The sequence below is a fragment of the Tiliqua scincoides genome, chromosome 4 (assembly GCF_035046505.1).
Source record: "Tiliqua scincoides isolate rTilSci1 chromosome 4, rTilSci1.hap2, whole genome shotgun sequence".
In the NCBI taxonomy this organism is placed as follows: Eukaryota; Metazoa; Chordata; class Lepidosauria; order Squamata; family Scincidae; genus Tiliqua; species Tiliqua scincoides.
In genome coordinates this window covers 130,872,586-131,003,404 of record NC_089824.1, presented here as the reverse complement: position 1 = coordinate 131,003,404, position 130,819 = coordinate 130,872,586, and the positions used below count along the sequence as shown (strand labels likewise).

Genomic DNA, 130,819 nt, shown 5'->3' with positions numbered 1-130,819 from the left:
TTGTAACTTTACTCAGCCAGTAGCTGCCCAGAGAAGGCTCAAGTGTATTGTGTGATTATATGGGGATCTGCGAACAAGACCGCATAGAGAGAAGTGAAATAAGGACATCAGTTAAGCTGCTACTCTTCCATCTTCCTCCTTGGAACTCACTGTGAGAGCTGTTGGTGGACAGACAGACCCACAATTGGGTGAAATTCTTGCTTTGTGACCTTGACTCACAGAGCTGGCAACAGTGAAAAGAGGACTAAATATATCATATTTAGGACAGAGCATCATATCGTTGTATATCACTAAACATTATCAAATGTCAGGTTGTATATTGAGAACTAGGATGACACAGTGGTTTGGTGTTGAACCTGGAAGATCCAGGTTCAAATCCCTGCTCAGCTATGAAGCTTCCTGAATGACCTTGGGCCAGTCACCAGCTCTCAGCCTAACCTATCTCACAGGATGGTTGTGAAAACAAAAGGAGGGAAGGAACCATGTACGCTGCTCTGAATTCCTTGGATAAAAGGTGGTACAAAAATGTGAAAAAGTACATTGATGCTGACATGATGTAATGGGAGGGGAGAAGTGCAGATTCATGGAGGTGAGTGTGGTTCTGTTTAGTACTGCCCTCTGATCGCTACAGGGCTGTAGCTTCCAATCCATCTCCTCTACCACTCTGGGAGAAATCAGAAGGTGGAAAGCAGGCTGCAATCCATGCCTGTCAGGACCCAAGGAACAGAAAATCAGCTCTGCTTGCCCTCAGGCCCCTCAGAAGAGGACTGGGCTCCACATTTTAAGAAAAGCAGTAAGCTATGTAGCTAGGGTTTCAAGGAAGACAGGCAGCACAATAGTTGGACATCTTTGCCTGCCATTGCCTGTTGCACAAATACTCTGGACTGTCTTCCATGGTGTTCCATAAAAACTGTTCTTACTCATAAACAGCTGAATTTGCAATTAATGGCCAGCAAAGCTCCAACAAATGATAAAAACTTTGTGGGCAGCTCACCAGTGTCCCAGCAGTAAGTTGTTATAAGTAAGTTGATCAGGTCAAGAACCTGATCAGATTTGCCTATTTTTTTTAATTTGGGAATGCTAACGACGCAACTCTAGAGCAGTGCAGTGCCATGAAAGAACGGCTGGTGGGCCTACATGAGAGTCCTATGAGCTCTAAGGTCTCAGCTATGGAGGATGCTGTTCCTGAGGGGAGAGAGCCAAGTACTTTTGTAGTCCCCTTTTCTATGTACTGGCAAGTGCTTCTCTGAATAGCCACATGGTGTCGCCATATAGGTGGGCATGCCGTATTTGGCAGTACTGCTTTCAGATGAACAGCAAGACAGGAACAATTATAATGTCATGTATAGTTTCAGTTTTGTTTATTTGCTTATAAAGAGTGGTCATCACAAAATAAAAGGAAAAAAATATTATAAACCATGTAGCTACCGGTAACAAGGTAGACCATGGCTGCGATACAAGGACATCTGCAAGAGGGATCTGAATGCCTTAGAAGTGTGACCTCAACAGGTGGGAAACCCTGGCCTCTGAGCGGCCCGCTTGGAGGCAGGCTGTGCAGCATGGCCTTTCCCAGTTTGAAGAGACACTTTGCCAACAGTCTGAGGCAAAGAAGGAAGGCCCATAGCCAGGGAGACAGACCAGGGACAGACTGCACTTGCTCCCGGTGTGGAAGGGATTGTCACTCCCGAATCGGCCTTTTCAGCCACACTAGACGCTGTTCCAGAACCAAGATTCAGAGCGCGATACCATAGTCTTTCGAGACTGAAGGTTGCCAACACACCACTGGTAACAAGGGAAAGAAATCAGCTTGTTAACTAATAAAACGTCAAATAACTTTCCACTGATAACTGAGAGTAAGCCCTATTGAACATGGTGGTACTTGCTGCCAAGTAAATAGGTATAGGATTGTGCTATTAGGCATTATGTACTTGAGACTTATAAGAATGACGTCTAGCCACAATTTTTTCACAGAGACAGGAGGAGAACAAGAATGCTGGATTAAGGTTTAAGATGCAGTTCATGGGCATTGTTACTGGCAGTGCTATCTAAAACACAAGTCACATGTGCACATGCAAAAAATTATGTGCAAGGACCCTGTGTAATGGCCAATGGCACAACTACTTAATTTGGAGGTGAAAGGAAAATGGAGACAACAGTACACAAATTTACCACACCAATCAAAACAAATTAAAAGGGGGTTCAACTGGTTCTAACTCAGTGTTTCTCAATCAGTGGTACTTGTACCACTGCTGGTACTTGAGGGGTGTCTGGTGGTACTTGTTGGACCCCCTGGTGCACCCCACCTGGCAGTGAGACCAGCAGCACAATGGGACAAACAGCAGTAAGAGGCTAAGCTTGCTGGGCAGAGTTTCAGCGTGCACTTTTTGCATGCTCGAAAAAGCCCTCCCATCCGCCCAGAGCTTCTTACCGGTGTTTGTCATGTTGCGTCTGGCTTCCCAATCTGGAAGGAACCGGTGATGACATCATCATCAGTTACTACCAGTGGTACTTCCAATAGGTGAACTATGTGAAACAGTATGGCAGGGGACAAATGCTGAGAAACTCTGGTCTAATCGAGGGTCCAATCCAACTTTCTAGCACCAGTGCAGCCACAATGCAGCCCTGAGGTAAGGGAAGAAATCTTCCCATACCTTGAGGAGGTATCTGTGACTGCCTCCTCACCACAGGATGCAGCGCACACCGCATTGGCACAGTTGCACCAGTACTAGAAAATTGGATAGGATTTGGCCCTGAATTAGTTCCCTCACACTTAAATCAGACAGGGAAATTTTACATCAAACTTTCACATTCTGTTGGCATCCTTCAGTCTCGGAAGACTATGGTATTGCGCTCTGAATAGTGGTTCTGGAACAGAGTGTCCGCTCCAGTGCGTGAAGCCTGGGTAAAGTAGATATGGAGGACAGACTGTTTCCCATGCAGCAAATCCCCCCTCTCCACGCCGCCGAAATGGTCCAATGGAAAGGTAGAGGCCAATACGGTTGGTTCCAGCGGCGTTGCAGGAGTTGCCAGAGCGTGACTGTGTTCAGCCATGAACTGCCTCAGGGACTCCGGCTCCGGATTTTGCCTCGAGGTTGACTCCTGAAGCCTTTTCCATAACTGGATGTAGCCACAAGGCAGTGGAGGTTTGGGATCAGAGTTTTCCTTCTCTCAGATGAGCTGCCTTCCCAGGCTGACGAGTCCCATCTACCCGGTGGCTGTTTAGTCGCCTCTTAGGACAAGTACAGCCAAACTGAGGGCCTATTCTTATCCCCAGCCCCCAGGGCATTTCACATAATGCCACCCTAAAGAAAGCAATTAGAACATGGTGGTCCAACTTTTGGCAGTGGGAGGGGGGATTGCATGACTCTTGGATGACCCCTGGCTCTGCCAACTTGGAAGTAACTGGCAGTGACACGATTACGTCACTGCCAGTTATTTCTGCATTCTGAGCCTGCTGAAGTCATTCAAAAAGTGAACTCAAAATGTGAGGAGGGAAGGTGGAGGTGAGTCTGGTGGGGCTTTTTGATTTCCCTGCTGCACCGTTCTGGCTTTTCCTTCTCCAAAGGAGAAGCTGGAACAGCGTAGCAGAGAGACTGAAAATCTTTTGAAGTTAGGGAGGATGCAACATAGGGGGCTGTGGTCATTTTCAGGGGCCTCCAAAAAGGGCTTCATGTTGGATCACCATGAGTTAGAAGGAGGCGAGAAGAACTTCTTAGGAGGAGAAGGGGCAGAGTGAAGAGGAGAAAAACAAGATGTAAGGAGATTGGTTGAACTTCCCAGAGGAACCTGGGGGAAGAAAGGAAGGTTTGGGGTTCAAGAAAGGGGAAAGGATGAGGGGGAAATTAGTGGGGAGGAAGAGTGAAGGGTTTAGGGTGATTCAGGCCTTGGCAAAAGGCTGTGCCTCGGAGTGGCTCTATGTAACTTGAATGAAGAGCTACTGGAGTTAAGGTTAGAAGACAGGGAGTTAGAAAGACAAAGAGTTAGAAAGAGTACACTTACCCTCTCGTCGTCTTCCTCCTCTCCTTCTCCAAAACTCAGAGGTCTACTTGCCTTCTCCTCGCCCAGATGCTAAACTCTCAGTTTACCTGACACTTGGGGTCCCAGAGGCACTTAGGGTTCCCAGAGGCCACACGCGTCTGGAGAGCCCCATTAGGCGCGTCTAGAAAGCAATAAATAATTAAACAAACTAAAAAAAAAACTAGCTTGAGGTTACAAAACAGTCCAGCCTAAGAGAACAGAACTAGGAGGGAAAGAACCTAGTAAGGGCCAATTTCCAACCACCCAGGCATAGTCCATTTTTAGAATTTCAGCATCACCACCTTAGGAGGTGATAAGAGCCCCATTAGGCTAATCCAAGCACTCCATTCAGGAGCCTGCAGAGTAGGTTATGCCCATCAGCAGCCTTTTGTCTTCCTGAGCTTTTGTAAACTCACCTGGGAAGACCAGCCCCCCTTTCAATCAGGAAGGAAGGAGGGAGGAGGAGCCAGCCAGGAGTATAAAGCTAGGCCTGCCATCGCGTGAGGCTCTCGCCAGAAGCGTGTGGCCTCTGGGAACCCTAAGTGCCTCTGGGACCCCAAGTGTCAGGTAAACTGAGAGTTTAACATCTGGGCGAGTTCAGCAGCAGGGCGAGGAGGCCAGGGCCCCATACACTGCCCTTCCTCTTCCCTTGAGAAGAGGGCTGCTAACCAGTGTAGGGTTTATAAAAGTACCCCTAAATAAAACAACAACAAAAAAGCTATGCAGTCAGACAGCCAGCAGCAGGGAGGGGGCTATCCAGTGTTCTGCATTGAGTGCCACATGCATGATTATATGCCTCTGGGGCATAAGTCATGGGTGTGTCCTCAGTGCAAGGAGCTCCAGGGTCTCAGGGAACGCGTCCACTCCCTTGAAGCCTTGGTGGCCGACCTGGAGAAGCGCAGGCAGGCAGAGGAGGACCGTGGGGAGACTTCCGGGGACGATCAGGCTTCGTCCCAGCCTCAGGCGTGCAGCTCCTCAGCTGCCCGGGTGGGAAGTCTCAGGACTGGAGGACGTCATCCTGGAGAGGAGGGAAACAATCCCCTAGGGGGGACCCCTTCTCCAGGGGATGGGCCCGTATCCGAACGCACTCAGGATACTCCTCGGCAGGAGGGGGCTCGGGGGCTTCTTGTAGTGGGGGATTCGATTATTAGAAACATAGAGAGGGGGGCTTGCGACAGATGTGAGGACCACATGGTGACTTGCCTGCCTGCTGCAAAGGTTGCGGACATCACTTCTCGTCTAGACAGGCTAGTAGACAGTGCTGGGGGAGAGGTAGCGGCTGTGGTGCATGTCGGCACCAACGACGTGGGCAAGTGTTGCTGGGAGGTCCTGGAGGCCAAATTTAGGCTTTTAGGCAGGAAGCTGAAAGCCAGGACCTCAAAGGTTCTCTGAAGTGCTACCTGTTCCACGCGCAGGGCCAGCTAGGCAGGCAGAGATCAGGGGTCTCAATGCGTGGATGAGACGGTGGTGTAGGGAGGAGGGGTTTAGATTCGTTAGGCACTGGGGAACTTTTTGGGACAAGCGGGGCCTGTACAAGAGGGACGGGCTCCACTTGAACCAGAATGGAACCAGACTGCTGGCGCATAACATTAAAAAGGTGGCAGAGCAGCTTTTAAACTGATCCCTGGGGGAAGGCTGACAGCAGCCGAGGGGCATCCGGTTTGGGACTCCTCATCCCTATGGGCCTATGGGATGAGGATGGGGAAGTTAGAGAACAACAAGACAAAGGCAGAGTAGGAGAAGAAATTGGGAAAGGTAGCGTGATGGGATGTGATAGACGGTTTGGCACAATGAGAGGATGTGGGGACAAAGGAGCGAATAAGCAGCCCATCCTAGGGCATTCCATGTACAAATGCTTTTATGCGAATGCCCGAAGTCTACGAGCAAAGGTGGGAGAACTGGAATGTCTGGTGACAAGGGAAAACATTGACATAGTGGGCATAACGGAAACCTGGTGGAATGCGGAGAATCAGTGGGATACCGCAATCCCGGGCTATAAACTCTACAGGAGGGACAGGCAGGGGCGTGTTGGAGGTGGGGTGGCCCTTTATGTTAAGGAAGGGATAGAATCCAGCAAAGTAGAGATTGAAGGTGGGTCCGACTCCACCGTAGAATCTCTGTGGGTTAAATTACCAGACTTGTGCAGCGATGTAATACTGGGGGCGTGCTATCGTTCTCCAGACCAGAAATCGGATAGGGACCTTGAAATGAGGAAACAGATCAGGGAGGTGACAAGGAGGGACAGGGTTGTAATCATGGGGGACTTCAATTATCCTCATATTGACTGGGTCAATTTGTGTTCTGGTCACGATAAGGAAACCGGATTTCTTGACGTGCTAAATGACTGTGGCTTAGGGCAGCTAGTCACGGAGCCCACCAGAGGACAGGTGACTCTGGATTTAATATTGTGCGGTATGCAGGACCTGGTTAGAGATGTAAACGTTACTGAGCCATTGGGGAACAGTGATCATGCTGCAATCCGTTTTGACATGCACGTTGGGGGAAGAATACCAGGCAAATCTCTAACAAAAACCCTTGACTTCCGACGGGCAGACTTCCCCCAAATGAGGAGGCTGGTTAGAAGGAGGTTGAAAGGGAGGGTAAAAAGAGTCCAATCTCTCCAGAGTGCATGGAGGCTGCTTAAAACAACAGTAATAGAGGCCCAGCAGAGGTGTATACAGCAAAGAAAGAAGGGTTCCACTAAATCTAGGAGGGTGCCCGCAGGGCTAACGAGCCAAGTTAGAGAGGCTGTGAAGGGCAAGGAAGCTTCCTTCCATAAATGGAAGTCTTGCCCTAATGAGGAGAATAAAAAGGAACATAAACTGTGGCAAAAGAAATGTAAGAAGGTGATATGGGAGGCCAAGCGAGACTATGAGGAACGCATGGCCAGCAACATTAAGGGGAATAATAAAAGCTTCTTCAAATATGTTAGAAGCAGGAAACCCGCCAGAGAAGCGGTTGGCCCTCTGGATGGTGAGGGAGGGAAAGGGGAGATAAAAGGAGACTTAGAGATGGCAGAGAAATTGAATGAGTTCTTTGCATCTGTCTTCACGGCAGAAGACTTCGGGCAGATACCGCTGCCTGAACGGCCCCTCCTGACCGAGGAGTTAAGTCAGATAGAGGTTAAAAGAGAAGATGTTTCAGACCTCATTGATAAATTAAAGATCAATAAGTCACCGGGCCCTGATGGCATCCACCCAAGAGTTATTAAGGAATTGAAGAATGAAGTTGCAGATCTCTTGACTAAGGTATGCAACTTGTCCCTCAAAACGGCCACGGTGCCAGAAGATTGGAGGATAGCAAATGTCACGCCTATTTTTAAAAAGGGAAAGAGGGGGGACCTGGGAAACTATAGGCCGGTCAGCCTAACATCCATACCGGTTAAGAGGGTGGAATGCCTCATCAAAGATAGGATCTCAAAACATGTAGACGAACAGGCCTTGCTGAGGGAGAGTCAGCATGGCTTCTGTAAGGGTAAGTCTTGCCTCACAAACCTTATAGAATTCTTTGAAAAGGTCAACAGGCATGTGGATGTGGGAGAACCTGTGGACATTATATATCTGGAATTTCAGAAGGCGTTTGACACGGTCCCTCACCAAAGGCTACTGAAAAAACTACACAGTCAGGGAATTAGAGGACAGGTCCTCTCATGGATTGAGAACTGGTTGGAGGCCAGGAAGCAGAGAGTGGGTGTCAATGGGCAATTTTCACAGTGGAGAGAGGTGAAAAGCGGTGTGCCCCAAGGATCTGTCCTGGGACCGGTGCTTTTCAACCTCTTCATAAATGACCTGGAGACAGGGTTGAGCAGTGAAGTGGCTAAGTTTGCAGACGACACCAAACTTTTCCGAGTGGTAAAGACCAGAAGTGATTGTGAGGAGCTCCAGAAGGATCTCTCCAGACTGGCAGAATGGGCAGCAAAATGGCAGATGCGCTTCAATGTCAGTAAGTGTAAACTCATGCACATTGGGGCAAAAAATCAAAACTTCGCATATAGGCTGATGGGTTCTGAGCTGTCTGTGACAGATCAGGAGAGAGATCTTGGGGTGGTGGTGGACAGGTCGATGAAAGTATCGACCCAATGTGCGGCAGCAGTGAAGAAGGCCAATTCTATGCTTGGGATTATTAGGAAGGGTATTGAGAACAAAACGGTTAGTATTATAATGCCGTTGTACAAATCTATGGTAAGGCCACACCTGGAGTATTGTGTCCAGTTCTGGTCGCCGCATCTCAAAAAAGACATAGTGGAAATGGAAAAGGTGCAAAAGAGAGCGACTAAGATGATTACGGGGCTGGGGCACCTTCCTTATGAGGAAAGGCTATGGCGTTTGGGCCTCTTCAGCCTAGAAAAGAGACGCCTAAGGGGGGACATGATTGAGACATACAAAATTATCCAGGGGATGGACAGAGTGGATAGGGAGATGCTCTTTACACTCTCACATAATACCAGAACCAGGGGACATCTACTAAAATTGAGTGTTGGGCGGGTTAGGACAGACAAAAGAAAATATTGCTTTACTCAGCGTGTGGTCGGTCTGTGGAACTCCTTGCCACAGGATGTGGTGCTGGCGTCTAGCCTAGATGCCTTTAAAAAGGGATTGGACAAGTTTCTGGAGGAAAAATCCATTATGGGGTACAAGCCATGATGTGTATGCGCAACCTCCTGATTTTAGAAATGGGTTATGTCAGAATGCCAGATGCAAGGGAGGGCACCAGTATGAGGTCTCTTGTTATCTGGTGTGCTCCCTGGGGCATTTGGTGGGCCGCTGTGAGATACAGGAAGCTGGACTAGATGGGCCTATGGCCTGATCCAGTGGGGCTGTTCTTATGTTCTTATGTTCTTAAGGGGTGAGCCTAGAAACAAGTCATGAGTACGCTTTACCCACTTGAAGAGGGAGAGCTAGTCCCTCCACCCAAACAAGCACTCTTGACCAATAACCCAAACCTCCGAAAGAGATTGCAATAGAATCTTTGAAAATCTCTATTTTGGAAGACTTTAGAGATTGGTCCAGGAAAGAAAGGAAAAGGAGGCTGCTCTCAGGTCTCCAACGAAAAGGTACAAAAGCAGAAAAAGTTTTCATGCATACACACCACACAGCATCCACAGAAAGGAAAGACAATCATTAAGCATGCAGTCAATTTGACTTCACATGAGACAAAGATGAGTTAGTGGGTCTTTAATGAGACTGCGCATGGACCAAGTTTACCATTCCTATTTCTGCAAGACCTGAGAGTGTTGCATTGCAGGGTTTGCAGCAAAAGGCTGATCCCTGGACAATGAGGAGCCTCAAAGATGGAAAGAGGGCAATGAAGCAAACCCTTAACATGCAAGGAGGCAGTAGCCCGAAAGGGAGGAGAGCAAGGGAGCAGAGCTGCCTTTCCACCTAGAGAGAGAGGAGAGGTCACAGAAGTCACTTGGAATGACAGAAGAGGTCCCAAAAGGTTGGCTGACCAGCCTGCACTGGCTTTATTAGTCTCAGTAGGACTCATGTAGAGAGAAGGCTCGAAAGGAAAGGGGATTGTGAACAGTGTTTCCTCTAAAATTTGGCACCAGTGTGTAGAGCCCTCCCATGGCTGGTGGTGGGTGCCTTCCTGGCATTGGGCAATCACATCACGATGTCATCACCAACTTCCTGTTCAGCTGAGCTCTGAGCTGTCTGAGCTTAATTGAAAGCTGCACAGTCATGCAGCTTAGGGGGAACACTGGTTGTGGGCTGTTATAATCTTGGGTGTTGGCTACCATGGCAGTTTTCAGATGGAGGCTGGAATGGAAATTACTTTAATGCAGCACCGGCAAGATATTGCTCCATAGACAGCAAGGCAGCATAGTGGGTCAAGAGTAAGTGGAGAACAATGAATATGAGGCTGTAAAGCCAAAAGTTGTTACAAGATTTTGTCCCATAGAATCCAATTGTATTCTTTGGTGGACTGACTCAATCAGAACGTTCTCTACTGCTAGGCAAGGGCCCCTGCTAGATTCTGTCTTCCCATCCAGTTGAGGGTGCAGTAGCTAGTTTGGATGGTTGTTGTATTGCTGTTAGATTGAACTTAATCATGGGGTTAGTGGGGACCACTGGAGATGTGAAACATTTCTGTGGTTTTACAAAAGTTGCATTTCCCAAAGCAGAAGTCCAGGGAGATGGCTATGATCACAAGACATCAAATATGTTGTTCTAGCTGGATTTGGAGCTGAGAGTCTTCATCTGCATTTTGGAGACATGAAAACTCCGTTTACACCTAAAACTCCATTTATTCCATTTACACAGGGAGTAAACAGGTCTCCACACAAATCTGGAGCATTGGGATTCATGGATCAATTAAGGGTGGGAGTGTGATCATGTTCTCTGAAATCTTTACAGTGACTGCAAGCGGTAACAGAGCTATGCAGGGTCAATGCCAGAGCTCTTACAAATATCATCATAATCACCTAGCTCTGGAGGACCATGTTGGATGCTGCACAGGCTCTGATTTAAGCTGCACACCTGCACAGCTTAGAGAGAATGCTGGGTGTGATTACATGGCTAAATTAAAATTGTGGCCTCTTCTATCAGTCCTTTTAACAGTCACATTACTGGTCTGACCTTTTGCTTTCCATACAGGCACCCATATTGTACTCATGTTTGGATATGTGTCCCCTACAGGTTTTGAATTAATGGAAATCTACAGAAGGACAATACTGACCATGTAACAGCACTGAGGTATACTGTAATTAACTAATGTTGTGGTCGGCATGTAAAAATCATGAGGCTTTGTTCTTTGGTTCTAGGTTTTAAGCTGTGGATTCAAGATACTGTACTTACAATACAATCCATGTGCACTAGAATTCCACTATACAGTTTTGGACATCTGCCTATAAAAACCAAAATGATACATGAGGATTTATGCCTCAGGCCTACATTTTGATACCATGGTGCTCTTGCAAAACACTGCATTTCATGCTGCAATCTGTGGGCATCGCTGTGAGCTATAATTAGATAGTAGGGCTTTGTGGTCTGTCTGAAAAAATTATGATGATTCATGGGGGACCATGTGTCAGCTCAAGTTTTTCGCACCACGGTGGCATCAAGAGGTGGTGGATCAATTCTTTTTGCAATGCAGTTCATGATCACAAATGTGAAGTGGCATTGGTCCATGGATTTTTGTGCTTTCTCCCTATAAAGGTTATAAGGACCATGGGGCTTCATGAGCAATGCTGATGTCAAGTTGCTGCACGCTCTGGACAAAGGCAAGGTTTTGCACTAGGCCCCTGACAGTGCTTATCGTCTGTCTGTCACTCCCCACTTTGGGCAGCACTTAATGCCACTGAGACTGAGGGTTCAGGGGTCAGTAAAGCCAGATGGCCTCTCTGTCAGTGTCTGACCAGGCCAAATCCTGACACTAACCCGTCCAAGAGGATTGGTGCCCACATCTAGGTTGCCATTAACAGCTGAATCTGTGATAATTATGGTTCAGCCCAGGGGAAGGATGTGGGCTGTGATTAGAAGGTAGGCTTTTGAAGTCTTCCTGTACAAATCATGAGAATCTTTGCCTTGGACTTCCACTTCTTGTTTTATTGTTTGAATGTAGCATTGATTACATGATGGATTTTTTGTAGTCTGTGTAAAAAGCATGTGAAGATCCACGTCTTAGAGATATGTTTTTGGGACAGCTACACAACAAGGAACTGGGCTTGATTTTCATGGAATAGTTTGGACAGATGTGATTAGGTCAGGGGTGTCAAACAAAAGGCCCACAGGCCAGATAAGGTCTGCAGAAGTTCTTAATAATAATTGAACTCTCCCAGTGCTGCCCTTTCAGCAGCGCTGCTTTGCTAAGGCATTACTTCACAGACTACCTCTTTGCTGCTGAGCTACGAAGTGATGTCTCTGCAGAAGTGCTGCTGCCACGTGATAATTTGGCTCTCCTATAGCTTGAAAATATGATCAAAATTTGCATATTTTCTCTTCTGTCATTAGCAGCTAACGAGTTCCTAGGTAAGAATGAAGTGCTTTTTTCTGGCTATCATCTGCTTAACAACATCACTTCCTCCTTAACGATACCACTTTCAGTCCTCAGCAAGTACATGAATGGCTAAATGTATGAAACAAGTTTGACACCCCTGGATTAAATGGTGGATTTTGTTTGGGCTGCCTTTAGTAATTATGAAGATCCACACCCTGGAGCTAGGGTTTTGTGCCACAGCAGTGCCACAGTGATAGTTCTGTGTTTTCTATAGTGCAGACTGTATGAATGGGTGTGACCTGTGACGTGATGGGATGCCACCATGTAAAAACCATGACATTCCATTACTTTTTTTTGTCTCGGCGCCATGGCTATGCCATGAAGCAGCATATCAGCAATTTTCATCTGGCAGCCCACAGACAAGAATGTGACCTGTGGTATATTTGGATTAAATGTGACATTTTGAGTTTCTCAGTGTATATCTTTGAGCGTCTATGAGGCCGGAACCTCAGATCTACGCTTTTGATTCGCAGGCACCACAAAGGGGTGAACATTGTTATTGTGGGGCCACCCAAAGCCAAGGACGTGAGCTGTGATCTGAGAGCAGATGTCACCATGCAGAACAAGGATTTGCACCAATCCTACTCTTACTGTCCACTCCACTCTGGGGCCCAAGCAGAAGTTAAAAGTACTGTATGTGGAGAATCGATCCCATTAAGAGATACTGAGGGGCTCCATTAAGAGCCAGTCCTAAGCGTGGCTCAGGGCTCCGGACCCATCACTTTCCCATTGTTCTCGGCTGTACCACTTCACATGGTCCAGCTATTCAAAGTACCACCGGCAGTGACTGGCGATGACATCATTGCCAGTTACTTCTGGGTTGGGAGGCTGTTGTGACTCAACCAACACCAGTAAGAGGCTCACGGTGGAAAGGAGGGCTTTTTGAGCATGGAAAAGCATGCTTGGCGCCTCCTGCTGCTGTTCCTGGTTCCGTGTTCCTGGTTTCACTGCTGGGCAGCAAGGGGCTGGGGTCCTGCAAGTACCACCAGATACCCCCTCAAGTATCACTGGTGGTACCTGTACCACTGGTCGAGAAATGCCGCCACAGAGCAGTGGTGTTCAACCAGTGTGCTGTAGCACATTGGTGTGCTGTGAATGGTCCACAGGTGTGCCGTGAGAGTTGGGGGGAGGGTCGTTTATTATTGGGGCCACTGGGGGATGTGAGAGCCCAAGCCTGTGTGCCTCCTCAGAAGTAAGCCTCATTAGAGTCAGTGGGGTTTACTCCCAGGTAAGTATTGACAGGGTTGCAGCCTCACAGCCCAATCCTCTGCATGTCTACTCAGAAGTAAGTCCCGTTAGTGTCAGTGGAGCTTACCCCCAGGAAAGCGTGGCTAGGATTGGGCTGTGAGCCCCCTACTGGGAGCACAGTGTGCCTTGGCACCTCTAGAGCCTAGTCAGAGGGAGGTTGGAAATGGCCGCCATAGAGCTAGGAAAGGGAAGAGTGGCACACGCGTGTCACTCCCTTCCTAAGCCACTGGCCACAACGTGCGCCAGCTCCAACGTCCATCCACGGGGGGGGGGAGAAAGGGATTCGGCGACGCTGATTGGCTGCCTCTGGATTCTGTGCAGGGGCGGGGCCTCTAGGCTCACGTGCAGGCCGCCAAACCAATCAGGTGATCGCGTGATGCGAGCCTCCCTCTGGAGCGCGCGGCGCCGTTGCGGCGCGGTTGTTGTTCTCCCCCCGCCCTCTTCCAAAATGGCGGCGCCGGCGGGTGCCTGAAGGAGGCTGTTGCTACGGGAGGGTCCGCCGAGTCCTGGCCGTCGCCGGCAGACGGAAGGAAGGCGCTCCCGCCCCGCGGCCAGGCCAGGCCCCGCCCCCTCTTGCCGGCCCCAGCCCCGCCCCGCACGGCCCTCCAGGAGGATGGTAAAATGACCCAGGCCGGGAAGAAGAAGAAGAGGGCCGCCAACCGCAGCATCCTGCTGGCCAAGAAGATCATCATCAAGGACGGCGGCACGGTGAGCGGGAGGGAGAGGGGCCTTTGTGGCGCGGCAGGCCGTCAGCGCGGCGGGCGCCCCCGCACTCCGCAGCCCGCCCAGCGCCCAGGCTGTCAGCCCGGTCTGGGCAGGTGTGCTCGGTGTGTCCCTGCCTGCCCTGCCCTGCCCTGCCGTTCCCCCGAAAGCAGGACGGGAGCAGGCTTCCGGAAGCGCCTGAAGAAACTTTGGGGCTTTCACACGTGCTCCTCTGAGAACAGAACAGCCAGCTGGGTCAGGCCGAGGGAGCGCCCCGTCCAGCCTCCTGCAGCTCCCGGGGGCCCAGCAGGCGCCACGGGGGCACACAGGACCTCCAGAGACCTGCGCCTGCTGCCCCCTGCGCCTGGCACTCTGAGGAAGCCCCCTCTAAAGCCAGGAGGTGGCACAGCCTGTCACTGCTCCAGAAATCTGTCCAGTTCCCTCCCAAAGGCATCCAGGCCAGGCGCCAGCACCACATCCTGTGGCAGGGAGTTCCAAGACTGATTACTAGAGACCTGCATCCTGGTGCCTTGCATCACTGGCATCTAGCATTCTGACGTAACCTTCCTCTAAAATCAGGAGGTTGCATATACTCATTACGGCTTAGAACCTGTGATGGGCTTTTTCTCCAGGAATTTGTCCAATCCCATTTGAAATTTAGTGAAACACACACTAAAATTGAGTGTTGGGAGAGTTAGTACAGACAAAAGAAAATATTTCTTTACTCTGCATGTGGTCGGACTGTGGAACTCCTTGCCGCAGGATGTGGTGACGGCATCTGGCCTGGATGCCTTTAAAAGGGGTTTGGACAAGTTTCTGGAGGAAACATCCATTAAGGGTTACAAGCCATGATGTGTATGTGCAACCTCCTGATTTTAGAAATGGGCTATGTCAGAATGCCAGGTGCAAGGGAGGGCACCTGGATGCAGGTCTCTTGTTATCTGGTGTGCTCCCTAGGGCATTTGGTGGGCCACTGTGAGATACAGGAAGCTGGACTAGATGGGCCTATGGCCTGATCCAGTGGGGCTGCTCTTATGTTTTTATGAAAGGCATCCAGGCCAGATGCCAGCCCCACATCCTGTGGCAAGGAGGTCTGCAGACTAATTAACACGCTGGGTTTACATGCTTTTGTTCCCATCAGCCGTTACTGTTGAAATAGCATTTTTTAATTTTTAATTGACCTTCTAATTTGGGAGCAGTAAAATCAGGTTCTCTGAAAGACTTAAACATTTCGCTCACATGTGTAACTCAGTTTTGTGAAAGGAAACACTTGTGACCAATTTCACTAACACAGTGATTCCCAGTTTTTTTCCACTTGGCAGCCAATTTTGATAAACTGTACCCCTCATATTAGCAAAATTTTGCAATTAATATATTTGCTGTTATTTCAGATTTGTATGTTTTTTGAGTACTGTTCAATATCTGATAATACAATTTAATGACTGAAAACTAGCAGTTGTGAGGCTTTCGCAGCCAACAGTCTGCCTTCCTTTCTGCTTTGCCAGCCCTGCAAGGCATTCTACTATAGATCTGCCTTTTCCTGCCATTATTCAATTGTATTTCAAGTACTTCTAAAAGTCCTGGCAAGTACCTCTGGGGGTACATACACCCCAGGTTGAGAACCACTGCACTAACACATTGCTTCTGAAACCAACCTAGGGCAAATGATTATTGTCATAAATCTAGCATACAGGAGGTAGAAAAGAACCTTCAGCAATGTGGGATCTTTGCAAGGGACAGGTGGTGCTTTGGGATTGGCCTTTGTTTTGAAAATAGGAATGTGACAACAGTCGTGTTCCTCCTTTTGTCTGTGAAGCAATGGGAAGCAGACATGCACAATCAGTGTGTGTATCTCCACATAGGTTGTAACAGAGGTTCCAAACACAGCTGTAACCTTGTGAGGTTGCTGAGATTTCTTTTGTGCAGATCCCTTTGTGGGCACCTAGTTTCCTTGGAGGGCTGCTTCAGGAGAGGTTGGAGGAAGATCATTCCAGCCTGCTAGACTCTTAAATGGTCTACCAATGCACACCCTGCTGCACTGCTCCACACACCTCTTTTGCCTCTAGATCAGAGGTCTCCAAACTTTTTGGCCAGAGGAAATATCTGGTGCAGTGCTGAGGTCCGGAAAAAATTTAAAGATAAAATTTAAATAAATAAATTAGAGATGGAACTTGGATGGATGAATAAATGAATGAGTGGGCTCATTCGCTTAGCCTCTCCGGCCCTCAGAACACCCTCCAGATGCAATCGGAGCACAGCTCTGGTCATGTTCAGTCGAGTGGGCCAGAAGCTTTCAGGGGACAAGAGGCTGGCCGTGGGCCGGATAGAGGCTCACTGTGGGCCGCATCTGGCCCCTGGGCCGGGGTTTGGAGACCCTTGCTCTAGATTGACAGCTGAAGGCCTAATTTGGCTTGGGCATCTGTTACTAAACTCCACTGCAGTTCATTTATAAACCTGCTTCTGTAAGGATGCAGTAACAAGAACTTGCTTGAAAATTATTATTACTAGGCACATTAGACAAAAATGTAATTTTGGTTTTTGGGTTACACTTACTTCTGACATCAGATTCTTGGAACTAACAGGATTTCAACATTAATCATTGCCTTCTCCTTGTGAAACTATCTGAGGAAGCCATCTAACCACTGTTGGGGAACTGTTTTGTTGTTTAAAATAAAATTTTGTGTTAAGAATGCAAGTGCATGATAACAATTAGTGTGTGAGCCCACTTCAAAAATTCTGTATGCAAACCAACAGGTAGCTGATGTGAAGAACTAACTTTGTGTACTGTTGGTCTTCCTTGCCATTACAATCCTTTTGTTATTAATAGTACTATTTTGAATCCAGCTCTTTATCTGTTTGTTAGGTATTGAATGGCTTGAACAAAGTTGATATCCATGATTGAGAGCCAGCATGGTCAACTGATGTATGATTTGGAGTTTAGGCTCATTTTTTTGCTAACTCAGAGCTACTTTACACAACGCTGCAAATGTGTTTGCCAGACACCAGCATTTTGCATAGCAAATATGTGGTGTAAACAGCAAGTAAATATTTCTAAACACATAGTTGATGTGCATTGGAAAATTGCCTCTGATCACTATAAAACCTTAGGAACTTCAACTGTTCTGAGTTTAGCATGGCACATGGCAATATCAGTAGAACTCTGACAAATGTGATTGTCACATAAGTATGAAGCAACCCTCATTGTGAGAGTTGACCTCAAAGCTGACTCTGCTGTCTTTCACATGTGTTTTTTTCTTTTTGCAAATATAGTACTTATACTTGTATCTTCATATACATGAGAATGTTTTGTTATCAAGGGGATGATGTGTAGTTTTGACTGGTTGTCATAAATGTGCTTAATAGTAAAATCAGTTTAACAGTCTACACTTCGTTCTGCCTTTTCAGACATATGAATGATCCTGTACTCTTTGAAGGGAAAAGTTAAATAATATCTGAATGAGCCATGCCTTTCCCTGTCTGTAAAAGGGTAATAATGGTGACCAGTCATACAGGATTGTTGAGAAGAGAAAAATAGTAAAACGTTTGCACATTTAAAAAATTGCTGTGAATGATTAACATGATTGACCTGTAATTACTGCTATTCATTACCATAGTAGTATTCATTTTGTTGAACACTATTTGCAAAATTATGTTCATAACACTAACAGTACTTACTATTAAATAGACCACCTATTACAATCCAATTGGGATTATTATGTACTGTCTTTCTTTATGCCCTTCACATGATTTCTTTTAATCTCCTCCTGCCCTGGGGCCCCAAGATATTTTTTTTCCCACTGGGATGAGTTGCTGGTAGATATTAGAAGCAGATGTTTGGTTAGGGACAACTGTGTGGTGGCATCTTAGGCTGTATATGCGCAATCATTTCAGTTTGTTTCGTCATGTCTTCATCCACTGGGGGCGGACCCTTATGTTGAGCTTTTAAGCTGCTAATTTTCAATCCAGCTGCTGTTGTGTGGTACTCCAGAATCACATGTTTTCAGATTTGTGGCTGTGTTTTCTAAGCCAAGAAAACATCTGTTTGATTCCTTAAGAACAATTAATTCGAAGTTGTCCTGTTGTGAGTTAGTTTTTTCCTAGTTTGTGATTGATTATATCAGTAGAGAAGGGGAAGGGACATGTAGACTCATGATAGTATTTAAGGTTCTGATAAAGAGATCCCAACATCTTCTTCTTTCACTATTTAGCACCAGTTAACAGTGCAATCCTAACTGCATGTTAGGCTGGAGCAAGCTGCGCCAGCGCACAAAGGCAAAATCCAACCTCCATGGTGGCTTGTGGGACGAGCCTATGTTAGCCTAGCTGGACCGACACTAGGCTCTGGGGTGGGCGGGGAGGAGGCAGGAGGAAGATGTTCTGGGGGGGTGGGCGATGGGCAGCCCTGGGGGCAGATAGGTGGGGAGTGGGAGGAGGGGCTGGGACTCGGCAGCTATGCCAGATCCCAATCCCCGTTCCTAGGAAGCTCAGAGTGGCTTCAAGTCGCTCCACTCTCCTCAGACTTGTGCTGCCTCAGGAGGTGGCGCAACTCGAAGGAGACCCATAGGGGCCAGGATGGCTTACCCACCTATCCTGCGCTGGATACAGTGCAAGCCTCCTGGCTTACCTGTTCCAGCTCAAGATAGGATTGCGCCCTTAATGTGTTAAGTAGTCAGCACAAGTTGGTGCAACAGTCACCTTGATTGCAGTGAATAGAGTGATTTAAATAGAATTTTCACTTAAAGGCCAACAAAGATATGCACCCTGTTGGACAGAATACAGTACTTGCATTGCCTCTGGATCTCCTGCTTTCAAAAGCAGAGTGTTTCATGCTTTGAAGCTGGTTTTCGTACAAGTAAATGATGAAAGGATGTGGTTAACTTATGAATTGGCCTTGAGTTCTTCTTTTCTATTTCCCCATTTCACTTTAACTGACTTCAATTCTGGGGATGTAACCTTGTAGCTTTTTTACTGCTCAGTTTCTTTCCTTCTTGAAAATAGTATCTAATGGCTGTTGAAGCTGCTAGGGCTAGAAAAACAGACTGTAAAACACTAGTTTAACACTCTGGGAGCCAGCTCACGTTTCTTGGAGCCAACCCAACAAACTTTTATATAATTTCAAAATTCCTTGATGTTGTATCAATTCTTTCAGAGAGTGGGCAATTAAGTACCTTCCTCTTTGCGTGTGTGTGCTTCGCACACTTTTGTTTTTGGCTGTTGCTCATTCTGATCTTTTATTGCTAGGTGGTGGCAACTGCAACCTGATGTGTTTTTCCATCTGGGGAATACAGTACACTCAGTACAATGGTGCTGACAAAGCAACCTCACCCATCCTTAAAAGGAAGGCCAAGAAGACAGTACTATATTTTGCACTTCTTATGTGTAAGGCACTGGAATAGGCAGTCAAATCTGCTCTAGTCAGTGGTAGACATTGTCTAAAGCACTGGGCCAAGTGTATGACAACTACCTGTAGTATATGCCATAACTTGGTAGACCACATTTTTTGCATGTCTTTTACACATCCAGTTGAAGGGATCTTGGTGGGGACTTGTAAATCATCAGTGTAAAACACTGGAGAGTCATTGCCGTTTGTAGGTACAGTGGTGCCTCGCATAACGAAATTAATCCGTTCCGCGAGTCCTTTCGTTATGCGAATTTTTCGTTTTGCGAATCGCGTTTTCCCATAGGAATGCATTGAAATTTAATTAATGCGTTCCTATGGGCAAGAAAAGTCAGAACAAAGTCAGATTTGGTTTACAAAGTGTTTATTAAGTGCTCTTTAAAGGCATACATACTGTACAGAGGATTTCAAAAACGGGGGGATGCTGAGTGGGGAGCTTGAAGGCTGTAATCCTGTGCACACTTTGCTGGGAGTAAGCACAATGGGACTTACTTCTTAGGAGACATGCACAGGATTGTGCTCTAAGCTGGGGAGGACAGAGCAGCTGCACTCAATTGCTTGCTTTTGCCGTGATCATGGGGGGGAAATGGGGCAGTGAGAGGGTGAATGAGCGATGGGGGGATGCTGAGTGGGGAGTTTGAAGGCTGTAATCCTGTGCACACTTTCCTGGGAGCAAGCACAATGGGACTTACTTACATAAACTGACATGAAGATCCTCCCCTTACTAGGGTGGATGGGATCATAAAGTGACATGAAGATCCACCCCTTACTAGGGTGGACGGGATCATAAAGTGACATGAAGATCCGCCCCTTACTAGGGTGGATGGGATCATAAAGTGACATGAAGATCCGCCCCTTACTAGGGTGGACGGGATCATAAAGTGACATGAACATCCCCCCCTTAAGACAAACCAAAACAAAACAAAATTCGTTATGCGAAGCATAAGTCATAAAAATTCATTATGTGAGTTACCAAACTTTGCGAACCACTTTCGTTATGCGAGTTTTTTTGCTGTGCGGGGCATTCGTTATGTGAGGTACCACTGTAGTTCATGGTTTGGCCTTGCACCTGATTTGACATTATGTTGGATGAGCCTTGCTATATCTTCAGGCTTGTGCACCCCCTCCTTCCTGTGCACACAGTGATTCCTTCCATCCTTTGAAACAAACCACGAATAAACCATGGCTTCCAGTCTTGACTTGTATAGTAACTGCAGCTTTCATCAAACCAAGGAAAGAAGAAATTGCTGTGTGTAAGCCAGAAACTCATGTACAGGTCCAACCTACTTATACACGGATTTTTTATACACAGATTTGACTCAACACAAACGACCCCTGCAAATGAGAAAGAATATGCTGATCCCTGGAGAAGGGGAAAAATGCATCCCTTTAAAATCAGTTTTAAAAACTGAACAGTTCTTTAACAACAGCCTCCTGAATGAGAGAGAGAGGGCAGCTGGCTGACAATCCATCAGTCCTTCTCTCTCCTGCAGATGCCTCCCTTTCCCCAGCATGTTAAAGAAAGGTGATCATTTTGCATTGGTGAAGGGAGGGGCTGAGTGAAGTGCTGATGGATTGTCTTCTTAATGACTCTTGTAGTCAAAAAGTCAGCAAGGCTGTTTTTCAATCACTGGAGCAAAGAAACTTTTTTTAAAATTGATTTGCTATAGTGCGTTTTTTTTTATCCACTGTGAGTGCTTGGAATGGAACCCACTATATAATAATTAGTCTCAACCTGTGTATTGCTGAGCAGTAGTTTGGCATCACATCAAGTGTTGACAGCGCTGGGTTAGATGGACAAATGATCTGACTTGGTATAAGGCAACTTCATAGGTTCATTTAAAGGCAGTGCTGTGTAACCACATTACTGTATTTCTGGATTTTTAGTCCAGAACAAGTTTGTTGTGGTAGCTGGGAAAAGGTGCTGCTACTCGATACACTCTAATTGCCATTGAGTGTATAGTATATTAGTTTGTTTTTGGGAGCATTGTTTGTTTGTTTTTGGGAGCATTTTGATCTCTCACTGCAGTCTAATGCCCAACTGGCTCCACAAATGGTTGTACCAATCCTTATAAACACGTGTGATGCTTGTGTTAATACAGTATATAAACATCCTGCTTGATGCTGTAAATAAAAAATAAGTTCTGACTAACCTTACTGTTGGATTGTATGAATTAACCCTACCCAGGAAAATGCAAATAAACATTGTTAAGGTACCCCACCACAGAAAGGAGGGAACATTAATGCAGCTTCTCTGTAACCTTTGCAATACTGTGTATTCAGATTTTATGTACTTATAGTTATGTTCAGACCACTGCTTTAAGGAACCATTTTTATGGTTCTAAGTTTGTAGGTCTTGGCTGTGATAGAGTGCAGTTAAGCTTTAGATTATTTTAGCAAGAGTTCTGCGAGTTGTTTAGGATAATATCAATGCATGTATGTGAAACTGCTGTATTTTTAGAGTTCTGCAAGTTTTCACAGTTGTTGCCTTAGGGCCCAGTCCTATCCAGCTTTCCATCACCAATGCAGTCATGCCAACAGGGCATGCACTGCATCCTGTTGTGGGGTGGCAGTCAAGGAGGCTTCCTCAGGGGAACATTTGTTTCCTTACCTTGGGCTGCATTGCAGCTGCATTGGTGCTGGAAAGTTGGATAGGTTTGGGCCCCAAATCCCATCTTTTAGAATCAAGTTGATTTATAGCTGCCTTGAAAGTATTTTGAGTACATACTTCCTGCCTGAGCTGCCTTTCTCCCATTCCCCTCCGCCTGCCACTCCAGTAGCATCTGAGAGTTTAAGAGGAAGAAAACACTGAGGGTGGGAGTAACCAAAGTACAGGTGGGCACTGCTTAACAACTTTTCGCTTAATGATGGGCTGTGCAGATGGGCTGCACATTTATTGTGGTGGTCAGAGCACAATAAATATGCTCTTAATGAGGCAATTGCATCTCCCATAGTCTGCCGCAGAGTGTCTGTTTACACAACAGCAGGCTCTTAATGCAAAGAGGCAATCTATCTCCAGTAGCCTGCGCAGCCAGCTAGTGTTTAGCAGGGAGTGTCTGTTTACACATCAGAGGCAATAGATTGGACTGCATGTTCACTTAATGACCTAATCACATAACAGTGGGGATTGGATCCCCGTTCTTAAGTGACACATACCTATATTCTGCTTGTGTTCCTGGACAAGCATAGTAGCACACTGAGTAGCACTCAGTCTGAGTGCACCCTGTGTGTCATTGGCAGGAAGAAGTTGGAATACAGATTCAGGTCAGAGCACACTTAGGAAAGCTGAAATACTGTGGTTGCTGTCATTGTCAGCGCACATGTATATTTTCTTTCTCTCTCATGCCATAGTGATTTAAAGCACAAGTTTAAACATGGATGCAGAAGTGCCAGTGGAGAAATAGATGAGTGCACTGTTGTTGCATCTTTGCAAAGACGTCTTACCAGGACAAAAGAGTTCATAGAGAGCAGTGATGTGATGGACCGGTGCCTGTTTGACTAGAAGCAGTTGTTATTTGTGTGTATGCAGATGTGGTACAGAACTGTATTCACTGTCAGGCAATAGAATTAAAATTGTGTAGTTCTAGTTTTTCATATTGTAAAGGACAAGAACTTCTGTTCCGGAATAAAAGCTCTCTCTCCCTTTTTTTTTGTTTACTACAAAATGTCTATGTAATTTTTGGTTATTTGTTCTTATTCTTAGATTAATGAGGGGTAATTGGAATTCTGTATCAATTAAGATTTTCTGCATCTTAACTTTCTTTTTCTGTAATACGTTTTACCCTTGTGATTGCAATTAAAATGTGGCCTCATACAGAGTTCTTGAAGAAATGCATTAAATGGGAGACTGTACCATGAACCTACCCCAGATTCAGTAACTAGCAAGCAACAGCTGGCACCTATAGTACATTCCTAAACTTCCTTCCTGACCTGAAAGCCACTTTACCTTAACATCCATTTTAGCAAATGTCTGTCTTCCAGTGCGTGCATGTATTAACCACAGAGGAAAATGTCCAAGAAATATAATATTGCATGCAGTTCTGTTGTTCATAATTTTGACATGGGTTGTGATTGGTGGGTTTTACGTTGGCTGTGTATATGCAGCCCTGTAGACAAAACTCTTTTTAAAGTTTTCTACCTTGGTCAGCAAAAAAACAAACACCCATTTTGTTTGGATGTGCTGATTGGAACATGCACCATCATCGTGGCTATAACTTGAAATTGTTTTGAAAGAATAGATTTAAATCCTCCTGGGGAGCCCAATCATATAAGCATTGATACAGTTTTTTTGTAATGTAAATGGAAACTAATGTTCATTCTGTTCCCCTAACATCTGATTTCATTTCTTATTGCTAGCAGTAAGACCTTTATTTGCAAATAACATTTTGGGGCACTCTAGTAACAATTGCATCTCTTATTTTCAGCCTCAAGGAATAGGCTCACCTAGTGTCTACCATGCTGTGATAGTTATATTTTTGGAATTTTTTGCTTGGGGACTCCTGACAGCACCAACCTTAATGGTAAGTGACACGTTTCTCTTCTGAATGTGATAGTGGGAGATTGCTGGAGGGGATTGGACATACTACATTTGTGAACTTCAGTTACAGTTGCGGATACACAGTCATTGTTCCCAGGGGATCAGTGGAGTTAGGGGGAAAATTAGATTGACGTGAATACCTTTAGAATGGCTGCAGTTAGCTTCAGAACAACCACAGATGCTGTGGATAGCTTCAAAATGGGTGCAGGTAAGTGAGAACGGACCACAAATGGCATGAGGTAAGCTGCACTCTTTCTTTGCATGGAAAAGCGAAACAGTACTTGTAGAATCTATGCACTTGTTTTCAAATGTTCCACTGTGGTTTGTTGCTTTGGCAAAACTTTACTATTGATAACATAATGCAGTGGTTCCCAAACTTTTTCAACTGGCAGTTTCCTTGACCTACTGGGCAATAGCGTCTCCCCATTAGGGCTACAATCCTATACATTGTATAGGGCAGCATGTCTTTCCTCAAAGATTCCATGGTTCCCCAGGCAGGTTTCTGCGATTCCCCAGGGAGCAAAGGTTCATAGTTTGGGAACCACTGATAATGCATAACATAGTCTGAAAAGAGGTAGAATATGTGTGCAAGGAGTATATTGTTATAAGGAAATGGTTCTCAAGTAAGCATTCTGTGCTCAATAAAATACTCAGGTAATATTCCTGGTAAACTGGTTTGTCTTGTATTTGATGAAAGGTAAAAACGTGTTCCAGTCTTTGAAGATAATAGTACTTAGTCTTTGTAAAGCATTTTTTGAGTGTGTAAATCATGTATTATCTTGATGTAATTCTTACACAGCCCTGTTAAATATTATTTCCATGTTGTACCTGAAGAACTGAGGTTCAGAGTGGAGTGGCTTAAATAAGTCTGACAAAGTACTGAACCAGGCAGAGCCAAGATTTATTCTGGGGGAAGGCCAGATTTGCACCTGGGTCTCTTGGCCAAAACACCAGCTCTCCGTATTAGATTTCATCTTGTTAATCAGCTAAAACTGTAATTGTACTATTCTTTGCTGTCTTTCTAGAGTGGGAAGCATAAAATCCATTCAAGGCCATTTTTATATATTGTACAAGTACTGTTGCATCTAACCAATTAAAAAATATCCAGTGGCTACTCTGCTCTGGATTTATTTTCCCTTGCTTTACCCTTTTTCTGACAAATCTTGTCTTGGTCAATTGAATTATTTTGTGCCCTTTAGTTTAGAAATGTTCACGATCACCTTACAGAGTGCAATATCAAATACTTAGAAACTTGCAGTACATTTTGGGTGAAAACCATAAAACTTGCTGACAGTTTCTGTTTAGTGGTTTTGGATCTTCTACATATTAAACAAAGGTCTGCTTATGGACTCCAGTGCAACTTCTAACCCCTCATTGCACCCATCAGCCATACTGTCTATCTAAGACAGTGGTTCCCAACCTTTAGGATCCCACAGACCACTGAGACAAACATTGGAATTGTCGTGGACCACATGCAACCCCCTCCATCCCCACTACACAAACTACAATTTGGTAGCCGATTGGGGGGGGTGCTTGGTGAGACCCTGGAAATGCCAGCTGTGGGGGGTCCATTCTCCACCCTCTCTCATGGTCCATGAGAGCACCAAGATACAGGACTTCTGTTGTCTTGTGTGTCCCTTTTGTCCCCGAGGCATCTGATGGGCCACTGTGAGATCCAGGAGGCTGGACTCGGTGGCCTGATTTTGGCCTGATCCAACCAGGCTTTTCTTATGTTCTTATATTCTTTTGCCAAGTGAGCACTCCTCCACAGACTACCAGAAAGGATGGAGAATGGACCATCTCGTAGCTGGCACTTCAGCAAGTGCTGGACCACCGGAGAGGGCAGAGAAGGGACTACCTGTAGCCACAGCCTGCACTTCAGTGGTCCCGTGGGGGAGCGCTCACTTGGCGAGACACTGGAAGTGATCAAAGGTGATCATCTTTTTGTCTTGACATCTCGCAGACCACTTCTTAAGGTCTCACGGACCACCTGTGGTCCCCAGACCACAGGTTGGGAACAGGAGAACAGACCTCCTGATTCATAAAGCTTAATCCTTCATTCCCATGAAAAAATAAACATCTAATCCCAAATTCTGTATGCAGAGAGAGCCCACTTCAAACAACTGTAAATAAGGTTAATGTATCGTTTGCAAACTAGCTTCTCATTATTTAATGCTGTTCATGAATTTGCATAACAATGGATGATTTTTGTGTCTTGTTATGCAATGATAAAGAACTGTCTTGGAATCACAATTTATTATAGCAGGCCTGAAAACTTTGCCTATGCCCTAGGCTTATATTCAAACCTTGCACAAGTGTAAGGAACTCCACGCCAACTTCCCAAAGCACCCCCTCCCCGCATCTGAAAAAAATCTCTAGGAGTGGATGGGGCAGTGCATAGGCACTTCCGGGGGATGGGAGAATTGCTTAAAAATTGAGCAGAAGAACCTTTTGTGAACTGAGCTCTAATGCCTCTGCCCAATTTTAAAACAGTTCTCCCCTCTCCCGTTCCCCCTTTCCATTTGTTTAGGAGCTTTCCAGGGGCTGCTGTGAGAAGACCAGTGTGGAAAAGTAACATTGCATAAGCTTCCTTTGTAGCGCAAGGTTTGGATACAATCCAGAATCTGCTTGTGTATGTAAAAAGTTGGGACTTTCTGCCTAAAGTAGTTGGGGATACCTTAGAAGTTACATTGTTGTTCGTAGTAGAACATTTAGCTGTAGTGTTTGCTACATTTCGCCTCTCAACCCATCTCTTATTTTTAACAGTACATTGTACTTCACAAGTAGTAATACTTTCTCCAATATTGTATGTATTTAGTAATAACTAGTATTCTTGGCTGTGAAGACAAATTAATCAGTTCTACTTATATAGACTGTTGAGTGTGAAAGTTGTTTGTGAGATCTATTTAAAGTCTTTTTCTTGTATCTTCTGTCCATGTCCTTCAGTGGGTAATATGTCATTTGCATAATTTTGCAGGTTTTGCACCAAACCTTCCCAAAGCATACATTTTTAATGAATGGCCTAATTCAAGGAGTAAAGGTAAGATAAAGCTAAACTTAAAGCTTTTCTATTGAAGAGCATGCACTTCATTCATACCCGGAATGTCTGTGGTTTAGATCCAAATGAGTTTGAGGCATAATTAGCTTTGGTAGAACTTGTTGGCATCCTTCAGTCTCGGAAGACTATGGTATTGCGCTCTGAATAGTGTTCTGGAACAGAGTGTCCTCTCCAGTGCGCGAAGCCTGGGTAAAGTAGATATGGAGGATAGACTGTTACCCATGCAGCAAATCCCCTCTCTCCACGTCGCTGAAATGGTCCAATGGAAAGGCAGAAGCCCATACGGTTGGTTCCAGCGACGTCGCAGGAGTTGCCAGAACGTGACTGTGTTCAGCCATAAACTGCCTCAGGGACTCCGGCTCCAGATTTTGCCTCGAGGTTGACTCCTGAAGCCTTTTCCATAACTGGATGTAGCCACAAGGCAGTGGAGGTTTGGGATCAGAGTTTTCCTTCTCTCAGATGAGCTGCCTTCCAAGTCCCATCTACCCGGTGGCTGTTTAGTCGCCTCTTACGACAAGTACAGCCAAACTGAGGGCCTGTTCTTATCCCCAGCCCTCAGGGGAAGGTAGAACTTAAAGTTGTGAATAATGGTGGAAACCATGCCCATGTCCTTTTTCCCTGTGTGGGTGATTTGGTTTTGTGCATGTGCTTGTGTGCATTCAAATACATGAGCAAATAGAAGTGTGATGTGACCAGACACAGATTTATCATTTCAGGGAACTAGACCTGAGTCTAAATTGGAATTTCATAGAGATCTGTTTCTTCATCTGTTTCTTCATAGAACTTTATCTTGCTTGTTATTGTCCAAGAGGGAACAAAAGTTAATGTGTATTGCTGAAGACTAGGCTGTCGAATGGACTGGGACTTCTCTGCTTTCTAGAGTGGGTGGAAACAACTACAATAGCACCGTAGTATTCTTTCCAGCTGTCTAGCCGATACACTTACTAGCCCAACTGCCCACATATCTGTGTCTGTTCAATTGTAATATACTGAGAGTCAAAAATAATTGTTGCCTCCAGTGTACAAAAATGTTCCTGCCTGATTGCTTAGCATGCCTTTTACTCACAATGGATAACCTGTAGCAAATGGACAAAAGTGAAGTAACTGTTAAAAGCTTGCTTTACCATATAGAAAGTTGCTGTGACACTGTCCTTGCAAGTTGGAAAGAGCTCCCTGATACTCTTGGCTGTAATGGCCAAATTCCATGTAATGGCCAGATTTCCATGACTGCCCAGTGGTATACTTTTGTTTGTAGAAGGGGGAGCCAGTGTACGGTTGTTGCCACCCATTTGCTTGGTTGGGGGGAAATTGCTCACTATTGCAAGGAAGTGGCAAATTTTCTTCTGTTTAAAAGTAAGTCTTTTAAACCAGTAAGTACACTGGCTTCCCCAGTTATGGATGGCTACACCTGCACTTTCACACAGACATGGTACATCCTTTGGTAGTGTTTTCACACAGGTGTTATAGTGCTGGGCTGGTAAGAACTGGGTATTTTAACTTGTGTACAGACCCCTGGAGCCTGCATTTGTACGTAGGCCATAACGAATTTGTTGCAAAGTACCTGTACCAGGATATTCTTCTTCTTAGCAATCTGTTTTGCCTTCAGTGAATTCTTTTATTTATAAAACATTTGTATTTGATTTGCAGGGCTTGTTATCTTTCCTGAGTGCTCCTCTCATTGGTGCTCTGTCTGATGTTTGGGGCCGAAAATCCTTCCTATTGTTAACAGTATTTTTTACTTGTGCGCCAATTCCACTAATGAAGATCAGCCCATGGTTAGTGGCCTTTTCAATATTTATCTTGTATGTTAGTCATGTAAATCCATTGCAGTTGTGTATAGCCACAAGTCTAGTTTTAAATGCCAAACTCCTCTTCAGTCTATTTCAGTCATTTTTGCATGAGCCTTAATTGGGTCTCTTGGCAGAGTGCCAGGCCACCTACCAGTGCTCTGTATGTGGCATAGAAAGCCATGAGTTCTTTGCTGAAGTACAGAGGCAGTTCATGGGACTTTGCTGCCTCCCTTCTCCTGGGTTGGTTAACATGATTAGGCTCTTTGCCATTGAGCTTCTTCAGGGAAGGAGTAGGCATGTCTTCAGTGGTTCATTTTAATAGCTGGTTTTATTTCATGTGTGTGTGTTTTTTTCCATCTGAAGCATTATTTTTTCTTGATTGAAGGAGGCTCTTGACAAAGTTTGCAAACCCTTATTGGAGAATTGCAAGCAGTTGAAAGCAGTAGTAGAATAAATTATGAAATTTATTTCATAATAAATTTCTGCAACTTAAAATTTCTGATTCTGAGGCTGCAGAGATTTTTCTGGTCAGCCAGACCACAGAAGATTGATTACCTTTAGTGTTGTGTTACTGAACTTGTATCTTAAAGTAGTATTGGTGCCATGTATCACAGTAGCATTAAAAAGACTGTGACCAGAATCCAAAAAACTACTTCAGGTACTCAAAACGTTTCTGGATGCCCAGTGAGGGTTTTTTTTTTTGGGGGGGGGGGGGGGGTCCTTGTTTCATTGTAGGCCCTTATGCCATCTTATAAAGTGTTTTGAAAATGGCTTTTCTTTTTGAAAGTGTCTTGACATATCGTAGAGGGGTCTGCTGGCCAAGAAACGCAAATCCAATTCCTCTTTGGAATGTGAAACTAGTGATGTGCTTCTCTAGATCCAGACTGGTGTTTCTGAAGTTGCCTTGCTTTGTACTAAAACCAGTACTACTAGTAGTGGTGATTCTTAATACTGTTATTGCTGTGTCTGTCACATTTTGTATCCTGCCCACCCTCTACAGAAATCAGGATGATACATCTGCAGTTATCCCAATTTAAGGATATCATATCAGTAGTTGATAGGTTGGAGAGAGAATGTCTTGCTCAGGGCCTGTGCCTTCATGGCTGAATAGGAACTGGATTTAGTGGAAATTGGGTTGGGAAGAGGCGCTTTGCAGATAAGGTGAAACACTTGCAGTGCTTGGATCAGATGTTCAGATCAGGAAAGGCTTTGCCAAAGCTATCCATCTTAAGGATGGAGTCGAGGAAGAGAAGTGCATTGACAAATGTTAAATAAGAGCCAGTCATAGGAAGTAGCTTGTGGAAAGCCTGTTAAAAAGGAATAAGTGACTCTAATGAAGTCACTTGTCCCTTGGAAATGGGACATAGACATACTGGGTATCATTTGTTGAGCTTTCCTAGGATATGTGTCTGTTCTAAATAGCGTCCACTGCAAAGCGGACACTTCCTGGGTGATAGAGGAGAGAAATAGGGCCAGTGGTGGGAAAGTGAGAATTGTGGAAGAGGATTATTGAATGGAGTATTAGGAAATCTCATTATAGGTGATATAATGGTCAACATATGAATGCTGTGGTAAGGACCAATGATTTGTTCAGAAACGAACCAATGACTTTACTAAGGATTTTTGGAAACACTATTTTTTTCAGTTGCGCCTACGAGAATGGGATGACATTGTAAAGTGCTAATAAAGACCTATTTAAGACTTAAACTGATTTGGCTAGACAGAGTTAAGGCTGGATGAATGTTTGAACTGCTTACAAGTCAACTGTTTAATAAGTGTATACTAATTGTATAAACTTTCCCATTAGTAACTCTGATCTTATGGTGTCTCTTGTTCCTAGGTGGTACTTTGCTGTTATCTCCGTCTCTGGAGTTTTTGCAGTGACTTTCTCAGTGGTGTTTGCCTATGTAGCAGATATTACCCAGGAACATGAACGAAGCATGGCCTATGGCTTGGTATGTATGTAGTTCTTTGTTTTAAACACAATAACGCCTAAAGGAATTTGCACATCATTTTCTTACCTTTGTATAGGATGCATACCATATTTGTGCTCTTCTGTTTACATTTTAATGTATAGCAACATTTAAAAAAAAACAACCTTAAAGAATGTTCTGTATCTGTTCATATCTTGTCATAGAACTCTCTCTTGTTAGGCTGATTGGTAACCTTATATTGTTCTTCAGTGGCCTAAAATCAGCAGTTACTATGGGAGAAATTATCCATTTTATTAAATATTCAGATTTCCTAATACAGGTGTGCATCACTGATATGTTCTCCTATCCCCGTTGTTATATGATTATGTTGTTAAGCAAACATTCAACCAATCTAGTGCCTTTGTTGTGTAAACAGACATTCCCTGCCAGACATTTGTTGTCTGTACAGGCTACTGGAGACAGATTGCCTCTTCTTTGCATTAAGAGCCTCTTTATTCTATAAACAGATGCTCTGCTGCAGGCTATGGGATACCTGATTGCCTCATTAAGAGCTTGTTTGTTGTGCTTTGACCACCATCTTATATGTGGTCTGTATATGCGATCCATATAGACGGAAGGTTGTTAAGTGACACATGCCTATATTGTTGTGTACAGGCATAACCTAATTACCCATGGATTTTTCACCTGCAGTTTTATCTCAGGGCAATAAGAAAGGCCCTTTCAGCTAAAGGAAAAAAGTCATTTAACAATAGCCTTATTAATGTGGGAGAGGGCAGCCGGCAGACAATCGATCAATCATTCTCCAGGTGCTTAGAACAGATTCACTCCCAGGCAAGTGACCCCCTCCCTTCCCCCAGAGCATGTGAAAGAATGCTGCTAAGTAGAAGTGCTTATCACCTCCTCCATTATCTCCCTGCAATGGCTCCTGGTGAAGGGAGGGATCACTGCCTAGGAGTAAAGCCTTTCTGAGCGCCTGGAGAGAGACTGATTGTCTGCCTGATGCATTACAAGGGTCAGCAAGGCTGTTTTTAAATTGCTGAGCAAAAGGACATTGTTCTTTAAATGGATTTGCTTTAACATGATTTTTGCCATCCACATGAACTCTGGGAATGGGAACCTCTCGAATACCGAGACTCAATGTGTATTCGCTTTATGTGATCTTGATTGTTTTCTCAGCTGCCTGTTGCTCTGTGGCAAACAGATGGTATAAAAATATTTTAATAGCACTGAGTCCTTCTGATCGAAGAGCTTATCTTCAAGACTGTAAAGTACTTTGGATTATTGATAAGACATGATTTGTTGCTGAAAGTTTTGTCTGTGTATGTTGTAGGTTTCAGCAACTTTTGCCGGAAGTTTAGTTACCAGCCCTGCCATTGGTGCCTATCTTGGTCGAACGTATGGAGACAGCCTGGTGGTGGTCCTAGCTACAGCAATTGCATTGTTGGATATATGTTTTATCCTTGTTGCTGTACCGGAATCATTGCCAGAAAAGATGAGGCCTGCATCATGGGGAGCACCCATTTCTTGGGAGCAAGCAGACCCCTTTGCGGTAATGTATTTAAATGTTTGCTATAGAGAAAGGGAGAGTTCAGTACATTCTCCCTCTTCCCCCTCCCCAACATTCTACCACTAATCTGAAGCTAGATCAACAACTTCCTTCTCACCTAGCCCTAGACCCAGTAGATAGAGTAACACTGCCAAGGTTCAGGACTTGGTGAGCAAGAACCAAAATCATTTAACTCTGGAGTGAGGCAGTCTCATGTTAGTCTATGTAAGTTGTCTCACCCTGGACAGTAACTACTCCTCTTCTCCTTTAATAGTGAACTCATAGAGAAGAAATAAAGTCAAAGCGCAGAAAAAGTTATAACTACATAAAACATATTGTGAAATTTTCTGAATGTAATCTCAAAGTACTACCCTTTCTATGCTGCAAGGGACTGTTTTGGTGCATGAGAATTAGAATTAGAGGATGTGCTTTGCAACAGACATCCAACCCTGCCATTTCTGGATACTTTAAGCTATTTGGGATACTGCCAAAGATGTGATTAAGAACAAAGGAAGTATGTTTTCATCTCATCCTAGTAAATACACCTTTCTGGACTTTTTGAAAGCTTCAGGGAAATCATAGTCCTTAAAACCTTATCCTGCATATTTGGGAATGAAAAAGAGATAAGATGTGAGCCTTTATGGCATGCATCTTCATGCCTTAAACTCTAGTCCACCATTTCTCAACGTTTGTCCCTTGCTGTATCACTTCACATGGTCCACCTGTTGGAACTATCACTAGAAGTAACTGAGGATGGTCACTGCCAGTTACTTCCCGTTTGGGAGGCCAGATGTGATGCATCAAACACCAATAAGAGGCTCAGGATGGACAGGAGGACTTTTTTGAGTGTACAAAAAGGCACATGCTGGAGTTCTGCCTGCTGAGTTGAGCCTCCTACTGCTGCTTTTCATGTTAGATCGCTGGTCTTGCTGCCAGGTGGTCGGGGTCTGGCGGTCCGCTGGTAGTAGAGTACCACTGGTTGAGACACACTGCCCTAGTCCAGTGTACTATAAAATGTTAGTGGCTCAAGCAGGTTATCTCTTTGATAGGACAGTGAAATTGCTTAGCAGTCTTTAGTCAGTTTGGGGTTTTGCCTGTTCTTTTCAAACATTTGCAAGCTAATATGCAGGAAAGAGTCTGGGGAGTCTGGCCTAAGTATGCAGAAACTTCTGATATGACCCCGTGTTGCTGTCTGAAGCCATGTGTTGAAGCTATAAGCCCTCTCTGTTTGCAATTGGTACTTAAGATGAGGATTGACAACTTCTCTTTGTTCTTACCATAGTCCTTGAAGAAAGTGGGTCAGGATTCCATAGTGCTGCTAATTTGCATAACAGTCTTCCTCTCCTACCTCCCTGAGGCAGGCCAGTATTCCAGCTTCTTCTTGTACCTCAGACAAGTAAGTGATTGCCTAATTGTTTTGCTGGTGGAAGTTTAATTTATGGAAGCATGGATCAGATATTAGAATGCTTTAATTTTTTATTGATAGGATTCAGTTGCTTTTGGTCTGTGTATGTTAATTTTCTGTTAGTGTTAATCTTTTTTTCTAACACACAATATCAAGTTGTTCCTTGATTTTTAATTTCACTACCTATTGTGCTTGAGGGATACGTTACCTAGTGTATATGCTGTGCTGTATGGAATGATTTCCACTCCTTAATAGCAGACTCGTTAGAGAAGTGACTGATCAGCACATTTTGTCCTGAATATCTAAATGGAAATAATTCATCTTTTTGATGTAGATAATGGGATTTTCATCAGAAAGTGTTGCGGCATTTATAGCAGTCCTTGGGATTCTCTCCATTGTTGCACAGGTAACTATGACCGGTAATCATTCACTTACTATAGAGTTTCTGTCAGTAGAGTCTATTCTAGATGAGAGTTACTTGGCTACTATGAATGATGAACAAAATTATTAAAACATTTCACAACTGAATTTTTCATACTTGTGTTAGGACAGCAGATGTTTATAAATAATGGCTTGTGAAATAGATGAGAAAAATGAAGAATTTTCTAGAGGAAAATAGTAAATGCCAAATTGAGACTCAACTTCTTATCACTCTACAGCATATGTAGAGTGAAAGGAAGCAGAAACTTGCTATGTAAACCAGTAGCTGTTACGTTGCTCAGATTGTGCCTGCTCTGGTTGTGATCCTGTACCAGGATCCTACGATTCAGGGCTAGGTCTTGCCTTTGTTCCTTTTTGTTGGATATCAGTGTACTGAAGGCATTGAACTTCAGATCAAAAACACCTCAAGCATGCCCTTAACTCATTTTCACCCAGCCCACAGATGTACACATTTGGTCCCTGTTGCATATATGCAATGTTGGGCAGAAATGTCTTAAGTAGCAGCTGTAATAAAAATTCAGTGGTCCCAGCAGCAGACCATGGTCTCCAATATTATTAAGATGTATTTACTATTCAGATGTATTTCTGATCATATATGTTTTTCATTTTTTGATTAGCTGATCATAAATGGCCATCTTGTTTGGCCCCCCCTTCATGTTCAGAGTCCCGTCTCCTGCCCAGTACTGCTTACCAATCAGATTTGTGTCTCACTAAGAATTAGCTGTACGTTAATGCCATTATCAAATTTTTGGGTTAACCTGGATCCTGATTAGTTACAATAGCCAACCAGTGTGTTATTGTCAGCTATAATATTTGCTTTTTCCTCCCTCAGACAGTAGTTCTAAGTTTACTTATGAGGTCAATTGGAAACAAAAATACTATCCTGCTGGGCCTGGGATTTCAGATATTACAGCTAGCATGGTATGGCTTTGGCTCTGAACCTTGGTAAGTAATTTTTTTATGTGTTGCTATTTTAGTATTGTTACACTTTTGTCATACTCAGCTCTTAATTTTTAGAAGACACTGTACAAATGCCTATGACTGTTATGTGAATAACCGATCTTGCATTCAAGCATCTATACTCTTATTTAGGGGACTGGAAATTATGAGTTGCATCCTTGCCCTAGCATGTGTGGAAGGAAGTTCCCACATAGGCGGCTGAGTGCTTTTTCTTTCCAACAGCAGGCCTCCCTCCCAGTCACCCCCTAAAGTCTGCTCCTGGAGATTAGAAGACCCTCTTGAGCAATATGGGATTTTGTACAAAGGAACTTTCAAGGGAGGAGACTAGTGAATCCCACTATCTTCCTGTCCCCAGAGCAGATAGAAGTTTTTCACTTATGTAAATTGAGGTTGAGATGTGATCCTTTTTGTCAGTATGTTTTAGGTGCACAGATAGTATTGAGGCCTGTGTTTGTAACCAGACTGACAACTGTTACGGTAGTAAAGAGATATGTGGGCAATCACAAGTGTCATTCTTGTATAATTTCTGTAAGTTATACCCTAGAATTTGGGCTAACCCTAAAATTTGTACTCCTTGTGATTTTTATTGTTCCTTGTCTCATTGTTGATACTCTTTAATTTGGTTGAAAGGATGGTATCGAAGCAGTTGTACCAGCTGTCTTTAGGGTGGCTCTGTGCAAATTTGTCACATTCTTCAATTGAAGAATACTGTGTTAGACATTACAAACATCTAACACAAGAAAGGTGTTAGGGTTTGGGGGTTAGATTAGTTCAGGTTACTCCATTTCAAATTCTGTTGGAGGTACAAAGATTGTTCTGAATGCCAGCCTGATGCATTTAACCTTACCAATTGTATTTCTTCCCATCCCCCAGGATGATGTGGGCAGCAGGTGCTGTCGCAGCCATGTCTAGCATCACATTTCCAGCTGTTAGTGCACTTGTTTCACGAACTGCTGACGCTGATCAACAGGGTAGGTGGTGCTTAAGATGGACTCCTAAAATGGAGAGTGTTGGTTCTCTTAATGCTCTAGATCAGCCATTTTCAACCACTGTTCCGTGGCACACTGGTGTGCTGCAGATGGTCTGCAGGTGAGTGTTGCAGGAATTTGGGGGACGGTCGTTTGTTAGCAGAGCTACTATGGGATGCAAGCTCCTGCCGGCAGTGCAGTGTGCCTTGTCAATTGTCAGAAAACGGATAGTGTACCTTGTCAATTTTAGCACCTTGTCAGTGTGCCATGAAATGAAAAAGTTTGAAAATTACTGCTATATATGATGCTGTACTGGGGCTTAATGAGCTCCTCCTCAGATAATACTGATATAGTACTTTCACTGAAATCTCTAAAACTGTGTTTTCCAAGGACAATCAATTAAAATGTATGTTGGAAATCTCTGGAATGCATGAAGATGACCGTTCCCAGACTGGGCAAATATTTGTTGAACATGCAGTATCTTTTTATTAGTACCCTTTTGTCAAAAGGTTTGCCTTGTAGATAATTATTTTGAATATCAATTCTTTTCTAGGTGTTGTTCAAGGCATGATAACAGGAATTAGAGGACTCTGTAATGGCTTGGGACCAGCACTTTATGGTTTTATATTCTACATCTTCCATGTAGAACTAAATGAACTTCCAGTGCCTCAGAAGGACACGGGAGATAATGTTGCCTCACAGCAGGTATCGTCTTTTACTTTTTATGTGCAGTAACAAAGGATCACTTAAAATACTTTTTAGATGTACATCTGAAAATGTGATGTATTTACAAATATGTATTAAGTATGTTTACAGACACATTAATCAAGGAGCACTGCTCTTTCCTGCTCATTGTATACTAGGCAGCAAACCAAGGATTGCATTTGCCTTCTAAGGCTCTGTACAAATGGGTTCTGTTTTGGAAGTCTGTTCTTACCACTTTTTTCTTGGTAATATTTGCTCTAGATACACACCTGTGCTTATCACTTTGACTTTCCCAAAGGTTTCCTTTTCTTGTTCTAAATAGAATAGTTTCAAGAAAATTTCCTGATAGAGCTCATCCTTGAAGGATGATTTAAGACTGTTGAATGGCTTCTCAACCCTGTTTGCCTAAAGGCACTGAAAAACAGGTGCCTGTTTGGAGTATAGCCATTGGAATTATAACCCTCCCCCTTCAAAACAATTGATTCAGTTACAACACACTAAAACAAATTATTTTGCATTTTTAGTGTTGCAAGATTTGTGCTGTTAAAAGTGGCAGTGAGCAACTTTGCAATGAACCTTGAAAGTACCTTAAGGCTAACTGGTTTCAGCATACAATTTCTTGTACCGCAATCCATGCATCTGATGAGGTGTATTGTAGTCTACAAAAGCTGAAATCCTTTACGATGCTACCAAGACTCTTGTGTTTGCAGTCATATGGCTACCTCTTTGGAAGAAATGAACTTTAGAATATCTGACAAAAGTTAGTATGCTATTTGAACTGTTTTTTATTGCAAACTGCATGCCACTTTTAAATGTTGAAGTTTTTGCTGGTAAAAGTTATAATGATGGCAAGGTTCAGTGTTAACCATTTACATGTAGTTTGACCTTGAGAATTTGTTACTTGATACAAAAAATACCACGAAGCAGCTCTCAACATTTTCTACCTCTGCTAAGTTTTTTGGCAGTCTCTAAGATCTGGAACAGTTCTACAGTTTAATGTCAAACACACCAAGTACCCAGAGGCAAGTTGAACAGGTTTAAGTGTAATGGCTCAAAACTCAGTGCTCTGCAATCTCCTGAGAGGTTAGTAAGAACAGGAATGGGAACATCTGATAGAACTCATAAGAATCATTTGCATTCACTCTTCTCCGTTCTGCTATAAGACAGCTTGACAAGGAACATGATTAAGGTGTGTCTTCATCTTAATCTGTTGTGTTTTGTTTTCTTCCAGAACTCAATCATTCCTGGTCCTCCGTTCTTATTTGGAGCATGCTCTGTGCTACTGGCTCTGCTTGTTGCCTTGTTTATTCCTGAACACACCAACTTAAATGCTCGATCCAGCAACTGGAAAAAACACTGTGGTGGCCATGGCCATCCACATAGTCCGCAGGCCCCTGGAGAGGCCAAAGAACCTTTGTTGCAAGACACAAATGTATGACAGCAGAGATTAAGGACTCTTAGAGCAAGTTTCTTATTTTTATTCTTTTTCACCTGCAGTTCTGGATGCACATTCCATTTCCATCGAAAGTGTTGTTTCTTAAGGTGTTCTTAAGAAATGTATCTCTTTGCATGAAAATTGTAAGAGCTACAAAGAGGAAGTGGAAAATCCTCCAAAGAAGTTACAATTTGATTTTTTTAAAAACTCTTATTTAGGATTTTTTCCATAAAGTCCTAATGAAATATAAAGTCTTTACATCTTTAGTTTCAAACAAAATATATATATTCAAGGTATCAGCATGTGTTCCTGCATCAGTTTCCTGGAGGTGTTGAGCTTTATTCTCTTCATGCTGGTCTCAATGAGACATACCAACAGGATTTGGGGACCTATTTATTTTAACTGTAAAATCCTGGGTCAGGTGAATTCAAAGCCTTAACGTAGATAAACTAAAAGGTGAATTGGGTTGATCTTGGACTTTCAAATCAGTGTCTGATAGGTTTTCTTCTAGTTTGAGTTTTTACTAACACAATCATGTGTTTGGGCACACATCCTGAACATTACACACTCTTTAAGTGCATTATTCTGGTTCTTTCTGTTCATTGAATTAAGTATAGTGTCAATATGTAGTACTTAAACTAGTGGGTAGTGTGAGCCTACAAGATTTTATTACAGGCTCCCAAACCGTACCTTCGTAAATACAATTTGATACCACTATGCTTTGGATGTTTTTTGCATAAGGACCTCAAAACTTGAATACACAAACTCAACTCTAAGCTGATAGCCTTGAAGATGTAAATGTGCTCGAAACTGGATTGCCACTTCTGTTACTAGATAGGCTATTAAAGTGTGGAGCAAGAGAAATGGCAGTGGAGCTGCCTTTTCCTGTCTCATTTGTGATTGGAGTCTGAAAGGTGAGAGTGAGGTGACTGGTAGGTAGCTCCGGACTAGTGATGGAAGTGTTAATCCTTGCTCTATAGTGGCCTTTCAGGACTGTCATAAGTAACATTTCAGAGCCAAGGGTTAGTCCTGCTGTTTCAGGACCACAGTATAGGAGAGAGCTTTATACAATTACCGATGTGAATTTCTCAAAAGTGTATATTTTTGTGTCCAGTTGTATTATTTAAGTGATCCTTTGTATAAAATGTGTATAAAGTATTGTATAGTTCAAAATGTTTTCATCTTGTGCTGTGGTTATTGCTTAAGCTTTTTAAACTTTTGCCACGGTTGACTAAAAGCTAGAAAATATGTAAATACACTGTTAATAAAATTGAATATTTTAGTGATATTTAGAAATTCTTTGAACAATGAACTTCTGTAGATGGGCTTATAGCTTCCCTGTAAGAGTTCTATTTTTATACCTGTGTTTTTGTAACCTGTATATCATGTGTATTTACTGAGCAAGTAAAGATGGATGCTAACTGTACTTATCCTTAGTACAGTTCACCAGCAACAGTGGAAAGAATCCCTAAGCTTTTTATGTTTTAATTTTCAGCCCTAGTGCCTTGCAAAACTTGTGAGAGAGCAGAAAACACATAGCTCAAGGTGGAGGGGAGAAAGCAGCAGTTGTATGATGTTCCCTGAGTTTTTTTCACAAACAGGAGTTTTACTCAGCAAGTGCTGTAGTCTAGATTTGAACATGTGTTACTTGTTGTATATAATCTTTCAGCGGTCCTAACTGTTGAATAGGAAATTTTAGCAGATGCAATCTCATTGGGAATGACAGTCTGCTTCCACAGAAATTACTTGTCAGAATTATTCAAGTATGCAAAATACCTCCTTTTAGTAATCTGTATCTTATATACTAACTACCTACTATCACTTTGCTACACTTTTGTAAAACTATTAAAGAAAAATCACAAATTTACATTACATCCATGTCATATGGGTGATTTGATTTGCCCCACTGGCCAGCTGGCAATGATTCTTAAACAGTGAGGCTGTTGATAGCACTCACCTTGAGCCTATTGCTACAGCGACCATTATAGCAACAGCTGTAGAGTGGTTCCAGTAGCTAGGCTTGGGATAGTCAAAGAAGGTGAACAGTACTTTCTAATTTCATATTACTGTTCTAATACTGGAACCTGAAACCCACCTGAGCAGCTTTTCTAAGATGGTGCAGACTGCATGGTTCTAGCCCTTCCATGTGTTAATGGAAATTTATAGCAATGCTTCCCAAGTCCCTGAAAAAAAACATGTTATCACTGTCCCATGTTCTGGGACTGACCTCAGGGCTACCATGATCTTATCCAGGGGTGTCAAACATAAGGCCCAGGGGCTGGATGTGGCCCCTGGAAGCTTTTTATTCGGCCCTCAGGCTCTCAGCTGCTGAGGTGTTACAGCTGAAATGGCAGCCCACATGAAAATTGGGCTTCCCAAATCTTGAAATATGATCAAGATTTGTGTATTTATGTCATTTTCAGTTAATGAGTTTCTATATGAGAACAGGGTCTAATTTCTGCCCATTAGCTGCTTAATGATGTCACTTTCTGCTTAATGACATCACTGCTGGAGCCCTGAATGCTGACTTTGACCCTCTGTATGAAATGAGTTTGACACCCCTGATCTTACCACCATCTTTGAAAAGCTGCCCCTTTAGAGACAGGTTGCAATCACCTACAGCAAGGGCAGGCAACCAGTAGCTTGTGGACTACTGGTACTTGTGGCTGACAAAAGGCTGCCACTACCTCTTCTGCAGCTGCTCACTTGGGGGAGGGGAAGAGGAAAATTATGCTTGCTACTCCCTCTGTGTGATGCACATGGTTGTGATGGGCTGCTCCTCACAGCAGGTGTGGGTGGGGGCTGCAGCCACTGTGGTGCCAGTGGTATTTGAAGGAAGAGCCAAGCGAGGATTCTATCTAAAGAACTCAGGGTTGCACAGTTGAAGAAAGATCTGGGTGCTGATTGTGTTTTTCTTTTACCACTGCTGTGTGTGAACTACTCACCTCCATTGGCTCTGCAATCCCTATTGTGTTTACTTCTGCTGGGAGAATGTTTGTGTCTGCTGCAATCCAGGAATGTTCCCCCCTCCCCCTTTGGCTCTGCTAAATGTATGAGAACCACTGTTCTAGACAGGTGCAACAGCAACCTATACCAGAGAGAATCAACAGCCACTTGTGAAGAAGCTTTGTAAAAGGTGATAGGTGGATCTCTAGGTCAACTCTTCTTTGCTTATTCAACAGCTATGGCTCTAGTCTGTCAGACAAGACATGCAGGTCCTTCACAGCATTATGCAATACCTAACCCCAAACAGGCCCACCAACAATGGGACATACTATTCTTGTGTATTTCTCAATAGCCACCTCAAAAAAAAAAAAAACATTTCTGGTATTTTACCCCACCTTGATTTGGTCTGACAATTTCTATAAGAAAAACTTGGACTCTTGTCAGAATACATACACATTCTAAAGTCCAAAGGAAGGCCCTTATTTTTTAGATTGGGTATTGCACAATAAAATTTGCTTTGCACATTTTATCTGGTTAGCAATAGCAGTTTTTGTTTGAATGGATTTTCTAGCTGCTGCTTGTCTTTTCATCAGAAGCAGCAGAATGTCTCCTCAATCCTGCTTCCAATGACGAAGGAGATACTCAAGTCAAGCTGTCTACTTTGCTACCACAGAAAAGGAACACTCGCCATAAGCCCAATATGCCTTTCTGGAACAAAAATCTTTCTAAATATCAAATTGCTATCAGTGGCATAGCTAAGGGGGTAGTAGTTGCACCAGGCATCAAGCTTTAGGGGGGGCAAGAAGCTGAGCTTGACTCTAGTGACCAAAATTGTGAAAATCTTGGTATGTATCAATAATACCATCATTTTATATATCATTGGGAAGGTAATTTAATTCAGAATGCAATGCAACAAACCGCACTGGAATATCCATATTCTATCAAAAGTTATGGCTAATTAACAAGAAAATGAAAACTGCCTTCTGGAACAAAAAGTAGATTTGCTTAACTCCAAACTGACCTATGAGACTGATTGTTCTGAGTGCCAATGAGATGTTATTATGATACAGCATGGAACCAATAACTTTAATTAAATTTGATTTTGTCTTTGGGGGGGGGGGCTACAAAATCTTCGACCTCAGGTAGCAAATATATGCCTTAGTTATGCCACTGACTGGGGGGAGGCAGCAGAGCAAGTGGGTGGTGAGCTGCTGGGGGGAGGAGGTGGGTTCCTCCCAATTTTCACTTTTTAAAAAGCCCTGGTGTGACATCACTTCTGAGGCAACATTTTGATCTTCGTACCAGGCTACATGATCATTAGCTATACCACTGATTGCTATTATTCACCTTTATTTCATTTAGTAGAACAAGTGCTAGTAATGAGCGTACTGTGGCCAAATTTTCTAAGTGCTAGCTAGGCTCTTGGAAATTTTTAAAAAATAAATCCTTGTCCTGCTTCTATGGCTTTATGCAGATGTAGAATTCGCACTATCTAATAGAGATTATACCTGCACCAGGCCTTTAAAGCATAGCATGGATAGCTTGATTTTTTCCTAGTAATTTATATTGTCTCCACTTCATTATCAGAGTTTATCATAGACTTCATTACATTTTTAAATTGTTAATTCTACAGGCATAATTGATGAGGAATTAAACTCATTTGATAAGAATTTATTAATGAATATTCAGGTATGCAAACACTGCATTCCAATTATAAACAAATGTACAAATTTAACACTGCAAACAATGATTTAGCTGTACATGCTCAAATCCCAAAATTTCAGTTGTATTTATACATTAAATATACAGGATCACAACTTTGTCATGAATATACACCCTTCAAAGAACAAGCCGTTCCTACCAAAACTAATTTATAACTCCAAACATAAGAAATCTTCCACTTTTAAACCACACAGCAAAGTAAAAGTTCAAGATATAGTGAAATGCTGATTAGATACAGATTAATCTTAAAGCTGCTTGTGCTAGATCTGAAGGACAGCACATAGGTCCACCGTATGGATTTCAAGAGAAATTTAGCTAACTGGAACATGCCCTATAATGAATGAGGATTCAGCTCAACTGGACAAATAGAAGTTGTTCCTTACTGGACTATGACCCAGTTTTATCACATGATTTGTAGCATGATTTTAAAATAGTTTTTAAAATTTTGGAAGTCAGTTTTAAGGTTAACATTCTAGTGTTAAGAGATATTTGAATAGCAGCAGAATGCTGTTTTGATTCAAATGCAGACCAGGAACTTGAACTGGTTCGCTGGGGCGAACTCCTAGGGGCACCACATGATGTCCTCTGTGGCATCTTCTGACTCTCCTGGGTGCTATCATCTGGAATCACACAATCCAAGATAGTGGTGACCAGGAGAGTCAGGAAGAAGCCAGGATGCTGTGACCCCAATAAGTCTGGGAACCAATGACTTGAGTAGTGTGGTTATCAAAATTATACTACAGACCATTTCATATTTTAGACACAGAACACATTTCATTTTTAAATATACACTTTAAAATGCTAAAGAAACATTTAACATTAGGTTAAGTCATACTAAGTTCAGCAGAAACAGGACACAAACCTGTCAAGAAAACCTAGCCAGTATAGTCCTTATGCAGTACTCTTAGGTTTCACTTCTGTGATGCCCAAATAATGCCCCTGTAGCCCAATGACAACTAGCCATCTTTGCTTATTTTGATATTTATTGGTGCAAGTGTGTGCACCAATACTGGGTTCATGGAGCAAGCCAACATTGCTGTCCTAAATTATGTTATCTAGAAATTCTATTGCAATTGTTAGGCCTAAATACATATAATTTAGTTCCAACAAATCTTAGACTCTCAAGGCACCTTACAAACTGAACATATTAAGATTTTTTCAGTCACTTGGTTAAAAATTGTCACAGTATTTTTGTCTAAAATGGTGCTGCTACATGTCAAACAGAATACTAGATAGTCAACATTAGATTCACAGTTTGGCTATGTAGTGACACCATTTAGCCACTTCCTACAACATTGCAAGGATTTCTGAAGTTATACTTAAGGGTGTTCTTAATTACAAGTTCACTTTTTAACACTCATCCTTAGCATAGTCATAATCAGTAAAAATTTCAGAGCTGGGGCTGATTGTGATAAGACTCACAGCCATGTGATTTCTTCAAAAGTAAAGGGTAATGAGCCTTCCCCAAAGGGATTTTGCATCTCCCAGGTCCAAGTCATACTAGAAGCTTTCAGAAATGGGCAATTCAATTTTTGTAGAGAAACAGTAAACATTTGTTCCTTGCACCTTTGATAATGCAGTCAGTAAGCTCAATTTTATACAAAAAACACATGCTCTTCTGACTCAACACCCAGTTTTAATCCTTTAGTTTTTGAAGTAGTTGTTGGGAAAGTTCTATTATTGAGGTATGAATCAGAAGAAAATTAAAATTGTAACAGAACAGAGGAATGGTAACTTTACAAATTACAGTGTGGCCCCAAAATCTGTATTTTTAGCTGCTTATATCAACTGAATGTTATTTTGCTCGTTTTTAGGGGACAATGAATATATTTAAGTTATAATCCACAACTGCTACCAAATAATCTTTCCATAACACCCATCTTCTTTCTCTACAGTCATCATCCAGGGAAGTAAGCAGAGGCTGTGGAAGGCACTGCAGGCTTGGATGGTATGTGTGTTTTATTCAGTACAGATGACTTCAGGAGCCCTGTTAAAAAGGGGAAAAAAATCTCAAACATTTTAAAAGGTTTCAACATTTTACAACAATTCTCCGAGTTTAGGTACATGTACTTTCTTGCTCCTACCTGTGTTGTGAGATGTGTTTTGGCTGAGCCCTCGTAAAGGAATGCTATCTTCCCTTTTCTTCAGATACTTTGCTTCCAGTCCCAAGTTCTCACCACTACTCAAAAGAAAATAGCTATATTACACAGCAGCATTTTCAGTTGGCTTAACTAGAACTAAGTTCACTGAACCAAAGGAGTATTTCATGGGATTTTCCACTATTTAAAGTCCATTATAAAATTAGAGGGAACTGAACCCTCAATACTGATCTCAAACACATCTTCCTGCTTGGGACTACGCTAGTGCAGATGTCATTGCAGTAATAGCCTTCAAACTTCAGACTGCCAAACATTGCCTTCAAACTTCAGAAACACAGCATTCCACAGCACATCTAGGTGTCCTGTTGCACAAAACCCATTGCAAAACTTGGCAATGATGGAATACACTGAACTCTATGGTGAATCCATTTCAATCTGCAACAGCCCTTATTTTACCAGGTTGCAGTACTCTTCTAAAATCTTGTACACAACTGGGCTTGGGCCATGATTTCCACACCCCATGGTGTCTTCTTCCAGAAAGCTGGTGTCTGTGTTGAAGTTTCTGCCATAATAGGAGACCTAACAGACTGGCAAGTACACTGTATCCCATTTTAGAATCACAACTTTCTCTAGGAAATCCAGTGAGACAGACTATATTGGCAGAATATATTGAGCAAGTTAATCCAATAACATGAGTTGCATGTTTTATTATAAAACCTACATAATAACTCTTGCTATGAACAGAGAGATGTCAGATTATCCAAAATAACAAGCTCTTAAAGTGGTAAAATTAAATCCTATGAATACAATTTTTTGTTTGCTTAAGAAATGAACCTCAGAAATGCACTTGTATAATGGCTGGGATTCAAAGATGTACCTAATTTACTCCTTATATCCAAAGGGGCTTTGGGCTTGCGCTTTTCAAAGAGCAGCTTACCATGCCCCTTGGGAGTTTCCAATTTCTGAAAGTGAGGGAGGTTTTCAAAAAGCAGTTTACAATATAAAACAGTGGTCTGCCATTTAAAGAAACAACGGAAGTCCTAGTAGGAGAAAGTCCTACTAAGTATTCTCAAGCCCTTGGCAGATTAAAATACAGTAGCTTCTTGGACTGCAGCCAATGTATGGTAAACACAGGAATTATTAGTTTTACCCTTGATAGCTAATGGGGGGAAGGGCTAACTGTGACAGAACTTGGTAACTGACCACTTATTTGCTGCATGGGTAGGCCTTTCTGCAGGCAAGACAAAACAATGTTTTTAAAATACTCAAAATATTGCTTCTACTTTTACTCAGCATTTTGAAAACTTAACTAAAGATGAATAAAATAGTTTTAGAAGTAGTAATTATTCAATTGACATGTATCTAAAAATGTATGTTTTACAAGTACACACTTACAATTGTAACATTCAATCTTAGCCCAGGAATACAAGTACAGGGGCCCCTGTATCCATGGTTTCACTTAACCGCAGACCAGATCCACAGGGCACCCATGCATGCCCTCTGTGGGCCCCATTCGGAGACAAGGGGAACTGGACTCCCCTCGCCTCTGGAGAGTCTTCTGAGGTCTGCAGACACTGCGTGCAACTGCTACGGGTATCAGAATGGCCAAAAAGAATGAGACTTCCAGTTTTATTGTAAAACCTAAATCACATTCTTTTTGACCATTCTGAGGACTGATTCTGAGTGTCCACAGGTGGCCTCTGTGGACCCCTCATATCCACGGAATCAGGTATCCATGGGGGTAGGGTTCTGAAATGGAACCCCTCGCGGATACCCGGGGCATGCCTGTATGGTAAACTCACCTGCATCAACAATAAGGAAATTTTTAAAGCACTAAATACTCACTTTTCTTTATTTGCTGAGTGATTCATACCACTAGGGATTCCTGGCTGTGTATCTGTACACCTGTTGGCTTCTTGAGCTTGCATATTGAACTGAACCTGCTGGGACAGCAAACATGGATATAGACTTTAAGGAAGCCTAAAGGTGGAAGCATCATCCTAAAATCATGTCAAAGAAATGACAGTGCCAGTGTAAGATTTAAATTGCCAAGAAACGACACAAATCAAAGTTTTCTGTTTGAACAACAAGTATTTCCTAAAACTAAATATATATTAGCTTGTAGAGTTAGAGGAATTTGATTTACAGCTGAAGGTTTATATGGTCAGTAACCCAAAACCTCATGCAGCCCTCATGTAGCCTTTGGTCCTACAGAATTGATTTAGAAGATAGAGAAGGGCAATTATGAAAGTGAACTGATTTATTTTGGTTTTTTCCTGTACACCTTGCAAGAACAAACAGGATAATTTCCCCTTTCAATTAAGTGAGGACTCCCTCAGAAGTGAAAGGGAATACCCAACATTTGCTCACTTTTTAAATTGTAGAATATTTATATCCTATCTCCCCCTCCCAATATTGGGGTGCAACATTAATATAATCTAAAAAAGCAGTGTTCGACACACACACAAAAGTCAAGAATTGGTAATATAAACACCACAAACCCAGAACCTCACGAACAAAAGAGACCACAAATTCAGAAATTGCCAAAGCAACAGAGGAGGAGCAGCTTCTGCTTGACTTACAGCTGCCGTCCCAGACTGTGCCTCTGGGGTACACAGGCAACTATTGTAACCCTGACACCAATTTCAGAAAATGCAAAAGGAGAACATAAGAGATTTTGATGCCTACCTTTACTCCTGAGACTTGAGGGCTGGCAATCTTGACAGTCCCTGTATCTGGCAAGCTTTGAAATGCTAGCAATGGGGAGATAGGATAGCCCAGCCGTGAGCTCAGAAAGGGGATTCTGCTATCAGCCTGCTGATCACAATAAAACCAAAATTTTAAAAAGTTTATTATGAAGCCAAAAGTAACAGCATAAAATTGATTCCCAAGCTGCTTTTATTTGTCTTCTGCCTCTAAAGCAGGGGTGCCCAAACCTTGGCTGGGGCCATTTGTGGCGCTCAGGAACCCCCAATCTGGCCTATGGGAAGCCCACAGTCTCCAATGAGCCTCTGGCCCTCTGGAGGCTTGCTACAGCCTATGCTGGTCCGACCCGACTGCTCTCAGCATGAGGGCGACTGACCTCTCACACGAGCTGCAGGCCAAGGGCTTCCTCCACTGCTTGCTGTTTCACATCTGTGAAGTAGCAGGGAAGGAAAGGCTAGCCTTGCTTTGTGCAAAGACTTTTATAGGTCTTGAGCTATTGCAAGACCTTCATTCATTCATACAAGTTCTATCTAATATATTCATTCATGTAATTTATGTAAATGTATTCAAAGTTTAAGTGTAAATTAACTTTTCTTGGTCCCCAACACAGTGTCAGAGAGATGATGTGGCCCTCCTGCCAAAAAGTTTGGACACCCCTGCTCTAAAGCAAGCTCACTAGACTTCCAGTGTGGTCATAACTACTAGCCATTTATATAGCATTTCGTAATTTGAGAGTAATGCAGAATTTTTATTGCATTTGCTCAAAATGAAGACACTCTACATCAGGGGTTGGCAACCTTTTTGTTAAAAGGGGCCAGATGGTCAGCAATGACATCATCACATCACCGCTGAACTCCCAGGTTGCCAAACTCTTGGCTGCATGGTGCTTGGTTTGGGAGGCAAGGCCTCCTGCCCAGTTTGCCACGTGGTGCCACCCACAGCAGCACAGGGATTCCATGAGCCTGGGCAGGCAGCTCCACCATTCCCTGTCCAGCATGTGGCAAATTGGGTGGAAGGCCTCACCTCCTAAGCTGAGGTCTGTGTGAACCAGAATACTTTGGGGTGGCAGCGGCCTGGATCTGGCCCATGGGCCCTAGGTTGCCAGCACCTCCTGGATACTGAAAAGAAGGCTCATATGCACCCCCTTCCTATTTCTTTAACCATGTGCAGGAGATTACCAGAAACAATGCAGGACAAAGGAAGAGACCCTGGGGTAACCAGCAAGCTCTCAACTCACTCCTGATCTTGCTACATGTACCGGAGAAGGGGTCATTCTAGAATAAAGAATTCATGTGCACAATATGAACTAATGCGACCTAATCCAATGAAGGCTTACACAGAAAGCCTACTGAGTTTTGTACTCTTATTTGGAGGTAGGTTTTGCATGTAACTGCAAACCTTGGGACCACAACCCGGCACTTTCACAAATATATAAATATCCATAAAAATAGTTTTAACTTTACCATACTGTGAGGTGAAATAGCAGTTCTTGTAGCAGTGTTGCTAGGAGTAGAAGACGTTCCTAATGCTTCTTGCTTCCTTGTCATTTGAATTTCATTCAGTTGCTTGTTTAACCATGTGATGACTACACAGAAAATAGCAATAAGACACTGGAATGTTTCAGTTCTCTACACTGCTATTTAAGTCTACAGATTAGACAGAGCGTTCAGTTTCATAATATTTTAAACTGGAGTGGTGGACAAAGCCAATGGTTTGGGCTACCTAATAGAGGTATTTCAGTTGTAGTCTTACATGAGAATTGGATAGTGGGGAAGTTGCATACTGATCTTTCTGCAGGTGAAACATAACAGGCTCAGATGGCAAAAAAGATATAATTGCATCATCCTATTCCTATATCACTGCAATGCTTTGGGGAGGTGGAAAATGGTATCCACACTACTCCTTCTTAGGTTGCCCCCTAATATACATATGACCAAGGATGAAATCTTTGCACAATACAGGTGAATGTCGCTTAGCGATGTTCTGGCCAGCAAGAGCCCACATATCCAACAGCTGGCACTGGTCCCAATTCATTCCCCAGGTCTCTGATGCCAAGGGGACCCATGCTCCCCTCACCTCCAGAGGCTTTTCTGAGCCTCACAGAGGCAGAGCACATTTGTGCACTGCCTCTGAAGGTAAGACTGGCCATGTCAGCCTAAAACATGCGACTTCCGGTTTCCTGGGAAACTGGAAGTTGCATCTTTCCGCCTCAAATGGGCATTCTGAGCCTCGCAGAGGCAGCACGTGAATGTGTGCTGCCTCTGCAAGGTTCAGAAAAACCTGAGGAGAGGGGAACATGGCTCCCCTCACCTTTCAGAGGCTTCACATAATGTCAAGCCTTGCTTGATGAGTGGGGAGCCGGTCCGCATCCCTATCGTTAAGCGAGGCATGACTATTTACAATCTTACACTGCCTTATAGAAAGTTCACCATTTACTGCATGTACATGTAAAGAGAATGCTGCCCAGCCTCAAAATGACATCATGTTTTTCAAGTCAAGTCTATTAGTTAAGCTCTAAAAAGTTGACAGGTTGACATATTAGTTGCTAATTCAAGGGTCTTTCATATGTACCATTTTCATTAGTCTTGAGAAGATGCTTGCTTTCTTCCAGCTTCTGTACTGTCGTTTCTAGCTGCTCCTTCAACCTGCAGACCTGAAAATGTTTTCACATTAACATGATCCCATATTAATATATTTACTATCAGCAGCACCAACACTCTATACTACTTTAAAAATTCACACAAACAGAATACAGGTGGGGCCTTGGTATGCCCAGGGATCTGTTCTTGGATCCCCATGGATACCAAAAAATATGGATAATCAAATCTGTGATCTTTGGTACCTTAAGTCCTCCGAAGGGGACCTATTTGCTATAACTACACCTTGAAGTGTTTCAGATAAATGCTATCAATTATATTTATGTACCAAGTCATAACCTGTTGAGAAAATAGTATGGATCAGGTCTGACTAGTATTGCATCCTGAATATCTTTCCTTTTGATACATAGGACAGGTTAGCCTGGCTGCAGTCCTATTCATGCTTACCTAGAAAGCAGCCTTGTTGACTTCTGTGAGGCTGGCTTCGAAGTCAGCAGGCATTGTACTGTGCTATATATTAGGCTTTTGTGTTGAAGGATCCAGTAAATGCTTAAGTTACCTCTTGAGCTCTCTCTCGAAGTGAACTTTCTGCCTCTTGCAATTCCTTTTGTTCTTTCTGCAGTTTTTCTTCTTTTTCAGCCAAAAGTTTCTCTTGTTGAATTGTTACTGTATTTTTCAGCTTCAATTTATTCATTAGAGTTTTTACATCTCCTTGCAATTTCTGTATTATTTCATTGGCCTAGTAAACACCCAGAAATTTAAAAATTTAAAGCCACACAAAGTCAAATAATCCTTACTGAAAAGTTTTATGTTTGAACAAACCTTAAGGAGTTCAGCAGATAATGACAAACCTTAAGGAGTTCAGCAGATAATGACTTCAGTGTTGTTTCTAGCTTTCCTATTTGAATTTGTTTCTTTTCTGTATTTTCTTCTAAGTTTGCCTTAAAAAAACACATATATATTCATATTACAGACTGTGTTTTGCCTAGTTAAACACCTCACATTTCATATGAATCCATTTCAAAATGTCCTAAAGGTATGCTAGCATTTGGAACCTAACACACTCAACGTCATCACAACTAAAACTGTCTATTGTAGTGCAATCTCCCACAGAGGGTAAGTGCAAATCTTAAGGATTGCCTGCAATAGCAATTTGGATAGCAGCCCTAGTTCTTCAATTCATTTCTCCATCTGTTAGATAACTACTGATACTGTTGGGAAAGTAAATTGAAAACCTTTTGCTCTTGTGTTGCATCCAATACTTCCTTTGTCCTAATAACTAGTTGATCCTTGTCTTTGATCTCCTGTTCCATAACAGCAACTCTTGTCTGCAGCTGATTAACCTGTTTCTCCTTTTCATGACATTCAGCATCTAGGGTAGCATTCTCTCGACGGAGTGACAAAACTTCTTGCTTTGCTCTTTGACATTCCTAGAATGTTTAAATTTTTTAAAACAGTTAAATATTTATGTTTAATTTTTAAAAATGAATTACTTGTATTGCTTTTTTTATATTATAATTATTTAGAATGTGAACTCTCCAACATATAATTCCTTTGTTTCAAATATTTGCTACATTTTCAATGGAGCAGTTTAAATATAACTAATTGTGGATCATCATAAACTCATATAGATTGTGAATAGGTAAATATGTCATACATCTTCTATGCCAGACAGTTTTGCTTTAAGCTCTCTGACTGTAGATTCTCCTTTGTATCTCCTTTCTGTTAGCTCCTTGTTGGCAGTTTCCAGTTCCTTCAGTCTATTTTGCAGCTGCTGGACAGTTTTCTGATGTAAACTTTCTAGATCCTTTTTCTGTTGTTCATTTTGTTGTTGATATTGTGCTTGTGCCTAACAAAGCGAAATACAAAAAATTTAAAAAGCACTTTTGACACTTATTAAAGCATTCAGCTGGGTTCACAGAGCATTTCTTTACACACCTTCAGAGCTTTCTCTCTCTCATTTGTCAGTTCCTGGGTATGTTTGTTGTTTAGTGATGCCGTATTGGATGCCCATTCATTTCTTAACTTATCCAATTCCCTGCTCTTTTCTGACAAACTCTAAGTATGAAAAAATAAGATTTGGTTATTATACTTGCATGCATAATTTTGATTAAACTTCTTGCTTATGCCAATACGTTATTAAAGGATCACTTCTTAATTGTTCCTACTGCAAGTACATCCTGTTCACAAAATAATCTCTGCAATATTTCACAACTTTGCATCTGACTCCCTGATAAAGTGTTATATAATGGGCCCTAGATATCCACAGGGATTCGTTCTAGAACCCCCACAGGTACCAAATCCAAAGCGTAACACCTGATGAACTAGATTTCTGCCTACCAAAGTGTCATCTCTACCTTCCCCTCCTGCCACAAAAGGGAGTTCCACTTCCAGGGGGTTTGCTATCCCAAATGACATATCAGTCAGTATACTGGATATGCCAGAGCTTCTTTCTTTTATTTTGCCTCCTAGATCGTTAACAAAAAAATAAGAGTGAACACTTCCTTCCCCTCAGGGTCTCTTCATCCCCTTCATCACAGGACATCTTGTGTGTGGGACCCCTTACACCTCAAGCTACTGGCTGCCCAACCAGGATCTTCCAGTCTCTCACAGGGACTGAGTTTAGGTCCCTGAAGCTTTGCCCCCTGGCTCTCCCTTGGGAGCATAATGGTTGGAGCAAACTTCCTTCTCCTCTGCTGCTACAACCATGCTGCCTTCCCTCTTAGGCCCAGCATGAGGGTCCTCTTACAGGCAGAGTCAAGCCCATCTCCACTCAGCCAGGTGTTACCAATCCACTGCTACACTAGATTAAGCACAGGCAATGGTCAGCATCACCTCTTAGCACCTCCCTCCTACCCTTCATTTGAGATAGACTGCTCCCACCTCCACTGTCTGGCAGCATTATGTGAGGTACTGCTCAGCTGATTAGTAGAATCCTGTGAGCTTCTACCCCCCTTTTCTGAGTCTACAGCCAGCTGAAGCTCTGTCCCCTTTTCCAAGTCTCACACAAAGTTATGCCACAACATCTGTAACTCTCTAAAAAGGGAGCAAAAACAGAGTCCTCTAGAGCAGTGTTTCTCAAACTGTGGGTTGGGACCCACTAGGTGGGTCACGAGCCGATTTCAGGTGGGTCCCCATTCATTTCAATATTTTATTTTTAATATATTAGATATATATTATATATATATTGATGCTACCCTGGTCTGTGACTGCATTTGGGGAAATGTTACAGACCTGTACTTTTAACAAGTTACTATGTATATTCTTTTAACAATGACAGTAAATGGAAGTTACTCCTGGGTAACAGTGGGTAGGATTGCAGTCCTGGATTGTTAAAAAATTTCCTGCTTGATGATGTCACTTCTGGTCATGACATCGCTTCCGGTGGGTCCTGACAAGATTCTCATTCTGAAAAGTGGGTCCCGGTGCGAAATGTGTGACAATCACTGCTCTAGAGTACAATAACTACTTTTGTACATGTCAGTAGTAAGTGTCTCTACTTGTACATGGGTCCGTAGTGTTTCATAGATCCTAAATTCTAAAGGCATATCTTATAAAATGCACATTAAACTGATAGATGTATATAGTTTACTATAAATTGGTCTACACTGAAATTTTGCTATTACCTGCTGGGTGTAGCTCAGCTGTATAGTAAGGTCCTCCTCTGTTTTCCTAAGTTTTTGTTCCAGCAACAACTTCTCTTCCTATGTGCAATTGATAGTTCACAAACAAATTTAAAACTTTTCCAGTTTCAGAAAATCATAAAGTATGTTATTATTCATCACATCAGTCACAAATACATTTCTGCTACACGAGCTACAAAAGTTTGGCTAGTTAACCTCTGGATCTTTTCCATTTCCCTTATTCTAAAAATATATATTTTTAGAATTCAATGGGCACAAGTATTAGCAGCAGGCAGAAGATTAACAGCCCTATCCAATCCTCTGCCCCACACAGGGAAAGAAGGCTGCCAACGGGCACCTCAGAGTAAGGGAACGTTCATTCCCTTGACCTAAGCCCCAGCACCCACAATGGGCTTACTTGGGCTTGCATCAGCAAAATAACTGGCACAAAACTGAGCCGCCCCATGTTAGGAAATCAGGGATATGGCAAAGGCTTTTGCTGTAGTCCCCCCCCCCCCAGAACCAGTTCAACCTGTCCCCTTTGTACCTTTCCACTGGCACATGGAGACCTTTCCTACTCCTGTGGGTGCAGGCCTTTGACTGGTGCCAGCAGGCTGGTGCAGGCCTTTGTGCCAGTCCCATGAGCCTCCATGATGCTGCAATGTGCCTTACAGCTTGTTTGTAACAGTGAGCATGCTCATCCTGATGGCAGAGGCTGGCATAGGACTGCGCCATAATTCTCCTATCTTGGAATGGCAAATACAGAGTTATCAGCCAGTCTCTATATTTCAATAAAGATCTCATTGTAGGGGGAAAGCCCACAACTTCATGTTTTTTCTTCCTAATTTGGATGAATTACCAATAATTATCATTATATCAACAGAACTGAAAGTACAACTTCACAATGTACAGTTGAAATCCTCGTCTTACCTTCACGCATTTCAAACAGGTTGCCAAAAACTTTTTGACTTCTACATCATTTCCTGGTAGGAATTTTAGGGATAAGTGGGTAAGGTGTTTAAATGGGTTTGTCTCTACCACATTTAAAAGAGAAGGAGTATGATCTAAATTGGGTCCTGATGAAATCAGCTGTAACAAAAACCTAGAAAGGAAGATACCACATATTACAACAGCCTTGCTAGCTTTTTAACCCAAGCCCACTACAGAGTGTCAACTGTTACAAAGGGAATGAAAGGAACCCTCTTCAGCTTTCATCTCATCAATATGCTAATCCACCATTAGTGGCCAGCTTCTGTGCCAATCGATACCACTGCAAATCAGTGCAGATAAATAAGCTTTTCTTAAGCACACAAAACCTTTACAGTGCTAAAGAGATAAATCCTAGGAAGGGCTACCACAGTAAGAAAGAGGACAAATGAAAGACAAGAAAATGCTGAACTAGTCTGACAAGTCTTAGCTGGCTGTTCCATGAGACAGCTCATAGAAGCTGCCTTCAGGTCAGTGGTGTTTTAAAAAAAGGTTCTGTCTCCCACCACCCATTCCCCCTCCCTAATACATACTACAATGTTCTCAAGAAGCCTCCAACCCCAGGAGTAGCTTTTTGGAAGATGGGCTCAGGGAGTTGTTCAAGGGAGAATAGGGAGAGAAAGGTAGTAGTGTTTGCACTACTTAGAATACAAGCCAAGTGGTATAAAGTCAACTAGCAGTTCAGGAGGCAAATCTAAGCATACTAATCAATATCACTGTTTAAAATATTTTACTGAATATGCATAGAATTTCTGAACAAATAAATGATGTGCACAAAATATGTGTGCTGTTTTCTTGGATGCCAAATTTGTTATCTGCATTATTTAATTTTTTTAAAAGAAAACTGAAAACAATTGTTGTATTATACTAACCTTGGGATATCGTTATTTTGTTCTTGGATACAGTGCTGAAGAAGGTCTATAAATCTCTGAGGAAAGGCTGAAAAATCTACCAGAAGACTCTGCTGGAGTTTTAAACTATATAAAAAGAAAGAAAATTATAAACAGTATATGTATGGAATATTTGTTAGTGCTAATAATTAATCTCAGAGCCATTTCTTTAAATGCACAGATGTGCTAATGTGACCAAGGCCCTGGGTACACAATAAAATACCTCCTTTTTGAATGCCATAACACAACAAACAGGCCTTGTGGTCAATTGCTATACCACTCATCTCCCAAACAAGCATTAAACTTATTACACAGCCCAATAGTGGTCTAATTGGGGGCAGATACCTGTACAGTAATATATGGAACAAATGGCTGGGGATGTAGAATAGATTTAGAATGAAGGTCCAAACTCAAAAGATTTAAGAAACAACTGACCCAATCATTTAGCCAGGCCCATTTAGGTAGTCTGTACTTGAAAGTGACCTGCAATCTACAGAAGTTCTATATCAACATAGTGAAAAATCTCCATTGCGGACCTTCCTAGCACCCCAGAGGCATTTGGGATTCCTCAGCATCCTAGAAAGATTGCTAGGTCATTCAGAAGCAAATATTCTCAGTGTGGGTGTTTAACAGCATCTTGCTCATAGCCATCCCTTGAATATGGAAACTGGGGCAGCTGCCCTGGGTCCTGCGCTTTCATGGCCAACAGGTGGTCATAGTGGGGGGGGGGGCATACTGGCTGAATTGCCCCAGGCCTGTAACCTATCCACATCCTTCTAGGGACAGCAGGAAAAAGCCCACCTTCAGGGTTGCTTAAGATATGCGTGCCTTGAGGAAAAGGCAAAAGGAGCAATGTCCAGCCAAAGGCAGCTTGTAACAACAGCTCTTATAGAGATCAGCAATGGGATGACTGAGTGTAGTCCCTCCACCTCAGCTACTGCTTAAGATCAGTGTGACCTGAGGGGAAGTAAGGAGATGTGCCCAGGCCACAGGGAGTGGCTCCTATACAGACTAGCACTGTCTTGAAAGTTTATTATATCCTACTTTTAAAAATGTTGTAAGTTGCCTTGGGGGCTTCTTCAGAGGTAGAAAGATGGGCTATAAATAAAGGAAACTAGGTGACTCTCCAATATCTGATCACACAGGTAAAGCAGTATTAATGCTCCCTGGCTACATGAAACCAGGGCAGAGGCACCCCTTTGCAATGTTTGCCCGAGTCCAACACTGAGAATGGGACCAGAACCCTACAACAACATGAACACCCAGGGTAATGTATCCAGTTAGCCATGACATGGACTTTGTTTTAATTGTTGCTTCCCCCTTTTCTCCCTTTGCCAACTGATCTGTGCTTTGCTTTCATCTTTTCACTTTGATTTTCCAACTTTAATAAGTTTCTTATATTTTTACTATTTGATCTACCTGGCTTCAGTTTCACTCTCAAGAAAGCAGGATTTCACATTTCTCAAACCATCATGTTGCCCTACTGCTCAGTTTTAAGGTAACCCAGATTTGGGAGCACTCGGTTACTGTGATCTGGGAAAGAGGCCTTCCCAAGGAGCTCTCTTTCTGTCTAGGCCAGGGGTGTTCAAACATTTTGGCAGGAGGGCCACATTATCTCTCTGACACTGTGTCGGGGGCTGGGGAAAAAATTTACATTTAAAATTTGAATAAATTTACATAAATGAATCTATTAGAGATGGAACTTATATGAATGAATGAAGGTCTTGCAGTAGCTCAAGGCCTATAAAAGGCCTTGCACAAAGCAAGGCCAGTCTTTCCTTCGCTGCCACTGCTGCATCACAGACATGAAACAGCAAATAGTGGAGGGAGCCCTCGTCCCATAGCTCAGCTGAGAGGTCGAACAGTCGTCCTCATGCTGAGAGCAGTTGCATCAGGCCAGCATGGGCCGCAGCAAGTTTCTGGAGGGCCAGAGGCTCATTGGAGACTGGGGAGGCTCATTTGAGACTGACTGGGAGCCCCAAAGGGCTGCAAGTGGCCCCCGAGCCAGGGTATGAGCACCCCGGTCTAAGCTTCCAACTTTGGGTGGCGACAGCCAAGACCTACCTTTTCCCGGTTCATTCCTGGTTTCCCCAGTATAGAAGGGAAGCAAGGAGCAAAGGAGAAGAGTACTGTTGTTACCTAAGTAAATTAACATGGGCAAGTAACTTCATGTGTACTTTATTTTACCCTTTTTCAGACACATAATACCTTGCAAAATGTTTAATAACAATTAGATAAACCAAAGTGTTTTGCATTTTGATACTGCAGTTCGTTTCCTTATACTCTGGTCATACAGAAACATTTCCTAATCAAAACATTAACATGAAAACTAACCTTTGAAAATCTTCCTCAGAAATAACAAGGTTATATAGGAAAAAGGGATCAGTATCCTCTGTTAGTCGAACAACCAAATCCTAAAAGCAAAGAATATGGGGAAAAAGAAATGATGATCTGGCTAGACCAATATATTTCCCTAACAGCTGCCCAAAAGTTTTACAAGAGTGATGAAGGATCTTGTGTTAAATATGAACTAGTGATCACATGACCAGAAAACATTGAAATATGATGGCAACACTTATTCATAATGTTCCAGAGGAAACAGAGTCCACCAAAAAGAGTCTTCAAGACATTGTCTACAGTCAGGAAATGTTTATATCAAGTATTTGATATATTTATGAATATTTAGAGAATGTGTGCTGCTGGTGGAAGCCCTCTTCTAGATTACTTCTTGCAAAAAAAATGTGTGGTCATTCATGAAGGCACATTTGTTTACCCTTGTTGTAGTTTCCTCATTGTCAACTTGCAATAGTGAGCAGAATCGCACACTGAGACAACCACAGGTTCTATGCATAGCAAAACCAGTGCATGACAAAGGAGGTACAAACCTTTCTATGAATGGGATTTGTGGTTGATTGCAGCTCAATACTCACACGAACATTTATTCGCCTGCAAAACAGACATTTAAATGTACCCTTCTGAATAAAGTTTCAAAAAAAAATTCAAAATCATTCTGGAGCAATTAAATATGAATCAATGGCTCAGTAAGGAATAGCAGTACAGTATTCCTAAGCATCCCATAATGTGAGCTGCCTGCACTCAGCAAGTCACTAAAACAGGACTTTTACTCCTGAGTATTTACTCCCAAGTATGCACACATGCTTCAAGACACAGATTCTACTGAATTTAATGTGTATGTAAGATATCATCCTCAATTACCCTTTTATAGTCCCAGGGAACATGTAGGCCAATGCCCAACACTGTATAAACATAGGTTTTAATCATCTTCCAAAATTTTAATACTGTAACACATCTTAGATACTAAAAATATTAGGTTATCTGGACTGCATTATCCAGGAGCATTCCTAATGATACAGAGTATTCATCAGGAAAAAAATTACATCAATACTGCTTATTTTAGAGCTGCTGTCCAAGACTATACAAATCTCCAAAAAGAGGAAAATAGATTAATTGATTGATGCTTATGTTAAAATAAGGCTGCTGTGACAGTAAGGTAGAGGAAAAGAAGAATGAATAAATCTCATCCATCTGTTCTAATGATTAGTGTATCTAGGGTTGCCACACACCATAAGGAACAGTGGTTCTGTATGTTTAATAATTCCACATAAGCTTCTCTTACGCTCACCCTTCTAGAACTCCTAGGTTCTGAAATATTTGAACTATGCATAGCTTCATTACCTAGGTACTCTAGTTTGTTTCGCTACTACAAATATGTACATTTTCTCAACACAAACATACTCAAATTGCTAAATACCTGTACTGTGATTTTTAGAATTGATTACGATTTTCCAAAATTTTAAATGGAATGCTTTTTATGCACACAGAGAAGAGCTGCAAAGTAATTCTGTATACATGAACTCACTTTTTTAATTATATTGCAGAGTTTTAATTGATACAAAAAAACCACCCACTTCCGCCACCAATTAGTTTTCCAACTTCATTCACCATCCTGTGTAAACAGATGAGGAGAAACCATCCTTCTACTACTTAATGGTTTACGAAAGTGAGGGGAAAAGGTGCATAGGCAAAGTTCAATGATGCTGAACAAGCACTTCAAGAGTGGAATTAGGCCCCCTCCCATTTACAACATCCAAAAGTGGACATCTATAACATCCCTACATATGCACAGAAGTACAATGGGGGAGTCACTCACTTGCTACTCCTTCAATACCCTGATAAATAAGACAACAAATTAAGCATGTTAGGAAGCAACTGATCCACACCAACTAATCTCCAATAGATAGAACAGTTGCTATTTTTGGTTTAAACCCCGCAGGAGTTTAACAGCTATACAACAAGCAGAAATTTGACTGGCGATTCCATGCTCTGAAATCTTAACCAGGACACAGCCGTATGATAACCGAATATATAGTCATGACCAAAGGTTCCCAAACATTTCAGCAGGAGAGACGCATCATAAATCGGACACAGTGTCAAGGGCAGGAAATTAATAAAAATAGTTAATAATAAATAAATAAAATACACACCTGTGTCAAATACACTTTTATCCATCCCCACTTTCCTGCTCTATGCACAAGTGGAGTCACACTAAGACACATAATTCACTTGCCTTCCCCCTATTCCAGTGGTTCTCAAACTCTCTGGGAGAGTTTGAGAGCCACTAAGTTCTTACGTGGGCGGGAGGGGGGAGGCAGCAGGGGCTGGGGAAGGCAGTGCCCCGCAGCAGTGAAAGTGGATGCGGAGCAATCGCAACCCACCTCCGCTAAAGCACTTCCACTGCTGCGGGGAGCCCTGCTACAGGTCGCGCCAGGCTCCCCGCACCCCCGGGAGGCTGCAGGGGCTTGGGTACATGTACCCCAAGCTCCCCTGAGTAGCGGGATCCTAGGGATCGTGCTGCTGCCTCCTCCCTGCCTCCAGGCTGCCCCGCCCCTTAAGGGGGCAGGGGCCAAGGCTCGCAGGCTAGGGTGTCGCAACACCCCAGTTTGAAAAGCCCTGCCCTATTCCCTTGCAACCAGGGTGACCAGATGTCACAAACTCAAAAGAGGACTAGGCACCGCAAAATGTAGGATATCCAAGAAAAATGGAGGACATGATAAAATAAAAGCTAAGAACACTCATATACACTCGTATATTGATTTCATGTGGTTAATTTAAACACTATATTATTTATCATTAAGTTTGAAACTATTCTAATTTATTCATATAATTTATTAGTTACAAGAAGGATATGTGCTGGCTACAGGGGCCACTCACAGGGAAAAGGAAGACATTTAAGTTCTTTTCCAGGACATGAGGCTAAACAAGAGGACATGTCCTAGAAGAAGAGGACATTTGATCACCCTGCCGGCAACTAAGCCAAGATTGCCAGCCCAAAATTTATTTTAAAATCAAGATTATCCAAGTACTGTATACGTGGCAAGGGCAGGGGGGGGGGGAGAAGAAAAGAGGTACAGAGATAAAGAGAACAGGCACTGTACAGTGATTTTCAACACTGAAAATCAAGGCACACCATGCTGTTGGTGAGGGGCTCATATCCCCCAATGGCCCTACTAATAAATGACCCTCCTCCAAACTCCTGCGGCACACCGGCAGACCATCTATGGCACACAAGCGTGCCATGGCAAAGTGGTTGAAAATGGCTGCAACAACTGAACACAGTTAAGAGAGTTGGTACACAAATTCCAGGGAGGAGGTAGCCAGCCAGAGGAGGCTGCAATCCTATCCACATTTTCCTATCCACAATCCGCATAGGATTGGGGTCTTGAGGTACAATCCTGTCTATACTTTCCTGGGCGTAAGCCCCACTAACTATCATGGGATTTACTTCTGAGTAGATATGCATAGAGATTGGGCTCTCTTGGTGTGTTACAGCAAACACACACACACTTCCAGTACTGTGAAAGTTGAGAGCCCAATCCTAGGCAGGTCTACTCAGAAGGAAGTCCCATGATAGTCAATGGGGCTTCCTCCCAGGAAAGTGTGGAGAGGATTGGAGCCTTATTGTGTTGTGAAAGCTGACCCCACCACACACACACACACACACACAGCCTGTCCTGTTCCACCAGAAGCGCCCGACGTCCTCGTCCTCTATAGGAAGCCCTGCCAGAGGGGGCTGCAGGCGGACGGGGAGGCGGCCACTCGTCTCCCCCCACAGCCCAGCACCAGCCAACCGCCCGTCCCCAGGCCCGACAGGCGGCGGCCGCAGCAGGGCCCCCCCCAGCCCGCGCGAGAGAGGCCCCCCGCGCCCCTCACCTGTCCTCGCAGCCCGGGCACTTCACCTGCACCGGGATGGGGCGGCTGAAGAGGCTCTCGGCCGCCATCTTGCGCTTTGAGTTTGGCGCCGGGCTCCCGCGGGGGGGAAGGGGAAGGGCCGGCGGAGGGAGGAGCGGCCCAGCAAGATGGCGGCCCCGCGCGGCGCGGCCGTTGCCGTTGCCCCTCCGCCCGGGCGCTGCGCCTACTTCGTGGAGCGGAAGAGGCGCTTCTGCAAGATGGTCCCGGCGCGGGGAAGGCGCTTCTGTGGGGAGCACGGCGGTCACGAGGTGCTCAGAGTCCGGCGAGCCTGAGGAGAGCCCGCCGCTCAGGCCCAGTCCAGCTCCCGCAGCCCCCGGGGGCCCAGCAGGCGCCTCAGGGGCACACAGGACCAGCGGAGTCCTGCGCCTGCTGGCCCCCTGCGCCTGGCACTCTGAGGCGGCCCTCTCTAAAGCCAGGAGGCAGCACAGCCCCTCACCGCTCCAGAAATCTGTCCAGTGCCCTCTGAAAGGCATCCAGGCCAGGCGCCATCACCACACCCTGTGGCAGGGAGTTCCACAGACTCACTGCAACAGGAGACCTGCACCTGCTGCCCCCCTGCGCCTGGCACTCTGAGGCAGCCCCCTCTAAAGCCAGGAGGCAGCTTGTGGTCTGTGATGGGCTCTTCCTCCAGAACTCTCTCCACTCCTCTTTAAAAAGGCTTCTAGACAGATGCCATCACCACACCCTGTGGCAGGGAGTTTGTGGACCACCTGCAGGCTGGGCTGAGGAGCAGTGGCCTCTTTCTGCCAAGAGAGGTTGCCAGGCTCATGTCTGCTTCAGACTGGCAAAGCTTAACTAGAATTAACAAAAACACAACATGACTGCCCTCATTTCCAGATAGGGCTGAGTGAATCATTCTTTATCAGTGCGCAATTAATCTGTGGAACTCCTTGCCACCAAAGAAGGCTCCAGACCTGAATGCGTTCAAGCCATTTCCACCCGTTGCATATATGTACACAACAGGAATCAAAGGTGGGCAGAAGGGAGTTAAACAGAACTGGATGGGTTTATGGAGGGAAAGTCCATCACAGGTTACAAGTCATGATGACTGTATGCAGCCTCCCGGTTTTTGAGGTGTCTATCTCTGAATGTCAGGTGCAAGAGAGTGGCAGCAGGTCACAGGTACACTATCTTTTCTTGTGTGTTCCCAGAAGCATTTCTTGGGCTACTGTGAGCTGCAGGAAGCTGAACTACATGGGCCCTTTGCCTGATCCAGCAGAGCACTTTTTATGTTGTTATGATGAAGAAAAGCAACTCTGCACATGGTCAGGAACATTCAGCACATTGGAGATTTCAGTTGGATGTCTTTTTAAGCCATTTCTGCTCAACGTTGCATATATGCAACAGGGACCAAATGTTTACACCTGTGGGCTGGGCAAAAATGGCTTAATGACTAGGAACATATGTCCAATCTAATAAGTAGAGCTTTAACAAATTACTGGGTAAAAACTTCACTTGTTGAGCTGCTGTAGGTCACACTTGGGTCTTCAGGGCTAGCCTATCCAGTTCATAGAGTGGGAAGAATGAAGGCAGGCACATGAGAAGGTGGGGGAGCAGCGTCTGCTATGCTGCCTTATGCAGCAGGAGATCTTGGGCCAGGCAAGTGGATTTCCCTCCCCCTTCCTAATCTCTCTCTCTCCCCTTTACAATCTGTAGTTGCCTAAGCTTTAGCAGGGGGAAAAATCCTTGGAACTGGAGCAGGTTCTGGGACTGTGATGTGTCTCAGTTTAATTTCTCTAAATTTCAGAACTGCTTCAAACCAAGGCTGTCTCTTTTTCAACTTTCCTTTTGATTTTAGTATGACATTTTCAGATACTAATGATATACTGTTTAGTGCTTTCTGTGTGTGCAAAGCATATGTGTATCTTCTTGATGTTTTTACAACAAAGCTGTAAAGTAAATAAGTACTATTCCTATATTGAAGCTGGGGAGCTTCAATATATTGAGGCTGAGAGGGAGTGACTTGCAATTCTATGCATGTCTGCTCAGCAGTAAGTTCCATTGAGTTCAGTGGGACTTACTCTCAGGTAAGCATGTATAGGATTGTAGCCTTATCCACAGTCAGTGAGCAAACTACATAGCCAAATGTTTCACTTAATGTATTTCTGCAATCCAAGAATACAAAAGTACATTATATGCTTGTAATCTAAAGAAAAGGAATGTCTGTACAGGATACCATTTAAATTTAAAATTTCATTGTGAACTAGGAAGAAGATACCAGAAAAAGAATTCCCTGCCCTCTGGATCCAAAACAGTAAGGAAATTTAATACATGTTCTTATATTTATTTTTAAAATGAGGAACAGCATTAGTACTTATCTTTCCATTTCTGATTTTAGTACTGTGTATGAAGATCAACTACAAAAACACTTGAAAAAGTGCAATTCTAGAGAGAAACCAAAGCCTGTAAGTATCCTAGGAATTGCTGCTTGAAGGAATCAAGGAGGGTTTTAAAGGGCATTACAATAGCCTCACGAAGCGATGTTACTGCAATCTACACAACATCAAAATCCTATGCGGAAGTTAGCATAGGATTAGCAATTAGCACTCATTGTTTTCTCATGCAGAACTTCTTGTTCTAATTAAGGGAAGAAAGAAATGCTTTGGTTCACTCTCCCTTTATGAATAATCACTAAAATCAATTGTTTCTTTGCAGCTGTGAGACTGGCTAATGAATTGCTATGAGCATATTGAAAACATTATTAGACTTTAACTTGTGTGTTTCATGATTTCTTTAAGGTCTACTTTGCTCAAGATATTAATGCTGGATTGAAAGGTGCAACAGAATTGCCTGAAGAACAGGTGACTTAGAGTATTATTTTAAATTCATGCTGTTTGTGATCATTAAGGGCCCAATCCTATCCAACTTTGCAGTGCTGGTGCAACTGTGCCAGTGGGGTGTGCACTGCATCCTGTGGTAGGGAGGGACTCACAGAGACCTCCTCAAGGTATTGGAACATTTGTTCCCTTACTTCTGGGCTGCATTGCAGCTGCATCGGAGCTAGAAAGTTGGATAGGATTGGGACCTAAGAAAGCAGAGTTCATGTACTCATTACAGTGTTCTTGGATGCAAAAATAGTGTTTTAGTAGAAAAATATGTAGTTGCTACAGTAGTCTAGATTTATCAACACTTCCTGGCCCTTTATGTTATGGCAAGACTGATTCTTGAAAATCCAGTATATAGTAACATTGGCTGTGCCACCAAACCCCAAAATAGAAAAGACTGATTTTCCTACTTTAGCCTTAGGCAAAACCCTATGCAGTGGCATCACTAGGGTTTGTGTCATCCTGTGCAGGAGGCTAGTGTGTAACCCCCATAATGGACCACCTCCCATTCAGTGGGTGGGCCAATGCCCTGGGTGGTGGGTATTGTGATGTACCATCGCCCTGCCCCTGCTGTTTTTTTGGCTATAACTTTTGATTGAATAGGTATTTCAACACAGTTTTTCATTGCATTTTGCATGAAATTATGCATCAATTGATATATAACATGATGGTGTTATTCAAAAATACCAAGATTTTAGACATTTAGGGCAGTTGTGGTGTCACTCACTCCCCCCCCCCGTGTGCGTCACCCGGTATGGCCTTCACCCCCCTAGCGGTGTCACTGACCCTGTGTGTCCAGTGCTCATCTTGGAGCATCATGTCCAAGTGTCCTCTGAACAGGATCTAATTACTAGCACCCACCTGTTTACATCTACTATTGTCTATGTCTCTTTCATCTCATGTTACCAGAGATTTGTATAATTCTGAAGTGTCACATATAGCCTGATCCTATATATCCTTGCTCAGAAGTAGGTCTCACTGATGTCTTTGGGGATTTTTTTCCAAAGAGGTAAGCATAAAAATCTGGCTGCAAGTATTCATGTAACACTCAGGATCCAATTAAATCATGAATCTTATATATGATGTAAGTTCATAATAACTTGCATCAGGAGTTATAAGAGAAGCAGGTAGGATGCAGCACACTGCCTTTAAAGTACTCAACTCACTAGATGTGTGTTCGCACTTAGCAATGGTGGGATACAGCAAAGCACTGGGATAGCCATTTTCAATTGACTCCCCTACTAATTCTGCTTCATTAAGTTCAGTTAGGAATATGGTTCAGGCCTAGGCAAATTATATCATATTTAAGTCAGACGTCCTTTTGTTTTCCATCCAGTGACTTCATTGACTCATTGAAAAGAATGTTAGTATCCTACTAAGGGGATCTTTTGTTGAGGTCACCTGTTCTTGATGACTTCTTACTTATAGACTGCTTACTTAAGCCTTATTCTGTTTGACTTATATTGAGTAGCTTCAGCCTGAATAAAGACTAACATTTAGGGCGCTATCCTAACCCTTTACGTCAGTGCTTTCCAGCACTGGCATAAGGGCAATGCAGCTCTGAGGTAAGGGAACAAACATTCCCTTACTTTGAGGAGGCCTCTGTGAATGACACCCAACTGCAAGATGCAGCACACGTCCCGCTGGCAGCGCTATGCCCGTGCTGGAAAGTACTGACATACAGGGTTAGGATTGCGACCATAGTTATACAGTATTAACAAACAGAAAAGTAGAAACTCTTGTGCATATTTCCTTGTATTCTCCAACAGATATCAATTTCTACTCTGTCTAAAGAAGAGTTAGAAAACTTAATTAGAAAACTCAGAAAAGCAAGTAATGGTAAGTCTGCTATTTTTATGTGTCTGATTATATCGGGTGTGGAGGGATCAAATACCTTAGGTTTTACTGATTTTAAGGGGTATGTGAGGATTAAACCAGAACATTATTAAACACCAGCCAGTTAAAATGTTTGCTAAACTAAATTCAGCTCTCTATGATATGACACAGATAACACAGCCTTAAACATTTTTACATACTTGGGAGGAAATTCTCCTAGTTTCATAATGTTAAGGTGGGAGTCAGAATGACATTTTGTGACTGCCTCAGCTGAAACACAGAGAAATAAATAACTTTGTGCTTTGCTTACAGGTATTAAATCTGTACTTAAGGACCAAATTCTATCTCATCAGGCCCTGGAAGAAGCCCTAAACGATCCAAAAAATGGAGATGCTGCTTTTAAGCATTTGAAACAACAGGTAGTGTACTTCTCTAAGCAACAAATATTGTGTTATTTAATCACAATTATCTGGTTAGTAAGGAATTGATTTGTTTCTTTGCAGCCGTGATTTTTAGTTTCTTATTATCTTAGTTTGAACATTAGCAGCATTTGTAGAGATGACTTGAATTTAATTTTATTTTTTGCATTGCTTTATAATAGTGGAGTTTTTCACATTAGTTTGTTTATTTTGAACCGTCAAACAGACTCAGCTGCAATTTATTTCTATCTGTATCTGCCAAGAATAAAAATGCTTAGATCTTATTTCCATTATCTTGATAGGCCCCTTTTCAGAGAATCTAAGGAGTTGCTACAGCTATGGCTTCTGTAGCTTCTAAAATTTTTGTATCCGCGCATCTCATATGTTTAAGCAGGCAGACTTGTTGCTCGTAATATACCAGGTAGTTAGTGCTACAGGAAATGCACAAAGGAAAACCTTTGCAAGTTACATTAAATATTTCACAAAGAAATATCACAAATAATTATTTTCCTTGGTTCATAAATAATCTTTTAAAGTCTGTAGGCTTCTTTATTAGGTAACATGGAAAGACTCAATTTGCTTGGACCAGGGAGATGTTTTGTTGAATTTGGAGCTGGGCGAGGAAAGCTGTCCCACTGGGTGGATATAGCCTTACAAGGTGCTGAAAATGTTCACTTTCTTCTTGTTGAAAGGGAGACTACCAGATTCAAGGTAAGAAGTTATTGTAAGCTTTCATGGTTTTTGGCATTGCGCTATTTCCAGCATCCACTACTGTGACAACCATGAGCCTGTCTAATTTATATCTGGCACCACATAGGTGGCAAGGTATAGTTTGACTTTTTTTGTGTTACAGTCTGAGGGTGCTTCTTGATCTGGGGCTTCCCCTGAAGGCCCAAGTGGCCTTGATGACAGGGTATTTTTTTAAATCAGTTTTGAGTGGGTTGTCAACTGCAACTCCTTTATTGGAGAGGTTTGACTTAGCTACATGCTCTCTTCTTGGGGCTATCCGTGAAAAGCATTCAGAAAGTTTGGTTTATACAAAATATAGCATTCTGGTTATTAACCGGGGCTTCTTGATGGGATTGCATCACCCCAATCCTTCACTGATTGAATTGATTGTCATTTTGTTTTTGGGCTCAATACAACATGAAAGTTATGACCTCAAATGGTTCATACTCTGGATATTGTCTCCTTCCATGAGTTCCTTGCCATAAGCTCAAATCAAGTCTTGCACTAAGGGTGCCGTTGCCCTCAGAGGAGCAACAGGCACTGTTCCTTCTAAACTTGAGGCCAGTCTCTTTGTAGCTTGGAGTTTAGCAACCCATAAGATGGACAGTGATGTCTATGTCCAGAGACAGTTTTTGTGACAGTTGCAATGCTGCACAGCAAGAGAAGGGTCTGTACAGCAGCACAGATCCTGTACAGGAAACAAACATATATACACCAGGATACAGGGTATGTGGAATGTCTGACCCCACTATGGTTTTGTTGGCTTCTACCCTGTTCCTTCAGAAGATTGGTTAAAACTGGCCACATTTTTTTTTTGCTCAGTTTTTGGTCAGGTTATTGGGATGGCCTTTAATTTTTTTTTCCTGCTTAATATTATTGTTGTTTGTTCTCTGCTTTGTAAGCTGCCTTGGATGTCCTGTGGCAAGAAAAATGGAATAAAATGTTTATAAATGTCAGTTCAAAATTGGTTTCTTTTACAAAAAGATTAATAATAAATGTGAATTTAGCAATACAGCTATTTATAAAGTTTTAAATCCCTGCTGTTAACAGCACCACAGTAATTAATTTATGGCAATTGCTAGTGTTGAACATGTTTGTTTGTGAGTAGCTAGATGTAAAATATAACCAGAATTTGATAAATATCTTATTAGGTGACCATTATTTAATAATCAGTCTTGGGTTGTTTTTTTTAAACACAGGTAGATGGCAAGCATAGAAAAAACAGCTTTGAAAGGCTTCAAGTTGATATTCAGCACTTGTATTTAAGTAAGCTGCTAATTTATTTACATAAACTGCAGTTACATTGTAATGATTTCTTATGAATTCCGGAAGACTTCCATAGGCCAATTCAGCCCTGTTTTTCCCTCTTTTTACCTGAGGGTCTGTCTAACAGCACAACTGCAAATTAGGAGATACACCAGAGTTTGAATAACTTTACTGCTAAGGGATGGCAAGATTGGGTTATAGAAGTACTGGTACCACTTGATACGTGTAGTCTTAATTTGCCTGTTTTTTCAATACAGCACAATTTACAGATTAAGTGCAGTTTGCATGGGCTCATTTTTGAATTAGTGCAGTTAGGATTAGTGTGAGGGTCATATAAACAGCTTCCTCTGAAGCCTGGTAAATGGCTTGCTGATTGGTCGCTATTAATCACCTTGAGATTCAATGGGGAGGCTCTGTAAAGTGTGTCAAAGGTGAGAGGGGAACTTTTGGTCAACACACACTTACTTTGTGTCACACTATCCCTCCTCCTATGTGGATATACTGAGCTTTAATGTAACTTGCACTAAGTGTGAACTTTTCTGATTGCTTGTGTTATGTGAATCTACATGTTCAGAAAGATGTGGGCCAGATGGCGTAATTCTGACTGCATCTCTTTCTTTCAGATAAAGTACCTGTTCTTGTGCAAAGCAAACTGCCTGTGATAGGAATTGGAAAGCATGTATGTGGTGCAGCAACAGGTACAAATTGTACAGGTTGTCCATGGTGAAGAAAAAGTAGAAAACCAAGGGAACCTCTGGGAAGCTAGCTTTGCTTAAAATTACACATGCCCAAACAGTCTGAGTAACTCAGTACAGTATATTGCTTCTGAATGTCTTGGATCCTACAACATATTGTACAGAAACATTCAGTAATTTGAAGATGCAAGCTATTTAGGTTTGCCTTTATACCATAAATTTCATTAAAATGTTATGTATTCATTGCTTATATTGCTATGTGAAGCAACCAAAGTTCAAACTGTGTCTGTGTGTTCACAGATCTTGCTTTGAGGTGCTTAGTTGAAACCTATGCAAACTTCTCTGACAAGGAAGGTCCTGCACCTAAACGTGTCAAGACTGATGGAACCAGCTTAACTTCTAACAATTCTCCCGATGAAACACGTAGCAAGTGTGTAACGGAGAATCCTAGCCCTGTGACTGGAATTGTGATTGCGTTGTGTTGCCATCACAGATGTGACTGGAAGCATTATGTAGGCCAAGAATTCTTTACCACAGCAGGACTTGGACCAGTGGAATTCAACTATTTTAAACGAATGACTAGTTGGGCTACTTGTGGAATGAGAGAAGCTGCAACAAAAGCCTCTACAACTTCCATAAAGGACAAAGAACAAAGTAGTGAGGCAGAAGTATTCGACCAAGAGCACGGAAGTGATGAGTGCAACTTACATGGTCTGCAAGGGTATGTAACCATTTTCCATGCAATGTGTTCTGAAGTCAGTATGTTTAAATTTTATATGCTTGATATTCTTTGAAGTTCGATGGAACTACAGGCGGCCCCCCCGTATCCACAGGGGATCTGTTCCAGGCCCCCCCCCCACATATTTGGAATCAAGAAAACCCTATCTCCGGACCCCCTGCCCCCCACCCTTTAACATTAGTTTAGCTCCTTCCTTGGACAAAAACGTTCTTCCTTGTACAGGTTGCCATAATTATTCAAGTTTATAGTGATGCGCTTACAGGCTGCCAGAAGCCTGAATGCTTGAAAAGACTTGGTTGATGCTAATACGCGTGCACGTTTTCACCCCAGTATGGATTTCAACTTTGTTAATGGGCGTGCGGCGGCCCAGATCCACACATAATTGAATCTATGGATACGGGGGTTTGTGCGTAGTTTCCCTGCCATAATATGCTTTGTCACTTAATTCAAGATAGAAGACTTTTTCAAAAGTTGGGTTATTCTACCTACATTGAAATGTTTTAGATTGGATATACTGTTTTGATTACTTTAAGTATTAATACTGGTATGTTCTAAAATATTTTTTTCCCTTTTGGTTCTAGGCTGCTAACCACTGAAGAACGAAAACAGATAGGTCGGCTTTGTAAACTTTTGATTGATCATGGTCGAATTGAATATTTACAGCATAGAGGGTATGAGGCTTTGTTACAGCATTATACGGATCTCAGCATTTCTTTAGAAAATGTACTGTTGACAGCTGTGCCATGTCAGTCTTTATTATCCCCTGCAACTGCCTAAAATTGTGTCTGGATAACATCCTTCAGAAACATTCTAGTTGCTTACCAAGTAGATATTGGGTTTTGCCAACTCCTTTGGAACCAGCAATCTGAGGCACCAATTCATTCCTCCACAGTAAGATAATATTGTAACATTTTTGTAACTGGATATGGATAATGTTCATTCTTTACGTGCTTGGAAGAATTATTCATTACTTTCCAGTAATAACAAAAATCAGATCACAGGGAATTTTTTTTTTCACTTGCTGCAGCCACCGCTGCCATCAGCTAGAATATCGTTTTCTGAAAGAAAAGAAATTTAAATGGAAAAAATCCACATGGCAAGAAACTTTTACATTGCTTTTTATTTAATGGCATCTTATTAAATAAAAATAGCAGTTAATCTGTTCATGACACCTGTATTGTAATGTTGTGTTTAATCCCATTTTTAACTGTTTGAGTAGTTAATATATTTGTATAGGAATAAAATGCTTAGTCTAAGCCTGAACAGTGCATTATTCTGCTAGCTAAAATTATCTGGAACTGCCATAATCAGAGATGTAGAATGGTCTGGATGTCCCAAAACAAACACAAGCCATGGCAAATGGTATTTTGGGTTCCCCTTTCTAACAGTGGCATGAAGCAGGTAACCAAGCAATCTAGACAGACTCCTTTGTAAAATGTGGTTGCTAAATTAGATGTCCTTAGGCAAAACTGTATTAAAACAAATGTTTTGTTGAGAAAAAAACAGATTAAAAAATTAATTTGCAGTAGCCAAGCACAAGATAATTGCTTCAGTGAATGCCTTTCTTCACTGCTTGACTTGAGTGGAATTACTAAGCATGGCCTTAACTTGCACATGTTCTAAACATCCTTTAGTGCAGTGGTCTCCAAACCATGGTCTGTTGCATTCAGGAAAAGCTGTCCAGGCACGATCAGAGCTGATCTTCCAACAGCCTTGCACCGAGCAACTGCTGCTTCCTGTTGCCCCAGAAGGCTCTGTGCCCTGATTTCCCAGGGAATGCTGCTGCCCAGTGTGAGGCTGTTGGAAGATTGGCCACAAAGAAAGGCGTCTACGACACAGAACAGAAAGAACCACGCTTGGACAGCTTTTCTTGAATACCAGATCTGGCGTATAGGCCATGGTTTAGAGCAGGGGTCTCCCAACTTTTGGCCAGAGGGCTGCATCAAATGTCTGGCATGGTTATGAGGGTCAAAAAAAATTTTAAATATAACTTTTATATAAATAAATTGGAGATGGAACTTAGATGTGTGAATAAATGAATGAATGGGCTCATTCATTCTGGCTCTTAGAACACCCTCCAGATGCAACCAGAGCGCAGTTCCAGTCATGTTCGGCAAAGTGGGCCAGGGGCTTTCAGGGGACAAGAGGCTGGCCACGGGCCATATCTGGGCCCTAGGCCGGGGTTTGGAGACCCCTGGTTTAGAGGCCCCTCCTTTAGGCCTTGTAGCAGTCACTGGGTAAAATAGCAATAGAAAAAGGAAGAGAAACTGGTCATGTCCTGTTGTTTAACCCCCACCCCGTCCCAAAGTGCTGCCTTTGTAATAATATCACTCCTCTATGTCTTCAGGACCCTCCGACAGTTAGAGCTGGGCAAGTCAGGAAAAATATCTGCCACAGCTAAATAACTAACAGCACAATCCTAAGTTGTGCTGGAAACAGGCAGGCCAGCGAGCCTGCACTGTATCCAGTGCCAGTTTGGGGCGCTCAGCTGGGGCAAGAGGAATCACTTCCCCTTACCCCAGGGAGAGCCACTGCATCCCAATGAGGCTACTTGGATCTGCGCCATCTCTAGAGTTAGCACATATCCGAGCAGCCCTGGGCTGGCCCAGGCTGCCCGGGAACAGGGTTAGATTTTGGCATAACAGGTGGATCCTGGCACTGCCTCCCTTCTCCCTGCCTGCCCATCCATTTCTAGGACCGTCTGCCATCCACTGTCCCCCAAAACGCCTCCTCCCCATGCTCCCCCCACACCCCTGCGTTGGTGGAGCTTGGTCCATGCAAATTCACCGTCCCCGGAGCCTGCGATGGTGCAGTTAGGCTGGTGCAAGTTCCTTGGCCAGCCTAACTGCCTCCATGGTGGCTTATAGTGCTTCACGACACATTTGTGATACCCTGGGCTGGCCCTAAATTTGTGCCCTAAATTTATTTCTAGTAACAAACTTAGCAACATTAAAGGGGAGAAAAATATGAAGGCAGGTATATAGATGAAACGCATAGACTAGTTCCCTGTGTGTGACAAAACGGAACAAAGGAAGTTAAGAATATACATATTCCAGTTAGTACTGGCTGCATTGCAAGGTTCGGCTCCCAAATCAGCGTTCTGAGCACAATAAAGTGACACGTTATGCACACTCAGGCTCATCACATATATCTTCTGAGTTAGAATAAATCAACATGCTGTGATCTTCTGTGAGCATGTTCTGGTGAAAGAGAATAGCTTGCTCTGCAGCCCAATTTCTGTCATCTCTGACACATCAGTAGTAGTGCTAAGTAACAGTTGTGCTCGTATAGCTTTGTAATCAAATACTGGCTGGAACACTGACCTCCTGGAGGCACAGTAGGAAGAGACTATTGCCAAAGGCTGTACTGATTTCCTGTCTGCTTTTCAGTAAAAAAATCATGCAGATGCTAAGGCTGTGGGAAGAGCTTGTTCTTGTCTACTCTATATGCATCCGGTTGTGGGAATCTGTAGTACCAGTCTAGCATAGGTTATAATTCCACAACCCTGTATTTATCCGGGTATAGGGAAACATGCATACCCATATGTAGCAAAGTGGAATGAATATCTGCTCCACACGTCTATGTGTTAGTGAATGTCAGCATTTGGATGTGAAGTTGGCAGTTCTAGTTTCCTTCAGTTGGTTTCATAGCGTAGAAATAAGCTCGGGGAGGGGTTCAAGAGAAAAAGTTAAGACTACCTCTTCTACCTGCCCTTTCCACCCTGAACAATCAAGGAGGCAGATCTTTCCTCCCTGAGGAAGATTGAGGTCACAATCTTAACCCCTTATGTCAGTGCTTTCCAGCACGGGCATAGTGCTGCCAATGGGACATGTGCTGCATCCTGCAGTTGGGCGTCACTCACGGAGACCTCCTTAAAGTAAGGGAATGTTTGTTCCCTTGCTCCAGAGCTGCATTGCCCTTATGTCAGTGCTTTCCAGCACTGACATAAGGGGTTAGGATTGCGCCCTAAAAAAGTAAAGAATTATAAGGAAGAATTACTTCAAAAGCCAGTAGCATATTTTCCTCTCTGAATTCAGATATGCTCTCATCTGAACTATAAAGATACCTGTTTTGCTGAGAGACTCCTGAATGTATGCATGCATGAACTGAATACCGTACGGCTCTCGTTCCTCCTCCTCTTCAGCGTTCTCACATGGGGGGAGTGTCACCTGCAGCTTCAGTGGGTTGTCTCTGAAGTTGACAAATCTAAAAATTTATTAGAGTAATGTGTTAATGAAATAGTTTTCTTCAAAACAAAACAGGAAGAGTTGTTTTAAGCCAAATGGTTCACTCCCTTAGTGGAACGTATTTTGGGACTATTTACCCACAGAAGTACATCCACTTATTTATTTATAGATCTACTTTTCAGCCAGAAGTTGCTTCAACAGCAGCTCACAATCAATTTCTAATGCAAGTGATAATTGAAATTTAGTCCAAAATAGATTGTGCTTGTGGGCCACCAGTGATACTTCTGGGAATCCTCCTCATCTGCCAGCTATTGTGTCTGCCACATTGGAAAATCCAAGTGCATCCTTACTCCCCAAGGATTATGACACTTCCCATATAATGGTGGGGGGAATCAGTACTGCATGAAGTCTTCCCACTCTGAACAACAGAGTAGGGGTGCCAACATGGCAGCTTAATTTTTCAAGGCTTATTTCAGACCTGTCAGTGCCTGAATTAGGAATCATTGGTGTATGGGAGTATACAGTTAAATATGAAAATTAGTTTTCTACCACTCTAAAATTAATAGGAAAGCATAATCAGTATTTTTAAAATTTAAAGTTGAAATCTGTTGGACAACATGGGATCACCTTAATTTTATTGTTATTATAACTCTGCTACTGTAAATGGGGCAGTGTTCATATCTGTCATCAGGTTTGAGTTAAACTATGCAGAAATTTGCCCTTTAAGGTTTAGCTAATCGAGTTGATATATATAACCATCCTACTCTTATGAACCTGTTGACCATGAGCAGATGCCCTAGTTTTGCATGCCTCTACTCTCCCTTTAAAGAGCTCATTTGGGATGCCAAGCAAAACGACCACAACATGATTTTGTAATAAGTGAGCCAAGTGCATCACAGAGAGCTACTGTGAACAGATGACAAAAAGCAGCAGCAACCACTGGAGTGTGGGGAGTTCTGAGCTGGGAATGTTTCAGCTGCTGCAGTGGTTTTCCTCTTACCTGAGGTTTGTCATGTCCTTCATACAAGCAGGAATATCTTGGAGTTTGTTGCTGCTGAGGACCAGGGTGCTCAAATTTTTTAACATATAAATGACTTCTGGTAACTGAGTTATTTCATTTCGTTGGAGCCACAAAGTGTGTAGGTTTTCTATTCTGTAAAATTAAACAGATCTATTCACTATCAGGAAAGACACTTGGCAATACATTTATTTTAGTATCTCCGGCCATGCCATTTCTCAGAGTGGAGCTATTCCTCAAAGTGCAAGAACGACATCACCTTTGATATTATTCTGGCATCTTCAGCTATAGAATGTCCAGCAGCAAGAAAGGAGTGGGATCTTGGCAAGATCATGTCAGTCTGAACTGGTTTTTATAAGTGATCTAAGTATTGTATTCTTAGAAAATATGGCCAAGAAAAGCAAACAGTTCCTGAAGAAAAGTTACAGCATTTAACTTGTTCAGCTTCTTTAATCTCGCTTACGAGGACTTCTATAGCCACCTTCAACGTATGGGCCTAAAATGCTAACTAACTTTGGAAAACAAATAGAGTGACAAATGATGATTGCACATCATGTCAACAGTGGTGAACCAAATACTACCACCATCACATACTGTACCAATGGATAAAGTTCTGAACTCAAAACAGTTGGGTTTCAAATCCAGCATAACTGGTATGCCTTGGGCAACTCCTGTTTTTCAGTTCCATTTTTTCCAAATACAATCAAGCATTGTTATAACAGGAAATGTTTGCAAAGCACATTAAAATGTTATATGAGTTTTATATGTATATAATTAATACAATAAATAATTATCCTTTAATTTAAAGCTAATGAGATACACTACAATAATGGTAGTGTGAAGGACACCTAGTCCATACATCACTAAAATAGAAGGATGGAGCTAAAATGATGTAAATGCAAGTGAATCTGCTCAAACACTTTGCAGATCATAACTTATGGCACCTTGTTTGTTTCCAGATGAACAGTTCAATAATGATGCTTGCCTTTACTGCACTGTTTTGCCACCTTGGTAGCAAGTCATTTCAGTTGCTGCTGTAAAATCCTGGAAAGAGCAAATGCAAAACTTTCAACAGGTGTATTTACCTGTTGATATTGCCAGGGATTTCTTTGAGTCTGTTGCTCCCCATATCTAACCATTCCAGGTTTGGCATATCCAGTAAGACTGATGGGAAAGTGATAAACTTATTCATACTCAGATCTAGGTGATTAAGCTTCTTCAAATTGCTGAGCTGGGGAAAAGGAGGTAGCACATTAGTGGAAACACAACTCCATAAGCCACATCTCAAAGGTTTGGGTTCTGGTCAAAGTATCTTGCAAAATGCCTCTCTAGGAAAGTGATAAAAACCTATGTGTTATTCTAGTTCACCCTCCCCTCTGGTTTCCAAGAGCTCTGATAATAGCAAAAAGACAGGGCTAGGGATTGCATCATGCCCAGCTCTAAGTTCAGGGGGTCCTTTAAATATCCATGGACTCTGAGCAGGTGTGCAACCTTGTTGGGATCTCTGATCAAGCTATTCATCAAACTGCTTATTGTAAAAAATCAATTCCATTAAGAATCAATGGCACTACTAAGAATCATTTAGTCAAGAATACATGTGCAACTAAGGTGCTCCATGGCAAAGTGTTTGCTGAGCAGAATCTTGAATGATCTGTAGGTTGCTTCTGCCTTGATAGTCAAATTTGACCCATTGCAGTAGGCATAATTTTGTTCTGTTCACCTGGGCAAAAATGTATGACTAGCATAATTCCTTTGTATAATTCTATAGGAGGGGGAGGGAAATGTGCAGGGAGAAGAAAGAGCCTTTCTAGAGCTCAGATATTTAGATAATGACACAGGAAAACTCAGACTGAGAATTTCCACAGATAAATATAATATTTTATCAAACCCAAAATGAAGTAGTTGGAACTGTTTCAAACATTACAAAACAGGGAAAAAAGTGTGAGTGAACCAAAATCATTGAGGCATTATGGATTTTATCATGGGGAATATCTATAGTCTCATTCCATCTTAAAATAGAAAGAGAGATTAAACAAAGCTTTTCCCCATCCACAACTTCCTTATAACTAAGGCTGTAACATTTATTGATTAATCAATTAAATGCAATGATCTCTAAGCAAATTGTTATATGCCAAGAAATGTGCCCCTGAGTAATCTAGTAACACATTAAAAATATACGTTAGCTTTCTATTATATATGAAAACTGCGCGTGGCAGATCCCTTCTTAGAAGAGATATTTTTCCTCACATGCGAGAAGGTATGTTTGACACATGCATCATCTAAAAACAAAGAAGATATGCCTTTCATTCAAAGCTATGTTTAATATGCAAATGTATGCAGATTTAATTAATAAATCAATTGGTCAGCTAAAGATTCTTTTTAATTAGTTGACAGTTCTAATTGTAACCTGGGAAGCAGGGGCTGGTTTGCATATCAACACTTGGGGAGCAGCAAAGCATGCTCATAATGAAGCAATGTTTATGCACTGGCACCATTTATGAGAAGGGTGCTTAGTGAGGAAATAGATTCAGTATTAGGTACTCTGGTATTTTAAAAGTCACTGTAAACCTGCCCTTTGTCACCTTGACCAAACAGAGGGAGATTGTCTTGCCAAACCTGATGAGGAAGGTCACTGATGTCTCTGTTCACTGCTAGCTCCAGTCTTTCTAAGCTGACACAGTTGCTTAGTTCTTTAGGAACAGATTTAATTCTATTATAACTCAGGATCAGCTCTTGAAGATTGGACAGCTGACCTGCAGAAGTTACAAATAAGAGAAACCTCAACATAAACTATGCACTGGTAAAGTTCCTCCACTCCATAAATAGCATACTGTGAAAGGCAGAGAAAGATAAAAAGGCCAAGAAGGTAACAAGTAGTTGAAGGCAGCTGGCATAGATTTTAAGGGTTTTCCATTTGACTGAGGATTTTTGAGTAAAGTGAGTTTACCTTCATAGGGCCGAATCCAAAAGTGCCCTTCTACTAGCAGAAAATCTAATCTGCTTCCTCCAAACCCCAGCCCGTGGACCAGATCCAGGATTTGGGAGAAACTGTCCGCTCTGTGAGCATAGCATAACTGTTACAGAGTGCCGCAGCTCTCCATATCTCCTGATCAGGACAATACAACACTCAGGGCAGTTGTATCTGCCTGGAAATCTGGGCACAATGCCCACTGGGGCATTGCACCAATGTGACTGCCCAGAACACTGCATCATTCCAATTGGGGGAAATGGAGAGCTGTGGCGTGTTGGAATGGTAAGTGCTGGCGAAGATGTTCCCGATGCGCAGTGGTCTCCACTTTGGAGACCGCTGTGCTAACAGAATGATTGTTTCTGGCTTAGCAGAATAATATTGCCTGAGAAAAGTGACACTATATCCAGAGACGTTCTTCTGTTGGTGGCATCAACAGGATGATTTAATAATACTACTCACCAATCTCCCGAGGTAACTCTGCAATGGAATTTCGGGACAGATCTAGCACGATGAGATTATGAAAGCGACCAATGAACTGAGGGATTGTTACCAAACTAATTCTGTGAAGCTGCCATTCCTGGAGGTGGTTCAGTTTCAGTAAACAAGAAGGGAGAGTCTAAATTTGCAATATGAGACAAAACAAAGGGGACCAAAGTTGTTTAGCATGTTCAGCCAGGCAGTTTCTAACTTGAGCATGCAAAAAGTGATTGGAAAGTGTTATGCAGTCAACTAAAAGAATGTTTCAATAATATTAGCATGGCAAAATAACAGCACAATCCTATGCATGTCTACTGAGAAGTAAGTCACATTGCATTTAATGAGACTCCCAGGTAAGTGTGTATAGAATTGCAGTGATTAACTGAATACTGTCCCTGTTCTAGTCCATTCACTCACAATGCAGCAAGTTGTATGCCACTTTCACTAAAATAGCAGCTGTTCACACATAATGGACCAGGCAATGTGCATTCTCGTATGTTTTATTTCCTTAGAAAAAACAATCTAGGTTTGATGATGTCATAGAGATCCATCCAATTGGCAACCACCTGGGCATTTCTACATGCCTCTTGACCTGATCAGGGGGTCTTGGATGCCCAGTTGCCTGCAGCATGCTGATCTCAGTAGGACTGACCAGAGAAAGTTGAAAGTCAGACCATGAGGACTGGCAATCTGTCTGCTGTGCCCTATGGCTTCGTTGCCCTGGTGCAGAATTCAAAAAGTCTCAGGAACATGGCTTTTTAAGCAGGCTCTCTCAGAAGCCTTTTAGGAAGCTGAGACATCACAGAGGCTTCCAGGTTGGAAGCATTTAAAAAGGCAGAAAAATACAGGAAAATCAGGGATTTTCGCTACAAGGAATCTGCATTTTGCTTGTATAGTGGCTACATCAAAGACATACTTCTCCAATGCCAGACTTTTCATCTCTTCAGAAAGTGGACAACTTACTAAACTGTTGTTGACATGAAACAATGAAATTGAGCTATAACACTGCAAAAGCACTTGAATCTTTCATTAGTAGCATAGCGTGCATAATACCTGCCATTCTTCATGTTCAATCCTTAATATAACCCTTCCATCTTCAGTTACTACTTTTTCTTTGAGCTTGGCCAAACTGACCCTCTCTTCCCAAACAAGTGTCAGTCTAAAAAAAAAAAAGTGACTTTCATTATAAACTTCTAATATCCAATTTTATTGTTCAGGGGCTTCAACTTTTGAATGAAATGAAGTTATTAGATGGGCAGGCTTAGAGGGTAGAGATCGGGGCAGGTCAGGCAAAGGAGTTCAGACTTGTTATTAGGTGCATAAGTGGGTAGTACCATCTCTTACTTTCTAGCTAAAGGCTCCTAAACTGCTGTGCTATTACAAGGGGTTAAAGAAATACCAATGGCATTTAAATACAGGAAGATGGGGGCACTGAACTCTGGACTCTATTACCAGCTTATAGTATTATCCCCTTAGATTCATGTAACCCAGGGGTGCCCAAACCCCGGCCCTGGGGCCACTTGTGGCCCTCAAGGCCTCTCAATGCGGCCCTCAGGGAGCCCCCAGTCTCCAATGAGCCTCTGGCCCTCTGGAGATTTGTTGGAGCCCACTCTGGCCCAAAGCAACTGCTCTCAGTGTGAGGGTGATTGTTTGACCACTCGTGTGAGCTGTGGGATGAGGGTTCCCTCCACTGCTTGCTGTTTCAGGTCTGTGATGCAGTAGCGGCAGCAAAGGAAAGGCCAGCCTTGCTTTGTGCAAGGCCTTTTATAGGCCTTGAGCTATTGCAAGACCTTCATTCATTCATTCATATAAGTTCATCTTTAATATATTCATTTATGTAAACATATGTAAATTTATTCAAATTTTAAATGCAAATTAATTCTATTTTTTCCCTTGGCCCCAGACACAGTGTCAGAGAGACGATGTGGCCCTCCTGCCAAAAACTTTGGACACCCCTGATGTAACCCATGAGCATTCCATTCTTGACTATTGTCTCATGGCCAATAATATGAACTATGGAGACTGCTCCTTCTGAAACTTAGGTCAGGAGGTCAAAACTCGTGACCTTTCCCTGCTAAGATTCTAGCTCACATAGTCTGAAGGAGGAGATAAAACTGCAAACTGCTGATGTAATACTGTTCCCATTGGGTATCTGTCACCTATTGTGGTGCCATCCTGTTTGTCTGACTGGCTTTCTCAAGGACAAATAATGCACACATTGATCAGCTTGCACACATCAGATTATTGATCAGGAAAAGTGGGTAGATCAAGAACTTCCTCCACACAAAGAACCGTATTCCTAAATAATTGGTCAATCAACCACAATCTAGTCTGTGTTCCCTCTAATCTGTATGGCCACATGGCCCAAAACCAACTCCGTGCAGCTTGTCTTTCCTGGAAGTTCTGCAGTGACATAGGATCAGCATGATGTATGACAGCACTGAGTGTTAGGAGATGCTGCTGCGGCCCTGTGCAGCCTCAGAAGGGGTCTGCACAGACCCCTAGAGGGAACGCTGCCATGATCCCAGGAGCACAATAGACTTGGTTAGGGTTCTCCTGCTGGCCATGCCTCAAACCAGCAGGTATGTACTCCCCCTGCTCTCTAAAAATATTGGCAACCGGCTCAAGTGATGGGAGTGATCCAAATGTGAGGCAAAGACCACCTGTGTCTTTGCATCATTCTTGGGTCTCCAAAATAATGCACAGAACCTAGCACCAAGGCTCTGCAAGCTGTCTTCAGGTGGGTAGCTGTAACTGTGCTTTAAACACACACACACACACACACACTCCTCTAAAAGTATCCCCCATCCCCCCTTCTCTTTCTCCATCCTTTCCCTTTAAGATTAGGGACTGAGATCAAAAGAGTGAGGCTCTGTTGAATTCCTCCCCTGAATATTATCTCTTTTCTCCTTATTGCAATACACATGCATTGAAACATGCATCCACCATATGCCAGGCACACACACCTATGTGTTAGGGTTGAGTAATACGTCTTAATGCATTTTTATTGAACCATTGGTGAAAGGGTAGATTTGGAATACATTGTTTTCATGACTGCTTATTTACAATAAATAATTGGAGTCTCACCTCTTCTCCCAGTCGATTTTTTAAAAGGGAATGTTCTCTCTTGCTGATAACCCACAACCAGTTAAAGACCAGGGAGGTGTTTCATGGTGCCTTAGCTACTTTTTCCTTGGAAAGGGCAGGACTGATCACCTTGCATCCTACTTTAGGGAAATTAATTAAATAATTCCCCCATGCAGCTCTCCTGGTAAACAGGATTTTGAGTGCTCTCCAAGTGAAAACAAAAGCATCTGCTGAACATACGAGTAAAAACCTCACATGCCTCACTGAAAGATTCAAGCCTAGCCCTTCCCATTTGTGACAGCAAAACCTCCCTGCAGGTTGAAAACTTTCTTTTTACCTGGATACATGATGGGGGGGGCATTAATGTTTTTATTGCGATTTATATTTTATACAACTTGAGCCTCTTTATGAAACTTTCTCATTAAGAGACTAGGTTCAAAGGTAGTAATGAAATAATTAAAAATGGCATATTGCACCATGCCTGAAGTCGTACAATCTACTCTTAACACCTCATTTGCAGCATCGTGTAGACAAGGCCTTCATGGAGGTTGCTCACAGAACTTGGAAATCAAAGTCTTAGGGCGCAATCCTAACCAACTTTCCAGCACTGGCATATGTGTACCAGTGGGGTATGTTCATTGCATCCTGCAACTGGGAGGCAGTCATGGAGGCTTCCTTCGAGTAAGGCAATGTTTGTTGCCTTACTTGGGAGCTGCATTGCCCTTACCTTGGTGTGGGACAGTTGGTTAGGATTGCGTCCTAAGTCTCCAAAGTTCCCCCTTAACAAGTACCTACCTCCCTGCAGTCTTCTGACTGAATTCCTTTTGTCTTCTGACCTCTTCTGTAACTTTTTGGATTCTCACTTCCCACAGTGCCTTAATGGCTGTAAACGTACCAACACAAACTGCTGTTTCAGTCATGGCTCTTCCGCATTCCGGTTCAGTTGTCCGGTTTCAGTTTTCTGCGTCAGTAGGACAGGAGCATCACTTATAAAAGAAGGAAGCTTGACGAAGTTGTCAAAAAGTATTTCAAAACTCTGCACCTTAACTGGATTTTGGCAGGAATAGCCACAGCAAAAAGACAAGTAGGCCATGAAAAAATTTCATATGCTGAAATTATTGGAGCCTTAGTTGTAGGCCTCTGTAGTCAAGCAGCACAAGGAGCTACAAAAAGAGACACACTTTTTTTTTTGGGGGGGGGGATGGCAAACCTTTTCTGACAAGAGCAATCACACAGTGAAACAGTCACTGCAGACTGCCAGGCACTTCAAAAGCACTTTTCCAATTTTAGCTGCAAAGTAATGGGAAGCTCCATCCATTGTGTCAACAATTCCTCGCCAACACATTCACCTCCAGGTGTCAACAGAAACGTTTTAGAACTACTTACCAAAATCACTGGATACATTAGCTGGTTTTATGTGGTTCGATGATTTCTGTGCAACAACAGGGATAGGCCACATATCTTGACTGTTTCGATAAATCCATTTACAACCTTCACACCCCTTATGACAGAGCAAACGCAATGCCAGCTGAGTTCTAATTTTAACCTATGACATTGGCTGAGAATAGAAAGCATTGCTATGGCCAGAGTGCAGAGTCCCCTAAAATATTTGCCTGGTATGAATCTTGCATTTCTCCACATATAGTTCTGTTTCTACAAGTCAAGAAAAGTCTGCTGTGCAGGATAAAAACAAGGGTTTAATATGACTGGTTGAGGTCATGAATCCCTGTAAATGAGGATTAGAATTTGAGACAGACATTGCAACTGGAATGAAATAAAATGGAGCATATAAAGAAACATTATCAAATGCTTTATTGGAAAGTAATGCATTAACCATGCTAGGTGTTTTACCTGAAAGAGGAAAAGGTTGTGTTTTTTTTAAATTTTAAATATTTCTTGAGTGAGTTGCATTTAAGGTGATCACTCTAATAAAGTCCAAATGCATTGTCTTCTTTCTCAACATAACAGAACTTGCAAGTGGAGTAGAAGAGGTGGTAGCCTCCAACATATAGTAGTATCAACCCCTGCTAATTGGGTAAGAGGCACTTTTTCAAGTGGGTGCTCCTTTTTTTAGCAGGGAGAGAGTAACTGGCCCATCTCACCCCAGCAGTGTCTGTTCTGGTGGCTGTCTGCTGGCAGTCTTTTGCATCTTTTTAGATTGTGAGCCCTTTTGGGACAGGAAGCCATTTAGTTATTTGATTTTTCTCTGTAAACCACTTTGTGAACTTTAGTTGAAAAGCAGTATATAAATACTGTTAATAATAATAATAATATCAGACCATTATGTAAATGGACAGAATACCCCCAGAACCCCTAAGGAACACCCCCCCCCCACACACACCTATCTTAACTAGTGCAGTCCTATTAGTGTTATGATAGTTATAAAGCCAATCCTTAAATCCAGACCAGCACCTGAGTTAATAACAGACTTAACTGTGCAATCCTATACATGACTACTCAGAAGTCCTACGGAGTTCAATGGAACTTACTCCCAGGCAAGCATGCATTGCATGGTAGCCTAACAGTCTGGTCATGGTAGCCTAACTCCAGGATTCTGACTGTAATCCTAGCCACACTTTCCTGGGAGTAAGCCCCACTGACTATCATGGGACTTAGTTCTGTGTAGAAATGCATAGGCTTGGGCTCTGTTTGAGCCTTGATACAGGGAATGAAGCCCAGCCTTAAAACTTGCCTTTTGTTAAGGCTAGTCTTGACAAACATTCCTTGCCTTATTCTTCAGAGCTCTTGGCACTCAGCTACACCCAGGGACTTTGCCTTTTTGTCGAACACACAGCTGGAGAACTGGATTCAGCTGCATGCTATGAACACAGGGAAATGCTGAAGCGGTTAATACAAGATCTTACTTTAAAGGGCTTGATTGTTGTAAATGTTACCACAACTTGTTCCAATAAATGAGCACTCAAAGGAAAACAACCATTCACCTGCCAGAGTATGGAACCCATTGTCTCTGTCAGATACTTCCTCACAGCATCTCTAGGTAATGATCTCCATTTCTATACTACGCTATATCTGCCTGACACCCTCATTCCTCCCGACATCTGATCTCATGGAAAGTCACTCTCTGTGTTAATTTGTCAGCAACCTTCCTAATAATCAGATATTATAACTACTTTTATGGAATGTTCACAAAATGGGATTTAGACTCACAGGCGCAAGTGAACCTTCCTGCCCCTTCCATCAGTATCTTGCCCCTCAGCAATCCAATGTGAATGGTTGGGGGACCCTCTTGGACACAATCTTGGAGTGCAGAGGGCTTCAGGGTTAAGGGAAGTTCAGTTGAAATCTCCCTCCTCCTGAATAAAGGAAGGATACAACTCAACACTGTATATTTATTCCACATGTGAATACAGTACACAAGAAAAAAAACAACCAGCGGAAATCCTAGTGATGCCCTGGAAAAGCTTTCATTAAAACAACTTCTTATAATGCTCAAGATGAATTTAAACCATTGCTTTCTCATGAGGAAACTACGAGAAAATATATACTCAATATCCAGGTACATAGGTTTATGTTCGGGGGGGGGCTCTTAAAGTCACAAGTACCCCCAGACAAAAGTCTAAAACCACAGAAATTGTAATAAAACAAAATTTATTAAAGAATAGAAAACAATCAATCAAAAAGTAGTGATACTGTAAAATATAATTAATCTTTAAAACCAACAAGCGTCAATATAAAGTTCTTTATGGATTTAGAATGACATGGGCAGCAATTCAGTTTTCTCTCCCATGGTCCTCAGAACCACAAATACAGGAACATGCTGTCTCATCAACTTTTTTTTTCAGATTATTCGCTACAAAAGTATTTTTGTTTGTTTTAAAGTCACTAGGAGTTTGATAATATGTTCTGATATTAGCCAAATAAACCTTCAAAGAGGATACAAGATTATTTAAAAATGAAAAATTGTGCATGCACAACATTAAGTCAAAAATCAAGCATTTTGCTCATACTGTATAACCTTTTCCCACATGACTTTTGGTGCCAACGTTTTGCTCTAGAAGAACATGGTTGTCTCTCTCATGGAGACTTTTGTTGTCCAGTATGGTCACTGTTAAGGCCACTTCTAACCTTGCTGAACAGCCCTGAATCTTTGTGTTACTGATCTGAAACTCTTCTCATCTTCTGACACCTGAGATTACTTCCATTCTTAGGACCTGTCCTTTCTCCCAATTCCTTTAATCTATGAGCACACAGAAAAAAAGAGTGTAAATCCTAACCTATCCTATGGATAAGCTTTGACTGATGCTATATTTTGAACCCAAAGACTTGAGGGAATTTCTAAACCGAAGAAAGTATCTTTATTTAAATTTTGTAAGCATTATTATTGGCAATAGTGACTTCCAATACAATTAATCACCTCTTCTATTATTGTACAGAAGGCAATTTTTTTCCCTTCCGTCTCAATGTTCTCATAGTTGCCTTGCCAGCCCCAACTATCACCAGGTATGAACTCACAGGGACAAATACAATAGATGCCATGATTGTAGCAGTAAAAAAAGACCCACTGTGATCACGGGAACTGCTGCAAGCCTTCTCTGTGTTCATCTGCTTCACACATTAGATTTATCCACACTAATGTGTGGGGACAACTCATGTGTAGGCATAAACCACTTTAGAAAACTCTGTTACATTCATTACATTTCATATAGAATACTGATCTATAATATCTTGATTCTATATTTTGATATCTAGCACCAAGAGTTCTCCAAAGTTAAGGCTACCAGGATACTTCAGAAATCCATTCTTCAAAACAGCTGCTTTGCAGGAGAAAAAGTGATTATCTATGACTCTTTACTCATAGACAAGTAGAGTTGGAAGGTACCCACGAGGTCACTAGACCAGCAGTCTACAAACTGGAGCCTCTATGGCGTGACCAGAACTTACTGTTCCAATAGGGAGGTTGCTATTATCACTGCCAATTTACCCCCATGTTTGCTCCACCCTGCCATGTCTGCCAGGAAATCTTGGTGCATAACCTGCTAGGGTAGCAGAACACAGACACAGTGGGGTGGAGCGAACACGGGGGAGGGCATCAGTGGCGACAATGGCAGCCACCCCAATGAATGAAAAGGCAGGGAGATGGATCTAGCCCGTGGGCTCCAGTTTGAGGCACCCTGATCTAGCCTAACCCCCTCCTTGTAGCAGGCTGTAGTCAAGCTATGCATTGGTTACAGGTTTTACAAACTGCTGTTGGATACTGCAGAGATCCCTTTAACCAAGAGCTACTTCACAGATTACAGAAATATCAGATGCATGCCTGCATACCACGTGTATTTGCAAGATTCACAGGAAGCTGCCTTTTACTGCATCAAACCACTGATCCATCTAATTCATGCTGTCAACACTGACTGGCAGCGTTTCAGATGGGAATTTTTCTCAGCCCTACCTGGAGGTGCTAGCGACTGAACCTGGAATCTTCTGCATGCAAAGCAGATGCTCTACTAAGCTATGGCCTCTGCACTGTAACATGCAAGAGCAATGCTATTTTTTTAAAATGTATGCACATTGTGTATACAGTATATGCTGCAGATAAAGTGTTACCCATAACAAGCGGGGTTAAGTATACGTGGTATGCAGGTATGTACCAGTTCATTTCAATAATTAATAACACCTCCTGAAAGAACTTTTTTAAGCAAAAAAGAAAAAGAAAGCACCATTAAGCAAGAAAAGTCATTCCCAAATATTTTAAGATAAGCATAAAGGCGTTTTATTTAAACATGATTTTTGCATTAGATGCATCAGAAACTTGCTAACATCCCTTTTGTTTTGTCAAAAAAAGGCCTGTTTCCAGTTAGGAATAAACTTTGACATGATTTATTTTCTACACAGCGGAATAGTTAAAAACAAAAAGCAAATAATGTCAGCTGCCTTCTTCCAGTAATGTCAGTGTAGAGCAGGGGTGCCCAAACCCCGGCCCGGGGGCCACTTGCAGCCCTTGGGGACTCCCAATCCGGCCCGCAGGGAGCCCTCAGTCTCCAATGAGACTCTGGCCCTCCAGAGGCTTGCTGGAGCCCATGCTGGCCTGTTGCAACTGCTCTCAGTGTGAGGGCAACTGTTCAACCTCTCGTGTGAGCTGTGGGATGAAGGCTCCCTCCACTGCTTGCTGTTTCATGTCTGTGATGCGGCAGTGGCAGTGAAGGAAAGGCTGGTCTTGCTTTGTGCAAGGCCTTTTATAGGCCTTGAGCTATTGCAAGACCTTCATTCATTCATATACGTTCCATCTCTAATATATTCATTTAAGTAAATTTATTCAAATTTGAAATGTAAATTAATACTTTTTTCCCTGGCCCCCAACAAAGTGTCAGAGAAATGATGTGGCCCACTTGCCAAAAAGTTTGGACACCCCTGGTGTAGAGGAATACAGCACATTTAACCATTGTCATTTACCAATCACCTTATCCAAGGCACCATACCATGACCTATGACAGCCAGTAGCCAAATAATATACAACTAAACAATGCAACTGAACAAAACATTACAAGTAATCAGTACGCCAACTATTGATCTGAAAGGCCTATAAAGTGAATTGTGAATTCTGAAATGTAGTTTTAAGGGCACTTGCTAGTTTCACTAGCTTGATAACTGTTCCAACATTAAACGCATGTGTCCACCCATTAGTCATCTTTACTTAAGATCCAGCAGCATGGAAGCAGGGTTCTCCAAGTAAGATTTCCACAAGTTAGAAAACCGGGCCATTGTTGCACCATCAATAATTCTGTGATCAGCAGACCAGCTCACATTCATTATCTGTGCTTCAAATACATCCCCATTATTGTTAAATCGAGGAAGGACCTAGAAATCAGGGAACAGAAGAATAGTGAACTATAGAGAAACTATGCATTAGGTAGGAAAATCCCCTAAAGTTAGTACCTACTATCCTGGATATGCAAGACTCCCTTCTGATCACTTCTATAAGCTGAAAGTTCCTCCTGAAACTCTGAAAAAAAATGCCCCAGACAGGTGCTCAGAAGATGGTTGGTTCTGAGATCTTTTCTAACACACACACACACACACACCCTTTCAAAACAATAAAATAGCTGGACAAGGTCTGACCTCAAAGCATGTGCAGAGTGCTTCTCTCACCACCGAACAACTGTAACCTCCTGTTATCCCACAGAGTTAAAATTAAGGAGAAACACAGGCTTACGTAGGGATATTTTGTGAACTTTTAGTTGAAAAGCGGTATATAAATATGGTTAATAATAATAATAATATTTTCCTGCAGAAAAAATACTGTCTTGATTTCCCTCCTCACAACATTCCTCATTCTAGCAGCCTAATCCATAAAATAAGTATTTTTTCCATCTTTTTAAAAACTACAAAAGCAAAAAACAATTTACCACAACAGCGGAAGAAAACATTTTTGGATGCTCATTTTTGGCTATGAAATTTATTATAAATTCAGGAGTAGATTGAGGACTGCCTCAATATGGACTTATGTTTATGTGACTTAGGGGCTTATCCTAAGCAGTGTGTGCAACTCACCACCAGTGCGCACTATCACAAATGTGTCATAAAGCACGTTTGCAGGGCTTAGTGCCAGCCAAGCAGCAGAGCTAGTCCAGCATGAGCCTGTGCTGGGACAGCGCCAGTGAGAGGCCAGCAAACCACCGCCAGGCACTCCTTCTGAAGTGCCTGGCGGCAGAGAGATAAGACAAGGGGAGGAGGCATTCTGGGGCAGGTGGAAGAAGGGAGCAGGGCAGGACCGATGGAGCTCAGCTCCGCCAGATCCGGAGCCCCATGTCAGGTTATGTGCCCCAATACGGGACTCCTTGATTCTGTGACGGCTAAAGAGCTGCCGCAGAATTGAGTGGCCCCATTGCGGGGCTACTTCCCTTCCCTGGGGGAAGGGGACGAGGAGCTGGTGGTGGCTGCCCGGCATACACAGGATAAATGCAGCAGCCATTTCGGCGCCACAGCACCCCACACACTGGGTAGCTCAGGATTGGGCTGCCCAAGAGCTGGAGGTGGGTGTAAGATATGATGAAGAGTATATTGTCAAAAGCCACTCATTCGGAAATCTGGGGCAGGTAAGAGTTGCTGCCAGGTAACCAATCAGGGATGTTTTGGGTTAGCAATTTTTCTCAACATTTACAAGGATAAACAAACATCCATTTTTCATTTTAAAAGGTATGCAGAATGCCAGCATATTTTAAAACAGTGAAAGATGCTTTGAAACCAATGCAAATTTTCATTAGGCAGATCTTCCTTTGTTATATTGTTGTAATTCAGAATTGACATACCTGTATCTTCCCCAAAGCTCCAATAGCTACTTCTGGGGGTAGGATCACTGGTTTGGTATAGGTACCACCAATCTGGGGGGGGGGGAACAACAGTAAATAATCATATTGAATTTTGAAAATCAGTCTAATTCTGGACAGTATTTGCACTGGGTAATCTTAAACTTAATATTGTTAAATACTGCATCCCTGTGGGTGAATGAATATGAGGTATAGGGCTCTTCCTGCCCTCCCTTCCCCCATACAGACTCAATGTAAGCACACAATGGCACTTTAATTCTTACTAGTGCACCTCTCATGTACCCATCCAGCTACTCCTTTCCCCGCACAGCTCAGCTTACAAGCTGCTCCCCCACCTCCCACAAAGAGATAGCTGAGGCCTTGGAATATAAACAGGTGCAATATTCTCACAGCTAGATTTTAAGTGCAACTTAACTCACTGTGCCAATGTTGGAGAGTGTGAAAGTTCCCCCTGTGAGGTCGTTTGTTCCCAGCTGGTTCGCAGACCCCAAGTTTTGTAGGCGGTTTAATTCCAACGCAACCTCAAACACGCTGCAGGCCTGAACACTTTTCACATTTGGAACAAGCAAGCCTTGTTCTGTATCCATAGCAACGCCAATGTTGTGAGAAGCCTAGAAAATATGTGCAGAGCAAAGAGTGATGCTCACTTCTTCATGCAAAGAAATTTTCAAAGTTATCGTTATTCCAGGAACAATACAGCACGAGATTTTTGCCTAAGACTTTGTCTTCCAGAAACATTCTGTCTCAGAAAATATGTGGCGCCTTTTTGTAAAGCAAATTCCTAATATCTTAAACACACAAAGAGTTAAAAAAAAGAAACAATCACAAACACACCAGATACACTGCAGAAATAAATGCACTGCTCCATATTTACTTCCTGCCTACAGATCAAACTCAGATGTACTGTGAGCATAAGGAAATACTAAACAAAGGTGGAGCATACTGGCTATTGAAGCTCTGGGGAGAAGTCATAGCTCATTGGCAGGCTACATGGCTTGCATGTAGAACAGTGGTGCTCAAATGTGCGCCTTGTGCAAGCCTGGAATGTGGCCTCATCCGGACCACATCCGGGCACTCTGCTCAGGTGCGGCACAAAGTCCTTCTCTTTCAGAGGACAGGGATGCTCTGGGCAGTCGTATCGTCTGCCCAGTGTCCCAGAAGGCCACATGACAGGACATCTGGGCAGACGCGACTACCCAGAGAGCCCTGTCTTCCAAAAGAGGACTTTGCACAGCACCCAAGTGGATCCGAAAGGTTTGCTCGCTGGGCGGACAGATCTGTGTGAATGCCTGATCTGGCCCCCGGGCCACAGTTTGTGCAGCTCTGATGTAGAAGATGCCAGGCTCACTCCTCAGCCTCTCTAATTCAAAAAAGGTTCCAGATAGAAGGTACAGTACTGTGAAAAGCTCCGGCCTGTGTCTACCTGGGAGACTTGCCGCTGCCAATCACAGTGGTGGGCTACAGTGACCCATGGTCAGACTCAGTATAAAGTAGCTTCATATACAACAGGAATGCTTTCCATATTATATACAAACCTTGTACGTGATGTTTTGGCAGTTTTCATCCACAGAAGCATTAAGAATAGGATAGTGTAATAAGCCTAAAGAAGCTGCCTGTTAAAAATAAAAGACAACCATATTACTACTACTACTACTAGCAAAAGCAGGATGCCATACACTAACCTTGGGGAGGGGTTATAGCTCACTGGAACAGCACCTGCTTTGAACACAGAAGGTCCCAGGTTCAATTCCCACATCTCCAGAGAGAACAAAGAAAACCCCCAAGAGCTGCTGCAAGACAGCACTGACAAACTGAGCTAGATGGAGCTAGATGACTGTGTCACACCGACTCAGTACAAGGCAGATTCCTACACTGAGTGCACCACAGAGTATCAAAACCTGCTCTTCGCACATGTGTTCAAAGTCAAGTTCCTCATTAAGTAAATGTGCTTAGAAGATTAATTTCCTCTATTTGTGGCACAAAAACGGACACTTTATATGATCTAACAAGAAAGCAGAACATAAAACTATTGCATTCTGACAGAAGACCATGACACCGCATGATTTTGCAGACTTGTCAAGTACTTTGATAAATATGACAGAATTTAAAATATTACATTAGTTCCCTTTCATAGATAAACATAAATGAAAAAATAAAAAGAAACATTTTGTCAGAGTAAGAACCTGTATTAGAACTGGGTTGTCCAACAATTAAACCACTTTAGTTCATTAATTATCTGGCTTTACATTTATTACATGTCAACCTGGTTGCATAATACTTTCCAAACTTTAATACAGGTGCATTTAATTGCAGCCAAAAGTGAGAGATATCATTACTTTGCAAGCTCAGGCTGTAATTCTATGTACTTGGCAGTAAGCCTTACTGAACTCAGCAGGACTAATTTAGGGCGCAATCCTAATCCCTTATGTCAGTGCTTTCCAGCACTGACATAAGGGCAATGCAGCTCTGAGGTAAGGGAACAAACATTCCCTTATTTTGAGGAGGCCTCCGTGAGTGATACCCAACTGCAGGATGCAGCACATGTCCCATTGCTGGAAAGTACTGGCATAAGGACTGCGCCCTTATAAGGAAAAATGCATAGGGATGAGTCTGTGAAAGTGTAGATTCGTTTATTTTTGTCTTTTCATTTCCTGTTCTTGCGGCACACCAGAATCATAACAGTCCCAAAAAAATAAACACATCCTCAACCACGTTGCTCAATCGGCTTGAGCTTTAGCTGCCGAAACTAAAATTAAAGCTTCCAGCCCTACCAATAAGATGGAAACTGATTTTTCCAAGTAAACAGATAAGAACCTGATATTAGGATGCCAACATGCTGTAATAGTTGAAAAGGAAGCATGACACTCTTATTGAGGGTACTACTAATTTAGAGTTTTGGTGATATGCCTAGACGTCTTAACAGGTTATTTAGAATAAGCCAAGTGCTCGACCCAGCTTCCGTATGGAGAGCAAGTACTGAAATGATTTCTGGCTCAAGTGTCTGCTGGATGTCTACTGAAAGCCAGCATCAATCAGAAGCACGTGTGATATTCAGGGCTGGCTCCAGAGGGCAGCATGCTGGAACAGCTGTGAGTTTCCAAGGATAACCTGGGTTGGGTGGGAGTTTGGAGGAAGCTGGGAAAAACCAAACATCATTTTGTGGTCCCCTAAGTCTTAGGCTTATTCTTGCTCTGAACTGAGAGAACCAGTTCCTAAATAAGTAAAGGTCGACTCACATCAGGTTAAAATAATAAAATATAAAACAAAACAGATTAACAATAAAATAAGCAAGTGAATACCTACGAACACAATTTATTATGTCATTAGTCTTAGGCATGTACAATGTAACATGCCTCCTCCTTCCATGTGGTTAACAACATGGAAACAAGTCCCATTGAAATGAACTTATCTTCTAGGTAAGGTTATATCTTTAAGGCTACAATACTATCCACACTAATCTGGGAATAAGCTCCATTGACTATAAAGGGGCTTACTTCTGAGTAGACATGCCTAGGATTGGGCTCTTAGACTATATCAGCCCCCTAGCTTGTTGTGTAATCTGCCAATTAAGAAGCAAATTAGCATTTTCACTGTATGTATGCTGTACAATTTCTCCATAGCTTCCTGGTCTGATGCCTAGATTTGAAATAACTGTGGAGGAATACATGTGAAACTTGTTACATGTAATACAAATTAATTTTGCATTCAAATACCATATTTCTATGTATATTCTCCTCCCTCCCCCACTGTTTGTTTATCCACATATACTCCTCTGTGCATATAAATGTTATGGCAAAAGCATCTCAGTGTTTCCTGAAAAATCTGAACACACTTCATGGTTCTGTGTCACAAAATGCAACTACAAGGCTAGAATGCAAACTTTTGTATTACACAATGGTTATGCCTCACCTTTATAAAGAAGGGCATGAAGGAGAGGTTAACTCCCCGCGCTTGTGCTACAGGTTTCAATTCCTCTCTCAACTGGACGAGCTGCGTGAGATCAATCTCATCGCAATAACCAAAATGAGGAATTTTCAAAGCAGCCGTCATGGTCTTCACCATTGCCTTGTGAAAACCTGGAAAACAGAAAACAAAAAAAAAAATTTAAACTTTTGAAAATGTTACATTAAAAAAATTTCTGATTTCTTTCCTTGCATTCCACCTTCCTACAACTGAACAGTTAAAATACTGCCTTAAGGAGCTATGATAATAACACTGGCCTATAAAAAGGTTTTACCCTTGTCACGGATACTTCATTACCTGGTGAAGTGTAGGCTGAGGATAGCACCTAACCTCTGCAAGATTGGGGGACCTAGTGGTATGTATGGTTCACACTGAAGACAGTTGGATCTGAATAGTTTTCTAACAGCTTTGGGAGATTTCCCTGCTACTAGGGTCGGTGATTTACCTATCGCTCTGGTTGACTTCTGAGATGGGAAAATGGCCAGAGCAGTGGATGAAATCGTTCCTTTGCGACCTTGGCTGGGTTGCAGTGTCCGGTCGGCTCCTTGGTTTATCGAGGAGCTTCAGGTGAGGAAATGGCTCAACAGGCATCTACAGTGGTGTTGGAGGAAGATGTGGGATGCATCTGGCAGAACTCAGGCAAGATTACAACTCAGTGCCTTCTCCACAGCAGTGATAGCAGCTAAGGAGGTTCTCTGCTGCCATTGCGGCTATAGAATGTCATCCAATGGAGATGTTCTGCGTGGTCCAGAAACTGCTTGACATAACACTGGAGGAGAATCAGGGAGATTCTCCTCATGTCTGAAGTGACTCTTTCACAAAGCATTTTGCGAAAAAGGTCACTCAGATTTGACTCAGCTTGGACTCCACATTGAAAGAGTATATGAATATCCCTCAGGCAACTGTCTGTATAGTTATTTGGGATTCTTTACAGCTTGAGGACATGGAAAGGATTTTCTAGTGTGCAAGACCTGCTGTGGTCCTCGGCACCTTACACCAAAAAAAGCATTAACTGAGTTTCAGTGTGTATGTATGTGGAAATATAGTATGAAGAAACATGTTTTACTTTTTCATTACAATATATATATATTTAATCATGCTATTATATGTATATTAGCCTTTTTTTTTTTTTTTTACCTGATAAGGCCTCTGTTTTATCTTTTCCTGAAATTACTACAGGTTTGGAAATGGGCACAGGAATTTTAGGAATCTTTTCCTTTGGCTTGCCTGGCGTAGGCTCCAATTTCGGTGAAGGTGGGATAATTTCAGGTTTTGGTGACAGGGGTAAAATAGCTCCTGTCTGCTTCGCCAAGTAATTGAGAATGTCCTCTTTGAGGATACGGTTATCCTTTCCTGTTCCAACAACTTCGCTCAGTTTAATCTGAAAGAGAGACAGCAAGCTAAAGAACCCTGGATACAGAACACCAGGGGCAAAGCCCCTTTTCACTAAACTGAAAGTAAGAAAATACAAGGTAAGAAAATACGTTACGAGGCAGGACAGTCAAATAAGGAGACATGCAGCTATGGAAATACTTACATGGCATTAATGAGCACTGAATCAGAACATCAGTTTAGTGCAGAGCTTCAAAAGTCCGGCCTGTGGGCCATATCTGGGGTGTGGGAAAGCCCTGTACTCTGTGAGCGGAGCTTACAGTTCCACCTCTGCACCGTGTTCATTCCTAGTAAATCTGGGCACCAGGACGCTCTGGGCAGTCATGCCTGCCCGGATGTCCTGTTGCATGGCCTTCTGGGAATCCAGGCAACAGATGCATTTGCCCAGAGTGCCCTGGCACCTAGATCTACTAGGAATGAATACGATGTGAAGGTGGAATGCTAAGCTCCGGTCCAAACAGGGACTGCTTTCCTGAAGGATAGCAGTTGCGCGTTTGGTGACCACTGGTCTCGTGGGTGGTCTGGAAGCACCTCTTCCAAGGAGTTCAGGGTACGTACATAATTTTGTCCCTGTCCCCATTTCATTCCAACAATTCTGTGAAGATAGTTGATGTTGAGATACAGTGACTGGTCCAAGGTAATTCACTGAGCTTTAGGAGTATTTAAACCACTGGTTCCCAACCTGTGGTCCATGGTGGTTCGTGAGACCCAGAGAAGTGGTCCGCGAGGTCTCAGGAAAAAAAAATCATCTTCGATCACTTCCAGTGTCTCACTGAGCAAACAACCTCTCAGAAACCACCAAAGAGGGAGGAGAATGGACTACCCACAGCCACTGAAGTGTCAGCTGTGGCTGTGGGTGGTTCCATTCTCCTTTCTCTCTGATAGTCTGATAGTCACTCTGATTGGGGGAGTGCTTGGGAGATGGACTAGCAGAGACAACACAGACTAAACCATCTACAGAGCATTATGGTCCATAATGATTCCAATTTTTGCCTCAGTGGTCTGCAGGCTCATAAAGGTTGGGAACCACTGATTTAAACCAAGGTCTCCCTAGTCCTGGTATAACACCCTTACCACACTGCTTCCAGACATGATGCTGCTGGATTGCTGAAGCTAAATGTGCATGGGTCATCAGTTACTTGGAAAGGAAACCACTGTGACCATCACATAATGTATCCAACCTTGTATGGCCTCTCCATCTATACTAACTCCCAGCAACCCTGCAGAATTTGAGATCATTTAGTGTGTGGTAGAAGGAGCTTATGATAAGCCCAACCTACAACACAGGATGCTCAGAAGCTGCAAAGAAGCAGGATTTTCTGGAAGTCCCAGTAATTATCTTGCTGCATTACTAGGGAGGAAGGAAAAGCATCCCTTTCCATCATAAGAACATAAGAAGGGGCCCGCTGGACCCAGCCATAGGCCCATCTAGTCCAGCTTCCTGTATTTCACAGTGGCCCATCACAAAGAAGTTGTCAAATCCTACCACATATCAGTACTCTCTGACTCTTTATTACAGTAGTTCCCAAATTTTGAGGGAGTTTTACTCCCTCAGTAAGTCTTTGTGGAGGAGGGGCAAGGGCAGTGATGTGATCCCCTGGGTCGCATTGCTCAAGGGGGCGAAGGGGGGGTGCTTGCACTTAATTTACAGAGTAAATGCTGCAGAAGGTGCAGGGAGCCCTGTGCAGCTATCCGCAGGGCTCCCCGAGGCTTGGAATGTTCAAATAGAGACATCGCAAAGCACTTCTGGTTTCCAGGAGGTGCTTTGCAATGTCTCCGTTTGAACATTCCAAGCCTCAGGGAGCCCGGCAGAGGGCTGTACAGGGCTCCCTGCACCTCCTGCAGCCCTAACTACATAAATGTAAGTGCAAGCAGCCCCCCATCGCCCCCCATTAGGAATGTGATCCTGAAGATCGCTTCTCTGCCTGCCTTAAAGAGGCAGGGGAAGCTTTACACGAACTGGTGGGTTGCGACCCACCAGTTTGAGAACCACTGCTTTATTAGGTGAGTATACTCTTTCTGTAGGAAAGGTATTTTGTCTCTCAGCTCTTATATTTTCCTGAAAAGATGCATATGAGATCTACTGTAGGAAGGCCTCCTTCAGTACAAAACACACTCACATTGTTTTCCATGGCCAGGCGCCGAACAGCAGGGGTTGCCAAGGTTTTGTGGCCTTTGATCTCCTGATGCGTGTGTTCTTCATGGGACACAGCAGGTGTCTCCACAACATCCTCTTCGGGAGTGACATCTGCTGATAGGACCAAAAAAGGGGGTCAACTGTAATACGCAGTATAACAACATTGCCAAGAGTGCAATGTGTCTAATGTTAAAAATGAATGCAAAACAGCTTTCACCTTAACCATTTCTGCCCAGCCCACAGGTGCACCCATTTGATCCCTGTTGCATATATGCAATGTTGGGCAGAAATGGCTTAAGCATGTTTTAAATCTGGTGTTACGTGCATGTCTACATCCTACTATGTCCAATACAACTCACTCTCAGGTAAGTGTGCACAGGATAGTAATAATAATACTAGCCACAGTATAGTAGTAATAATAGTAGCCACAGATGACAGTATGCTTTCTCCATACCCACCCCCACAGTGAAGGGTCTTCTGCAGCTACACAGTTAAGTGTGAATCAGCCATTTGCCAGCCAAGTAAAGCCTCTGGCTAGGATTCAAAGAACTATACACTTAGTTCTATGCACCTTGGGTCTGTGTTTCTCTGACAGTGAACCCCTAGCTATATCATATTCTATACCAAACTGCTTTTGAAGTAATTTACAGAATAGTCTAGGGATGCACTGTTTGAAGTTTTAATTAGTTCATTCTCAATGGCATGATTGGTGTATCTTGTTTTGTTATTGTAACTGGAAAACAAAAAAAAATTGAAGAATAAAAGTGTAAAGGAAAAAAATTCTACTAGATGCCCAAGTCCTTAGATGCAGCTAAAATAGCTCTTTGGATCCTGGTCTCTGTTCCCAAAATAACCAAGTGATTCAGAGCCCAGATCTATCCAACTGTCCAGTACTGATCCAGCTGTGAAAGAGGCATGTGCTGCAGCCTGCAGAGGGGAGGCATGTGCTGCAGCCTCATAGGGGTATGGGTATGTTTGTTTCCTTACCTCAAGGCTATATTGCAGCTGCATTGATGCTGGAAAGTTGGTTAGAATTGGGCCCTCAATCACTAAACATAAGATAGAGAAGCGCAGAAAATGTTAGTTTTATTTTTGCACTGCCTAATGAAGATCCTCAGGCAACTGGAAGGCTTGTAGAGCATTCTGAGACAAGCACTGGTTTAATAAGCTTTTCTTTTTAATCCATGTTTTACCTAGCCATGTTTAATTTCAAGAGACCAACATAGTCCAGCACCCTGATGCAGTGATGAAAATTAGTTAAAATTACCTTTCAAGGCAGCTGTTTCTATATCCACCAGGGGCTTCCCCACATAGGCAATTTCGTCTAAGTTATAATGGAGTTTTCTAATTACACCATCATATCGACTGGTGATAGTGACAGAGGCTTTATCACTTTGTACTTCACAGATGCTGTCAAACTGAGATACTGCGTCACCTTCTTTTACATACCTATCAGAAAAGAAAGACTGCATAACAATCAAGCAATGAATGTTCAATGAACTTAAGGTTTCGTGTGTCTTTACAGGAGAAATAATGGGTTCCCTGTGCTCAACAGTTTTCCAGTGGCCATTCTTATTTTATTACTGTGCAATTTCATTCTAATTTGATGGCATTCATCGTTTTTATAAGTTGCTTTTGACTGCTTTAGAAAAGCAGGCTAAAAATCCTTAAAATAATTTTCTATATATTAGTATTTATTGCTTTTTAAATCAAGTCATATCAGGCTCAAATAAAGAATTCTCTTCCCTATCCCCAGTACTAACAAAAGTATTTCATTAACAATTCGTTTTAATTTCCCCAAATTTTTTTTAAAAAATCAGTTCAATAAAAGGTCTGTTTTTGATAAGCTTCATGTGCCATATTTTATGTAACTCCGCAAGTAACATCATCAGGCAGGAAAATTTTTAACAATCCTAGGTTGCAATCTTACCCACACTTACCCAGGAGTAAGTTCCATTTACTAGCATGGTTAAAAACATATACATAGTAGACCAGGGGTGTCAAACCTGTCTCATCCCAAGGGCCAAACAGCATTCAAGATGCCTGCTGAGGGCTGGAAGTGGTCATTAGGCAGAAAGTGATGTCATTATTCAAGATATGGGACAGACCGTTTTAGAAACACTGAGATACAAATTTACTTACCATTCTTTCACAGTCACCTCTGTGATTCCTTCTCCAATATCAGAGAGCTTGAACTGGACAATTTGGCCACTAGAAACTTGGGGGATAAAAAAACAACAATGCAAATGTAAAATTACAGTAGAACTTCTTGATAATAACTAAACTTACCTCATGTGTGAATGAGCTCTAAGTATAAAAATTGTTTGTGTTCTTACGAAATTACAGTATAAAATAACAGAGAGACAGAAAGCTACGAAAGCAGCAACAATTGCTAACTGGGTGCATAACAAAATTGGAAATTTGACTTCTGGAATACCTACGTACAACAGGACTTATAAAGATGGCTGAGAACAGAATGGATAACTGTTCTTGGCTTGCTGAATCTGTCCCTGTAATTTTATATCAGGAGTGTTCGCAAAGCTAAAAAAAAAAGACAAAACTAGGTGGTAGGCTCTTAAACTGCAGTACTTTTTGTGCAGCCTAATCCTATGCATATAAATCTTACTGTATTCAGTGGGGTTTGCTCCATCATAAGCAAGCACAGGATTACAACCTAGTGAGCTTCACAGTTTTAGAAGAATTTTGTGCACTTCAGAAATCTGAACACCTAACAGAAGCTTCTCAAAGATAAAGAGATATATCTTTCCCTCGTCACCTGTTTGAGGCATGCAAAGATTACACAAATAATTTAGATGTGAAAGAAACTTACCAACACTTGTTCGGAACAATCGGAGTTGATGGCGATACCTCCATGCATACTTGTCAAACCCACATATGTATTTTGCTTTCAGCAAACGAAAACTACCATACAATCGAATATGGCGAACGCAGAGCTAGGGAGGGACAGAGATACCAAATGTTAGGCAGAAATGCTAATGAAATAATTGACTTGGTCAGATTACCAAGAATGAGCCTGTCCAAGCCTGCTTTCTCCCCCACCCACTCCCAAGAGGAGGAAATTGACATCTTCTGCTTTCTGTTTCAAACTAGCCACAGTTCTCTGTGACTTCTGAGCTCAGAGAAGATAACCTGTTGTTTGTTAACATCCTGGGAAATCAGACCATGATTCTAACAAACCACAGTTCCCCCAAATTTGTACATAACAGGAAACTGCAATTAATTCAGAAATGAAAGCAGATACTTTTGATCATTTCCTTGTACATGCGGAGGAGAGGGGACTTTGGGGCTTATGCCTGCAGACCCTCCTGGTTCACATTATTGTCTCAGTTAGGTCCTTTTTTTTATTTGCCTAGCCTGCCAAAGCCAAAATCTTTACCTCCAAAAGAGTTTTGAGTAGAAACATAATTTGCATTGATTATTAATGTTTTGCGCCAGAAGGCAGATATTGACAAACAAGGTGCTGACTGGAAGAACAAACACCTACTTTTGTTCAAAAACGGGGGGGGGGGGGGTTATCTAGTACAGTGTTTCTCAAACTACAGTCTCATCAAGTGGGTCATGAGCCAATTTCAGGTGGGTCCCCACTCATTTCAAAATTTTATTTTTAATATATTAGACTGATGCTACCACGGTGTGTAACTGCATTTGGGGAAATGTTACAGATCTGTACTTTGAACAGGTTACTATGTATATGCTTTTAACAATGATAGTAAATGGGACTTACACCTGGGTAAGTGTGGGTAGGATTGCAGTCTGGGATTACTAAAAATTTTCTTGCTTGATGATGTCACTTCTGGTCATGACATCACTTCCAGTGGGTCCTGACAGATTCTCATTTTAAAAAGTGTGTCCTGGTGCTAAAAGTTTGAGAATCAATGACCTAGTATAAAATGTTTATATGCTAAAACCCATGATTTCAACCTGTTGTACCAACAAAGTCACACCAGACCACAAGAGGCTCTAAATCCACAAATACAAAAGGCCAAAACCTACACCTGTTCAAAACTGATTAAAGAAAAACCAGGAACTAACTGTGATTCCCACCACAGAGCTATTATTATTATTTATCCTTTCACTGACATTAATCAATGAACTGAGATTAGCCAAACAATATTACAATTGTTATAGTCCACCCTGAAGCATGAGGGAACGATAAGAGGCTTAAAACTAACTGAGCAGGTGCAAACAGTTTTGCAAATTCAAGGTTTCAAATTTTAACTCCAAACCAAGTGCATGCATATAGAATAAGCAATGCAACATAAATTGCAGTTAAATCAATACACAGTGGAGTCTTACATGTTTACTCAGATATGTCCCACTGCATTCCATGGAGCTTACTCCCAGATCAATGTACACAGGAGTGTGCTGTCAGTGAAAGTTTGCTGGCTTGGCCACTTTTATGAATTACTCTTTTCCATCATGAATGGAATGGAATCTAACAATCACCTGACAATGCCAGACTAGGGTACACCAATGGGCGGTGGGTACATTGAAGTGAGCCCACAAACAGTAGGAGAATCTAACACACAACACTGGTCTGGAGGCAAAGAACGCAGGTTGATAGCTAAAGCAAAGTACATTTGATCCCGAGCTGTGTTTAATGGTAGATTCCTTAGGAATGATATACATAAGCTGCTCTGATATCTTCATGCAGTGAATAAGCATGATCATACACACATTGGTTAATGTAACCCAGGGGTGCCCAAACCCCGGCTCTGGGGCCACATGCGGCCCTCTAGGCTTCTCAATGCGGCCCTCAGGGTGCCCCCAGTCTCCAATGAGCTTCTGGCCCTCCAGAGATTTGTTGGAGCCTGCACTGGCCCAATGCAACTGCTCTCAGCGTGAGAGCGACTGTTTGACCTTTTGCGTGAGCTGTGGGATGAGGGTTCCCTCCACTGCTTGCTGTTTCATGTCTGTGATGCAGCAGAGGCGGCAAAGGAAAGGCCAGTCTTGCTTTGTGCAAGGCCTTTTATAGGCCTTGAGCTATTGCAAGACCTTCATTCATTCATATAAGTTCATCTTTAATATATTCATTTATGTAAACTTATGCAAATTTATTCAAATTTTAAATGTAAATTAATTCTTTTTTTCCCCGGCCCCCGACACAGTGTCAGACAGATGATGTGGCCCTCCTGCCAAAAACTTTGGACACCCCTGATGTAACCAATATTTTAACCACTATTTTGAGCTGCATAATCAGAGAAGAAAATGCAGAGAATTGATGGGAATTTGGTCTTTTCCTCTGATCAACATGTGGGGTAATATTCTAAAGCTTCAATCTTTGTTTCATGTTTGCCTATGCGTATGTTCACTGTACTGTATATACTGCAGTGCAATTTGCAGGTAAACACACATAGGATTCTGTTGCATTTGCGTTTGGATTGCAAGTATGGGATCAGAGAAAAATAGTCACTGTATATTATTATTATTATTAATAATAATAATAACAGTATTTATATACTGCTTTTCAATGGAAAGTTCACAAAGCGGTTTACAGAGAAAATCAAACAAACAACTAATGGCTCCCTGTCCCAGAAGGGCTCACAATCTAAAAGGATGCAAAAGAACACCAGCAGACAGCCACTAGAAAAGACAGTGCTGGGGTGAGGAGGGCCAGTTACTCTTCCCCCGCTAAATAAAAGAAGAGCACCACTTAAAAAGTGCCTCTTACCCAGTTAGCAGGGGTATATCTAGATGAACTAACCCCATACACCTCCTTAGAGATCATGTTGTACAAGGAGTCCAAGGCGATAAAAGAGAACCAGAAAGGGTGGTGGATTCTGGTCAAAGACACACTAACAGCCACATCCTATCCAATTTTCCAGTGCCAGTGCAACTGTGCCAATGGGGCATGCACTGCATCTTGTGGTGGGGCAGCAGTCACAGAGGCCTCCTTAAGGTATGGGAACATATGTTCCCTTACCTTGGGGTTGCATTGTGGCTGCACCGGTGCTAGAAAATTGGATAGGATTGGGCTCTAAGAATGGCTATTTCTTCAGGAAACACAGATATGGCTGAAGGCAAACCCAGTTGTCAGAGAATCATGAAGAAAATAATGGAATTAGAAAGGTGCAGCTTCAAGTTTAGTTTGCATCAGCCATGTGACTTCCAGTCAAGGACATTTCAGCACAGGTGTGCTGAACACTACAAAGCCAAGGTTAGGAAAGTGATTCAGGAAGAGATTTAATGCTGTGCATGCAAAATCACACCACTGCCATGTATATTGATTCACACAGACGGAGTACCACTCCTCAGGTCTACATTCACAATCATCCACCCCATTAGAATCCCCATTTCACCCACAAATAGGCATTGCAAGGGTATAAGACATACACTTTTTAAAAATCACCCTAGCATTCGACAAAGTGAACAAGCACAACTAATCTGTATTAAACACTCTTGTGTACACATCTAATGGTGACCTAGGCAAGGGGAATATAAGAACTGCTTCGTTAGATTACACCAAGATCCTTCTAACCTAGTACCCGTGTTTCCCCGAAAATAAGACACTGTCTTATTTTTTTATTTTTTGGGCTCAAAAAAAAAACCCCACTAGGTCTTATTTTCAGGGCAGGTCTTAATTTTTTTCAGAAGTCAGTCCCTTTATAGTTAATGGGACTTACTCCCTGGAAGGTGTGGAGAGAGTGTCCCGCAGCACCCAGGAGGATGCCTGCCTGCCTATCTACTCAGAAGTCAGTCCCTTTATAGTTAATGGAACTTACTCCCTGGAAAGTGTGGAGAGCCTCAGAGCCCGATAGGCAGGGTTGCCTTGCTTGCTGCTTCCCACCTCAGCTCCTCCTCAGCGTCCTCTGCCCAAGGTAGCATAGCATGCACTTTCTAGGTGGTGTGCATGGGAGTTCAGCGTTCCCGTTGTTCACCTGCCCCCGCCCGAGGACCCCTTCTGCCCACCCCCTGTCCCGGCCCTGATCACAACTAGGTCTTATTTTCAGGGTAGGTCTTATATTTCAGCAATTCTCAAAAAACACACTAGGTCTTATTTTCAGGGTAGGTCTTATTTTCAAGGAAACAGGGTATTGAATTTTGCTCCAAGCATCAGCCAAATACTGTACCTCTAGAACTGTGATTTTCAACCTTTTGCACCTCACGGCACACTGACAAGGTGCAAAAATTGTCAAAGCATACCATTGGTTTTTTGACAACTGGCAAGACACATCATACTGCTGGCTCAAATCCCCCAATGGCCCTAAATTAAACTTCCCCCAAACTCCTGCAGCACACCTGCAGACCATTCATTCATACCAATGCGCCATGGCACACCAGTTGAAAACCGCTGCTCTAGAAGCTCACAAGGTGCTTGAAACCAATGGCCACTGACAGCTGCCTTCCTCTGCACATGACTACATTAAGTAGTCATAGCTGCTGATAAGCTTCTCATCCACGAATCTGTTCAATCTTTTTAAATAACCACCTTCAAGAACATGCACATAGGGTCCTTTAGCCCAGTGGCTCTGGAGTAGTGAGACTAGTGTCAGAGACGATCTTCCACCTGCAGCAGAATGTGGGCATAACATAGTACCAACTAGATCAGCGTTTCTCAACGTTTATCCTCCACTGTACCACCTCACATGGTCCACATATCTGAAGTACCACTGGAAGTATCTGGTGATGACATCTGGGTTGGGAGGCCAGATGTGACATGACAAACATGAGTAAGAGGCTCAGATTGGACGGGAGGGCTTTTTCGAGCACAGAAAAGCATGCTTTGGAGCTCTGCCCACCAAGTCAAGCCTCCTACCACTGTTTGTTGAGTTGTGTTTCTGGTCTTGCTGCTGGGCAGCAGGTATCCAGGGGTCCTGCGTGTACCACCACACACAACCTCAAGTACCACCTGTGGTACATGCACCACTGGTTATGAAACCAGTACATGGTACATGAAACACTAGGCTAGATATTTATGGAGGGCAGCAGGCAGGGTACAGATGGGGAGTGAAGGAATCATAATTTCTTTGGTGACATCGAGTCAAGTTGTCATCGCTGGTTACAGATTCCTGTAACCTCTCATGACTAAGGGAGGGAATGAGGACAACCACATCATCTGAAGGCATGCGAGCAGAGACACTCCCTGACCCTCCAAGTCGACTGACAGCCCAATCCTATGCATGTCTATTCAGAAGTAAACTCCAATGAATTCAATGGGGCTTACACCCAGGAAAGTGTGCATAGGATTGCAGCTGCAGTCCTAGCCACACTTACCTGGGAGTAAGCCTCATTGGCTATAATGGGACTTACTTCTGAGTAGACATGCCTAGGAGTGGGCTCTGACTGTCTTATCTGTGGACTATTTGGAATGCACACAGGACCCACTGCACCGGTTTCTTCCCCCCCCCCTTCTCATGCGTGTCACTCCAAGGGCCACCTCCATCCCCTTACCAGCTGCCCCGCGGCCCGATAACAGCTTCTCAATGCGATCGCCGACGCCATCTTACTCCGGAAAGAAGGATGCCCACGACTCCGCACCCCTCCCCCTTGACAGCCAATCGGATGACACGGTCCTTCCGCAGCAGCCAATGAGATGATAGAAGGCCGGCGAGGCCCCTCTGGACCTTGGCAGCGTCCAATGAGTCGCGGGGGAAAGAGGCGTTCTGTTTAGGTAGCAGAACGCTCACCTGGACGGACGCCTCTGTCCGTCCAGGTGAGCGCACGCGCACGCCCGCATAGAACTCTTAGGCAGGCTGGTGTGTGGGAATTCGAAAGGTCTGTGTCTGTAGCAACCGAGTAGTGTTCAAAGTGCCTGCAGCACAGTTCCATGCATTGTGTTCAATGGGGCTTGCTCCCAGGAAAGTGTGGAAAGGATTGCAGCCCTGGTTTGTGATGGCATGAACTCTCTGAAGTCCCAGAGGACATCCACGCACACTGAGTGTTAGGACAGATAAGAACATAAGAACATAAGAACAGCCCCACTGGATCAGGCCATAGGCCCATCTAGTCCAGCTTCCTGTATCTCACAGCGGCCCACCAAATGCCCCAGGGAGCACACCAGATAACAAAAGACTTGCATCCTGGTGCCCTCCCTTGCATCTGATATAGCCCATTTCTAAAATCAGGAGGTTGCGCATACACATCATGGCTTGTACCCCATAATGGATTTGTCCTCCAGAAACTTGTCCAATCCCCTTTTAAAGGCATCTAGGGTAGACGCCAGCACCACATCCTGTGGCAAGGAGTTCCACAGACCGACCACACGCTGAGTAAAGAAATATTTTCTTTTGTCTGTCCTAACCCGCCCAACACTCAATTTTAGTGGATGTCCCCTGGTTCTGGTATTATGTGAGAGTGTAAAGAGCATCTGCCTATCCACTCTGTCCATCCCCTGCATAATTTTGTATGTCTCAATCATGTCCCCCCTCAGGCGTCTCTTTTCTAGGCTGAAGAGGCCCAAACGCCGTAGCCTTTCCTCATAAGGAAGGTGCCCCAGCCCCGTAATCATCTTAGTTGCTCTCTTTTGCACCTTTTCCATTTCCGCTATGTCTTTTTTGAGATGCGGCGACCAGAATTGGACAAAATACTCTAGGTGTGGCCTTACCATAGATTTGTACAACAGCATTATAATACTAGCCGTTTTGTTCTCAATACCCTTCCTAATGATCCCAAGCATAGAATTGGCCTTCTTCACTGCCGCCGCGCATTGGGTCGACACTTTCATCGACCTGTCCACCACCACTCCAAGATCTCTCTCCTGATCTGTCACAGACAGCTCAGAACCCATCAGCCTATATCTAAAGTTTTGATTTTTTGCCCCAATGTGCATGACTTTACACTTACTGACATTGAAGCGCATCTGCCATTTTGCTGCCCATTCTGCCAGTCTGGAGAGATCCTTCTGGAGCTCCTCACAATCACTTCTGGTCTTCACCACTCGGAAAAGTTTGGTGTCGTCTGCAAACTTAGCCACTTCACTGCTCAACCCTGTCTCCAGGTCATTTATGAAGAGGTTGAAAAGCACCGGTCCCAGGACAGATCCTTGGGGCACACCGCTTTTCACCTCTCTCCATTGTGAAAATTGCCCATTCACACCCACTCTCTGCTTCCTGGCCTCCAACCAGTTCTCAATCCACGAGAGGACCTGTCCTCTAATTCCCTGACTGTGGAGTTTTTTCTGTAGCCTTTGGTGAGGGACCGTGTCAAACGCCTTCTGAAAGTCCAGATATATAATGTCCACGGGTTCTCCCAAATCCACATGCCTATTGACCTTTTCAAAGAATTCTATAAGGTTCGTGAGGCAAGACTTACCCTTACAGAAGCTATGCTGACTCTCCCTCAGCAAGGCCTGTTCATCTATGTGTTTTGAGATCCTATCTTTGATGAGGCATTCCACCATCTTACCCGGTATGGATGTTAGGCTGACCGGCCTATAGTTTCCCGGGTCCCCCCTCTTTCCCTTTTTAAAAATAGGTGTGACATTTGCTATCCTCCAATCCTCTGGCACCGTGGCCATTTTGAGGGACAAGTTGCATACCTTAGTCAAGAGATCAGCAACTTCATTCTTCAATTCCTTAATAACTCTAGGGTGGATGCCATCAGGGCCCGGTGACTTATTGATCTTTAATTTATCAATGAGGTCTGAAACATCTTCTCTTTTAACCTCTATCTGACTTAACTCCTCGGTCAGGAGGGGCCGTTCAGGCAGCGGTATCTGCCCGAGGTCTTCTGCCGTGAAGACAGATGCAAAGAACTCATTTAATTTCTCTGCCATCTCTAAGTCTCCTTTTATCTCCCCTTTCCCTCCCTCACCATCCAGAGGGCCAACCGCTTCTCTGGCGGGTTTCCTGCTTCTAACATATTTGAAGAAGCTTTTATTATTCCCCTTAATGTTGCTGGCCATGCGTTCCTCATAGTCTCGCTTGGCCTCCCGTATCACCTTCTTACATTTCTTTTGCCACAGTTTATGTTCCTTTTTATTCTCCTCATTAGGGGAAGACTTCCATTTATGGAAGGAAGCTTCCTTGCCCTTCACAGCCTCTCTGACTTGGCTGGTTAGCCATGCGGGCACTCTCCTGGATTTAGTGGAACCCTTCTTTCTTTGCCTTTCAGATAAAACATTTCTTTACCCAGCATGTAATTGGTCTGTGGAACTCCCTGCCACAAGATGTGGTGGCGGCATCTGGCTTAGATGCCTTGATTGGACAGATTTCTGGAGGAAAAGTCCAGCCCAGGTCATGATGTGTATGCACAACCACCTGATTTTAGAAGTAGGCTACCTCAGAAGGCCAGATGCAAGGGAAGGCATCCGGATGCAGGTCTCTTGTGTGCTCCCTGACAGCCCAATCCTATCCAATTTTGCAGGGCCGGTACAACTATATCAATGGGGTGTGCGCTGTATCCTGTGGTGGGGGGACAGTCGCATAGGCCTCCTCAAGGTATGGGAGCATTTGTTCTCTTATCTTGGGGCTGCATTGCAGCTGCACTGGAGCTGGAAAGTTGGATAGGATTGGGCCCTGAGGCATCTGGTAGGCCACTGTGAGATACAGGAAGCTGGATTGGATGGGCCTTTGGTTGATCCAGTGGGGCTCTTTTCATGTTCTTATCAGCTTATTCACCCTGGTGTATTTTGTATAACTGAAGCTGGAGCTCATAAGTATGGGCTGCTCTTCTAAACGAATGATGCAGCTGGTTCAATAAGACCTATTTCATGGCCTTATGCATTCTGTTTTCTCTGATTCTCTGGAACTGTGCTGCACTGGCTGAGAAAATATCCTTATAAGGATATAAAGGGGTTGCAGTGCAAGGAAAATTATCTGCTCACTTAGGACCCAATCTTATCCAACTTTCCGGCACTGGTGCAGCCGCAATGCCGTCCCAAGGTAAGGGAACAAATGTCCCCCTGAGACTGCCTCCCCAACACAGGATGCAATGCACGCCCGCACCAACACTGAAAAATGGGATAGGATTGGGCCTTTAAGCTGCAATCCTAGCTACACTTACCTGGGAGTAAGCCTTATTGACTATAATGTGATTTACTTCTGAGTAGTCATGCATAGGATTGCGCTGTTACAGCCCACATACAGAGTTAAACAGAAAAACTTGCATGTTAGAACCATGTTACACCTGTTCCTATTCTGCTACAGGTAATATTGGAATGTGTTGCATCCTTCGGTGAGAGGGCAGTCAGAGGCCTCCTCAAGGCAAGGGCACATTTATTCCCTTACCTTGGGGCTGCATTGTGGCTGCACTGGTGCTGGAACGTTGGCTAGAGTTTGGCCCTAAGAAATCTTTATGACAGACCTGGATCTCAGGATGGACATGATAATGCTACCGCCCCTTGCTCGTGAGACTCTCACTACACACATGAGCAGCGTGGCTTCATGGGAAACGTCCACACTACTCTATGAATGAACCAGACCTGAGGCATTAGCAGGCGTCTGAATCGGAAACTAGTACACATTGTGGGGAAAGTGGATCTGAGCTTGTGGTTAAAGCACAAATAGAGTATATGATTTGTTTTCTGAGCCTACAGAGAGGGAGTGGTTTGCTTTAGATCTGCTGTCTCAGCTCCTTTAGTGGGAACTAACCAGTTCAGGGAGCCCTGCTTGGTCCTAGACCCCAGACACTTGTCCATTGCCAGTGTCTCACCAACACCACCACCACAGATACTGTTCCGGCATCTCTACCTGCCTGGCACTACCAGCGTGGGCAATCCTATGCACGTTGACCTGGGAGTAAGAACAAGTGGACTCAGAGTCCAATCCTAGGCATGTCCACTAAGTCAATGTCCATTACAGTCAATGGGGCTTACTCCTAGGTGAGTATGCATAGGATTGCTGCCTCAGTGAGGTTTACTTTGGAGTAAGGATGCATAAGCCCGGGCTGCAAAAGCACGACCAAACCCAAATAAGGCTGCAATCCTACCCTGACCTACCTGGGAGTAAGCCCCATTGACTATAATGGGACTGACTTCTGAGTAGGCATGCTGAGTAGGATTGAGCTCTAAGGCTGCAATCCTAGCCACACTTTCCTGGGAGTAAGCCCCATTGACTATACTGGGACTTCTTCTGAGTAGACATGCATGGGAGTGGGCTGTAAGACTCTCCTGATTTGGAGGGGACTCTGCCCAGCGGGGCTTTCACTCTGCACAGTCGATGCCTCCCGGTCTAGAGGTCGGGACTTTGGAGTTGGGGGGCACCGGCCAACAACAGCGATGCGTTCCCAGCTGCAGAGAAGAGGCTGCTCGGCCGAGCCCGCTCTGCGCCTGCTCCGTAGGACTCCCTGTCCCGGTTGCAGCGGAGCCCGGGAGAGGCGGCGCCTGCGCTGTGGCTGCGGATGTGCTTGGTGCGTGCCGGAGTTCAGCCGTGCCTGCTTCCTTCCCCGGAGGCGGCCTGCGAGGACTGCTCGTCCGCTGCAGCGCCTTCTTCCCCCTTTGCAGGGCCCAGCGGCGGTCCATCATGGGCACGGTGGAGATCGACGGCGGCATCATGGAAGGAGTGAGCCGGCGAGAGCGCATTGTGGCTGCAGGAGGCTCCCGGGCGCAATCGCGCATGCGGAAAAGGGCTGGAAAGAATGAATGGAGGGGGCATCTAGACTCCACTCTGGACCAGTGTTCCTCAACCAGTGGCCCTTGTACCACTGGGGGCACTTGAGGTGGTGTCCAGTGGTACTCAGGAGGACCCCCCCCCCCAATCCCTGGCAGCGAGACCAGCAGTGCAACCCAACAAGCAGTAGTAGGAGACCTGGCTTAGTGCGCTTTTTACAAGCTCAGAAAAGCCCTCAGTCCACCCTGAGCTTCTTACTGGTGTTTTGTCTGGCCTCCCAGTTTGGAAGAAGCTGGCGATGTCATTGTTGCAGGGTGCTTCCAATGGGTGGGCCACACAAAGTGGTACAGCAGGGGACAGACTTTGAGAAACACTGCTCTAGACCCAGCTCCCTGGCAGGGAAGATCAGCCTGTTTTCTGGTTTCCCACTGGGGAAAAATAGTGACCATAATAGTAGCCAACCTCAGAAGGGCTGTGAGCCGGCCCATAGCCAGGGTTCTAGAGGTGGGTGGGTGGCTATTTTTTCAGGGTGTGCAATTAAAGAAACATCAAAGACCGGTAAAAGCGGGGGTGGGCAAACTGCTGAGTCAGGATAAGCAATGCCCACCCTGGCCCTAGAGCCCCTGGCTGTGAGGTCATGTGTGCTAAAGGCTGAGAAGCACTTTTCACAGCAAGTGAAGATTCCCCATCCCAGGGTGTTAACTCCTTAAACCAGGGTTGTTAAACATAAGCCCATGGGCTGAATGTGGCCCCCAGAAGCCATTTATCTGACTTCCATTATAATTGGACTGTCATATCTTGGAAATTTTCTGTTCTATCTTCTGCAGCTATTGAGTTTCTATGGGAGAACAAAGTGCTTGTTTCTGGCCAACGTCTACTTAATGATGTTACTTTCTGCTTAATGATGACACTTCCGGCCCTCAGCAGGCACCATGAATGCTAACTTCATCCCTCTGTATGAAATGAGTTTGACACCCCTGCCCTATCCTATGCATGCCCACCTGGAGACTTATCCTATCCTGTGCTGGAACACGCAAGCCAAGAGGCTTGCGCTGTATCCAGTGCAGGATAGGGGCCAGAAGCGGCTCAGGCAAAGGGAAACTTTTTCCCTTACCCTTGGGTAAGGGCCGCTGGCCCCTATGGGTCTCCTTGGACTTGCGCCACCTCCTGAGGTGGCGCAAGTCCAAGGAGAGCGGAGCGGCTTGAAGATGCTCCATTCTCCCCGGGAAAGGGGGTTGGGATAAGGCATAACTGCCAGATCCCAGCCCCGCCTCCCGCTCCCCCCGCCTGCCCCCAAGGCAACCCAGGCTCTCTGCCTCCCCCCGCCTACCTTTTCTTCTTGTGTCAGCCCAGTCGGGCCAATGCAAGTCTGAGAGAGGTTGCCGGCGCAGAGGCTTCCGTCAGCCTTCACAGGCCGGCACTTCTTGGAGCACCAGCCCAGCTCAAGGAGGTGCAAACAAGCCTTATGGCACGTTTGCGACCCTCCTGGGCTGGCACAAGGGACTTGCGTTGGCCCAAGGGCCCATTTGGATTGTGCCCTACTTAGGACTTGCTTCCTGGTTAGCATGAATAGGATTGGGTGGCATAAGTGTAATGACAAAGCTTAAAAAGAGAAGTACAGAGTGTTAGACCTACCTGGCAACCATGTCATCTGCCCTGGAATCTTGGCACTTTAAAGGGGGAATGGGAGGCAGGCTGTCATTGAGAAGGAGAAGGAAAAGGTACTGTGCCCAGATCCATTTTTCTTTTTTCAGTTGTGGTGTTAAAAATGGAGAATGGGGGCACAATCCTAACCAAGTCTACTCAGAAGTAAGTCCTATTTTGCTCAATGGGGCTTACTGTCAGGAAAGTGTGGTTAGGATTGCAGCCTGAATTACACAAGGCTGAATCACACATAAAATGAAGCCCCAGATAGCAGCTCCTGGCTCTCACTAGACCTACTATAGTACTATCAATATTTGATCATGTATTTTTCCTCACAGGGTGGCCAGATCCTGCGTGTTTCCACAGCCCTGAGTTGTCTCCTGAGTGTACCTTTGCGTGTGAAAAATATCCGCGCTGGCAGGAGTCAGCCTGGCCTCAGGTAAATCCTCATGAATTGCGAAAGTTTGAATACAGAATGTGGAAAATTATGCGATCAGTGCATCATTGTTATTATTTGATATCATTTGATGAGGATAAAAGTTCTCCTGAGTTTCCTGCTATGTTTATCAATATGTGAAGTATATCTAGACCCTTTAGACTAAACATTGATTAAATATTATACATAGAATAGTTCTTTCTCCTTGAGACATACATAGACCGGGCAGGTTAATAAAATTACAAGCATCCTCTGTGACCTCCTGCTCACAGGTGCACAGTCTATTTACTTGCTCATCTAAATACATAGAGGGCATTGTCTGAAATCTAAAGGCCACTCAACATTATGACAGAGAATGGTAGCTGCTTTCATACCTGCAGAAGTCCCATAATACTTGTTTCCTGGGCCAGAATGAACATCTGGGCATTATTGCTGAGGTTTTTTCCAGCCCTGATTGCAGCCATCCTAGAAATGAAAGGTGTCGTGCACCATAAGGGAGGGGGGTGCTACAACAAAATGTGGTAGAATGCTCATCTTCCTGGGAGTAGGGTCCACAGAACTCTGTTAACCATGTTTTGGAACAGACATGCCCTGGATCAAACTGCTCAGCACTGAACAGCAAGTTTTGCTTCTGCCTCTTTTCTCTTTCCAATTTTCCAAGCTCTGTTCCTTTCAATAACTTTTTTATTTCTCTTTGTTTTTAACCTTACCAGTTATTTCTCTCCCCCCTCCCCGTCCCCAACAATCAACCTGACACTGTTCAGATATTGGCATGGGGCCAGGGATTTCAGAAAGAGAGATTGCAGCTCCTTCTCCAGCCTTAAAGAGTGATGGTAATGAGCTCTATTAGCACACTTTTTTTGTCCTGGAGAATGGCTGTCATGCCAACACACTCTGCCTCTATTGATGTCAAAACGCTAGGAAATGCAGCACATCCAGGTGTGACAGCACCAGATCCCTCTTTCCATAGCTTGGAAAGAACACCGTAGCACTCTTTCTTGCTGAAGAAGAAATTATTGTGGAAGTTGCCACTCACTTGGTTACCAAAGACAATTGCTGTTTCAGCTAAGTTAGTATGCAGGTAGCTAATCGCAGCAAGCAGCTCAGTAAAGCCTTACAGGAGATCAGACCCTTGGCCAGAGCAGGTCTGTCGCCGCTGACTGGCAACTGTTCTTCAGCATTTCTGGGTCTTTGCCTGCCCTGCCTGGAGATGCCAAGGATTGAACTTGGGACCTTCTGCATGCTGCAAGTGCTCTGCAACTGAGATACAGTCCCATTCACTGTCAGACACACAAGAAGCCAGTAGCCTTTGTGATATGACCATATCTGCAGGTCTTATTGATGTTCTGATTCTGTTTTCTGACTTGAAGGCCTCAGCACCTGTCAGGATTGGAGATGGTTCGAGACTTGTGTGATGGACAGATGGAAGGTGGAGAAATTGGGTCAACAGAAATCACTTTCACTCCGGGGAAGATCAAGGGGGGAACCCATGTAGCAGACACAAAAACAGCAGGGTATGTCTTCGTGCATTCCTCAGTGTTGCTGTTACTGGACACTGCTGTAGATTTATAGTAAGAAATAACAGGAACTTGGAACATTGCAGTTCACTTTTTGAAATGATCCGTACTTTGGTAATCTGGTCTTTTGCTGAACAGATTCTCAGAAACATAACCCTTTTGTATCCCTTCTCTGTGTGGTCTGGTGGATAAAAGTTGGATCTGGAGGTTTAGGTTGAGCTTCTATCTCTGCTGTGGACTGTGTGTGGTGTTGGGCAAGCCTCTATCAGCCTGAGTCCCGCCATTTATAAAAACAAGAATATTGTGTGTTGCCGTGTCCAGACAAAAGATAGTCAAGCATTTTGCCTAAGAAGTGCCACATGAGTTTTTAACATGAGTGGTGAACACAGTGAACTTGTCCTCAACAAAAGTCAGGAGAGGATATTGGTGCTTTCCTGGCCACATTAGAAGTTCCCCCTCCTATTAAAAAAATATATGTAATCATTTAACAGTCCTAATTAACATTTCTGCCCAACGTTGCATATATGCAACAGGGACCAAATGTGTACACCTGTAGGCCGGGCAGAAATGGGTTAAAACCAGGTCTATTTGTAATTGTACTAGCCCTTTGAATGTGAGAAGGCATACATAAATAGCATGCTTGGTCTATTCCCTTTCCCATTCTAGGAGTGTTTGCTTGCTGATGCAGGTGGCCATGCCCTGTGTACTGTTTGCAGCCTCTCCTTCAGAACTTCGTTTGAAAGGTGGCACCAATGCAGAGATGGCTCCCCAGATAGACTATACAGTGATGGTAAGGGAAGTCTCGCTTGTCTTAACGTTGACCCTTCAGTCAGTCTGTGATTTTAAGATATTGAAAGACACCTGAATTGAAAAGCTTGTACTTATTACGGCCTGGTGATGAGAGACATCAAGGGAAAATGGCCATCCCTAAAACAAATGTCTACAACGTGCAAAGGAAGTAATCTTAATTTATTCTAGTTCTTCTGTCAGTAGTTTATTTTTGTAGGTTATTTGATATGTCTTCCCATTAAGATGTTTTTCTCCTAAAAGAGGAGATCTAAAAGAGGGATCTTTTACTCACCTAAAATCTCTGTTTTGCAGCCAATGTGTTTACTTTCCAGGTCTTCAAGCCAATGGTTGAGAAGTTCAATTTAACATTGGACTGCGATATAAAAAAGAGGTGAGTTTTAATCCCATGCTGCTATTGACGGAAGAGTTGCTTTAATCTTCAAACGCCCTTTGTGGTGTTTTGCTGCTGGAAAAACCTGTAAGCTGTCATGCCATGTGAATAAAACCCTATCCAATTACTGTGTTTCTTAGGGGTTACTACCCAAAGGGTGGTGGCGAAGTGGTTGTCCGAATGTCACCCGTTAAACAGCTAAGCCCGATGAGTCTAATAGACCGTGGCACTGTGACAAAGATATATGGAAGAGCCTTTGTTGCTGGCGCTTTGCCAATTAAAGTAAGTTTGTCTCAGTATTCTATCCTTAATACTATATTCGCAAATTTTTGAAGACACAGGACAATGTCTGTCTCGGTTGCACAAAGTTTACAAACTTCTAAAATATAGAATCAGGGGAACAGATATTACATTTGCAGATAAAGAGGCTTGCTTTGTTGGTTATCCTTGCTTAAAAGTGATTGCTATCTGTTTCCTCCAATAGCATTCCTGATGCTAATCATATTGTAATTTTAAAAATCTAGCACTGGGTCACATCCATTGGAAACTGTACTGTTTCTGAAAAGGAGGGGTCTCAATTTCTAGAGCCAAAACCCTTCAGATCAAAAATATTTCCCATACTAAACATACTATGTAGATTTACTCAGAAGTAAGGCTCATGATGTTCACTTTTGGTACTTCCTTCCAGGGAAGTGTGGAGAGGATTGCAGTCTGAGTTCTTTAAGTTATGTGGTGGTCTTGTATTTTGCTAAAATTTGGAACAAGATCAGGGTTAACCAGCTGGGTTAACCAAGCCAGGTGCTGATGTTTTGTAAACTCATTGTTTGTCTCTGCCTTATCGGTGTAGAATCTTCAGTGTATGACAAGAGTGTTAAGAATCCAGTGTGAATTTAGTTATCAAAGATTCAGTGCAACTGTTGTACCCATTTTATGTTGCTGTGTTAGATAGCAAAAGACATGTCGTCAGCAGCAGTGAGGTGCATCAGAAAGGAAATCCGGGATCTCTTTGTCAACATTCAGGCCATTCGAGAACCTGATGATCAGGCTTTTGGAACTGGAAGTGGAATAATGTGAGTAGATGAAAATTGCCCACTGTTTTACCCATAAGGTGGCCGAGTTAAGCCAAAGTGTTTTTAAGGAGTGTTATTTCAGCTAAAGTACTTGGATTACAATAAACATAACTGTTTTGCAGGATCAGGCTGATGTTGCTGTTGAGAAAAGAAAGTGATGTGGGCACAGCATTTGTGTGTTTTGAACTTGATTTACACCAAAACTAAAAGAAGAAGAAGCACTGAATATGTAATTGACAGACAAACATTTTGTGTATTGAGGTTCACCAAATTTCTCTCTTAACCCACAGAATTCTTATGGAAAAAAAATTTGGGGATTTCTAGTGTAAAAGTAAAATGAATTGATTGTTTTTGATACAGAAACTCAAGGATCTGTACACCAGAACATCTGTAGTTTCTACTTCTCGCCTCAGTTCCTTCTACCTCAGAAGGCACTCCAAATGATCCCCTGGGTCTCTCCTCTTTTCTGAGAGATGGTACTTTGGTTGCTTTGAAGGTCTGACTCTGTAGTATAAAAGAAGGCTGAGAAGCTTGGTTTGCACTTGGAAGCTTCTATATTGTGTTTCTTCAAATCCTAGAAAAAAAGGATTATTTCTGGCACTAGATGAAAAAAAAAAATAGAACCCATTTCCTATGTACAAGTGGAGCCTATTTATCCGTGTTAGTTCCGTTCCGTGACTCAGCACGATTAACAAAAAACGCTTTGTGCTAAATGCCATAGAGTTACACAATACACTGCAGTATCAATCCCCTTCCCTCCGCTCCGTACTCAGCCCTCCGTGTTGCCAGCTGCCCGGCTTCTTTCACAGTTGGGATGCTGATCTTTTAAGAGTGCAGCCCTATGCGTTTCTACTCAGAAGTAAGCCCCATTCCAGTCAGTGGGGCTTACTCCCACGAAAGTGTGAAGAGGATTGTAGGCTATAACTCATGCTTTGCTTGGTGGGAAGGCTTGCTTGTGTTGGTGATTGCCTGCACCATGGGGGGGGGGTGGTTGCTTGTGTCAATGATTGCCTAAACCATCTCAATGGGGGGGGGATAATTTGGCAAACACTCCCTGGGTTTTTTAAAGCAATCCCCTCTGTTGCTAGCACATCTACCCCTGTGTGAGTGAGAGAGTGAGTGAGTGAGAGAGAGAGCTCTACCTTGCTGCACTTATTCTGGCTACATAGATTTTCAGCCCCCCCTTCCCCTCTTCAGCCTTTTTGCTGGCTCTGGGGCTCCAGGAGTGTTACTGTTCCTTTGCAAGGAGAATCTCTTCCAGGGCTCCAGGGCTATTTCCCTGCCTGGGCGAGGCAGAGCCTTTTTGCAGTGTTTTGGGCTGCCTGGAAATGGAGCCAGCACAGGGCAAAGAAGGCAAAGGTGTGTGTGACTTTCGGTTCCCCCACCCCATTCGCCTTGAGACAAATCCACAGATGAAAAATCTGTGGATAAATAGGCTGCACCTGTATATGCATATTTTGTGACCTACTTGATTATTTAATGTATTCCGCAGTCTACGTTTGTGTTCCATTAGTATGCAGAATTCCAGCTCCGTACTTTAAATGTTTCAAGAGAATGTAGGTCTTTACCGGCAAGCACACATGTTGTTTGAAAGACCCCCCTTTTCAATGCCATAATTAAGTGATATCTTAGCAATAATGTGTTTACATGGCAATATTTGTACATTTTGCAAGATGTGGCAGTTGTGAAGTTTCAACTTTCCTAACCTGTCCAACTTTCCAGTGCCGGTGCAGTTGCAGTGCAGCCCTGAGGCAAGGGAACAAACATTCCCTTACTTTGTGGAGGCCTCCATAACTATCCTCCCACCACAGGTTATAGTGCACACCCCATTGGCACTGCTATACCAGGACTGGAAAGTTGGATAGGAGTTAACCCTCAGTCATTAGCTTAACAGAAGAGGGACATTGTCTTTGCAATTATCTGCAACAGTGTTAAATATGTATAAGCCCACTGGATTGACAAACACTTAAGTGCTTGTTGGACAATGGCCTTTGTTCACTGGAGTTAATTTTGGCTTAGTTTTTGTTGAACTCAGGCACAGTGTCTTTCCTCCACACAGATGTTTTGCTCTATAATAAATTTGATTTCTTTTTTGTCTAGAATTGTTGCAGAGACCTCTACAGGCTGTTTGCTGGCAGGATCATCACTTGGGAAAAGAGGTGAGATATTTGGCAGCGAGACCTATAAAAATTCTGCTTAACTTTCTAGGAATAGTCATGATCTGGTTCTGGGCCATACGCAATGGTTCCCTTTTTGTTTTTCAGGTCACAGGGAGAAATGGTTTAATGATTGAGTTGTTACAATTTTGCACAGTTACCCAGTTCACGGGATTTTGTTCACGTGTGATAGATCAACTGAAAGATTTGGTGTGCAAAATGACTCCTGCAGATTGGCGCTGCCTTATCACAGGCAGAGCCAACTCATTCATTAGATATGTAGGCCCTGTTCAGGTATATGTAGTTCAGAATATCTGTATATGTAGATAATACGTGTAGAGGATGAGCACGCTCTCAGCCATCCATTCTGCTTTCTGAGTGCACCTGCTGTGTCACTGAGCCAACCGCTCAGCTGGTTGGACACCTATGCATTGTATGCAACGTTTGTATAGAGCCAATATTTTTCATAGGTTAAGAACTGTGTGGCTTGAACCTAGATGGTTGTAAAAGGGCTTGAACCTAGATTGCTGTAAAAGGGATAAATGGATTCATGGAGGATTAACAACTAAAAACCATGATAACTAAGTGGACCGTCATGTTCAGGGGCAGTATGCCTTTGAATACCAGCCATTGGGGACATACAGTAAGGAAGGGCTTCCTCCAACATCTTACTTCCCATAGTGGTGAGTCAGATGTTTTTGAGAAACCCTGAACTGGGCTTGAAGGCATATGCAGTTCAAATTTGCATTCCGCCATTGTATTTTCCATTCACTGAAGAGACAGGGAAATTTTCCAACTTTTGTTAAGGATGAGTTTTTCTGCCTCCCTTTCCCCTGATCTTTTTACTCAGGTAAAAATGCAGACAAAGTTGGCATTGAAGCAGCAGAGATGTTGCTTGGAAATCTTCGGCATGGAGGAGCTGTTGATGACTACCTGCAAGATCAAGTAAGAACACATAGGAATTATCTCATTAAGTGAACAAGATTGAAAAAGACAGGGGGCAATGCCGACCCAAGTCAGAAAATCGTAATATCAGAATCAAGCTCCTTCCATGTGGATTGCGTCACTGGGAGCGCATTGCACCAGGACTCCAGCATTTGTGCTATTTTCTTGTGTCTTATGTGCACAATTTAGCAAGGCAACTTTGATTTGTAAACAGGCTCTATACTCCATATTTCCATATTCAGATTGCCACCCCCCCCCCCAAAGCCTGTTCTCCACCTGGAAGCATTTAATTTTGTGACCTACCCACTTTATTCAAATTAAGCAGATTTGCATATTTGTTAATGTTGTATAATTTCTGCAAAGTCTTGCAGATGCCAGTGAGCTATGGAAATTATTCAGGCTCTTTCTCTTGACCACCCATAATCACACGTAGCCACTTCTCTCACTTTTGATATTTTTGGGGGATTTATGTACATACAGTAATCATTAGACAATTTAAAAAATGAAAGGTGACGTTTCTGAGATGCTGCGTCTGGGTCTCATACAAAGTGACTGGTGTGCAATGTACCAAAGAGGAGGTCTCTGCTCCAGTATCATTACTGATGCCTCTTTGGAAAGCTGTAACACTTTCCTATTTCCCCCTAGCATTTCACTGAGGTTTACATTTGACAGTCTTGTATCTGATTTTATCATAAGCTTTTTCCCTAGCAGTGTTAAAAAGAAAAGCAGTATTAAAATGCTTTAACATAAAATATTTTAATGTTTTAACATTAAAATATTTTAATACAAAAGAAATGTTTTAATAAATAAGCATGCCATCACTAACTGGAAGGCTGAATCGGGAACACCCCATGTTCAGCCAGCAAGAGTATGCAGAGTTTTCTGAATGGGTTTCCCATAGCTATGGCACTCCCCTCTTTGGAATCTCACTAAAGTCTATATTTGGATTGCTGTTTTTGGACTCTGGATTAAATCAGTAAAAAAATTGGCATGTTGGTGTGTTTTTAATTTGTCAATTGATCTTTCAGTATGAATGGGATGTTATATTGGTCAATTGTTGCATGCTCCATACACCTTCAAGATAAGCATGTGCCTCAGATATGAATTAATAAATCAAGATGGAAAGGGATCCTAGTGGAAGCGTGACTGGGCCATGCGCATGGGGAGTGCTGCTTGGACTGGCTTGGGCTTTGACTGCCATGAGAGTCATATCACCATAATAATTATTGTTTTCCCCCCTTCTCCAAGCTGATCATTTTCATGGCCTTAGCAAATGGGGTCTCTAGAGTGAAAACAGGACCGATTACTCTTCATACACAAACAGCAATACATTTTGCAGAACAGCTGACAAAGGTGAGGACGTATATTTTAAAGATTAACTGGTCTGAACTCCAAATGCTGCCTTTACTTCGTTCTCAGAGTAACATTTTTCAGTCTTGATGCTGTAGATCTGACACAGTTTCATCAAGGAAGCCTGTCCCCATTAACATTCAGGTGACATGAGAACCTTTTGGTTTGTTCAGCTTGTAATACGTAGCTAGGATATACAGGTTAAATTGCACACCGCTGTTGTTTTACACTGTGTTTTGTGATGCTAATTTTTGTGCTCGGTGTTTAGAGACTGACTTGTTTAAACACTATTTTGACTTTATTGAGTATTTCAGTAGTTAAACTAACAATAAATAAACAAAAACCATTTTCTGACCCACCCTCTTTTTCCTAGCTCATGAATTTCACATTTAGCACTATTCAGGTGATCTGTTTGCACATTGTTAGATGTGTACACCACTCCATACAACACAACAGTATCAGCATTATGCAGGGGAAGGAGGGGAATGGTGAACCCAGGGATATCTAAAACCAAAGGCCTTAGATCTCTAGAATATTCAGAATGAAGTTTCAAGTAAATCCAAATATGTTGGCCATATATTTAAACCTGATTTTAATTCTTTGTACCCTGTCCTGTCTATAGATAGTATAACAGTGATTGCAGACAGGTGTTTGTGTGTGTGTATTTTTTTTGAATGGAATAAAATTTTTCATGTAACTTTTAAACTAAATGTGATTGCAGGCCAAATTTACCATAACGAAGTCAGAAGATGAAGAATCTCCCAAGGATGCCTACATTATTGAGTGCCAAGGAATTGGAATGCTAAACTCCAACTTGTAGTTGTGCTTTTCGTTTTGGATTTCTTATTTTTGTTAAAGATTACCTCAGTGATGACTTGCACTACATTTCAACAGATATGTTTGGGGCAAAAAAAAAAAAGAGGTAGGGTTGCTACTAATTGATTTGAAGTAAGTCATAGCCATTGTGGGGAGTATGGACAAGAGAGAATTGCATTTGCCTGCCTGAAAACACACTAGGGTGTGTTGTTCACTAGAGAGGCAGCAGAACTGAAAGTGGTAATTTTAGCTGTTAAAAATGGCTTCTATGATTCAGAGTCAGTCATCACTCTTGTTTGGGTCTGTGTAAAACTTGTACACACATTACAAAGTAATGTGCACAGTCTCAACTCTTATGACCTATGTTTTTTTAAATTTCCGCAACCATTTGTGGCACACAATTTCAGGCTAAAAAAATAAATAAATAAAGCAATCTTAACAATGGAATATGTTTGCTGAAGGTTATGATTAACACTAATTTTTGATAATGCTGTGTGGATAAGGGGCCAAGATCGAGCCCAGACATAGCGAGGGAAGAGAACTCCTTCCTCAGTAGCTGGGAGTTTGGTTACCGGGGCTAAGATTTTAGAATCCCAAGTGAAATTCTGAGGAAACAAGCCTTGCATGCGCTGCTTTGACCTGACCTACATGCAATATTCCAGCTACCAAAATTTGCCCAGAGGCTTGGCAGATCTCTGTTTCCAAACATGGCATTGTGTGGTCATCGAAGCTGGGAACTGGGCTGACTACTTCTCTTTTTCTCCCAGCTGCACAGAAGCAGCTCTAATGTTAGGAACTGCCTGGTGGGGGCAGCAGAGAACTACATAAATATGCTTTGCTGACTTTTGAAAGTTTTTCCTCAGGTTTCTACCAATTTTCTTCTTGGACCACAAATGCATCACTCCACCATTATGGAAGCATGAAGAGTAGAACACACCCAGTGCAATCCAGTAGCACGATCCATGACTGTGGGACAGTGTGGCTCAGTCACTAGAGATCCTTGGACCTTGGTTAAAGTGCCACCTTGGCAAACTCCCTTTATAAGTGGCCTTGGATTAATTGCTGTTAATTGAGTTAATTGACTGAGTCTTAATTAATTCAGACATTAATTAATTAATTAATTAATTGAGTCTTAATTGAGTGGTGAAGACTTGAAGCGATTGTGAGGAGGTCCAGAAGGATCTCTCCAAACTGGCAGAATGGGCAGCAAAATGGCAGTTGCTTTCCATGTAAGTAGTGTAAAGTCATGCACATTGGGGCAAAAAATCAAAACTTCACATATAGGCTAATGGGTTCTGAGCTGTCTGTGACAGATCAGAAGAGGGATCTTGGGGTGGTGGTGGACAGCTCAATGAAAGTGTCGACCCAATGTGTGGCAACAGTAAAGAAGGCCAATTCTATGCTTGGGATCATTACAAAAGATATTGAGAACAAAACAGCTAATATTATAATGCTGTTGTACAAATCAATGGTAAGGCCACACCTGGAGTATTGCGTCCAGTTCTTGTCGCCTTATCTCAAAAAGGACATAGTGGAAACGGAAAAGGTGCAAAGGAGCGACTAAGACTGGGCTGGAGCACCTTCCTTATGAGGAAAGGCTACAGTGTTTGGGCCTCTTCAGCCTAGAAAATAGATGCCTGGGGGGAACATGATTGAGACATACAAAATTATGCATGGGAAGGATAAAGTGGATAGAGAGATGCTCTTTACATTCTCACATAACACCAGAACCAGGGGACATCCACTAAAATTGAGTGTTGGGAGAGTTAGGACAGAAAAAAAAATATTTCTTTACTCAGCGTATGGTTGGAACTCATTGCCACAGGATGTGGTGACGGCATCTGGCCTAGATGCCTTTAAAAGGGGATTGGAAAAATTTCTGGAGGAAAAATCCATTACGGGTTACAAGCCATGATGTGCATGTATAACCTGATTTTAGAAATGGGCTATGTCAGAATGCCAGATGCAAGGGAGGGCACCAGGACGCAGGTAACGGTGAGCTCCCTGGGGCATTTGGTGGGCCGCTGTGAGATACAGGAAGCTGGACTAGATGGGGCTATGGCCTGATCTAGTGGGGCTGTTCTTATGTTCTTATGGTATTATTTATTTTACTCAGAAATAAGCCTGAGGGCACCAGGATGCAGGTCTCTTGTTATCTGGTGAGCTCCCTGGGGCATTTGGTGGGCCGCTGTGAGATACAGGAAGCTGGACTAGATGGGCCTATGGCCTGATCCAGTGGGGCTGTTCTTATGCTCCCCTTCACCATGTCAGACCTAGCACCAATTGCAGTATAGAGTGACAGATTAGGAGTGGGGAGATCCATCTGGGTTAAATCCCTGTTCTGCATTGAAGCTCATTAGTTGAACTTGGGCCAGGCCACTCAGCCAGCCGGCAGCCCAATCCTGAGCTTCCTAGCACCCACTGGAGCAGCGGCACCAAAGTGATTACCGCTGTATCCAGCTGCTGCTGGGAAGCAGCTGGAGGTCTCTTTGGGGGAGCCCCAAGCCCCACAGTAGGGCTTCTCAAGACGGAGCCAGCTACTTTGCTGGTGCAGTCTTGAGAGACTCCGTGTTGGGCCTTATGGCCCAACACAGAGTTCAGGATACGGTAAAGCAGAGCTCTGCTGATCCTGCCCCCTCCTGCCCCTGATTTCCCCCTCCACCCCACCTTTGTTCCACCCTTCCCCACCCCAGAAGCTGCACTACTGCCCGGCAGTTGCACTTACCCCGGCAGCAACGCTTCCTCTTTCTGCTGGCACTGGGCCCGAAACCTGACTGCACCATGCTTTACAGCAGCCTTTTTCAACCATTGTGCCGTGGCACACTGGTGTGCCACAGGAATTTGGGGAAAGGTCATTTATTAGTAGGGCCAATGAGGGATGTGAGCCCCCCCCCCTGACTGGCAACATGGTGTGCCATGACAGTTGTCAAAAACATGATGGTGTGCCTTGCGCATTTTAGTGCCTTGACAGTGTGCCGTGAGGTGAAAAAGGTTGAAAATCGCAGCTTTACAGCATATTTACGGCATCCAGTGCTAGGGCTTGACACTAGTTCAGGATCGAGTCCTTAACCTCACAGAGTGGTTGTAAGGATAACATGGGGACGGACAGACAGACACACAAACAACAAAAACATGTACATCACCCTGAACATTATCACCTCACATGCTTGGATAAAGGGTGGGATAAAGCGTTGAATCCTCTTCAATGTGGGAGAAAGGCAGGATATAAATCCTGCAAATAAACTTAGTTCACAAATGTATCATGAGGATTGCAAAATGCTTTACAGAATAAAAGTGCTATAGGGAACGATAGCTAGTATTGCAAGCTGTAGGTTGCTTTAAAACAGGGTGTGTGTTTTGTAGTGACCCTCTATGACAGTCTCAGGACAATGGTGCAGGCTTCTGAGGGTCAACTCCAATGTGCGTTCCAGGGGCTTGAGACAGCTGCAGCTTCAAACTCTCTTCGGTCATGACTTCCAAGATTCTCTAGGAATAAGCACAGTTCTCCAGATGACTTCTGAAAACCATCCTGGAGATTTCACCAAGGCGTCTTTGGCTTAATATCATCTTGTCATGTTGAAGGAAAAAAAATATCCAGAAATAGCTTCAGTCAGCACTTCAACAGACAGTCAGAGCTTACCCTGCCTAAGAGATATTTGACCTAAAGAAGTATAAAGATTGATTGCCAGATGCTTTAATGGCCTTACCAGTTAAACAATCAAAGACTAGATATGGGAATTCTCCTTGGATGCAAACAATCAGGCAACGATCTCTATGTTAAGCCTTTAATCCTTTTTAATAATTGGTACAACTGTAAGGGATAATTACATTTATGTTATCCACACCACCAGACTGATTTGCACTGAGCCAGGATTGCTCTACATCTCTACAAATCACAATCCAATAGTGAGCATCCATTTTATACCAATTTAAATGTAAGAGATTTACTGTAAATATAATATAAAAATGCTGATGGGGAAAAATTCTGCCTTCAAAACCTTGCTCTTGTGCATTTGGAGAGGCTGCTCTTTGTCCGATTTTTGTTTAGCGCACGTGCTGAATTCAAGGGGATTTAAACTACATATCTTTTGCTGGACTGTGTGATTTGTGAAGCTAGGCTCACAGCTTCTCTGCTATGCTTATACAAAGGGGCTTATTTTGTTTTGTCAAGGAAAGACCATTTTATTTACTCAAGCAAGTATTTTAAAAAAGCGAACAAATTTTGAACTGTCACAGTAGCAGAATTCATGGGGTAGCCAGGGATGAAATGTTTCACGTTGTGCAAAATCAATCATGACAGGGTATATCTGGCAAGACTGGCCTGTAATCCAGTGCTGTTTGCTGAAGCACGTTCGTTCTTACCCACACGTTCCTTGCACATTTGTGTTACGTTTGGCCAAATGCAACTTAAACAAGGTGGCCAACTCATCCCTCCTTGGCTGAACCAACCAAGATTGGTATTCCTTTAAGACTAAGAACCCTTAACATACATAGTGTGCAGCCTGTGGCCATTTTGGAGCCGCTGCCACAAGTGGTGGTCCCCTACTGCACCTGGCAACCTGCTCCAAAGCAGGTGAGCCAGTGCAGGGAGTGGGTCATGGGCTGGGAAGGGGTGGAACTGGGCATTCTAAGGGAGGAATTGGGGGCAGGGAGGAGCAGGAAAGGTGTATTTGGCAGCAATGGTGCACAATGGACCTTATCCAGAGCCAGGGTGGTGTAGTGGTTTGGAAGGTAGACTTAGACCTGGAAGATCCAGGTTCAAATCCCCTCTTAGCCATGAAGCTTCCTGGGTGACCTTGGGCCAGTCACTTTCTCTCAGCCTCACCTACCTCACAGGGTTGTTGTGAGGACAAAAGGAGGGGAGCAGCCTTGAGCTCTTTGGAGGAAGGGTGGTATAAAAATGTGAAAAATAAAATATTATCCCCACTTTCCAAAACCTCCCCATCTCTTTTCTCTCCTCGGTCATATGCCACCAAAACAGGTGGCCCCAGGGCTTACGCAGAAGTAAGTAAAAGGTATTTTTACTTCCTATTTGCCTATCCCACCAACACCATAGGATGCAGCACACACCTATCCGGCACAGCTACATCAGTGCTGATGGCAGCAAATAGGATCAGGGCTGTAGAACTTCAGACTTCTCAGTTGTCCAAGCTCCGAAACTTCTCAGTTCAGCAAAATGCACATGGCAATCTGTCCTTAATCTTAACATGCTTGGGTAAAGGCCTAAAATTTTCAGAAGAATATCATTGCTTTGTTCTCTGTATGCTTTAAAATGAGCCATACGTGCTGCTGAGCGTGACAGGAAGAGACCACAAACCAAACCAGATCACCTCTGCTGCACATAAAAGCAGCTGCTGCTGTTGCAAGAGCAGAACCCCTTTGCGTTGAGGAGCATAGGCTGTCCCTGCCCTAGGAGCCATTGATACCAGAGACTTCTATCCAGAAATTCATGAGTACTGCAGCACATTATGTAACTGCCACTGTACTCATGAAGCCACTTCCAAAGTGCCCAAGAGGGGAAAAAAATTCAGGGTAGGCACTTCTGCGACTGTGAAGCATGACTATTTGGTAAGACTCTTTTCTTTCTGATCTTTAAACTTTCCAGTATTAGCACAGAAATTACATTTAATATCTAATCCCAGCGTAACTATTGTCTATAAAAAATTGGGATAGGGAGATGAAACCACCTGTAGAGAAAGCATTAACTGGCCACTCAGCACAAGAAATGAGGCATTGGTGTACTACTCTGTAAATGTACTCTGGGTTTACTTTGGGAGTTAGTACCAATCTGGATTTCATGCAGCAAGCACCACGGGTGTTTAGTGAGAGAGCTTTATCTTTGCTATTGCTCAAGTACTGGGGATGAATCATAAATAACATATAAGGGGTTTCAAAGGAACACCTCTGTTGATCTGCAGATATCTGTACTGGACAGGATGCCATCGTGTGCAAAGTGACAATGTTAAGTGAAGAATTTATAATCCAAGTTGGTACCTGGCTGGAGATGGGCTCTGTTCACCTGCCTCCCCTAGGGAGGGCAGGTGAGCAGACCCCATTTCCTGTCAGGTTATAGGATATGTGATTATCCTTCAAGAGTGCTTGTATCACTGGCCAGCACAATAGTTCCTCACACTGCCTGCTGGTTTGCACAATCAGCTGTCAGCTCACGTGTGCAAACAGCTCACATGACTGTTCTGCTTACACGCACAGTCTCACATAAGAGCAGCAAACTCATGTAAGATTCGAGGTCTTCTTCCATGAACAGGTATATCCTATGTTGAGATGTTCCCAATTCAAAAAGGAAGGAGCTCTGTTCTTGCGCGTCTGCGTGGCTCTGATTGCTGCTGTTCCTTCAAGTTCTCCCAGGTCTGTGGTACCTGACTATCTGCCAGCTCATGTAAAGGACATGGGTTACATGTAGAAGTCTCAAACTCAGTCTCAAGATGGCAAAGCCTTTTGCTGAAGCCCCGGGAGAGCCACTGCCTGACAGAATAAACAATATTGACTTAGAGGGAGCACTGTGTGGCCTGACTCAGTGAAAGATAAGTTCATATAATGCAGAAGCGTCTCTAGGATTTGCATCACCTGTTGTGTGAACTTATCATGTCACCCCCCTGATGGACCTCCTCCTGTACCACACCATACATAATAAATTATGATATCATTAGCACAGCCTAAATGCAGTGGCATCACTTGGATTGTCACACACATTAACTTTATTTTAATAAATAACAGTACAGGTCACCTAACAAATAAATAAAAAACTAGTGGCCAACTTGATGGCATTAACACCAAAGAATAAGAGTTCTAGTATTAGCTCTGATACAGAGAAATGAGAACGGACTCATACTAATATCTTATTGGTTCTCTGTTGTGACATAACACCTCATTGGTTCTTGGAACAATCAGTCTGATTGGTCAGTTTTGAGTTAAGCAAATTCACTTTTTGTTATATAAGGCAGTTGTGTTTTCCTTCTCTGGCTACTTCTTTGATCGAATATAGATTTTTCAGTGTGGTTCATTTCATTGCATTCTGCATTAAATTACCTATTGAGTGGTATATGACATGATGGTATTATTTGTAAATACCAAGGTTTTTCACAATTTTGGCCACTAGTAATTTCACCTCCCAAGGGTGTCATCCAGTGCAGTCTGCACCCCCTAATGATGACACTGATATAATGGTTGCCTATAAACTATTTTTTCCTCTTGCTGACAAATCCTAAATACATGAGAACAACTATGTTGGATCCAATCTGGCATCCAGTCCTCTCTTCCATGTTAGTTTCCCTCAGACCTTGACTTGAGTGCTCAGCTTGGGTGGAGCCGAGCGCTCTGGTCTGTTATGTTACTCCTTAACCACCCTCCATTTGAACTTCTCTAGTATTATACTGGAAGAAATAAGACCTGATTTTGGCACTTGGAGGTGGCTGAAATTTTCTCCCATGGATTGACAGGCCTTGAGCAAATTCCCTGGATTATTCTTTGATATTAGCCAGAATATCTTGAAGTGATGTGTTTAAGTGATTCGGTATTTCAGTAAATATCTCTTATCTACAACAAGATTGCTAGCATTCTTACTGGTGAAGGATGCATTTTGATGGTCTAATTAACCCATTTCTGCCCAGCCCACAGGTGTACACATTTGATCCCTGTTGTGTATATGCAACGTTGGGCAGCAGAAATGGTTTAATAGATTTGCTGAACAATAAATAATCTGCCATGGTTTCAGGGTATTTTTTTTAGAATGTGTGATATGTTCTGCATTAATGTTAGTATTGTGCTAGAAAAAGACCAACATGCATAACTGACACAGGGATTAGCTTCTGCCAATACCTTCTGCTGCGAAAGTGACACACACATTTGCTTCAAAAGAGTAGCAGACTTCCTATAGCTTCAGGTTGTAGATTTTCAAGTTTGAAAATGATGGACAGTGTACGTAATGTGGCTTCATCTTCTCACTGTTTTAACTAGGGGACAAACCACACATTACATACAATAATGGCTGCTATTTACCAATGTAAAAACCACATGCACTATTAACATGACATAGTTTGGCCGCAGGACTGGAGACAGGCAACAATAGAAGATAGTGTGACAGAGGCATCATTGCCTTTGAAGAAGATACTCATTCCCATCCCGGCTGGACGCTGATTGAGTGGGGAAAGCCTATGTGATCATTTTCACCGATGTGG

The 130,819-nt window shown here is 43.1% G+C and overlaps 6 protein-coding genes across 11 annotated transcripts; 3 read left to right on the top strand and 3 right to left on the bottom strand.

Moving 5' to 3' along the window:
* Nucleotides 1-13,679: 13,679 nt before the first annotated feature.
* Nucleotides 13,680-39,428, top strand: MFSD14A (major facilitator superfamily domain containing 14A). The gene is made up of 12 exons (XM_066623555.1): nt 13,680-13,971; nt 23,788-23,883; nt 26,878-26,940; nt 28,606-28,733; nt 30,589-30,703; nt 32,013-32,231; nt 33,511-33,624; nt 33,968-34,039; nt 34,907-35,019; nt 35,908-36,005; nt 36,556-36,707; nt 37,939-39,428. Exons 1-12 carry the CDS (start codon nt 13,885-13,887, stop codon nt 38,143-38,145), a joined length of 1,464 nt encoding a protein of 487 aa, XP_066479652.1. The 5' UTR covers nt 13,680-13,884; the 3' UTR covers nt 38,146-39,428.
* Nucleotides 39,429-42,831: 3,403 nt separating this feature from the next.
* On the bottom strand, nt 42,832-62,029 carry SASS6 (SAS-6 centriolar assembly protein). 3 transcript variants are annotated; one of them, XM_066624051.1, is made up of 17 exons: nt 61,944-62,029; nt 58,598-58,658; nt 58,047-58,126; nt 55,695-55,799; nt 54,766-54,937; nt 53,839-53,916; nt 52,151-52,270; nt 51,870-52,061; nt 51,448-51,642; nt 51,064-51,153; nt 50,772-50,951; nt 50,187-50,268; nt 49,079-49,200; nt 47,598-47,726; nt 46,755-46,852; nt 44,895-44,989; nt 42,832-44,797 (listed from the first exon to the last, which is right to left on the bottom strand). In XM_066624051.1, the coding sequence occupies exons 1-17, from the start codon at nt 62,009-62,011 to the stop codon at nt 44,709-44,711; spliced, it is 1,956 nt and encodes a 651-aa protein (XP_066480148.1). In that variant the 5' UTR covers nt 62,012-62,029; the 3' UTR covers nt 42,832-44,708. The 3 variants fall into 3 exon arrangements, with proteins under 3 accessions (XP_066480148.1, XP_066480150.1, XP_066480149.1); XM_066624053.1 differs by having other exon boundaries at nt 46,755-46,849; XM_066624052.1 differs by having other exon boundaries at nt 47,598-47,723.
* A 36-nt stretch (nt 62,030-62,065) lies between these two features.
* Nucleotides 62,066-71,626, top strand: TRMT13 (tRNA methyltransferase 13 homolog). Of its 2 annotated transcripts, none has more exons than XM_066622775.1 (11): nt 62,066-62,230; nt 64,190-64,236; nt 64,321-64,387; nt 64,721-64,783; nt 66,577-66,646; nt 66,956-67,062; nt 67,606-67,773; nt 68,991-69,057; nt 69,681-69,755; nt 70,053-70,473; nt 71,073-71,626. In XM_066622775.1, the coding sequence occupies exons 1-11, from the start codon at nt 62,090-62,092 to the stop codon at nt 71,266-71,268; spliced, it is 1,422 nt and encodes a 473-aa protein (XP_066478872.1). In that variant the 5' UTR covers nt 62,066-62,089; the 3' UTR covers nt 71,269-71,626. The 2 variants fall into 2 exon arrangements, with proteins under 2 accessions (XP_066478872.1, XP_066478871.1); XM_066622774.1 differs by having other exon boundaries at nt 64,294-64,387.
* Nucleotides 71,226-83,742, bottom strand: LRRC39 (leucine rich repeat containing 39). The gene is made up of 9 exons (XM_066622773.1): nt 83,618-83,742; nt 83,027-83,192; nt 80,198-80,303; nt 79,127-79,283; nt 78,313-78,449; nt 76,782-76,927; nt 75,679-75,831; nt 74,558-74,697; nt 71,226-71,549 (listed from the first exon to the last, which is right to left on the bottom strand). The coding sequence occupies exons 2-9, from the start codon at nt 83,149-83,151 to the stop codon at nt 71,506-71,508; spliced, it is 1,008 nt and encodes a 335-aa protein (XP_066478870.1). The 5' UTR covers nt 83,152-83,192; nt 83,618-83,742; the 3' UTR covers nt 71,226-71,505.
* Nucleotides 83,743-85,823: 2,081 nt separating this feature from the next.
* Nucleotides 85,824-106,481, bottom strand: DBT (dihydrolipoamide branched chain transacylase E2). 3 transcript variants are annotated; one of them, XM_066626361.1, is made up of 11 exons: nt 106,415-106,481; nt 100,833-100,956; nt 100,145-100,220; nt 99,270-99,451; nt 97,986-98,116; nt 95,611-95,854; nt 94,420-94,586; nt 92,046-92,123; nt 90,930-91,121; nt 90,493-90,564; nt 85,824-89,041 (listed from the first exon to the last, which is right to left on the bottom strand). In XM_066626361.1, exons 1-11 carry the CDS (start codon nt 106,463-106,465, stop codon nt 88,874-88,876), a joined length of 1,485 nt encoding a protein of 494 aa, XP_066482458.1. In that variant the 5' UTR covers nt 106,466-106,481; the 3' UTR covers nt 85,824-88,873. The 3 variants fall into 3 exon arrangements, with proteins under 3 accessions (XP_066482458.1, XP_066482459.1, XP_066482460.1); XM_066626362.1 differs by having other exon boundaries at nt 97,986-98,113; XM_066626363.1 differs by lacking the exons at nt 100,833-100,956; nt 106,415-106,481 and adding an exon at nt 100,444-100,464.
* A 4,830-nt stretch (nt 106,482-111,311) lies between these two features.
* Nucleotides 111,312-123,071, top strand: RTCA (RNA 3'-terminal phosphate cyclase). Its single transcript, XM_066624012.1, has 11 exons — nt 111,312-111,462; nt 113,493-113,593; nt 114,961-115,104; nt 115,774-115,897; nt 116,229-116,287; nt 116,428-116,569; nt 117,233-117,357; nt 119,458-119,516; nt 120,364-120,458; nt 121,707-121,811; nt 122,530-123,071. Exons 1-11 carry the CDS (start codon nt 111,424-111,426, stop codon nt 122,626-122,628), a joined length of 1,092 nt encoding a protein of 363 aa, XP_066480109.1. The 5' UTR covers nt 111,312-111,423; the 3' UTR covers nt 122,629-123,071.
* The last annotated feature ends 7,748 nt before the right edge of the window (nt 123,072-130,819 follow it).

What these genes read in the sequence shown, in the direction of transcription:
- MFSD14A (XM_066623555.1), top strand. Translation starts at nt 13,885, where the DNA reads ATGACCCAGGCCGGGAAGAAGAAGAAGAGGGCCGCCAACCGCAGCATC. An exon ending in GAAGCATGGCCTATGGCTTG is followed by an intron (nt 30,704 to 32,012) that starts GTATGTATGTAG and finishes TGTATGTTGTAG; the next exon opens with GTTTCAGCAACTTTTGCCGG. An exon ending in AGCAAGCAGACCCCTTTGCG is followed by an intron (nt 32,232 to 33,510) that starts GTAATGTATTTA and finishes TTCTTACCATAG; the next exon opens with TCCTTGAAGAAAGTGGGTCA.
- SASS6 (XM_066624051.1), bottom strand. Translation starts at nt 62,011, where the DNA reads ATGGCGGCCGAGAGCCTCTTCAGCCGCCCCATCCCGGTGCAGGTGAAG. An exon ending in CAAATCCCATTCATAGAAAG is followed by an intron (nt 58,127 to 58,597) that starts GTTTGTACCTCC and finishes CTTTGCTTTTAG; the next exon opens with GATTTGGTTGTTCGACTAAC. An exon ending in CTATTTCACCTCACAGTATG is followed by an intron (nt 47,727 to 49,078) that starts GTAAAGTTAAAA and finishes TATTGTGATCAG; the next exon opens with CAGGCTGATAGCAGAATCCC.
- TRMT13 (XM_066622774.1), top strand. Translation starts at nt 62,090, where the DNA reads ATGGCGGCCCCGCGCGGCGCGGCCGTTGCCGTTGCCCCTCCGCCCGGG. An exon ending in CTAGAGAGAAACCAAAGCCT is followed by an intron (nt 64,388 to 64,720) that starts GTAAGTATCCTA and finishes GATTTCTTTAAG; the next exon opens with GTCTACTTTGCTCAAGATAT. An exon ending in GGGAGACTACCAGATTCAAG is followed by an intron (nt 67,774 to 68,990) that starts GTAAGAAGTTAT and finishes TTTTAAACACAG; the next exon opens with GTAGATGGCAAGCATAGAAA.
- LRRC39 (XM_066622773.1), bottom strand. Translation starts at nt 83,151, where the DNA reads ATGACTGAAACAGCAGTTTGTGTTGGTACGTTTACAGCCATTAAGGCA. An exon ending in TTGAACATGAAGAATGGCAG is followed by an intron (nt 79,284 to 80,197) that starts GTATTATGCACG and finishes TTGCAAATTTAG; the next exon opens with ACTCTCCCTTCTTGTTTACT. An exon ending in AGAGTTACCTCGGGAGATTG is followed by an intron (nt 78,450 to 79,126) that starts GTGAGTAGTATT and finishes TAACTTCTGCAG; the next exon opens with GTCAGCTGTCCAATCTTCAA.
- DBT (XM_066626361.1), bottom strand. Translation starts at nt 106,465, where the DNA reads ATGGCGTCGGCGATCGCATTGAGAAGCTGTTATCGGGCCGCGGGGCAG. An exon ending in TAAAACAGAGGCCTTATCAG is followed by an intron (nt 94,587 to 95,610) that starts GTAAAAAAAAAA and finishes TCTGTTTTCCAG; the next exon opens with GTTTTCACAAGGCAATGGTG. An exon ending in GCCAAAACATCACGTACAAG is followed by an intron (nt 91,122 to 92,045) that starts GTTTGTATATAA and finishes CATATTTTCTAG; the next exon opens with GCTTCTCACAACATTGGCGT.
- RTCA (XM_066624012.1), top strand. Translation starts at nt 111,424, where the DNA reads ATGGGCACGGTGGAGATCGACGGCGGCATCATGGAAGGA. An exon ending in AGATAGACTATACAGTGATG is followed by an intron (nt 115,898 to 116,228) that starts GTAAGGGAAGTC and finishes TTTACTTTCCAG; the next exon opens with GTCTTCAAGCCAATGGTTGA. An exon ending in CTGGCGCTTTGCCAATTAAA is followed by an intron (nt 116,570 to 117,232) that starts GTAAGTTTGTCT and finishes TTGCTGTGTTAG; the next exon opens with ATAGCAAAAGACATGTCGTC.